This window comes from Hippopotamus amphibius, chromosome 2 (assembly GCF_030028045.1).
Source record: "Hippopotamus amphibius kiboko isolate mHipAmp2 chromosome 2, mHipAmp2.hap2, whole genome shotgun sequence".
In the NCBI taxonomy this organism is placed as follows: domain Eukaryota; kingdom Metazoa; phylum Chordata; class Mammalia; order Artiodactyla; family Hippopotamidae; genus Hippopotamus; species Hippopotamus amphibius.
Window position 1 is genome coordinate 10,333,231 of NC_080187.1, and position 119,283 is coordinate 10,452,513.

Here is a 119,283-nt window from a genome sequence, read left to right on the forward strand (position 1 = left end):
TGCGGGCAGGAGGAGGCAGCCAGCAGCTAGAGAGAGGGAGAGGGAGAGAAGGGGTGAGGAGGGAGAAACGCGCAGGAGACCCCATGGATGCGACCAACATAGTCACTGGCGGGCTTGGTGACCAAAGCTGGCAGGGCCTCTGGATGTCTGAGGCTCGGGGCCCTCCTTCAGCTGCCACAGCGTCTCCCCTCGCCTGGGTCCAGCCCAGCAGCTGTTCTGCCTCCTCCCTCTCTCCTGCTGGATGCTCCCTGTGTCCCCAGGGAAACTGCTGCCCCCCACCCTTGATCTGGAAAAGGGAGGAATGGGGAATCCTGGCCTCCAGCCCTGCCCTCCCTCACTCCTGCAGCCCCTCACTTGCGGCCATGCTGAGCCAGGCCCCAGCCCCCCACCCCTTCCGAATCACGCTCACCTGCCTCTCACTTGATGCTCCTGGGACAGCCATTCCTGCCCCTCCAGCCAGGCTGCTCTTACCATGACTCAGTCCTTGCAGCTGTTTGGGGAGAGGAACTTTGTGTCCCTTTCTACACACAGGAAACCAAGGCTCAGAGAGGGGCAGTGACACATCCAGAGTCACTCAGGGAGAAGCTGCAGAGGTGGGGCTCCTGAGGTATGACTCCCGACCTTGGCTCTTGCAGCTGCCCGACAGGGTTTGCGCCAGGAATGGCATCATTGAACCAACCTGCCCACAAAGAAGCACCATTTGTACGTCTGCTCAGGATCTTCCCAACTGCAGAACAGCAAAAATGCAAACTATCCAAAGTCAGTAAAGGGTTTATGGCTCAAAAGCCAAGGAAAGAATAGATAATGACAGTTCCTACAGCCCATCCAGCAGGAAAGCCTCTGGCCAGGAGGGGGTCACGTGCCCATCACTAAACCAGTCACAGCACCAGGATGGGGAACTCTGGTTGGCTAGGCCTGGATAGCGCCTTCTTCCCTGTACCCGGTAGTGGGTGCTGGGTTTGCTACCACAGGGGAAGGGGGAAATACTGTGGGACTTCAAAATCAAGTTACCACAAAGCCTGTTTTACAAATAGCTCAGAGAGGTTAAGCAAGCCTCCAGATCACACAGCAATCCCCTTCCCTTGCTCCCTTGCTCTGAACCTGTGGGGGGGGAGGGCAGGGGGGGGCAGGTATTGGGGTAGGGGTACGGCTCATTGGGGGGGGGTGAGATTCTCCTGGCCTCTGTCCAAATTTCCTTCTTTTCTGGCATTGAGATCCTCCAAGCCCTGGCTCCTGAAAAGCCATCACACTTCCCACTTCCTCCGCTGACCACATCCCGCCTACATGTGCAGCCACCAACCATATGATGTGTCCTAACTGCTCTGCTGGACTGGACTCCCCTGAGCTGGGTGGGGCCTAAGTCCTCTCAAAACCCCCTCTCCTAGGGCAGAGCCTGGTTCAGGGCAACTGCTTCTGAAAGGGTTCTGTGTGGATTCTGGAATGAACTGGAAAGGACTTATAAGTCCTGGGGCTCAAAAACCTGCAGACACAGTTTACTGTATGTTAACTGTATCTCAGTAAAAGTTCTTAAAACAAAGCAAAACCCTGCAGACACAGACAGCTCACCACCTCCAAGGCGTCTCTTCTGTTGTTGGGTCAAATCAATCCCACTCCCAACCCTCAAGTCCGCCCCAGGGCATCCCTGTGGTGCGGCTTCTCCCTGGAGGCCTGGAGTCAGGGAAGCCCCAGAGATCAAAAGGTTTCTTCGCCCAAGATTCAAGAGTCAAGAGCACACTCCCACAAAGACACACACACACACAAACACACACACCCACACCCACACACACACCCACACACACACCCACACACCCTCCATGTCTTTCCAGTAAGGATCCTGACCAGCTCCCATGCAGGTCTTCCCTTTGGGGAACGCGGCCAGGGAACCCGGAGGTGGGAAGTTGAGCGGGAGGAAGAGAACCCCCTCTTCCGCCGCCCGCCCTGCAGCTCCTGGCCTGGGACCCCCCCTGCCCGCCCCGCTCCCCCGCAGGGGGCCTGCGGGGAGGAAGGGCGGGAACAAAGGCAGCGTCCCCAGCGCAGCAGGACCCCGCGCCCTTGCACCCGGCCCGCCACACGCAGGCCTCCCCGCGGACGCACAGGCCGGACACGTCCCAGTTCCCGCCCGCGGCCGCCGCCCCACGCGGTGGATCCGCACGGGCTGGCACACAGCGCCGGGCCCCGCGCACCGCTGCTGCCACGCGGAGCCCGACCCTCGCGGCGGGAAGGCCCTGCGGGGGCGCCGGGGGCGGCCGCTCGAGGATGCCCGCGCGTCCGTGTGGGCCTTGGCCTCGTTCGGCCGGGGTGCGACCCCAGCGCCCCAAACACCCACGGGGGTCCCGACCGCCCACCGGCGGCGAGGCCGGACCCGCGGGCCCGAGAGCGGCCGAGACGCGCGAGCGCCCCGCGCCGCGCCGCCCCTCGGCCGGGCAGCGGGAGCCGCCAGGGAGCCCCAACCGCGGCCTCGTGGCGCCACCTGCGGTCCGCACTGCGCGGGCTCCGGCCCGGGCGCCCAGGGGCGCCGAGGAGGGTGTCTCCTCCCCTCCCGGGGCCCGTGGAAGGGGCGGGAGCTGCCGCCGCGCTGGGTCCCGGCGGCCCGGCCAGAGCCCCACGGCTGCTGCCCCCCAGGCCCGCCCTGCTCACGCCCCAACCCGGCCACGCGCAGGGCCGGCTTCCTCGTGTGACAGAGGGGGAGACGGAGGCTCGGCTCACAGCCCGGAAGTGGGGAAGCCTGGACGGGACCTTGACTTTGGGGCATGTGAATAGGGGCCCCCGAACCCGGCCGGCCACCTCCTGGCCCGCTGCTCATCCCGGTCTCCTCCAGGTACCGCCTGCCTCATCCAGGAAGCTCTGCCCGCCGCAGCCCTCCTCTGACCGCACCCCGCACCCCAAAAACACACATCCTGCCCATCTGTCCTCAAGAACTGCCCCCACCCGTTTAACACTGTCCTGGATTTAAAAAAATCACACAGGAAAAAAAAAAATTCTTGGAGCCCCAGCCTCACTGCCCATCTTGGAGTGGGGAAACCATGACCCATGAGGTCCCCTTGGCTCTAGTCTGGTGTCTGTGAGTCAGTCTGATTGCCTGTCTAGACAGATCCTTTAGGCACTCCCTGCCACCCCCTACTGTGCCAGCAGGGATGTGACACCCAAAGTGTTCTGCACCCATGACAATAGTGAATACCTTTGGGGCACATGCTCTGGGCCAGGCCCTGTGCACCTCTCTTGTGATCCTCATGGCAAATGCACCCATGAGTGGATTTACTAGTAGTAGTAGTAGCAGTAGCAGTAGTAGTAGTAGTATTCCATTCTACAGATAAAATGGGCTCATTGACGTCAGGAGGCTTGCCCGTAGCAGGTGAGTGGCAGAGCTGAGATTGCAGCCCTGATTTGGGACTTACTTCAGAGCTCTACCAGCCCAGTCTATGTTCACCACGTGGAACCCAGGCTGAGCCAGGCATTGGCACTGGCCTTTTGATGTGACCCACTCTGACATGGGGAGTGGCCACCCCCTCATATACATCTTGAGAGTCACAGTCACATTGGTCACATGGTGTAAGGCTCTGGCCCAAGCCTGGCCCTCAGAGTCCCCAAGTGTCAGATGCCTGCAGGCTGACCCTCCCATTTTATAGATGGGCAAACTGAGCCCACAGGGACACAGGGTCTCGCTCAGAATCACATAGAGCAGCTGTGGTCTAGGCTGCTCAATACCCCAGGGAAGAAAAGAGTCCAGGTCCTAGGATCTGACCCATCTGTGCTTCAGGGCTGCAGTCCCCACTCTGTAGAATCAGCGGTTCAGCTGGAGCTCTCAGTCTGGGGGGAGGGATGAAGTGGAGGAGACAGACACTGACACAGACAATGACAAGCCCAGAGATCAGAGCTGAGGTGAGGGCTCGGCTGGTGGCTTGGGGAAGATTGGACATGGGAGGGATCAGTCAGGGAAGGATTCCCAAGGAAGTGACATCAAGTGGGCTTTAAAGGGTGCATAGGAGTTTGCCAGTGGAAAAATGCAAGCAGGGATATTTCAGGGGAAGACATGGGGCTTAGAGGCCTTAAAGAGTTTGGCTTGTTCTCATCTATACTTTGGTAATTAAGAGTATGGGATTGGGCACTAGATAGGCCTGGGTTGGAGTCCCAGCCCTGCTGGGTGACCTCTGGCGGGTGACTTAACCTTTCTGAGTTTCCATTTCCTAGGCTATAAAATGAGAGCAATGATGATCTCCTCAGTCATGGGGCAATTGAAGTGTTAACAAGGGGTGTGACACACAGGATGGGACCAAAAGTACCTGATAGGGTGACCGGAGACTATTGTTGGAGACAGGAGGCAAGAATGACGTGGCTGGAGAGCTCATCAGAGAGCAGACAGACTGTGAGGGACTTTGAATGTCAAGCTAAGGAACTTGGCTTCATTCTGAGGCCAGTGGGGTGACATGGAAGGGCTTTGAGTCAAGGAATATATGGGAATTCCCTGGAGGTCCAGTGGTTAGGACTTGGTGCTTTCACCGCTGGGGCCGGGTTCCATCCCTGATCGGGGAACTAAGATCCCGCAAGCTGTGCAGCACGGCCAAAAATAAATAAAAAAGGAGTTACAAATGTGATTTGTGTTTTAGAAAGTGCCCACCTGGAAGGTGCTAGGGTGTCCTTAAGGAAGGACGGGGACAAGGCTTCTGATAGCTAAGCCCAGCCGTGTCCTTGCCTCTGGGCCCCCTTAGTCCCGATGCCTTCTCCCTGCCAGCAGCTCTGTGAGACTGAGAAGCTGCCCTGCCCTGATTCCAAGGCTGGGCCAGGGCTGAGGAGGGGGCAGGCCTGCAGCCCCTACTCTCGCTGCCCCGTGGCCCCAGACACCCCCGCCCAAGCATCACACCCCCTGTGACCAGGCTTCTGCTTTCCTTGGAGCTGCCATCCCTCCGACTTCCCCTCCACACACAGACACACTCCACAGTCCCCATTACAAGGAAAGGACGGGCAGCACCGCCATAATTTCTATTTCCTTCTAAATAGATGCTCCCAGACCTGCTCCCACAAAACCAATTAAAGCACCTGCCGGGGACGGGGCTTTGTCAGCAAATTATTTCCAGGCTCTGAGACCTGGGAATAAATCTCAGAAGGATGAAGTGAATGGAATGAGTAGGGGAGCTAGAGATGGGGGGGGGGGGAGGTTTCTGAGCAGGCAGGGGAGGAGGGGCACTTTGAGTCCGGGGAGCTGCAGGTGGGGTCTTCACTTCTGCCCAAGACCCCTACCCCAGATCCCAGCACTGGCTCCCTTTGCAGTTCCACCAGTGAATCTGTCTCCAAGGAGTCCGACATCCTGGCTTCATGTGGGGTATTCCCCCAGGAAACAACTTCCAGGACCATGGGTGGGGGCAGGGGGAGATATCTTCATGTCCTTGTCCCCATCTGCAGCCTGTCCCATGTCCCTTGACTGCCTCCCCACCAGAAGTGGTGCCACAGCCTCCATGGAAAGGCAGGAGGTCTGGGCTCCTAACTCACTGTGGGACCTCCGGCAAGTCCTTTCCTGCTCTGGGCCTCGGTGTTTCTATCTGTGAAATGGGGGTGGGTGGAAGTGCAGCCAGCCCTCCAGCTCCAGTTTTTTAGGTGCCCATGAAACTGCATAGGGCCTCCTGGTTGAGGCCCAGGCTGGCCTTCTGGGATTCCTGTGGACTCTCTCCTTGGGCAGGCAAAGGCCAGGGGCAGGTGCAGTCCCATCCAACTCAGCCATCACTGCACCCAGCAGCTCTAAGCCTGGCAGAGGGGATGGAGGGGCTGAGGCAGGCCCAGGTGGGGAACTGAGCAGTGACTCCTACACAGAGGGCAGACGCTTCCTGGGCTGGGATCACTGGAGCTGGTCTTTAAAGGATGAATGGGAGTTCACTGGGTTGAGGTGTCATTCTCCCAAAGTAGAAATGATTCTGGTTCGTGCGGCATCTCTGTGAGAATTAGGAAAGGCACCTTTACTTCCACTTTATTCCCATCTTTCAGAAAAGTTGTCCTAACTTTAGGAAATCTGCCATGTCTATGATACATGCCCCTGGGTACCTCTAGGGTCATTCTGTGTACAACCCTCATAATTGCACTGCAGCTCAGGGAGAATCGAGCCAAAGGGGCAAGGAGCTGCCCATCCCACCAGCCTTGAGAAGGGCTGAGGCAGGACAAGGGGGCCTCCTGCCAGCAGAGGGGTGCAAGGGGACTGCCCCAGGGGTGACATCAGCTGTGCCCCATCCCTAAACGTTGTAGATTCAGAACTTTCAAAGGTACCGAAGGCTTCTTCATTTCCACCACAACCCTCAAGGAGTGACTCACACCACCATGAAACTTCACCAACCCTACCACAGGGTCCAGTGGAAGAAACTGAGGCAGCAGGAGACCATGTCACAGAGGACTCCGTGCCCACATTTGGAGTCATCCCAGCCTGGGTTCAAATCACTGCTTGTCCACTCACAGCATGTGAGCTTTCACAAGGAGCAGTCCACCCTCCCCACAGGTGCCTGGTGACAGTGGGACAGTCACCCAACATCCAGCACTTAGCAGCACACCTTGCCCATGGTGAGGGCTCAATAAATGTGGCCATTCTTACTGTTTCTAAAGCAACACTCCCCTCTCTAGACTGCCAGGTCCCTCTGCTCCCAGCTGCATCCCCATCACTTCAGCAGCATCCACCTTGGCCCAGCCAGTAGTAAGGACTTGTTACATGGCTGAGCCCATAAGGTGGGTATCATCATCACTGCCATCTTACACCTGAGGAGTCAGAGAGGTTAAGCAATGTGCTCAGAGTCACACAGCTTGCACAGCAGGACAGGATTTGCACGCAGTTCCCTCTGATGCCAAAATGGAGGTTCACTAATTTCCCAGGTGCCCAAAGAGGGAATCTGCGTTGGATGCACAAAAGGGATCAGGCCTGAGAGGAGGAGCTGCCAGGCGCCAGAGCTACAAGATCACCAGGGGATCAGCCATCCTGGACTGGATTCTACTCATAAGGGCTGCAAATTAATTAATTATTTTTAAAAAAAGAATTCCCTGGCAGTCCACTGGTTAGGACTCCTGCTGGGGGGGCTCGGGTTCCATCCCTGGTCGGGGAACAATAAAATAAGGACTGCAGACTCCCCGTGTCAGCACCCAGCAGCACTCCCGTCCCCAGTGCCCACCCCTCACCCCAGCACCCAGCCTGGGGCATCTGGGACGCCCTGGACTGTGCTGCTATACTTCCCTAGGCCACAGGGGACCCACTCAGTCCACAGATTGCTGGCAGTAATAACAAAACAGTAACAAAATAATAACCGTAGGTGGTGCCCATCCTCCTGGCTGAAATAGCTGAAGGATCCCTGGCAATACCCCTGAGGTAGGGACCAAGATCATCCCATTTTATAGGTAAGAAAACTGAGGCCAGAGAGGAGAAGTCACTTGTCTGGGGTCATTCCGCTAACAGAGGGGGCATAGTTTGCCCAGCTCCTACTGTCAATGCCTGGGTGGGAGGGGCTGTTTCCCATGGTCTCCCGGGAGTATTTTGCCTTCAGTGATTACACATTTCATTTCGTATGTGTCAGGAAAAAAGAGCACCAGCCCTTCAAGCCCAAACAGTTCATGGATATTAAAAATGAACATGTTTTTTGAAGCAAGAAAAATCCGAAGTCAGTGAGAACAAGTGGAGATTTTGGTCCTGGGCCCAGAGGGCTGGTGGTGGGTCAGTGCTGAGATGCAGCATCCACGTCCCTCGTCTGCGTCCACACAGCTGGCTGAGGCCCCTAACGAGGGGACGCAGGCACAAGACCCGAACAGGCTTATCGGGGGTGACTCTGTGCGGGGCTGTGGCACTTTGACCTCCATGCTGTCAAGCAGCCATTGTTGCCTGAGGTGTGTTCATGCCGGCTCTGCAGGGAACTGACCTTTAAACATTTTTTTTAATATGGAATTTTTTTTAACTTATTTATTTATTGCTGTGTTGGGTCTTTGCTGCGGTGCTTGGGCTTCTCATTACAGTGGCTTCTCTCGTTGCAGAGCACGGGTTCTAGGCTCATGGGTTTCAGTTGCTGCAGCATGTGGGCTTAGTAGTTGTGGCTCATGGGCTCATGGCGCCCAGGCTTAGTTGCTCCACGGCATGTGGGCTCTTCCCAGACCAGGGCTTGAACCCGTGTCCCCTGCATTGGCAGGCAGATTCTTAACCACTGCGCCACCAGAGAAGTCTGGAAACGGACCTTTAGACTTGACTTCTCTCGCGCGATGGAAGGGAGAACTGGACTTAGAGAGGCTCATGCCCAGGGGCCCTGGCTACTAAGTTGAGGCCTGGGGTTCCAGGACCCGCCCCTGTGCTATTCAGGGGCTGGGAGAGGCTGGACTTACCTGAGGGAGTTTCCCTGGCCTGCAGGGCCACTCCAGACCCTCTGTATCAGTCCTGCACTTGCCCAGGATTTGTTTCTTGTTGTTTGCCTTTCATAATTTTTCTAACTATAGAGGTCACTATACAAAACACTCCAGTATAATATAGTAATAAGAGCTCAAAGAACTTCTGAGCGTTGTGACAGGCTGTGTGACTTTGGGGCACATTATTCAGCTTCTCTGAGCTTCAGCTTCCTCATTTGCAAAGTGGGGACCCCAATACCTCCCTCAGAGGGGCATTTCAAGAGTAAAATGAGATAATGTATGTGTGTCAGTCGGTATTCAACCAGGAAAACAGTATTTCAACAGGGGGAATTAGATCCAGGGAATTAACTACACAGGTGACAGAAGAGTTGAGAAGCCAATTGGGATGAGACCCAGAGATTATCGAAGCAGGCAGCCACTCCCCGCCTGTGTGGGGAGTGCAAAAGAAGGAGCGGGGGTTCACAGGGGCCACCTGGTGGAAGCTGGAACCAAGGAGGGCCCATGCAGGTGGACGTGGGATGGGCAGAGCTGCAGAGGACGCACAGCGACAGGGGAAGAGATACCCTGGCTTCTCCCTTCTCCTACCCTCCTTTCTCCCCTAGTGCCTCCCATTGGCCATTTGAGAGGCCTGGAAAGCTCAGCTGCAGGGCAGGGTCCTGCAACACAGGGCAGAGCAAGAATAACCAGGCATGGATCTGAGGGCGTTTGCACAGGTCTGGGTACAGTGCAGCAGGAGGCGTCCCAGCCCAGTCAGTAAATGTCTGTGATTTCTATTCGTTTCCTTCATATTGTTACCATAGTACATGCTTACTATGTTAGGACGATTTTGGTTGTAACAGAAACTCATTCAAGCCAGATTCAACACGACAAAAGAAGGAATTTAACAGAACACTACCGTGGAGTCTCCTTAAATCCGACAGGCAGGACCACCATAAGGCCTGGATATGTTGCCGGGTCTCCCCCAGGTTCTCCCACTGTCTCCTGCTTCTCTCTGTGAGGGCTGCACCACACTCTTCGTGGCACAAAAGCTCCTCAGCCCACCTGACAGAAGATGCCACCTAACAGCTCACACATTCAGGCTGAACCCAGATTCCTTCGTCCCTTTTCCAAATTCCTGGGGAAGGCATTCTCATTGGCCCAGCTTGAGTACCAGTGCCTGTCCTGATCCAATCAGCTATGGCCAAAGGGGTGGAGTCACACGGCTGCCAGGCGCTGCACCCCACTTGGGTGGGGCACACAGACCGTCCCCCAAACCTGTGTAGAAATTACAGAAAGTCTTAACATGCTCTTCATTGTTTTCTCTTCAGATCTTCTATTTCGGCTGTCCCCACTGTTATGTTTAATATAAATAATGCTTCAGCCCTACCCCGATATTTCCCGCGGATGAATTCCTAGGGGCGGCTCAGCTAATACTGAGAGAGCCTTTTACTGCCCCCCTTGCATAAATGCTCAGTAGCTGGTGGGATGTTCTTAAATGGTTGTTGTGTATGAGGGAAGACTGAACTGAGGGTTTCAGAAGCGAAGGACACCTGGGTCCCGCTGCCGGCCGTCCCCTCTGTAGTTTTATTTTGCTTTTTTTGTATATTTGTTTTAATTAATTATTATTAGATTACCTGATTAATTATTATTCCAGACTCCAGTAGTCCATAATGCAAAATCATATGGACAAATGCTGGGCCTAATTAAATGGACTTTTGCCTCAACTGGGAGAAAAAGAGTTTATTTAACAAGAAAAGAAGGTAAAGCAGTTCGAGGCAGCCAGTAGGGCCATTGTCTTTCCTTCCCAATTTTTATTATGAGTTTTCTAAACAGGAAGGTTGAGAGAATAGCACACTAAACACCTGTATACGCTCCATCTAGATTCAACAGTGATTCATCCTTTTCCCATTTATCTCTTTGTCTCTCTTTCTGGGTCTCTATCTGTCTCTCTCTATATATATACACACATATATAAAATATATATACATATATTATATATAATACATATTAACATGTTAAAATACATAACATGTATATATAAATATATATACATGTATAATATTTTTTCCTGGGCCATTTGGAAGTGAGTGGCAGGTATCATGACCCTTGACCCACAAGCTTCTTTTCATCTCCTAAGAATAAGGACATTCTTCTACACAACTACAATGCCATTATTATCCTAAGAAAATTAACAATGATTCCATAGTTCCGTTAAACATTTCAGAGGAACAAGCTCAAATTTCAGGGCGACTAATTGCCGTTGATAAGCAATTTCAGGGAATAAATAATATCTGTAAAAGTACCCAGCATAGTGCCTGGCACCCAGTAGGAACTTAGTAAAAGTCAGTGTCCCCCTGACACACCTGTTTCCATCACCACCGCTTTTAAAACCACTAAGTAACTGCAACCGGCATGGCTCTATGTGATGCCACATCAGAGCTGCCTGGTCAGACCACCCGTACCCACGACAGGGCTCTCTCAACTCTTCCCCGCAGCCACAAGAGCACACGCTGAAGGCAAGAGGAAAATTGCTGGAAACAAAAGACAGAGTCACAGGGCGCTGAACTTGGCCTCACCAGCCTATGAGTAATGGCACCAGGGAGGGGATTGGTGCCAGCCAGTGCTGCTCAGCCACCACGTGGCAGACAGAGCTGGGCTCCTGGCCGGGGTCCCTCCACTTACCAGGGCAAGAGCAGGTTTTTTTTTTTTAAATTGTTTTCAAAACAGATTTCATGTGGTCCCAAAATGAGCCCATGATTGTAAATTAAAGTGTAATTAGCCTTTACGCTTTTATATTCATTAACTCTTCTCTGTTAATGATGCTAGGCTGGAGCAGAAACCCTGCATTATGAAACCACATCCAGGAAATAAAATAGTGATTTAGATAATGGCCACAATGTATTGCTACTTACACATAATTAAACAAATGCTCCATTTAAACTTGGAAACATGACTGAATGTTGATTAACCCTCGCCCAGCAATTCTGCTCGGAACTGGGGAAGGGGAGGCACCGTGAGCTCGTCCGTAACAAAGTGGCTGGACCAGTCCTGTCTGCCCGCCACAGCGCCAGCCATGCCCACCAGCCATACCTGTGTGGGTTGGGTACAGGTCTCGTGCCAGGGAGTGTGGCCACGGATGGCGATGACCAGGAAAGTTATCCTGGGACCACTTAAGAAACCACCACACTAAGTAAAGTAAGCCAGACACAAAAAGATAAATATCGTATGATTCCACTTATATGAGGTACCTAGAGGAGTCAAATTCACAGAAACAGAAAGGAGAAGGGTGTCCACCGGGGACCAGGAGCTAGTGCTTAATGGGTACAGTGTTTCAGCTTGGGCTGATGAAAGCGTTCTGGAGATGGGTGGTTGTGATGGTTGCACAACAATGTGCATATGCTTAATGCCACTTAACTGTAGTCTTTAAAATGGTTAAATAGTAAATTTCATGTATATTTCACTACAATTTTTAAAGTTTATTTAAAGCATAAAAAAAGGAAAAAGTCAGGAATTCCCTGGTGGTCCAGTGGTTGGGACTTGGTACTTTCACTGCCATAGTCCGGGTTCAGTCCCTGGTTAGGGAACTAAGATCCCACAAGCCATACATGGCCAAAAAAAAAAAAAAAAAAGGGAAAAAGGAAAAAGTCACCACACCCCAGCTCCACTGCCAGTGAGGACAAAACGTCTGGTTTGCCTTCTTGGAGATCAACTCACTCGGTCTAGCAATGGATCTGATGAGATCTGACTCAAGGTTTTATGGAAATTTTTTATATTTTTAAAATTATAATGAAGAATTGCTTAACATGTAAATAATCACACATGTATTGCATAAAAAGTAAAGTTTCTGGTTCTCAAATTCATTCCCAAAGAAGCATCCAATAATTTTCAGTTTCTCATTTTTCTCCATGTGTCTTTTCCAAATAATGTGTTGCCTTGCTGAGTCTCCCAGAAACAGACCCTGAGACAAGAATGCGAGTGCAGGTGGCTGATGTAGGAGGTGATCCCAGGAGAAACAAGAAGGGGGGTGGGAAATAAGGCAAGGAAAGGGAAGACTAAAAAGTGCGTGACCGTATCCGTTATTTATTGCTGAGTAACAAGCTACTCCAAAATCCAGTCTCTTCACACAACAATCTTTATTTGATTATTGATTCCTGTGGGTCAGGAATGCAGACAGCAGGGATGAATGGCCTCTGCTCCACAGTGTCTGGGGCCTCGGCTGGAAAACTCAGAGGCTGGGGCTGCAGTCGCCTGAAAGTTGCCTGCTCGCACATCTGACAGCTGATGCTGGCTGCCTTCAGGGGCCTAGCTGGGGTTGTCAACTGAAATCCCCACGTGTAGTCTCTCCAGGTGGCCTGGGTTCTTGAAACATGGTGGCTAGGTTCCAAGAGCAACCATCGCACACATGAGAGAGAGAGAGAGAAAGAGAGAGAGAAAGCCAGGCAGAATCTATGTTGCCTGTTGGGGCCAGCTTCAGGAGTCACCTCCACCCCCTGTTATGAAGGTCTGCCCAGGTTCAAGGATGGGGGAATGTCAATGACCCATTGTAACTGAGGATGTGGGGGGACTTCCCTGGTGGTGCAGTGGTTAAGAATCTGCCTGCCAATGCAGGGGACACGGGTTCGATCCCTGGTCCAGGAAGATCATCCCACATGCCTCAGAGCAACTAAGCCCATGCACAGCAGCTATTGAGCCCACATGCCACAATTCCTGAAGCCTGCATGCTCTAGGGCCCACGTGCCACAACTACTGAGCCCACGTGCTGCAACTACTGAAGCCCGAGTGCCTAGAGCCCGTGCTCCGCAACAAGAGAAACCACTGCACTGAGAAGCGTGCACACCACCATGGAGAGTGGCCCCCGCTCACCACAGCAAGAGAAAACTAGTTCTCTGCTGGGAGGTAGCCTGTCACCCTGATATTTATCAAGCACTCACTGTGGGTCAGGGGCTGTGCTGAATGCACACATATTATGCCATGTCCTGTGCAGTAGCTACTATTATTGCCCCCATAATAAAGATAAGGAAACTGAGGCTTAGAGAGTACAGGGGCAGAGACAGCCCATCCACCCACCAAACCCCTTCTTTCCTGCTTCCCATACACACAGCTAGAGCACATCTCCCAGCCTCCTTTTGTTTAGGTTGTGGCCATATGACTAAGTTCTCTGCAATGGAATGTGAGCCAAAGTAGGGGTACCCCATCCAGGCTGGGGCTGTGGAACCTCCCTCATTCTCCTGTGTTCCTTCTCCCTCCTGGCCAGAGTCAACACACAGCCTTGGAAAACCACCTGCTGAAAACATCAGGCTCTTCCTCAGCCTGGGTCCCTGAATCACCTCATGGAAGAGACCCCTCCCTCCTATCATGTATCTCATCTCCCCAACCTGGGACTCTTACCTTAGCAACAAACTTCCGTCGCGTTTATCCATTACACATTTGGGTCTGTTTGTCACCACAGCTCAATCTACTCTGATACAAGTGCATAGTATTAGATTGACTCCTCTGAAATTGCCATCACTGCTTTGTAAATCAGTAACGACCAAATGTTAGCAATTTCAGACGATTCAACCTCATACACACAACTCACTCTTTTCACCCCTGCATCATGTTCCACTTGTGGATGTCCGGAACTTATTGAACCACTCCCCTTTTGATGAACATCTGTGTTGTTTCCAATGTTTTGTCCTTACAAATAATGCTGCAAGAAACATTCTCAAGTATTTATCGTTATGAATTTTATGAAGGTGTCCATCAGAGAGATTCCATAAAGCGGGATTGCTGAGGGGGTGCTGCATGTTTAAAAATTTGGTGTGTGCGTGTGCACTTTGACAGCACATATACTAAAACTGGAACAATACAGAGAAGATTAGCACAGCTCCTGCACAAGGATGACACGCACATTAGAGAAGCATTCCATATTTTTATGGATAAGGAATAAACCATGATGGAAAAGAATATGAAAAAGAATACATAGAAGTATGTATATATATAATGTGTACATATGTGCATATACATATTACATGTATACATATATATAAAACTGAGTCACTTTGCTGGACACCAGAAACTAACACAACATTGTAAATCTATACGTCAATAAAAAAATAAATCTTAAAAAAAATTTGCTATGTACTACTCAGATTACTCTCACGCATTTTCTAACGACTGTATATATGGGGGGTGGATGACAAACACTAGTATAGGACTTACTCTGTGCCAGGCCCTATTCTATGTTCTTCACAAATATCAATTTATTTAATCCTCACCACAACCCTGTGAGGTAGGGACTATTATCACCCCCCATTTTACAGATGGGGAAACTGAGGCCAAGAGCGCTAATTGCGCAAGGTCATGCCACTGCTACATGGTGAAGCTGGGGTTTGAGCCCAGGCACCTGGCTCCAGAGTCCCCTCTTCAGAAGCACCAGGTCCTGCAGCATGAGAGAGTGAGGCCTGCCCCGGAGAGGCCCCTCAGATGAAAATGTGGCGACCTGGCCAGCTGGGGAGGCCTGCTCTCTTTCCTCTCAGGAAAAGTGAACAAATGGCAGTCTGGTTACTGCCACGGTGAACACTTAGCTTGCCCTGGGTAAGAGCTGCACGTGCTTATTAGAAGAATGAACTAAGGTATCTACCATGATTATTTTTGTAATCTGGTCAGTTAGTAAACAGTGACTGCTTTCAAATTGAAAAAAAAAGAAAAGACAATGAGGGACTTCCCTTGGTGGTCCAGTGGGTAAGACTCCACGCTCCCAATGCAGGGGGCCCAGGTTCGATCCCCAGTCCGGGAACTAGATCTCACATACATGCCGCAACTAAAGATCCCACATGCCACAACAAAGACCCGGTGCAGGTAAAATAAATAAATACATAAATTTTTTTAAAAAGACTATTAAGCACGAGTAACTCGCAGGAATCTTCTCCCTGATTTCCTTTATTCTTACGCAGACTTCTGGCTCTATTTGTTTATTGGTCCCTGGAGTCAGACCAAGCTGAGCATAGCCAGTAGCCATGTGCCCTTCTCTGAGCCTTTGTTCTTTTGTCTAAAAAGCGGGGATCATAACAGAACTTACCTCAAAGTTTGCAAGAATGACATGAGAGCAAAGTAAGTGAAAGCACCACAATTTCAGCCATTTACTCAAGAATTTCTAGAGCCCCTCCTGTGAGCCCTAGGGCAGCTGTGGGTGCCCCTCCCCCACAGTGAAAACCCCTCTGCCCCACCCCACGTCCAGCCAGGTTACAGGGTGGCCCCGGGAGGCCAGCTCAGGCTGCCGAGCAGGGTTCCACAGTGAACACTGATGACCGTGGTGACCAGGGAGACCTCTAACCCAACAACCTGATGAGTGGTAACTGGGGATTTTAAGGGGACCCCTGGCCCAGGCGGGGACAGGAGCCGCTGCTTTGAGGAGGCAGTACTTAAGGGGTGAGGTATGTTCTGGGCAGAGGTGGCAGCCCGTGGAAAGGCCCAGAGATGAGAGAGGAGGACCTTGGAGTCATCTTAAGGAGGATGGAGCATATCCCAATGGCAACGGGGTTTAGAGGTATCCCTCTGGCCACCTTGTAGAGAATGGACCAGAGAGGCTGAGCCTGGAGACAAGCATGAACTCAGGAACTAGGTTTCTGTTTGTGCCTTCTGTTCACACTACGAGTACTAACATGAATACCAATTTTAAAGTGAACAAGACCATCCTTCTTTTTTTTTTTTTTTTGGCCATGCTGTGTGGCATGTGGGATCTCAGTTCCTGACCATGGATTGAACCTGCATCCCCTGCATGGGAAGCTTGGAGTCTTAACCATTGGAAGTCCACGGAAGTCCCAAGACCATCCTCCTTAATAGTAGGAGTTACCCTTTAGAAATCAAAACCTAAAAATCAGCCTGAAGTGCAGGCAAAATAAAAACCTCCCTCTTTCAGGTGTGTGTCCTGGGCTCACATCTGCACAAGCCTTTTCATTCGTCTGGAGGGCATCCCACCTAACTCCACCTGTTTCAGTCCTCCCCCCATGACACCCCCTGCAGGAAGTCCTCCATGATTCACTGGCTGGCAGTGGCCTCACTTTCTCTGAGCTGCCAGCCAAGTCTCTTACTGGGTTCATCCAAGGCTGGACACATTCACCCACGTGTGTTGTAGTCACTCGTGGGTCAGCTCATCTCCACCTCCCTCCTCCACCCTCAGCCTCCCCCCAGGGCCCTGCAGAGAATCAGTGCTCCGTACTGGTGGCAGCATCTAGCCTCTTCTCTGTCTTACTTTTCTCCCTGTGTTCCTGGCACCCCGTGGCCTTCATTCATTTGTTCATTCATTCACTCATCCATTTGCCAAGCATGTATTGAGCGCTGCTCTGCTCCAAGCCTGTGCCAGGTGCTGGTTACACCGTGATGAGTCAGGAGACTCAGCCCAGCGTCTCAGAGCTCACAGTCTGCTGGGGGAGGTGGAGCAGCCATCAGGCAGGCGTGGGGAGGCGCTGGGCAGGGAGAAGCCCAGTCGGGGAGGAGGAAGGGAGGGGAGATTCAGGAAGGGAGATGTTTCCCAAAATGCCTTCCTGTATGGTTCCTGTATGTGAGGTTGGAAAGCGAGGGTGAAGCAGTGACCTTTACTCTCTGAAGGTCATAGCAGTCAGACCCAGAGTGCCCGGGGGGTCCAGCTTGTCCTCACTCTCCTCGTCTCTGCGCCCAGCACCACGTCCTGCCTGCTGGCCCCGCCGATCAACGGCAGCCCCCGGCCCACCTCCAGAGGCTCAGCTGAGAACCCCCAGAGGCCGTAATTCCCAAAGGCCCTGGACAGGCCTGGCTTCACAGATTGCCTGATGGAGGCTATTCCTCTGACCTTCCAATGCTCCTTGGGGACTTTCACCTCCCCAGCTCCTCCCACTATCATGGCAGACCTCATTCCCGTGATAAATCCATATCCCATAACACCCACAGGGCTCTGCCTCCTGGACCAGCGCTGCCTGATACAGTCATTGGCAGTGGCGATGCTTCCAGGGGCATCTGGCGTCACTGCTCCAATCTAAGTAGATTTAGAGGCATTTTAATGACCATGCTAGTCCACGGCATGCAATTGTGAAGCAGTCACTTAAATGATCGCCTTTCCGGAATTCGCTGGTGGCGCAGTGGTTAAGAATCCGCCTGCCAATGCAGGGGACACAGGTTCGATCCCTGCTCCAGGAAGATCCCACATGCCACAGAGCAGCTGAGTCGGTGCGCCACATCTACTGAGCCTGTGCTCTAGAGCCTGTGAGCCCCAACTACTGAAGCCCGTGCTCCGAAGCCACTGCAATGAGAAGTACCACAACAAAGAGTAGCCCCTGTGCGCCACAACTAGAGAAAGCCCACGAGCAGCAAAGACCTAATGCAGCCAATAAATAAATAAAGTTATTTTTAAAAAAATGATCACTTTTCAACCCCTGGAGTCAAGGTCTATAGAAGGCTCTGGGTGACCAAGCAGCTGCTGGCATAGAACGAGACTGGAAATAAAGAGCATCAGGACCGTGGGGCTGCTCGGTTGCTTCTAAGTGCGCCGGCAAACTTAGAAAAAAAGATGAGCTCAGGGTCTTGAATTCCCAGTCGAGGTCGGAGTGATGAACAGAGGTTATCCCGGTGCTTGGAGAAGCTCTAGTGGCTGAGGAATAATGATCTTCCTCAAGACCATCTCCCGCCTCTCGCTGCTTCTTGATCTATAACCAGACTCGAGACTCAGCAAGTTTCAAAATATCAGGTACAAGGTGTGACCCATGAGGAGGCATCACACACACCAAAGAGCTGCAAATTGCTGTCAACTTATACGAGCAGGGACACGTGTATGGGAATTGACACTAAGCGTGATGCATGATAATGGAGGAAGTATAACGTGTTGAAGGGGGTGGATGCACGAAGCAGAGATCCTGGACCCCTCGTGTTAGCTCAAGCTAATGGGAACGGCTCTAAAGGGCTGCTCAGTTGGTTCATTGAAAGCTGGTCCCAAGGTAGCCTACACTGACTGAAGCTGAGATGCCAGGATTCCTTTAGCAGAACGTAGACAAAAGAAAGTATCCAAAAGACTCAAGAGAGTGTTCAAATGCTGAGTGAACTTTTTTTTTTCCCCCCTTCGGCTGCACCATGCAGCTTGTGGGATCTTAGTTTCCCCACCAGGGATCAAACTCAGACGCTCAGCAGTGAGAACATGGACTCCTAACCACTGGACTGCCAGGGAATTCCCTGAGTGGACTTATTATTTATTTATTTTATTTATTTATTTTTGGCTGCGTTGGGTCTTCATTGCTGCACGTGGGCTTTCCCTAGTTGTGGTGAGTGGGGACTACTCTTCGCGGTGTGTGGGCTTCTCATTTTGGTGGCTTCTCTTGTTGTGGAGCACGGGCTCTAGGCAAGCAGGCTTCAGTAGTTGCAGCACGCAGGCTCAGTAGTTGTGGCTCACAGGCTCTATAGCACAGGCTCAGTAGTTGTGGTACACCGGCTTAGTTGCTCCACGGCATGTGGGATCTTTCTGGACCAGGGATCGAACCCATGTCTCCTGCACTGGCAGGCGGATTGGTAACCACTGCAGCACCAGGGAAGTCCTGGACTTATTATTTAACACCTGATCACCTACCCCCTCACTATGTCCTCTGGTTGGGGGGAGGGGTGCAGGGGGATGGAATTATTAGATTGACCAATCAATCATTCCTGGTGCCCCTGAGACCAAAGTCGGTGGGCAGTCTAATAAAATCTTTTTCCTAAAATCAGGAAAGCTCTAGGTCTGGTAAACAGAAGTCTGAACTAAAGCAACATAATAGAGAATGTGGGCCAATGCCCACCAATGCCTGAACCGGGCATTTCATATATGCAGCGCCCCTTGAATGAAAGAGGAGGCTGGATCCACTTGAGGAAGGACCCACTACACAGTCAAGACTGTATACAATGCATTTCCCTCCTGGTTTTCCCCCAAAGGGACCTGAGGCCTTAGTGACTGACTGTGTGTTGGAGAAGGGGAAGTGCCAGGGATTACTAGATCCTGGCTCTGAGCTGACACTAGTTCCAGGAGACCCAAAATGCCACTGTGGTCCACCCAGAGTAAGGACTTCCAGAGGCATTCTGGGCATCTTTGCTGTGTAACAAACCACAGCCACTTTCTAATGTCTCCTTATCTTATGGGTGAGGAGTTCAGGCAGGGCTCAGTGGGACACTGTCCTTTTCCTTTTGGTGTCGGCTGAGGTCACTCAATGGCACTCAGTTGGCGATGAGCTGCTCTGGAGGGTCCAAGACAGCTTCTCTCACGTACCTGGTGCCTTGGCCGCTATGGCTGGTGGGCAGGGCTCAGCTGGGACTGTTGACCTGAGTGCCTGGCATGGTGATCTCAGAGTAGTCATGCTTCTTACTCAGTGACTCGGGGTTCCGTGAGCAACTGTACCAGCAAACAAAGTGAGAAGTCTATCACCTTGGGAGGCCTGGCCTCAGAGGTCACATGGCATCGCTTCCTTTATATTCTATTGGTCAAAGGAGTCACAAGCCCATCCAGATTCAAGAGAAAGGGACCAAATCTTTGCCTCTTTTTTTTAATTAATTAATTTATTTATTTCATTGGTTATGTTAGGTCTTCGTTGCTGCACACAGACTTTCTCTAGATGCAGTGAGCAGGGGCTACTCTTCATTGTGGTGCACGGGCTTCTCATTGTGGTGGCCTCTCATTGCAGAGCATGGGCTCTAGGCACGTGGGCTTCAGTAGTTGCGGCACATGGGCTCAGTAGTTGTGGCTCACGGGCTCTAGAGTGCAGGCTCAATAGTTGTGGTGCACAGGCTTAGTTGCTCCACGGCATGTGGTGTCTTCCTGGGGCAGGGATCGAACCCGTGTCCCCTGCATTGGCAGGCAGATTCTTACCCACTGCACCACCTAGGAAGTCCAATCTTTGCCTCTTAATGGGAGAAATGTCAAGAATGTATGGTCATATTTCTGCTTTTGATAAAGTTATTGCTTGTTTATTTTCTTGATAATTTTTATTGGAGTATAGTTGATTTACAATGTTGAGTTAGTTTCAGGTGTACAGCAAAGTGAATCAGTTATACATATATCTCAACACTTTTCTAGATTCTTTCCCCATATAGGTCATTACAGAGTACTGAAGGGCTTCCCAGGTGGCGCAGTGGTTAAGAATCCACCTGCCAATGCAGAGGACACGGGTTCAATCCCTGCTCCAGGAAGATCCCACATGCCCGTGCGCCAAAAGAAAAAACAAAAACAAAACAGAGTACTGAGAAGAGTTCCCTGTGCTATACAGTAGGTCCTTATTAGTTATCTTTTTTTTTTCCCCTGGCCATACCACACAGCTTTCGGGATCTTAGTTCCCTAATCAGGGATTGAACCTGGGCCTCCTGCAGTGGAAACACAGAGTCCTAACCACTGGACCACCTGGGAATTCCCAGTTATCTATTTCACATACAGTAGTGTGTATATCTCAATCCCAATCTCCCAATTCCCCCCACTCCCATTCCCCTGTGGTAACCATAAGTTTATTTTCTCCATCTGTGACTTTATTTCTGTTCTGTAAATAAATTCACTTGTACCATTTTTTTTTTTTAAGATTCCACATATAAGTGATATGATATGATATTTGTCTTTGTCTGTGTATGGTCATGTTTTTAAAAAACTGTTGGGAATCAAATCAGGTAACTAGGAGAGTTTTGCTCATGTCCAACTCACTTGGACCCAGTGAGTCCCTGAACACAGCTCAGGGTTACTTTCCCAGTTTCAAATGCACAGTTGGAAGTGACATACTCAGCAGCTGGCAGTTCCCTGACCAGTTACGGGAGGAGAGGCCAGATGGAAGCCCCCTACCAAACTGGTAAGCCAGAAGCAGACCACATCCCTGAGGGCTGCAGAGATTGGTGCCTCCATCGAGGACTTGGAGGATGCAGAGGTGGCGATTCCTACCACGTCCCCCTTCAATTCACCTACTGCGTCTGTACAAAAGACAGGGCCAATGGATCTTGGAGAATGGCAGGGGATTATTGTAAACTTCATCAGGTGGTGATTCCAATTGCAGCTATTGTTCTGATGTCGTTTCTTGGCTGGAGCTCATCAGTACATCTGGTACCTCTTCTCTTAGCAGCAGCAGTTTACGTCCAGTGGGTGGGGTCCGTAATATACTTTCCCCAGCCAACTTCAGGGTTACGTCAGCCCTCCAGCCCTCTTCCATAGTCTAGACCACAGGAACCTGGACTGCCTTTCTCTTCCACAGGCCATCACACTAGTCCCCTGAGCCCACTATATGGCCCTCACTCCCCAGGGAGACCAGGGCATCCCTGGCAGCAGACGGATGACAGAGCACACTTCCATCATAGAAGGAGAAGCACTTTGCACTCCTTGGCATAGACACTTCTTCTGAGTATGGATTTGTTTTCCTGTTCCAAAATGCTCTGCCAAAACCACCATCCCTGGACTTACAGAATGCCTTATCCACCAACATGGTATTCCATACAGCACTGCTTCAACTAGGCACACATTTTGCAGCAAATTAAGTCTGGCAATTGGCCTGTGGAATTCCATATTACCCTAAAGCAGCTGGCTTTATAGAAGGATGGGATGGCCTTTTGGAGACCCCATGATGCCACCAGCGAGGGGTAACACCTCACAGGGCTGGGGCAGCATCCTCCAGGGTGCAGACTGTGATCTGAATCAGCACGTGGAGCTGTTTCTCCCACAGCCAGGACTCATGAGTCCAGGAGTCGAAGCTGGGTAGAAATGGGAGTAGCTCTTCTCACTGTTATCCCTAGTGGCCCTCTAGCAACATGCTTGTTTCCCGTCCCTGTGATTTTGAATTCCCAAGGGAGAAACGTTCCCACTAGGGGACACAACAATATTTCCACTAAATCAATGGTTCCTCTGGCCACAATGGGTTTTTTTAATGCTGCTAAATCAACAGCCAGAAGGGGGTGATTGGCCCTGACTATCTGGGAAATTAGGGTTGCTAAATATACAATGGGGGGCTTCCCTGGTGGTCCAGTGGTTAAGACTCAGCACTTCCACTGCCAGGGGCGTGGAGCATCACCCCCATCTCTGTCTCCATCGTCACATGCCATTCTCCTTGTACGCTCTGTGTGTCCAAATTTCTCCTTTTTATCGGATACCAGTCAGACTGGGTTAGGGCCCACCCTAATGACCTTTTCATTTGAAGACGAGCTCTTTACAGCAGGAATCAGGTTTTTATAAATTTATTTTATGTATTTATCTTATTTTTGGCTGCGTTGAGTCTTCGTTGCTGCGCATGGGCTTTCTCTAGTTGCGGCGAGTGGGGGCTACTCTTCGTTGAAGTGCACAGGCTTCTCGTTGCGGTGGCTTTTCTTGTTGTGGAGCACGGGCTCTAGGCACTCGGGCTTCAGTAGTTGTGGCATGTGGGCTCAGTAGTTGTGGCTCACAGGCTTAGTTGCTCCTCAGCATGTGGGATCTTCCTGGACCAGGGCTCGAACCCATGTCCCCTGCATTAGTAGGCGCATTCTCAACTACTGTGCCACGGGGGATGTTCCAGGAATCAGGATTTTAGACTTTACAGAGGCAATCAAGTATTTTAACTTGGGGTGAGGTGCCATCACACTGTGACTCTGGGTGGAGGTGCCCATTAGGGTTGGGGTTTGTGTGATGGGTGGTGTGAGCCAGACTCCTGATCAATGAGTCAGGGATGAAGGGTCTCTGGCGCCGGGGCACCCAGGTGTTTCTCATCTCCGGACTCCCCTGCTCTGGCCCCTTAGATCATCCAAGATCCCACAAGACCAGGCTCCCTTGAGGAAGACTGAGCACAGCTGCAGAGCCTCAGGCCTGATTCCACCCTCTCTGAGCGACCCCAGGTGCTCAACCTGTCCCAGCCCAGCCTCTCCCCACCCTTCCACTGGGACCCGCACTTAGTTCTCTCTCCCACACACAAAAAGTAAGTGTTTTAACTTGATTAGCACTGTAAAGACCTTGTCTCCAAATAAGGTCACATTTTGAGGTCCTGGGAGTTAGGACTTCAATATTTGAATTTGGTAGGGGAAAAAATTCAACTTATAACAGTGACTGAGAGCTTGATTTGCTAAGCCAGCCCTGCTCTGCTCCAAATCCTCCCTGGATGGTCTCTTGTTAAATTCACAGCAGGCTGGTCTCAGTTCATTCAGGAGGCAGAGGACCAGGCTGCCCTGCCTGGATGGAGTATGGTGGGCCGCCGTGGGCACCCCCAGTGGGAACTGACAGTCCAGCATGGCAATTTCTGGGCAAGGTGGACCCCTCTCCACCCAGTTCTGCCCTTACCAGGGGCTTGGCCCTGTAGACACCTCACATATCCCTTCATTTGACCCTCACAACCACCTGCAAGGTAAGGATAAACTATTCCCATTTTACAGGTGAGAAAACTGAGACTCAGAAGAGGGAATTCACCTGATCACCGTGTCCCAGCTGATAAGTGTCAGGGCCAGGATTCAAAGCTTGGCAACCTGGCTCCTGAGCCCGAACTCTCAACTCCCACACTCAGCCGTACAAATGGACTGCGGGACCATGTCTACCTCCTGAGGGGCTGAGGGCATGGAGCGGTGGGCAAGGCGGAGGGAAGAGGGGGCCCAGCTACTGCAGCCCCAGACACCAGCCCCACGCAGGGCTCAGCTGCCAGCCACACCTGGCAAGGAGTTGGGCCAGGGCCGGAACTGCCTCCCTAGCTCTGATGGGCCAGTTTTCCCCTTCAAGCCTCAGGTTTGCTACGGTACAGTAGAGACAGCAATTCCCAGTGGCTCAGGCTGCTGGGAGCCTCTAGTGAGATCCACCAGGACAGCCTTGTGTCCCATGAAGGCACCTGCTCTGTGTTGTCCCCTTCTGGGTCCAGGGGAGCCTGGCACACTGAAGGCACTGAAAAAAGCACAATACAAGACTTGTGGTTTCCATAAAGGTGAATAATTAGCAAAAATCACAGCCTCCAAGGAGAGATGGTGTCCCATGGCACAGACACCGTACAAGTTGATAGGAAGAATTTAGCTAAAAATTTGGACAACTTGCTAAAGGCGAAGTGGGAGCTAGTGTGAAGTATAGAATCCCCAGGAGCTGCAGACACAGGTGAATTTCCACCCACTCGCAGGCTCTTCCCTAAGGATCTCACCCAGTGCTAAGAAAGACTGGGGGCAGGGCCAGAGGCCCTAGAAGGTCCTAGAAGACAGGTCACTGTAAGAAAGGCATGAAGCCCCACCCACTTTCTCCTTTTCCACTCTCTCCCACAGAGAACAGAGCCTTAAGCATCTGAGAGCAGGGCAGGAAAAGCCCTCAGTGTACGGGTGAAGACCCATTGCAGCTGGGGAAATCAAACAAAACCCCTTAAACTCTGGGCAAGGGGTAGAAATACATCCTGGACTGACACCCTTAGGTCTCACCTGCCACTGGGGGAGGGGCAGGATCACTGAGACCCAGTTCCTTCCTAGCACTGAGGCGGAACCAAGCAACGGAGAATGTCCCTCCCCCAGCCAGCCTAATAAACCGTAGCTGGGGGAGGGGGAAGACCACGGAGACTGCCGAGCCAAGTGCAGAGGGAAGATTGAAAATTGAAGGTGAAATAGACACTGAGAAAAATCCTCTGGCAAATCAAGCCCAACCCTAAAAACATGGAAATATTGGAGGAATGTAAAGCAACCCAATTGAAAAATGAGCAAAAGAGAGACTTCCCTGATGGCACAGCGGTTAAGACTCTGTGTTCCCAATGCAGGGAGCCGGGGTTGAATCCCTGGTCAGGGAACTAGGTCCTACATGCATGCCACAACTAAGAGTTTGCCTGCCACAACTAAGAGTTTGCCTGCCACAACTGAGCCTTCCAGCTTCAACTAAGACCCGGTGCAACTAAATAAATAAAATGTTTTTTTAATAGGCAAAAGTTTGAATAGACATGAGGCAGGAGACAAATGGGCCCCCCAGGGCAAACAGTCTGAGTTCATTCCCTGTGAACTGATACTCTGAGACAGGAATAACAGGACAATTGAGAGAGGATGCTGGGCCTTGCCCAGATAAAAGATGAGACCACATATTTCTCACTCTCAAAGTCAGCAGACCTCCCCCAACCACACATGCGCAGAAAGGCTTCTTGGAGGTTAAAAAGGGAGTGAGGCCAAGTGGCCAAACCTACCCATAGGCCTCTTCAGTGGAATCCATCTTGGCTAAGAGATGTGCACGCACATGTGGGAAAATTCTGAGATACACCAAATATGGACTTTGAACCAGGCAAATCAAAATGATTGGTCAAAGGAAACATGGAAGAAATGCCCCACATAAGTGATTTAAACTGCCACAAGGGCGGGACTCCCTCTGAGCCCACCCATGTGTCTATCTACACGTATTCTGCTCCTTTTTTTCCCTAATACTTTACTTGTTTCACTACTTTCCATCTTTGTGGGAATTCTTTTCTGCAAAGCCATGGGGCCAGGGCCTTGTCACTGACCACTGGTCTAGTGGCTAGTGCTCTCACCACCGCTACCCAACCTCAATCACTGACTGGGAGCTGAAACTCCGCTTCAAGCCACTGCAGGCCGAGGCCACCGGAGATCAGACACTTCATCAAAGAAGATATGAGCATGACAAATAAGCACATGAAATAGGCTCAGCACTGTTAGTGGAGTCAGGTAATGCTAGAGGAACGTGAGGGTAACCATAACAACACGACCCAAAGTCAGTTCAACTCCCGGCTAGACTGACTCCACCCCCAGAGGAAAGGCCTGAGAGAAGTGTATCCATTTCCAAGTTTAAATACCATTTGCCAGACAACAGCAATAGTGGAAAGTAGGAGACAATGGAATAAACCTCAAAATTATCTGGAGATATGACTTCCCACCTAGAATATCATACCCAGCCAAACTATCAATCACACATGTGCATGGAATAAAGCCATTTTCACACTTGCAAGGTCTCTATTAGACCACATGGAAAACAGACTTCAGAGGAGTTGGAGAGTTGGTGAAGAATTAACAGTTGGGACATAAAAAATTAATGAAATGAAAACATGAGGATACAAAAAGCTATCCAAGAAAGGAAATGTGATCAAAATTCCCTACATGGTTCAGATGTGAATAACACTTACATAGATACTGAATACTGATTTAACAAATACTGTTATATACCTATATTGTGAGCATGGAAACAAGAGAGTTGAGGGCAGGCTAGTAAGAGAACTAAATTTTCATGTTGCGTTACAGGAAGTGAGTAGATAATGTCTAAAGCTGATGAGTCGAGAAATAGTGGTATAAACATATTATTGACAAATATGAATCACATGCCTGTAAATTATTTAAAGTAATCACCTTTGGGGAAAGGGACTCAGGAAGGAGGTAGGAATGGGTCAAGGGACAGCTGGCTTTCGTTAGGAGCTGTTAGTACTATTTGACTTTTTTAAACTATGTACTTATATAATTGAGGGGGTGAAATAATTAAAATACAATGAAGAAGATCATGAGGCTGAACTGGTTGGTCTCAGGAAGCCCTTCCAGTTCCACCAATCTGTGGTTCTACAACTGTCATGGAAAATGGGACTATGAGGGCCATCAGATCTGGGCCAGCCCTCAACCTCAACATCTGAGAACCCATTCACAGATTCTGCCGATTGTACCCTTGTACTTGCCTAATATTATTGTTAATATTTTAACTGCGTGGATATATTTCAGAAGGTCTTATGGGGTGAATTGTGTCCCCTAAAAAGATACATTGAAGTCCTAATCCTCAGTACCTGCGAATGTGACCTTATTTGGAAACAGAGTCTTTGCAGATCTAACCAAGGTAAGATGAGGTCATTAGTGTAGAACCTAATCCAACATGACTTGCGTCATTATAAGAAAAGAGGAGAGACACACGGAGAGAGGATGGCCACGTGACAACAGAGGCAGAGACGGGACTGACGCAGCTACAAGCCAAGGATTGCTGGCCACCACCAGAAGCTTAGAGGCCAAAGGGAGCATGGCCCTGCGGATCCCTTGATTTCAGACTCGCATCCTCCAGAACTGTGAGAGAATAAATTTCTGTTGTTTTAATCCACCCGGTTTGTGGTACTTAGTTATGGCAGCCCTAGGAAACTAATGCAGAAGGAAACCAGAATACGAGCACACGTTTGTCAGATCACTGTAGAAAGACTGCATTTTTATCACGATGTTTATCACGTCTGACACCACGAAGCTCGTCCCTGTCCAGCAGTCACACCGCTGCTCCCCTCTGTGGAAGTGGCTCAGCTTCCTGCCTTCCAGGCCGGGCCTGGCCTCAGGACACCTGAGGAACTGGGCTCCTGAGCACGCTGTTTCTCCAGCCACAGACACTGTGCCACTGACAGCCACCATCCTTCCGGAGAGGTTTGGATGTGTTTTTTCTGCCTCAAGGTAGAGCTCCTGCAGGGCTGAGAGCCTACTCTCCGAGCAGAAGGGCAGGATGAAGGCCAAGAGGGAGGCTCTTCTGTGGCCCAAGCACCCCCACATGGGGGTCCTAGGCAGGCTCCCCCCCTTTTTTTACATTAATTAATTAATTTAAAAAATTCTAGTCTTACACAAACTCTTCCAGAGATAAGAGAAAGACAGTACATCTTTTCCAAAAATCCATCTTACAGATTTTCCTGGAGGAGCCGCCATAGCACAGGAATAGAAACCAGTCTTGGAGAGTTACAATCAGTTAAGGAAAGAGTGGCAGATGTAGCGAGCTCTGGTTTCTCTTCAGATCACTTGTCTGTTACCTTCTGTGGAAAGGAATGTGTGGGAGGTTGCCTTATTTCTCATCTAAAAGGGAACGTTTCCAATGTTTATCTATTAGGTATAACCTCTGCTATACAGTTTTTTGTAGATAGCTCTTATCAAGATTGTCAATTTTTTCAAACTTTTTTTTTTTTTCTATTAAGATGATATATGGCCGCCATCTGGAGCCCCCGGGACCCTCCACCTCTCCGCCCCTGCCCAGCCTGCCGCGCCATGCCGTCGGAGAAGACCTTCAAACAGCACCGAACCTTCGAACAGAGAGTAGATGATGTCCGACTTATCCGAGAGCAGTATCCTACCAAAATCCCGGTAATAATAGAACGATACAAAGGTGAGAAGAAGCTTCCAGTCCTGGATAAAACAAAGTTCCTGGTGCCTGATCATGTCAACATGAGTGAGCTCATCAAGATAATCAGAAGGCGCTTACAGCTCAACGCTAATCAAGCCTTCTTCCTGTTAGTGAATGGACATAGCATGGTGAGTGTGTCCACACCGATTTGTGAAGTGTATGAAAGTGAGAAGGATGAAGATGGATTCCTGTATATGGTATACGCCTCTCAGGAGACTTTTGGAATGAAATTGTCTGTGTAAGGGTTAAAAAAAAAAAAAAAAAGCATCTGTTCTAGAATTTTTTAAACCCTTATTTACCAAGGAATAAAAAAGGGATATTACCAACTGATTGATCAGTTCATCTAATCACAGATCATCCAAACAGTAGTGTTCCTGCCTAGGAGTTTTAGGAAGTTGTTTTTTTGGGACTTCAAGCAGAAAAACTGAGCTCCAAATGAGCACATTCAGCTTTGGGAAACTTTATTATTATTTAACCTAGGCTGTCTTGTTTTCAAATTTAGAAGTTTAAAAATAAAATACTTTGCATTCTAAGTTGCCAATAAAATAGACCTTCAAGTTATTTTAATGTTTTTTTATTCCCCCAAAAGGAACTTGCAATTTGAGCATTCAGAGAGACATTTACTCTTCTCTTTAGGTTCACAGAATCTGCCAACTTTTTATAAAAGGGTTTCTACTCACCTAGAGAAATGTCCTTTAGGAGGATCTTTAAGCGTAAGCTGTCAGGCATAGCCACCCCTCCCCCACCACCCCCAATACATTTACCATAATAGTTGGCAAAAAGCGGGGTGGATGTGGGTGTATAGGAAATAAGAGAACAGACCTGTTGTCCAGGGTTCCTGATTGCTAATAAGTGTATTTCAAGACAGTGCTCTTATTATGAAGTTTTCATTTGGTTTGTTCTCTAGACAGCTGTAACAGAAAAACAGCACTGCTCAACAGGAACCTTGAATAATTTATATAGTTTTGGCCAAGTTTCTCAAAAGGCCTAGAGAAAGAATGACATGTTTTTGTTTTGAATATTCTCTTAAGAGCTCAAAATAGTGCCTGCTTTGGCAAATAATCTGTTACATGGGTTTCATTCTTTGGGACAAAGGTAGAACGCTACAGGATACTGAAACTAAAAGCATTAAATTTCAGATACACTTCCTCTACCTTTTGGCTTAAAGCTGTAGATGATCCATGTTTTATGTTAAGTATGTGACTGAAATATGTTATTAAAAAGCATTTTTAAGAGTATTTCAGTTCACTCTTAGGTCAAACAGTCATCAGAATTCCCCCACTCCCGTGCGCATGTCAGTTTTGAAAATAGCAAAAGGAAACACAGATTAATGTCAAACTAAACATTTTCAGAGTCCAACTAGGATAAGTAACCAGTGCTTCCGACTACCTGTATGGGGTTTACTATGTACTATTTTTGTGAGAGCTGTCGCAGAAGGATCACAGACCCATCACAGACCCACTTGAGACTGTATGTGTAGCAGGTCACCATTTACCCTTGTGTATTTAGATGTGTGTGGAAAACTTGTATCTGTTAGTGGCAGTTATTTACTGTAATTGAGGAAGAAAAAGCAATATTACTGCATATGGGCCCTCAAGCCCTATCAACTACTCTTCCTGATGCATGCATCTGTCCACATGGCTAACTTTTAATATGCATATTTTTACATTATGTAAATTCTTAATTAGCCTGTCTTGTTTAGATTGTATACATCATTATATCTGACATTCTTGTAACTACTGTGTGATCAATAAGATTCCTATAAGAAACTCTGCTTTCTAAAGACAAAAATACCATGCTGAGAGGGGTGACTTACTTATAATCCCACATTAGTGCGTGGTTATTCTATTTATAGGATCTTTAAAACAAGCCCATTTTTAATGAACTAAGGTGAATAAAGGCACAACTAAAAACTGTAAAAAAAAAAAAGATGATATATGTGCATTCCTAGATGGCACGTTATTCCTTTTACATACTGCTAGATTCAAGTCGCTAATATTTTGTGCAGATTTTTTGCACCTATGTTCATTAGTAAGATCGCCGTATAACTTCCTCTAGACCTTCACTTACAGCTGGAGGCAGGGAATCAGAGAATCCAGTTCCCAACCTACAGTTTAAACTTGGAACTGCTTTCTAAAACAAGTTGGCTATATCCTTTATTTCTTAAGTAGGAACCTCCTCCTTGCTAACTGAATCTTTCCCTCCTTTTGCTTCCACCACTTCCTAGCTGTGGCACTTTAGGCAAGTGCTTTACCTCTCTGTGCCTCATTCCCGCAAAGGTAAAAGAGGGATAAGTCATCGTGCTATCGCAAAATGAACCTCGTTGGTGACAGCGAGTGTCACTGGATGCTGAACCCGGAGTCCTTAGCACAGAGCCTAGGCAAACGACGCCTCAATAAGGGTGCGTCCGAAAGGAAAGTTTCTCCCAACTGCTGTCTAGCTTGCCTCCTTCTCATTTTCTGCTACACATCCCCACCCACTTGCTCTGTCTTTCTCTTACCCCTTGTCTTTCCCCATCCCGTCTCCCTTTGAAGACCCTGTGGCCCTTCCCTCCTCCATGAAACCTTCTAGGTTCCTCAAAGCCCTAAGGGAGCCCTACCTCTGTGGGGCCTCCAGCTCTTTTCAGCCTCTAAGCCTCCAAACCTTCTTCCTCCAGCTCTGGCTGGTTCTGTGAGTCCTGGGGGTTTGGGGGGGGGGGTGCTCGGGCCCCCTCCTCCTCTCCTCTTCAACCACGAGCTCCAGCCCAGCTCCCCCCACACCTGGCACAGTGCTGGCCAGGAAGAGATGCGAAGAAAGGTCGACAAAGAATCGGGGGGAGGGGGTGTTGCTTCCTTGAGGGGGTGGGGAGTGGAGTGGCGGGACTCCCCAGCGCCTCTGCCTTCCGCAGCCATCGAGCTGATCAAGGACCTGGGCAGTGAGGACGTGCGCGGCGCTGCTGATACCGTCCCTCGAGGAGACCAGCAGACTGCAGTCCCAGATCGTCAGCGGTGGGGATCCGCTCGGATGGAGGGGTGGGCCCCAGTGGGGGGTGGGGGTGTCCTCCAGCCTCTCGGCCACTCCCTCGTCCAGACTCGTCGGTTCTGCCGCTCACGGGCCACCTGCTTCTTGCAGCAGGCTGCGGCCGCCAAGGCCATCGGGTAAGCAGGCAGCAGGCAGTGGGCGGATGCGGCTGGCCAGGCTCGGCGCCGCCCGCGGGCCCCAGGGGCGCTCCGGCCGCCGGAGGGTCTCACGGGACGGCCGCAGCCAGAATGGCACCCCCACCCTCCCCGAGCCCAGGATCCTGGCTCGCGACAACACGAGCCTGGCCGAGGAGATGCTGCACCTGCGCGTGGTGCACAGCCTGATGGCCGCCGTGGGCAACACGGAGCCCAGCGACAGCCAGCGGCAGGCCAGCCTCACTCTAGAGGTGTGTGCGGGGCGGCGCGGCTGGCACCGAGCATGGGCACGACAGTCACCCAGCCCCCCGCCCACGCAGTACTTCCTACAGTTATTCCGGGTAGTGGAGGAACACCTGTGCAGGTCCATGGGCCACCCTCCCCCCGCCTTTTTTTTAAGGATTATTTATTTTTTTGGCCACAGCATGCGGGATCTTAGTTCCCCCACCAGGGATCAAACCCATGCCCCCCGAAGAGAAGCATGGAGCCTTCCTGGACCACCAGGGAAGTCCCATAGGTCGGCTTTCCCTTGAAGAGGCCTCTTCTCCCCCTGTCTCTGTCCCTCCCTCCCTCCCCCACAGTGTCTTCTGGCCCTCATGCCTCTGACTCTAATGAGCTCATCAGTCCGGAAGGCAGGTTCATGGAAAGCTCCAGAGCAAGGGATGGTCTGGAAGAGGGTCCAGGCCAGTAGGAAAATGGAGCATTCGGTCAAGAGACTGGGCTCTCTTGAACTTGGAGTACAGGCCTTGGGGGGTGTGTGTGTGTGTGTGTGTGTGTGTGTGTCCTACGTGCACACGTGTGAGTGCTTATGTGTGTGTGAGTGCATGCACGCGTGTCTAAGCACATCTGTGTGTGCATGTGTGTGTGTGTATATCGGTCTGGAGAGCTCTGTAAATCCAACTAGGCCCACCCCAGATGGCTTTCCGCCGCCAACTTTTGGCCCAGGAAATTCATTTAAACACTATTCTACCTCCTTTCTTTCCCTCCATCACTATTGATCACGAAGATCCCAGCCTCCGGTCCTCCGTTTGGAAAGTCTTTTTCTGCTTGGTGCTCACCAGCTCGTGACCAACTTCCAGGTAGAGTAAAGGATTAAATGGAAGGCACAATAAGAAGTGAAACAATTAGAATTTCTGCCTCATTATCATGGTAATCTTATCAGTCGGATAATGAGGTATTAATGGAGATTTAATGTGCATCTCATAACAGAATCCCTTGGAGAAAACACACAGGGAAATTGCTGTAAATCCACTTAATGATGGAGAAGTCCCAAAACACCATATTCCAAAGGATGAAAAATGCAGGATGCAAATGAGAAAGAATCAAGGTCAATAACACCGCGGGGACAGGCCTAATGGCAGATTTGGAGATATATGTAATAAAAATTGCATGTTGCTTTTAAACCTCACCCTCTGTTGTTTTCAAATGTGCATTCCTCGTAATGAAACACAGAAGTGCAGCCAGAATGATTTGTATGTTTTAGAAACCATAGGGGGGATGGAAACATGTCTTACAACCCATCAGTCCCCCCGTGGGGAGCCATGGGGAAACGGGGTGCTTTACTGAGAGGCCGTGAGAGAAGGAGGGCAGAGGAAGAGCCCCTTGCTTGGAGGAGGCGGAAGCAGCCTATCTGAGTTCAAGGTCATTTGGGAAACACCAGCGGAGGTAGCCGCATTTATTTCCACTCCTTCATTCGATCAACATTTGTCGGGCGCCTGCTGCGTGGGTGACCACAGGCAACTCAGAAAGATGAAGGACACAACGGATACAGGCTGAAAATAAAAGCTCTAGTTCAGAGAGCACCTACTCTGTGCCAGGCATTACTGAAATGCCATACATGGGTGATCTCGTATACCTCCAACAGCAACAGTGGGATGTAGGCACTCACCAAGAGCCCCATTTTTCAGATGAGAAACTTAAGCTCATAGAAATTAAGTTGTCTCAACTTGCATCATGACCTGAACTTCACCACTACTCTCAGGTTGAACCATATGAAAATGCTGATATTTGACTGTTTGGGCTCCACTAAAAGGCTACTTTCATGTGATTCAGGCTAATATTTTACTTCCTGGCTAGGGACCCTTTCTAGATGTGGACGCCTCTAACAGAGGCGAGAGAGAGGGACAGAAATGTGACGTAAGCTGAGGGTCACAGAATCTAAGGAGCTGCTGGCTCCGCAGCCTCACAGGGGACCAGTGTGCTTCTGCCTCAGCCCCTGAGGTCCTATCTGCCCACATCAGCCCTGGGGGCTCAGTCCATGGACACTGAGTAAATAGAAAGGAAGCCATGAAACACTCATCCTGTAAATTAAGAGCAGTTTGTGGATTGGAAAACGCTAAGCAAATGTTGGCTGTTTGGTTCTTATTATTTATTGATAATAACTCTTGGGCCTCCCAGACATTTGCAAGCATCAAAGGTAAAGTTAGTTCAATTTTTTTGTTTGTTTTAGGGAACTTGGAAAGGGAGAGTTTCATGGGGCTCTGAGAACAGAGTGACTGTCACTGTTTTAGTTCTAAAACCCCTACATCCAGGGAAACCCCATAGGCTTGGCAAACTGAGACAGTGGGTCACATTATGCTAGAGGGACACGGGGACACCCAGGGTCATAGACAGGAGACATCAGGCCAGTTCCGTCCAGCACTGGGCAAGCAGTCCCTGGGGGCCAGGCTCTGTGCTGGGTCCTCGGGGTAGCAACAGGCACAGATTTTCCTTGTCAAGGGCTGTCTGGGGGACCCTGGGGCCTCTGTCTTAATGACAGCCCAGGAGTGTAGTGGGCAGAGGAGGAGGGCAGGGAAGGAAACTTCACCATCCAGCTACTGGCTAGGGTCTGGAACAGCCACTGAATACTCATCCCGACAGCCAGAGAATCATGAACCCACTTTACAGATGAGAAAACTGAGTTGTTGCCTAATGCTGGGACTTTTAATTCACAAGTAGCCGGTGAGCATCTGAAGAGCTAAAGGTTGATGACAAGACCCCACTTGAGAGTGGAAATGGCCCCCAGAGAAGAGGTCCATCTGAACCAGGAAAAAGGCAGATATTAGGCAACATTTCTGGAGTCTTGCAGCTGTGTTCCGTTTAATCACAGACTGCAAATTGAATGAAGTGAAGACAGTGTTGCCTCTTTGAATTTCCCCCAGGTCCTGTTTAATGAATAAATAGGCATGATTTGTAATTAGCTGATCCATTGTGCGAACGCTTCTAGAGCACCTGAAGTGAGTTAAACATGCCCCCTGCAATCTGGTCGACAATATTAATACACCCAGCAAACCTTTCTTCCTGGTCCACGGTGCATGCGACCGAAGGATCACACATGGCTCTGCAGTGGACAAATTGAGAAAAATTGGGATTTTTCGGCGTGGAAAGATGAAGACACAGTGTCCTCATCAGCCCTGCCTCCCAGTGTGGAATTTGGAAGCTACAAGTTCGGTTTGTTTTCATCAGCAAATGCTAGACAACCCACAAAATCATCTCCCCGCTGCACCCTCAACCAGCCTTTAAAAACCCCAAAGCTGCTCTCAGGAAAGTCTTCTGGTCGTGACGACCACATAGTGGAGGGGTCCGTGGCTGGCACCGGCGTCCTCACCCACACAGGCTGCCTTTCTTTGTGCAAGCTGTCGTCTGTTTGCAGGGGCTGCCTGCCACCCGCCCGCAGCCGCTGTTTGAGTCCACAAATTCCTGCCAAGCTAACGGGCATCCTGTATCATTTATCCTGTAATTGGGGCTGCTTATCACGAGTTTTGCCTGCGTTCTGTGCTAACCATGTGGCGGGTGCTAAAATTCCAGATCCTAACACTTCCCTGCGTGGAGCTGGTGGGAGGGCCCCTCGGCACAGGTAGCTGTCTCGATTGCCTCCACATTTTCCAGCAAAGGGGTTTCCATTCATCTTCATCATGGGCTCAATCTGTGCGCAGAGAGGAGGCGGCTGCCCCGGTGGGTCCTCTCCACCCAGTCACCTGGAGGCTCTCTCTCATCTGTTCCTCTGCGTTCACAGGCGCATTTATATTCCGCCTGCCCTGCTGCTTTCTCCGGGGCCTGCAAGAGATCTCCAGCAACGAAGCCCTCTCCCTCTGGGCCCTGCATGGGAGTCCAGGTGCCAGCCTATTACAACAGAGAGGAAATGAAGGTCACCCCTTCCTCTGAATGAAGTGAATCAGGAGGTAGAGACTGGCTATCCTTGCCTTGGCCTTGAACACTAGGAAATGAACGTGGGCCACGTAGGGATGGGTGGGGAAGTAGGTCTTCCCTGCCCCCCGAGATTCAAATTCTGTCCGATCTGCTGGTGCCCACTGGCTCCGTGCTGGGCACCGGGGATGCCACAGGTGTCCAGCTCTGCCCTCAAGGGGCTCACACGCAAAAGGGGAAGTGCACGTGAGGATCAGGATAATAATGCACCATCGGGGCACCGTCCTCTACCGTTTGCAAAGCTCCATCCACTCCCAATTTATATGATGCCCCTATAATCCTCTGGGGCTGATATCTTGCAGAGAAGCAGATGGGATCCCATAGTAGCTAAAAATAAGGACTCAGGAATCCTCTAGACCTGGCTCTGCCATTTCATTTCTTTTTTAAACAAATTTATTTATTTATTTATTTATTTATTTATTTGGCTGTGTTGGGTCTTTGTTGCCGCCCGTGGGCTTTCTCTAGTTGAGGTGAGCAGGCATTCCTGTGACCAATAATACTCTTCCACTCCGCAGCACCCCCCTGGAGAGTGGGGTGCAATTCTCAGCCCTGGTCTAGCGAGGTGCTGGGGACTGAGAGAGCTGGGCTCAAGTTCTGCCTTGGTTACTCATTGGCTACGTGACTCGGGGCTGTTGCCTCATCGCTCCTCATCTGTAAAATGGGAATAATAACCTTGTCATTAGGTTGCTATAATAATGGTTATTATTTGCACCAAGAAGGGTGGGCCAAGACAAACCTGGTTTATTTGTGTGTCTAGTGTGGGGGACATGGGTGAGTCTTGGGGTCCACTGAGAGCTGTCCTAGTAAAGAGTTCAGTGAAAGGCCCGATTAAGAGGGGCTGGTTGGGGCTTCTGGGTCCAGGAGCCTGACGCCTCCTCCAGCGAGGCCTTGAGAGGGGCCTTGACGCTGCAATCTTTGCAGCCAATGGTTTGTACCTGTCCTTGGCCACAAGATGTCACCCAAGCAACAGCAAAGCAGGGGCCTGGAACCCCGCCAGTCCAGACATCAACTCAGGGGAGAGCAAGGCCCAGCCACAGCCCTCTCCCACCACGGCACATCTCTGGGATGCCTGGGGGAAGAGCCCACGCCGCCCTGGGTTCAAATCCCAGGATTTCCTTCCAAACCTGATACTGTTGCCCCCAGAGGACACCGGTTTGTAGACCCCACCTAAAGTAATAAATAAATAGGGATAATAATTAATCCTACTCCTTCACAGAGTGGGATTGACCTCGAGCCTGCGGAACAAGGAGGGTGGGGAGGCGATGCAAACAGACGACCACACGTGGCGAGATTCAGGGCTGCAGCCGCCGCACCCCGCAGGACACCTGAGGTCCTCCATCCCTGCCGTGTGCCTCATAAGGGGTGGAGCAGACACCGAACAGGCGACAATGTGGCACATTCTAGGCCCCCGGGGCGGCCCCGGATGACCCAGCAGAGCCCACACCTACCCTGCGTGGCGGCCGCCTGGCGCAGGGATCTGGACCACTCCGACAGGAAGGGCGTGACCCTGGGCCCGGCTCCCCCCGGGCAGCCTGCGGCCCTGAGCCCTGCACCTGGGGCAGGAGGAGCCGTCGAGGCCTGGCCAAGAGTCCTGCATTCCCCACGCCTGAGGGCCGGCTGGAGCCGGACAACCCGGGCGTCCTGGGCGGCCAGCCTGACCCTCCCAAGCTCCCCGCCACCCGGGACTTGGCGCCGCTATGCCAGCACTTCGCTGGGTGCAGGGCTCCTTATCCATCCCTCCACCAGCTGGGATCCGGGGAGGGGCCGCCTCGGTGACCGGCCTCTCCCGCTGGGGATGCGCGGTCCCAGCCAGACCCGGGAGCACACGCGAGCGGCGGGGCGGGGCTGCCGGAAGCCTGCACCCACCTCCGTCTCCCCGGTGGAGATCGAGGGCTTGGGGCGCAGTGTTTCCCCAGAGGAACTGAAGAGCTCCCGGCCCCGGACCCCATGAAGGTAGCGGAAGGAGAGCCCCTGTCCCGGCAAGGGCCGAATTTGGGAGAAAAAGAGTGGAATCCCCGCATCCAGGGGCTACTGTCTGGCCTCTCACCCACCCCCGTCTGCAGACATTTGGAGACACCTGCCATTTGGGATCAGAGGGTCCCCAAGGAGAGCACAGGCTACAGAGAGATCACTACGTTGTAGAGAAGTGTAGAGGGGATAAGCCTTCTTGGAGAGGGAGGAAAGGATGGGGGCATCTGAGGAGTCTTCCTCTGGGAAGAGCCATTGGCGGCTGGAGGAGAGAGTGGTTAGAGACAGCACTGAAACCAGAGGTGCCAGCAAAGGCAGAGGCTTAGAGCCAGGGGTCTACTGGGGGAGAAAAAAAGCACAATGCAAGAATTGTGAGTTGTTTTACTTGGCGCAAAATGAGGACTATAGCCTGGGAGACGGCACCTCAGATAGCTCTGAGAAACTGCTCCAAAGATAATGGGGGGGGGGGGGGAGGGCGGGGCGGGGTGGAGGTCAGTCTATACCGTGATTTTGGTGAAGGGGAAGTACATGCACTCAAGCACATATGTTTTACAGAAAGTTTCTGCTAGTCTCATGAAGCTTACTGCTAGTCACGAGGAGCAGACATCACCATGAAGGATTTTAGTGCTTTTCTAGATACAAGGAGATACAAGAATTGGGCTCATGAAATCATCTCCTGAAAATATCTAACTATCTGAAGACCTGTTCTGCCAGTTTTTCCCAGAGCAGAGAGGCCCTCGTTCCTGATCTCCACCCTGAACGCCTTTCAGGGGGTGTTGAAGGTCATCAGCTGCAGCAGCTCATAACTTGATCCTTGTAGAGGTAGATGGCACGTGCCAATTTAAATAGGTGGCACAGACAAAGCATGATTTACTTTGGGGTAAAAGTGAGAGGGTTGAGGGGCAAGAGAGGAGCTGGAGGGGAAGAAGGGACGGAGGCACAAGAATGAAAATCCAGGTTGGAATCAAAATAGAAAAGGGAAGCTTTGAGGTCAGACTTGATTAACACTAGGAGAAAGGGGGGAAGGGAGAATGGAAACCAGTCAGGGGGGTCATTGTGATAATGGACGTGAGAAAAAGCTGTGTGATAAGACAGTAGAGATGTTTCCTCAGGAGACTCTTCAGGGGGTGTGAGGGACCCGGGGATTGGGAGCAGTGAGGAATAGGAGAGGCGGGACAGGGTAGGGCCCTTCGGGGTTGAAATATCCAAACCCAGGAGGGTACTGACAGCTAAAAAGTCACGCTCCGTCTGGTTCCACAAGGATCAGGTCACTAGCCACAGCAGCTGCTGACCTTCAACACAACCCTGAAAGGCGTTCCGGGTGGAGATCAGAGCACTCTGTGCTCTGGGAAAACTGGCAGAATAGCCTTCAGATAGATATTTTCAGGAGAGCAGTTTATGAACCCAATTTCTTGCATCTTCTCATACCTAGAAAAGCACTAAAATCATTAATGGAGACATTTGCTCATGACTAGCAGCAGCCTTCTACCGAGATGTGTGCTTGATGGCACGAAACCCCTTCACTAAAATCATAGGTATACTGACCTCGCCCTTACTCTTCTGAGAAGTTCCTCAGAGCTGTTTGAGAGCTGTCTCCTTAAGTCCCCCAATAAAACTGGACTCACAGCTCTCACGCTGTGTTGTCGTTTGTTTCCAGTCGACAGTATAAAGGGAAGTTTCAGAAATTGTGTCACTGTCACTATTATTCATGACCCCAGCAGCAAGCGCACAAGGGGGTGCGCTTTTAACCTTTTAGTTAAAAACAGGTGGAGTGGTTTCTGTGCTCACAGGTGGTTCGTGTGTTCCTGGGATGTCTTGAGGCAGAGCAGGTGCTGCCCCTCTGCTCTGTTGGCTGATGTTGGAGAGGCGTGCCTCTCCAGGATCATCCGGCCTGTGTCTTGTCACCCATAATACATCAGTCCTGGTTCAAGTTCATTAAACCAGATTTGAAAGAGTCTTGGTGCCTATATTTGTGTTCACTGTGTTCTCAAGTCCCTCCTTGAGTCAGCTCCGTGGGCAGCCTCTTCCACCAGGGCTCACAAACACCCGTGGTCCTTCTGGCAACCTCTGCAGTGTCACTGCACTTTACTACATCCCTCAGTTAAATGCTGGCATGGGAGAAATGTTTCAAGACTACATAGATATACACACACATATACATATGTGCATATATATACATATTCATATATCCATACATGTACACATATACATGCATATTCACCAAGACTGGATGTCCAGGACCACTGAGGTAACAAAGCCCATCTCAGAAAAAGCCCTTCAAAGAGGTTTTCATTTGCCTTAGATCTGGTTAGTGGCAGATCTAAGATTAGAACCGTCTTCAGGCTCCCAGACGGTTACAACCACACACAGCTTGAGACCTGTGGCTTTCCAGTAAGTGGCAAGAGTGATTCAGGAAGGGAAAATGCTCCTTTAGGCTCATCCGTGTGGCCCAGCTTTGCTGTGGAGGAGGTGCTTCTGGGCATCGCTGTGACAGTGTGCTAGTAGGATGACCTTAGCACCTCCCCTTCCTATCACCTGTTATTCTTTCGCACGCACCTCCACCTCGTCCCGTCTTCCTCCCCACCAAGCTGGCTCACTCCCAGCTGCAGCGGACACAGCCTCACCTGTCACCATCACAGCCACAAGAGAAGGAAAACAGGGTTGTCACCGATCAGAAAGTGCATAGGAGAGAGGAAGGAGTTGGAACCCACATACAGACTGAGGGGACCAGAAACAGGAGGGGAAACACGCTGCTTGCAGGTTCTCTCACTTTCAGCAGGGGGCAGGCCAGGCTGCCCTTTGGGGGCAAAAGTCCAGTTGGAGGCCAGGGGCTGCTGGAACCAATGCTGTCACTTTACATGGGACATGACACCACTTATGAATGGAACCCAAACACAACAGAAATGAAATAGCCATTTTAAAAGCTAAAACAATGAGGAAGATTAGACAAATATGTTTTCATACAGAAATTTGAACACCATGATTATCAGATGTTCAGCAATTTGAGGTTTGGGAAAGAAACAGTTTTACCATAACCAGACAGATCATCAGTACAGAAAATATTTGGATTTAAACAAATTAAAAAAAACAAACACAAAACTATCATTAAACTGGACTGGCTGCCAGGTCCTTTATTCTTTAAAAGGGACTTCCTCCCTCAAACCCCTTGGGGAGGTAGAGCCAAGCCTTTAGGAACTGAACACCCTTCACAGATCACAAATTTTAGTTGAGTATCAGAGTCAGAAGGGGAGATTGCTAGGCACGCAGAGTTTTTCCCAGACTCTTCCCCCAACATTGATTCATCCCCAGGTGGACGGTGCAGGTGGTCCACTGGCTCAGCCTTTGTGAAATGCTGACTCCTGGCGCTCCTCACATCTCCGTGAGAGCAAGTCACCTGGAGAACTTTCTGTCCCATCCCCTAAGGATTCTGACTTACCAACAAGAGTACCAGGTGATTCTCAACAGTGGAGTCTGGAAAATGATGGTTTATAGAACTCCCTAGGGCACCTAAAAATGGATCTGTTTTGGGTGCCACCCCCCAAAGAATGTAACTCATTTGGTCACAGTGAGTCAGATCAGATAGATCCCTTGACGGAATTCCCCGGCCTTACTGATATGAAACATCAGCAGTTATGTATATTAACCAACAGCCTTGGTAACCAAAGTTTTGTCAAAACTACAAACTAAAAAAAAAAACTAAAAACAAAAAACAAAAAACTTACAAACTAGGGGGGCTGAGGAGAGCTGAAGTGAAATGTTCTATTTTTAAAAATCACACTGGATAGGCTTCCTAGGTGGCGCAGTGGTTAAGAATCTGCCTGCCAATGCAGAGGTCACGGGTTCGATCCCAGCTCCAGGAAGATCCCACATGCCGTGGAGCAACTAAGCCTGTGTGCCAAAAAAAAAAAAAAAAAAAAAAATCACGCTGGAAACTCTTTTTTTCACAGGAGCATAAAATTTAATGTTTTTGGCCAGCAATGTGCTGAATTCCTAGTTAACAGAGATAAGATTACCATGGTTTTCATGTTCACTGTCAACAACAGATTCAATGACTGGGAACTGAGAGCTTTTTCCATTTTAGCACAAAATGTGGAAGATGTTTTCTGGATCCCCACAACCAGAGATTTTCCAGCCTCTTCAATCAATTTTTTTAAAAAAGTCTATGTCCTGCATTTTGGTACCAAGAAGATGGAATAAGATTCTTCTGGAATGAAATGACTGAAGCGAAAGCTCTTCAACGAACACTTAAGTCTCCAGGTAGAGGACACATGTAGAGCCAAGAGGAGCTTCTGACCTGATTTCACTTTCCAGGGTCGTGACACGTCTCACAGGCAGCACTGCAGGGAGGCCTAGCCAAACGCCGTCACTACCTCTGGGAAAAGCTGCAGAGCCACTTACTTAGAGAGAGGGCTGAGTGGGCACAAATACAAGAGTCCAGGTGACACAGGTAATTCCAAGTTGGCAAGAAAAGTTGAATTCTATTTTCAGTTCTAGGCAAGCCATAGCATTAATTTTAATACTGAACAGACTGATGAAAACTGAGCCCTAATCCAATTTTTAAATGTTTCCTTCCAAATGAAGTGTAATCAATATGGAGAAAGCGCTTTTCCACCAGTGAGTGGAGTGAGCTTGCCCCTGCAACAAGTGCTCCTTGGCTCATAGAAACTCCCCTCAGCTGAGATTAATAAAGGCTTCAGTGAATACCATGATTAGGACTTCTGCGCTCAGAACTAAGGCTGATGAATAGCTACCAAATACAGAGGTCAGGCAGGAGCCGTCTTAAAAGAGTAAATGTTCGCCACCTCGTTAGTAACTGCTGGATGATTCTAATTCCTTCCTGTGCTGCACTTAACAAATACCCTTAGATGTTCAGATGAAAAAGACAAGTGTGAATTCATGGAGAACATTAGTAATATCTCAGAAGTCAAAGAAGGACTTCCTAGGTGGCGCAGTGGTAAAGAATCTGCCTGCCAATGCAGGGGACACGGGTTCGAGCCCTGCCCTGGGAAGATTCCATATGCCATGGAGCAACTAAGCCTGTGCGCCTAAAAAAAAAAAAAAAAAAGAAGTCAAAGAAATCTTCCGAAATGCTTCTGAATACAAAGCAGATGATGGAAACATAAAACCCAATGAATTCAACTGCTCTCCCTTTTTAATCAGTTTTACACAATGGTATCATACATGAGTAATCACATTAGGAGACAGGATGGGTTTCCTGTACATATACAAGATGGTGCAAGCTCATTAACTGAGGCTTATATAAGGTTTTATCAGTTTCAAGAGGAGAGGCAGTACAAAGCTTTTTCATACAGGTGAAGCACAAGAATACAGTAGACAAGACAGTACCAACTCAGCAGAGGTGAATTCTTAAGGCGTGTGGCCCCTGCCCACACTGTCTGCCACTAACCAAGTGTAGAGGACTTCCTCTCCCGTGAAGTTAACCTTCACTGAGCACAGGCCTGTGGGACACGCAGCTCCGTGGTGACTCCACAGCTCAACCACACCAACCTTGACACTGAAGCAAACTGTATCTTCCTTTCTCCAAGTATCCTCCAGAGTAATAAGGCTATCCCTGGTCACCCTACTCCGCGGGTAACCCACATTCTAAAATATATTGAATGGTTATTAATCTGGCAATGCTCTCAAGCATTTTGGCATTCAAAGTATCTCAAATATCTCACCACTGTTCATCTACTCACTAAAAATTCTTTGAGCTTCAAGAAGATTGCTTCTGATTTTTCCCCCCAAAGTGTGGCAATGACATGTAGAATAAACTTACTAGAGTTAAAAGAACTAAAAAGAGGGCAGACTTTTCCTTAGGAAATAAAGCAGGATGAAGAGGGAAAAGAACGTCTAGGACACACACAAACGGAGAAAGCTGACTGCACTGGTGGTTTCTATCACTTCTACGCAGTGCACTAACAATTTTGAGCAAGTGTGTTCCTACTGTCCTTTTTCACACCCAATCACATAAGAGAAAGGAACTGTTAAAACTTCACAATGTTGACCTTCACCTGGCCCATGGAATTCCCATGGCAGGCAATGGGGAAACGGTGCCAACCGGCGCACACAGTTAGCTACAGCTTCTCATGGCCAGAATGCGGCCTCGTCACCGTCTGGCACAGGTTTTTGTTCTCTCGCTCACGCACCTCAGGAACATGTATGTTGAAAGTCTACATTAAACGAAGGCTTCCGGGACACAACAGGGAAAGAAAAACCATGCATCACATCCACATCTATTTTCGATCCTTCACAAAGCCTAATCCTCTTATAGCGATTTAGTATCTGTATAAAAAAGGCTTTCATAAGCAGGCCTTTAAAAAGAAAAAGCAGGAGAAATCAGTAACTGTGGCTGAGAGTTGACCTAAAGTAGAGAAAGAAAACAAAATGTTTACTAGATTTAAAAAATGATAATTTTACAAAGAAAGACAATCTTCAATCTGAATTTCTATTATTTGACTGTCTCCAGAAGCAGAGTAGTAATACAAAATATAAACTGATTTTTCTTTAGACAATTCCACAAGATTTCAGTGAACATTTAACATTCATCTTTGTAAATTCCATGTAATAATTGGTGACTACTGAATGTTTCCTATGTGTAATTTTATACTTTTGCACAATCCTTCATATAAACTATGTACTGGGAGGAAGTGTGATAAGAAACATCTAAAGAACAACTATTCCTCTTTCCTGAAAGAACAAAATCAAATTACTCCCTATCTCACACTCCACCACTGCCATGCAGAGAGTTACCAATTCCTAAATTCAGAAATCGACACTATGATAAAACACTGTCATAAAATTAAACAAGTGACGGTTAATACTGAAGTAGTCCTTACTCCTGACAGGTTCCAGAGGAAAACAGCTTAACCTTAAACAGCTGGGCTGTGCTTCTCTGCCAGCACCTGAGTCAAGACCCAAGTACCTACCTCTGACTCAGATGTAACGCTGATGCCAAATCTCTTGGGGTCCTGCTCTCACCACTGTCTCAAGCACTGCAGAGCCCTATCTCCTGCCTCCAGATACAAACTCACCAGCCCAAACTCACCACCTTCTCCACAGAAAAGAGCCCTGTGCAATGTCCACATCTTCGTATTTATTTCCATAGTGACAACATGGAATAGATTTAGTAACCATCATGGGGGAAAGAAATCTCTCATTGATTTATGAGTTAAATCCCAAAACAATGAATTTCAAGTATTCCAAGTCTTCTATTGACTTAACATTTATTGAATCAAATGCTGAACTCCCCCTAGGCCTTAGAAATCGTGATAGAGTTTGTCTTGTAAAGTATTTATGATGAAATTTAACTTCTAAGACCTAGACAAGCTTGACAGTTACAGCCCACGAAGCACATGATTCTGTACACAGATTTCTTGATCTAACATTCAAAAGGACATTTTTTAGTACTACTTTAATTTTGATCTCCCCCTAAAAGGCAGAAACCACATTGTACACTTTCTATGTAACTCATTATCTTGGTATTTTAGAATAGAGGAACGAGAAGAGGTCAAGGCATAAAGAAAATCCAGCTTCCTTAGGAACAACGGAGCACAGGGGTCCTGGAAAGAGAGGGAGGAGACAGCCTTTTGTATTCATCTGCTCAAGGCTGTTGGTCACAGTTCCCTTACAAATGCCTGGAAATGCTGCCAGCAACAAGAGACTCAAAGTAGGGGACCAAGTTTTATAAAAGAAGCTAAACATATTTAGGAAACATACAAAGTGAAACCAGTCAGTGATGACCTATGTATAAGACTTGTGCTTGAAGCTTCAGTGGGCTTCCTTGGCCAGTTTCTCAGACACCAAAACCCGTTCCTGATTAACTATCAATACATAATCAAACCAAAATACAGAAACACATACTTTTGTTCAGAAGAGGGAAACAAAGGCACAGAAACCTGCCAAAATAGATTTTTTTCCCCATAAGAATAGTATGGTTGATTAAAATAGTTTATCACTAGTAAAACTTGTATCACTAGAGCGGACAATACAAATTAGTTTTTAAAAAAATGACATTCACTGAATTCCTGGTTTGTGCATTCAATGTGAATCATCATCAAAAATATATTACGGTTAAAGGTTTGTAAGGAGTTCTGTTTGGGGTTTCTACACTATATTTAGCATTTCGGATGAGAAGTACCACAAGAATGTATTAGATATCTACTGTTCCTTTGTATGTAACGTATGGCGATTAAAGAGTCTGTCTTCTACTGCGGGCTCAAAGACGTCCATGGTGAGAAATGTCTAAGTGATGTACATAGACATTGTACATTGATTTCTATACCCCTCATCAAAGGCAGCCCTGTGCATCAAATTCCACACCTAGAAAGTTCAATAAACTGTATTACACTTTAATAAATACTTCTGTGTATTTGTTCGCCTTTTGCTTTTAAGCTCAGCTTAAACTTTGTCAAGGAAACCCTTTCACAAGAGGGTACATGACAACCTACTATCAGCAATATTCCTTGTTTATTAAATCTGAAGATGTCCATATTACATCAAATATAAATATATATTATATTTACATTTCCTTCTTAGCCTTTCAATTTAGGTGAGTATATTTATAGATAATGCCACTAATGTCACCACTATTATAATCCTCAGTGCAACTGGTATTTTCCTTCTGTTAGATGCATATAAGATTAAACAGCATCTTAAAAAGAGGTGTACTATTCTCTCTCTCTTTTTTTTTTAAATGAAAAGAAAGAAAGGGTATTCATAAATGGAGATCTAGGAATTTTCTAGGAGATTTTGTTTTGTTTTTTAGTATTTCAAAATACCTGAAAAATGTGGTCCCTTTTTGCAGTACTAGTCTCTACTTGGGGACAAGAAATTAACGAAATATGCAACTCAGAAAGGAAAAGAGCCCAAAGAAAAGAGAACCTGCTTGTTAGCTCATTAATCTGTTTAGTAAAGATCTGTTTTAAAAGGTCTCAACGCTGTACAATATTATACAAAAACAATCTTCAGCCTTCAAAGCAGCTGGTACATTTTCTAAGAGATCTGTCTGTCCCCCTAACAGTCTGCTGCCTTGGTGAGCCTTGGTCCTGGTCACTTTCGGTCATCAATAGTCTTAATGAATTCCACTGCTGCTGTGAACTGCATCCACCAATAAGACTCCTCTCCAGAGAGACAGCTGGCATAAAAGCTGCTGATGTACTGAACAGTGGACAGCAAACAGGGTGGATTTGCCTAGAGAAGTGAAAAATAAAAGAGTCAATTACTCAGCTGTATAAGCTTTGCAAAAATCATTTATGGTAACACCTTCAAATATTTTTCTGTGGAGAGAGATACCAGTCTTTTTTTCCACACTTCCAATGCAGGGCGCGCAGGTTGGATCTCTGATCAGGGAACTAAGATCCCACATCCCACATGCTGCAGCCAAAAAAAAGAGAGAGATACCAGTCTTTTAAAAATAACCCCCCAAATCCATTCTGAAACTAATTTGTAAACCCTAGCTACTATGAGTAGCAGCAATGTATTGGAAAGGCTACTTGGGTTCTAATCCTAGCTGAACTATCTAGAGCTTTCTATCCTAAGAAAACACTTGACCTCACCGGTCTTTAAAGAGGCTGAACTAATTCCAGTGGATTTACTCAGCATCCCAGGATTTCAGAATGCTAGATAAGGAAAGAAATGCAGTAGGAAAACTGAGTGATATCTGGTAAGTCCAGGTAGAATCAGATGGGAAAGAAAAAACTAAAAAAAAAGAGAGTATGTCCTCTGCTGCAAGAGGTAACACAGAACATCTCCTGATTTTTCACCTGCATGTGGAGAGAAAGGACACAGGCGTGTTAAGTGAGAAGGACAAGCTAAGGCCTGTTCCTTAAAAGGAGCTTAAATTGGCTCTGGGTAGAGACTAAACACATCACCTGTGGAAGGGAGAGGACCAATGGGCAACAGGAGAAGTTATGAAGGCTGATCACACACTGATCCTACGGTTCTGACTCTAAGAGTTCAGGTTGCAGAAACATTGCAAATATTAAGAATTAGTAAGCTATATGGCAAACATACTTTAGATATCAACAGACGGCTGAGCTGACTGGAACACATGAGGGATACAGTTATTTGGTGGTTGTTTGCACCCAAACTGCGAGGTCCCCCCCGAGCAAAATATTCAAAATAAACCCTTTAAATGATCAAACTTTAAAGTCAAAAAGGGAAAAGAAATGTCAGTACTTTTAAAAATAATATGGTACAATTATGAAATATGAAGCTAAAAGAGGAGAAAGATGATTGGTAAATGTATTAGTTTATGTGATAAGTACTATGAAGAATTCAATGTGAAAGAAGATGGTAAAAATATGCTAAATAGAGCCTGCCCTCATTCATTCATTCATTCATTCATTCATTCAGTAATTATCTACTGAGCTCTCACCAAGACTTTCAGGCACTGCTTTAAAAGCTGAAAATGTTCATCTAGGAATCTAGTCCTCCCCTCCTTTCTTTTGAAAACCCTAACTTCTGGACAGAACAAAACTTGACATTAGATACTTCCTTTCTGGGTAACACAGAGCGTGAAACTTGTAAAAGAGCCAAAGTCTCTAATATCTGGTGACACTCTGCACCACCTGACTCAGGATGCCAGATAAACTCTTCTCACTAATGGTAGTGAGGGACCCACCTTTATCAACACAAAAACCAAAACAGGGACAAAGTCATCTGCTCCTGGGACAGAGTCCTCGTTGGCCAGGCTCAGAAGGTTCATGATCGTGGAGCACATTCTCAGGATGCACTGCACTTTGTCCCGGGGTGTCTTGTAAGCACTTATTGTCCTTATTTCCGACTGTGCAGATGGCCACGGTGCCTCCCGAAGATAAACCTAAGTGAGACCACACACAGACAGTCAGACAGAGGATCTAATGGCAACTGGGGGCAGCGACCAGAGCAGCCTCCACGTCAGGAGGCAGAGGGTAAGGCTGTTGCCTTTCCCTTTTTTTCAGTAAAATCAAATTGCAATTCCTCCCTGTGCTCCACTTAGGATTGAAGCTTAACTTTTAAACTTTTAAATTATTTGCTTTGCATTTTAAAATAAAACCACCCAGGGGAATTCCACTAGTTAGGACTCCGTGCTCTCACTGCCAGGCTCCTGGGTTTGCTTCCTGGTTGGGGAACTAAGATCACACAAGCTGCATGCACAGCACCCCCTCCCTCAAAAGTACAACCCAGATATATATTAATAGAGGCATACAATAACACAGAACCTAGAATTCATAAAGTTTCAAACAATTATCTTTTTTAAGAGCTAGAATGGAACTTATCGATTTGTTGTAGCTCATTCCAAAAGCACAAGCAAGCTACTTTAAAAATACTTTAAAAATTAATATATACCTTGGTTGCAGTAGTTCTACAAATCAAAGACAATTAAAAATTTTATCCCAATTAATGTTTAGATTTTATTTTATTATTATTTTTTTGGCTGCACCGTGAGGCATGCAGGATCTTAGTAACCTGACCAGGGATGAATCCATGCCCCCTGCATTGGGAACTTGGAGTCTTAACCACTGGACTGCCAGGGAAGTCCCCTCAATGTTTGGATTTTAATAAAACAAGAAAACTCATATACCTAAAACGTTCCTACTTTCTAATTTTGTAAGAGTTGTATGACAGATAAACATGCTAATATCAATAACTAAAAGGTATTTTTGAGGTCACATTCAGATTCAATTCCCTCTCCTGGACAGTAGTTTTCATACTCTTTGATGTACCACGAGATCCCTTCTACATATGGGACTTCCCTGCAGCAATGTGACTATAAAAGCATCTGCCCCAGGAGGCACAGAGCTATGGACAGGAAGCACCCCCTGCAGGGACTGGTGTCAGGGCAGGGGCTCCTCCATGCTGGCCCTCCCTCCTCTCCACTACTAAGGTCCCTTCTCACACCAGGGAATTTTAATCCGTGGAAGGAGCTTTGAGAACTTTACAGTTAGACTGAATTGCATCTAGGGCAAGTGGTATTTTATAACTTACTATATTCTGCTTCCTAGAAAAACGGGTAACATGCACATAGGATACCAAGCAATTTTTAGTGAACTAATACCACCCATGCTATATAAACCTGTATTACCTCTGGTATCTGAAGAGCTCTGTGATTTGCAGTCACTACTTTAGACAATCTCTGAATATGTTCATGAAGAACCCTGAAAACCCCCCAAAACACACATGTAAATATATATTTCAGAAAATAAGGTACACAGATAGTCATAATTGATTTTTTTAAAACACATTTAAAACGTTTTAGGCTTACTTCCAGATACAGATTACAAATACAGTTGAGACTCTTAGCTATAAGTCCTGTGTCTTGTCAAAAAAAAATCTCATGTTTAGGATCTGCTTAGAAATGCTGAGTGAGCCAAGGGGCTCCAGGGAGAAGAGCAGAGAAGCCCTCCCTTCCTGGACTAGGACAGCACTGCAAGGGAAAAAGCAGAGGAGCCCTGAGCCTAGAAGCTACTTGGACAAATTCACTAGTAAACAGGTCAAGAGGAAGTAAAGGGATCAAAGGCCAGACACCAAAGATTACAGATGCTTAGACTGAGAAGGGACTCTGGGGACGCTCAACCTCTCACTTCAGAGAGGACAATAACTAGGCTTAAGATGGCGAAGGATTTGCCTAAGGCCACACAGTGGTGAGCAGCAGAGGCTAAGCCCAGCTTTTGACTGCAAGCGTTCTTTCTACAACACAAGGTTAACTCTCCACGCTACAAACCCACAGAAACACCGCAGAGGAGAGGGTGCTCCAAAGGTGCTCTTTGCAGGAAGCACCGTGTCCATGTTTCCACTCCTCATCTCACTCTGGAAGCCAAAAATCAGTGCTCTGGAGAGAAAACAGGGCCCATCTGGCAACTTCCGCACAGAAACTTGGGAAGGGGTAAAAAGCCTGTGAAACTATGAACAAGTGAGAGAGGCAGGCTGGAACAACTCTAACCCTCTCACAGGAAAGTGAACTTTCTCAAATGTACACCAAACATCTTAAAATTTCCATGAATAAAAAATCTTACAGAAACCACCAATGCCCCACCCTGAGGTCCTATTACATGTGCACTTGAGAGTCGCTGGCACAGTGAGTCGCTGTCACTGCTGGGGGGGCACGGTGGCCACCGCAACACACTTGGGGGTAGAAACAGGGTCGTAAAGCAGTGGTCAAGAAAATGCAGAAGAGGAAAAATAAAAATGCTAAGTTATCCGCAGTCTCACTACCCCAAAATAACCACTGTTACCATTCCAAAATTTTTTTTCAAGATTAATTTTTGTAGGCTTACTTTTAAAAACAGGCTTTATTGAGATTCATATACCATGCAATTCATATACCATACGATTCCAGATGTTTTGATTTTCAAATATGTAACTTTTCACTCCCAATAAACAATGAGCATGCCTTAGAAGTCACGCAGTGTGCCCGACGCCCTGACGGACTGGTGAGTAAAGCATTACGTTCCTGCTCTCATGGTGGGGAGCAACCCAGCGGGGGACAGAGGCATTCGTCACATGATCACACGAATCAGCGATCAGAAACAGAGGCAATTCTGCCCCCAGGGGACATTTGGCGATGTCTGGAGACATTTTTGGTTCTCACACCTGGTAGGGTACTCCAGTGTGTAGAGGCCAGGGATGCTGCTCAATGTCCTACCGTGCACAGGACAGCCTCCCAATTTAAAGAATTATCTGGCCCAAAATGTCAGTAGTGCCAGCTTGAGAAACCACGACTCCAACAAATGTAAAACTGCAACTGTGGCAAGTGCTAAAGAAAGGTTCCCGGGCCTGAGGGAGCACTGACAAGGCATTTACGCTCGTCAGAAAGGCCAAGAAAGGTTTTCCCGAGAAAGTGATGTCTGAGGCAAGATCTGAAGAATAAAAGTAGGTAGAAGTAAGAAGGGAAGAACAGGTGATAGAGAATAGACAGCAGTGCCTTCCACAAAGGCCACAGCAATTTATATACCCTCCAGCCTGATTCCCCACATCTCAGAAACCAGAGCATTTTCATTCTTTCTGATCTTGTAACTCTGACAGGTGAAAAAAGGTAACATGTACTTTTTCCTTTCCTACTCAGATACTAAGTCTCACACATAGCTTGTCTAGAATAATACGGGGCTGGCTAGCATATCCCTACGTAGTCCCCCACAGGCATGTTACCCTCAGATGCACTCACTGGTCACGGAGTATGTCCCCGTCCTGATTAGGGTAAAAGGCGAGTTTGAAGATGCGATTCATCACGCTTCGCTCAATGGCCAGCTGAGCATCCTGGAGCTGCTCCTCGCTCGCGTTCTGCCAGATGACGTCCTGGGCCATGGCGCCATAGAGGAACTGCAGGAAATCTTCCACCTGAGCAGTTTTATCATCAGCTGCTGTGAGTTTCTGAAAGTCTCCAATGCAAAATAATAATTTTTAAAATACAGTATTTGAATAAATTTAAATAGGAAATTATTGGAATTCATTTTAATCCACTAGCTATGCAGATACCATGCTCTTAAAGCCAAAAATATCTGGGCATGGTTTATTTTGGGAGAAAATGCAGCCACATCATTAAACACAGGAGAAATGTAAGAAATACGTAGACGTTTAGGAACAAGAGGTTTATTACAAAAAGATACGCTTTGTTTAAAAAAAAAGTGAGAAAAATAGTATGGATCCAAAACGTTGTCATTTTCCCAACTTTTTAATAAACTATAGATATTCAATCCAGGACAAAAATGAAATTTATCAGTTTGACATCAAGGTTTAATTATTAAGAAATAACTGGGAATTTAAGGAATTGCTCTCAGACAGGTAGGTACTCAAAAAAGTAGCAAAAGACCCAAATCTTCCCAATAACATACGGCTTAACCAAAAGTCTCTAGTTACCTTGAATGAATTCCCTGATCTTCTTCTCTTTGCTCTCAAGCAGCAACCTCACACAGACAGTGGTGAAGTATCGATTGGCCACCTCTTTGTCCCGCAAAACCCTCTGCAGCAGCCTTTCCAGGTGAGCCTGCGTGGTCTGCAGTCCTTGTCGACAGCGAGTGAGGTAAGCAATATAGGGGGCCCTTTTCCTAAAAGGAAATATGCTCTGCAGGACATCAGACATACACGGTGCACTCTCTTCGGAGACTAAGAGTCCTGATCTTTCTTTAAACCAAAAAACTACTTCAAAGACTTTGGTTTCACAAATTAGCATGTCAGGCTGCAGACAACCATCCTGAGGACTAACTATGCTGCCAGATCAAGAAACAGAACCAGATGCAAGGATGTACTGTGCAGCACAGGGACTAGAACCAATGATTTATAACAACTGTAAACGGAGTGTAAGCTATAAAAAAAAGTGAATCACTATGTTATATACCTGAAACTAATATAACACTGTAAATCAACTATACTTCAATTAAAAAAAAAAAGAAAGAAAGGAACAGAACCATACTGCACGTGTGTGAAGAACATCACCCACTGGGCTGAACACTCAGCTCCCTAACTCCCTAAACATGACTAAGTCCCTCTGCATTGCTGGTCTGCTGTTTTGGAGCAGTCTCCATGCTAGTAGAACCTCATTCTTAACAGGAAGTTGACTGCTACAAAAGACTAAAATAATAACAAAATACAGGTTAATGTACTGCTGGATCATTAAACATACCACCAATTATTTGCTTATAGTCTAAATGTAAGAATCACTGGAGCACCCATTCCCTAAGCCTCTTTACTTCCTAAGATTCTCAATAACATTTTAATGTCAGCAAGGGACTGGCAACAGACAAAGGGTAGTGATTCTGAGGCCTACTTCTGCTTCCCTTGTCCAAGGAAGCAGTCTTTTCTATCAACCCTGAAAGAGGGAAATGAGGGACTTCCCTGGTGGCGCAGCGGTTAAGAATCCACCTGCCAATGCAAGGGACACGGGTTCGATCCCTGGTCTGGGAAGATCCCACATGCTGTAGAGCGACTAAGCCCGCGAGCCACTACTGAAGCCCGTGCACCCTAGAGCCCGTGCTCTGCAACAAGAGAAGCCACCACAATGAGAAGCCCGAGCGCCACAACAAACAGTAGCCCCCGCTCGCTGCAACCAGAGAAAGCCAGAACGTAGCGATGAAGACCCAATGCAGCCAAAAATAAATAATTTAATTAAATTTAATTTAAAAAGGGAAGTGATATTCTAGTCATCCTGACCCCACCTTCGCTGAAGGTGCTTTTGGGCAAAGCTGAAGTAAACTGTACTCTGTGTTAGTAAGAGCTGCTCATTTATAGCTACATTTCCAGATTAAATATCCAAATGTGTTCTTTGGAAATCTACATCCGTATGAATATAGCCAAGCACTTTGTAGTGAGCCTAGATTTATTTCTGAAATAAGGACGAAGAAGAAAATACTTGCAGCTGAAAACAGGTGGGGTATAATTACCTGTAGTCCTCAGCGATAGAAGCCAGCAGTTTCCTACAAGTTCTGTTATCAAAGCGGCACACACAACGCATTGTTTCTTGAAGTTGAGCCATTAAGTTCTTATCTTGTAAATTAATTGCTTCAGCTATTTGAACTTTTAAGAAGCAGACAATTTCATTGTCTAAATAAAAAAATAAAAATATTCTGTTACTGTTGAAAATTTCCATGGGCCTTACATAAGCTGAAGGTCATCCCTCAGCCTTTGGGATGTCAATTATGTTTGTATCAGTAGAACTAGACAGTACTACTCAGAGAACATTTTCATGAACCATCAGTAATCAAAGTGCCCTTAACTGATGCCAATATAAATGTATTAAGTGGAACCATAGGGAACTGCTGTATAGTTTAAATACAGTTGAATACTGGCAATTTCATATGGTTCAACCTATAAACACAGGAGAAAAATAAACTATCACGCAGTGTCTTACCTTCTGGGTCTGTATGGTCTGGTAAACCATTCCTTGTTGAATGGGTGAGCATGGGGAAAGCAACAGAATCCGCAGAGCAAAGAGCAAGCCTCAGTTTCTTTTTTGCATCTCTGAAGAATGAGTTGAAGATACATTAAATTCCTTGTCTACATATGGTCACACTTTATGAACTATTATCATCTTTACTATACAAACTAATAGGCTACGTCAAGACTCAAATGTCTCAAGTAGTCATAAATAAAAGATAATTTTTAACTTACAGACACCTCACTTAAGCAGTGGGCTTTCTAGTTACCTGAGGAGCAAGGCTGCAAAAGTGCTCTGGGCAAGGACCACGCAGTAAAGTCACCAGCATCAAACAAATCCTTCTTGCCCTTCTAATATACACTGAGCTCTACGCTAAGCACGCCGAGGAGGCAAAGCCAGATTTCGCCCGAGTTACGAGGGAATCAACAGAAGTCAGAACCACCTCACCACCCAAACTAAGGAAGCCTTCCACCACATCTCTAGAGAAATGTCGATCCTGCCACAAGACAAGCTCACCCCTGACAAGAAGCCCTTTCTGTTGCCCTGTTGCTTGAAACTCTGTGTTGAGCCAAAAGCTGCTTCCTTTCAACTTCCGACTACTGAACCACCTGCTACCACCAGGCAAAGCGCCCTTCAGTAAGGCGTCAGCCTTGACGACAAGGCAGCCCTTCATCCTGGGAGGGGCCTGTAGGGCATGGACCAGAGCTCCTTCAGAACGTCCGAGGCTGCCATCCAAAAAAAGGAGTAGAAACACCTCAGAGAACAAGCCAGAGTTTGCTCCTCCTGAAGGATCATCACTTGTCCACCTCATCTGACTAGTTCTGAGTCCTTCCTTATTGGTTTGTTCCCTCTAAAACGAGTAACTTACAAATCAACCCAATCAAATGTAGTATTTGCCTATTTTGCCAAGACTCCAAATCTATATAACAGTAAAGTCATGGCTGGAAAATAAAAATACTGTCTTCCACACCCCTCAGTTTTACTGTAGGAAAGAAATCATAAAGCTTCACAATATTTAAAGATAAAATGATAAACTCAAAATGGATTAAAGACCTAAATGTAAGGCCAGACACTATAAAACTAGAGGAAAACATAGGAAGAACACTCTTCTATGTAAATAACAGCAAGATCTTTTTTGATCCACCCCCTAGAATAATGGAAATAAAAACAAAAATAAATAAGTGGGACCTAATGAAACTTCAAAGCTTCTGCACAGCAAAGGAAACTATAAGCAAGACGAAAAGACAACCCTCAGAATGGGAAAAAATATTTGCAAACGAATCAACAGACAAAGCATTAATCTCTAAAATATATAAACAGTTTATCCAGCTCAGTATCAAAAAAACAAACAACCCAATCAAAAAATGGGCAGAAGACCTAAATAGACATTTCTCCAAAGAAGACATACGGATGGCCAACAGGCACATGAAAGGCTGCTCAACATCACTAATTATTAGAGAAATGCAAATCAAAACGACAATGAGGTATCACCTCACACCAGTTAGAATGGGCATCATCAGAAAATCTACAAACAGTAAATGCTGGAGAGGGTGTGGAGAAAAAGGAACACTCTCGCATTGCTGGTGGGAATGTAAATTGATACAGCCACTACAGAGAACAGTATGGAGGTTCCTTGCAAAGCTAAAAATAGAACTACCATATGACCCAGCAATCCCACTACTGGGCATATACCCAGAGAACACCATCATTCAAAAAGACACATGCACTCCAATGTTCATTGCAGCACTATTTACAATAGCCAGGACATGGAAGCAACCGAAATGTCCATCAACAGATGAATGGATAAAGAAGATGTGGTACATACAAACAATGGAATATTACTCAGCTGTAAAAAGCAATGAAACTGGGACATTTGCAGAGACATGGATGGACCTCGAGACTGTCATACAGAGTGAAGTGAGTCAGAAAGAGAAAAACAAGTATTGTATATTAACACATATGTGGACTATAGAAAAATGGTACAAATCAACTGGTTTGCAAGGCAGAAATAGAGACACAGATGTGGAGAACAAACATATGGACACCAGGCGGGGAAAGCGGGGAGGGTTGGGGGGAATGAATTGGGAGATTGGGATACCAATTTGTACACTCTAAATATATGCAGTTTATTGTAAAAAAAAAAATAAAAAGTTAAAAAAAAATAAAACAATATGTACAACATAGGGAATACAGCCATTATTTTGTAACAACTATAAATGGAGTATAATCTTTAAAAATTGTGACTCACTATGTTGTACCTCTGAAACTTATAACAATATTGGGGCTTCCTACGTGGCGCAGTGGTTAAGAATCCACCTGCCAATGCAGGGGACACGGGTTTGATCCCTGCTCCAGGAAGATCCCACATGCCACAGAGCAACTAAGCCCGTGAGCCACAACTATAGAGCCCATGTGCTGCAACTACTGAAGCCCACTCGCCTAGAGCCTGTGCTCTGCAACAAGAGAAGCAACGGCAACGAGGAGCCCACGCACCACAACGAAGAGTAGCCCCCACTTGCCGCAACTAAAGAAAGCCCGCGCACACCAAAAGGAGACCCAACACAGCCAATTTAATTAATTAATTAATTAATTAATTAAAAAAAAACCAATACTGGCCATGTATTAGGTAATGGGCACATCACCGTACTCTCCCATTTTTGTACATGCTTGAAAATTTCTAAAATAAAAAGTTTAAAAAGAGAGAGGATGACAGAGACAGAGTCAAAGATAAAAATAGAGAGACAGATGGATGATGCGTGCTTTAAAACTGATAATCTGTGTCTGGAAACACACAGCTTCCCTATGAAACAAAAGCAGATTTTTCAGGCTCTTAAAATCATTTTCTTTCTCAAGCCCCATTAAAAATGGAGACCAGGGACTTCCCTAGTGGCACAGTGGTTAAGAATCCACCTGCCAATGCAGGGGACACGGGTTCAATCCCTGGGCCGGGAAGATCCCACGTGCTGTAAAGCAACTAAGCTCACGCACCACAACTACTGAGCCTGTGGCTCTAGAGCCCGTGAGCCACAACTATTGAGTCTGTGTGCCGCAACTACTGAAACCTGCGCACCGAGAGCCCATGCTCTGCAACAAGAGAAGCCACCACAATGAGGAGACCTTGCACCACAATGAAGAGCAGCCCCCGCTCGCCTCGTGGTAGCAGGTGGTTCACTAGTCGGAAGTTGAACAGAAGCAGGTTTTAGCTCAACACAAAGTTTCAAGAGAAAGCCCATGTGCAGCAACGAAGACCCAACACAGCAAATAAATAAATAAATTTATTAAAAAAAAAAGAAAGAAAAAAGAAACGGAGAGACCTGCCCGGAGAACGACGAGGATGACAAACTGGGAGGGCTCCAGTAGGCTTACTGGGGACAGTGGGCTATTCAACAACTCTGCACTGGCTGCTCCTCCCACCTCAGTCGTGCCCCAACACCTCTCACACACAGAGCTGGGAGTTCTGCACAGGCACAGGCACTGCCAGTCTCATTCAAATTACTTATGTGGCCCTGGTGAGCACGGGGTTTTTTGTTTTTGTTTTCAATCCCTGAATTAAAGCCTCTGACGCATGACATCCACAAGGGAAGCAAAGTCCTCACAGTGAACATTTCATTCTTACCTCTCTGCTTTACACATTTATTAAGTGACTCAATGAACACCTGCCTTGAAGTGACTGCAATGGTGATGAAAAGTTCAAACCCAAAGGTTCTAAATCCTACAGAAGAAATACCTGTAAGAGAAAGCCGAATCCTGAGGGTGGGCCGCTTGGCTCGCGGAGTCTGGAAGATCATCAGCCGAGATGTTCTGCAGGGTTTCATCACGAGGCGAATCGTGTGCACTTTCACCATCACCCATAACTTCTAAATAAGACCCAGTCCCCCAAAAGGATAAGCACGTTAATCTGGAATATTCTGGCACTGGTAGGTATTCAGAGTAACTCAACAATAAATTAACTTGTGTCTTCCAATAAGAGTTCTTTTAAAGAGAAAGAAAAAAAGAAACTTCAAACACAAATTATTGATAGCAATGATAATATACCAACAGAGCAGTTGTTGAGAATAGTCTTACTTCTTATCCCAATCCTAGTCCAAAACAATGAAAGTCTTTATTAACTTAATAAAGACAATACTTTGTAATCACAATCACTGAACCACAGAACTAAAAGAAACCATTTCACACAACACCCTCATTTCACAGACATGGAATCCTGCCCAGTCAGAAAAGAGCTGGTTGTGAACCCCTTGGCCAGGCTGTGCTGAAGTCTCCTGTCCTCCTTACCAGGACTGCTTCCGCTGCCTGAGAATGAGCTGGGGACAAACTCACAAATGCAGCCAGGACAAACCTGTGGTTCCCACAGCTGTTATGTTTTTAATTAATCACTTTGGTTAATACATGCATGTATAAAATCAAAAGAAATAAAAAGTTCCTTCATATAATAAAGATACCTGTGCCTATGTAGGAAAAATATGTTTATTCTTAGCAGATAGTTTCAAATGCTTCAGGAAACAAAATATAGAGAAAATGTGGCAAAATGTTAACAAGTGCTAAGTCAAGGTAGACGGAATACAGACCTTCATTATGCTATTCCTTCAACTTTGTTATTGTACAACTTTTCAAAAAAAAAAGTGTGGAATGGGACTTCGCTGGTGGTCCAGTGGATAAGACGCTGCGCTCCCAATGCAGGGGGCCCGGATTCAGTCCCTGGTTGAGGGACTAGCTCCCTCATGCATGCCGCAACTAAGAAGCCCACGTGCTACCACGAAGACTCTGCGGGCCACAACGAAGACCCGGCACATCCAACATAAATATAAATAAATATTATTAAAAAAAAAAAAAAAGTGTGGGCAGTTCTCCTCTCAGGCTCCCTGAGTCCCCGCTGAGTCAACTCGCCTTACCAGTTTGTCAAAGATTCTTCCAGAGACACTCTAATTTATCTTGGGGATTGTACCGCATTTTTCTGACAACTCTTCAAAAATAGCTATTACAAGGCAACCTGTAACGCAGACCGCCTTCCCCACTACGGCACCAGCTACTATTCCATCCTTCTCGTGATTATCACCTGCACTTTCGTAGTTTGCCAGCGCTCCCTCACTGGGGCTGGTACGTTTAATGGCGTTCCTGTATTTGTCCAGAATATCCTCAGCGACCTGAGCTTGTGCACTGAGCCTAGGGCTCGGGTCATCTGCAGGGGAAAGGAGAGGGAGAGAATGAGTTTCCCTTGGTCTGTACCCACTCTGATGTTAGTACGACACCAGTAGCATAATCCCAAAGGCGGATTAGGAGGTAAGACTTAAAAAGAGCACATATCTCAATGTTATAAGAGGCACCATGCAGCTGCCTACTCATCCCATTTCTACGTCTGAGAGCCTTGCCAAAGCACGAAATTGGGAGGGTCAGTTCCACTTTCTCATCATCGTCAGAATTCTGCATGACGGTGTCAAACAGTTCAGTGCAGACTGAATGGATGATGGGATTCTAAAGTGTTTACACTCAAATCACTGTTATTAGCAGTTCATGCTAACAGAACTTCCAACAATGCACTTTCATATGCAGACTTCATTTATTCAGACATCTCTATGCTGAAGGAGGAAAAAAAAAGTATTCAAACTTAAAATTAAGCCCTTTTAAATAATACTTTTAAAATGCCTTCCTCCACTCTTCCTTCATGAATTTCTCTCTCTACACCATATTTGAAAACTTCAGATGTTCACGTTCAATCTCACTAAATCTCACCAGGACAGCGCAGCTGCTGGATTAGAGCACTTTTGTGCATGCAATGGTGTCAGAGGCACTCCTAGAGAATCTAGACATTGTTGGGGAGTGCTGGAATTGTACCTGGGGTGCACAGAGAAAAAGCTTATCACAATCACAGGTGCGGCACTTGTTACTGACAGGCCCACTATCCTGTCAGCAAAATCAGCACATCATAATGTTTTCCTGGAGTCAGATGGCAGAGTCACTAATCAACAGTTAACAAAGCAAAGAAGTGCTACAGATCTATGGGACAAAATATAGTTCCATAGTGAAACACAAAGTCCTGAGATAGATCTAGGCCAAGCAGGTAATGTCCACATTCTGGTAGAATCCCACTTTCTAAAAAGTCTTAAAACACATAAAAATCACTGGAATTTATATATGTGTACATGTTAATAGCAGCTAACATTTACTGAGCACTTACCCTGTGCCAGGAACTGTGCTAAACACTTTATATGAATGATTTCAATTAATCATTGCAACCACCCTGCAGGGAGGTACTGTTACCACTCCCATTTTTAAGAAGAGGAAGTCAAGGCAGAAAGAGGTTAAGTAATATGCTCATAGGCTCTTCTTCTTCCACGAAAAAAATATTTAGTGTTTGTGTCTCCATAAAATTGTGGTAAACTGTAGGAAGAAATGATTTCCAAAATAACTTAATATTTCTCCTATAATAATATCTGAATGCATGATAAGACAGTCCTAATAAAATCTGATCTTCTTCAAAATGTAAACTGATAAAACCTTTATCAGTTTTTTTTGCTACTGGTTTTCAGTGCTGTTGAGGGAGGGCTCCAAAAAAGGGCTAAATGTAGTGAAAGCAGTAATGTTGCTTATAAACTTTATTTCTATAACACCATTTCTTAAAAATTTTACCTGAGGACAATAAATAAAACATACAAAAAGTGCTCTTATATACAAAGCTGTGAGCAATATTTTCATAGTAAAAAAAAAAAGGATACAATTTAAATATTCAAAAGCAAGAGAATGTTCACACCACAGTAAAATGATGATAGATGATCTTAGCGCCAATAAAAATTATTAAAAAAACAACTGTCTAGTAGAAACTGGAAGAGCGTTTGTGAAATAACATGTCGTGAAAGACTACAAAGTTACATACACACTCTGATTTAACCATGCGAAGCCATGTATAGATATGGAAAGACTGGGAGAAAACACGAAAAAAAGAACAGTTAGAGTAGCACAATTATGGACAGATTGTTAAGAAATTCCCTCTCACGACATTTAAAAAATTGACTTAATGATACTTTTCAATGGGTCATTAATTACAAGTGGGTAGAAATTTCTGCCCCAGTAGGGAAGCTAAACTGCTTGAATCAAACACATGCAAAATGATATATTTTATGGAAAAAATTTTCTCTACTTAGGTTGTAGTTTAGGCACCAAGAACTAAGAAAAAAGTATTGCCTAAAGACCCAAGTAAAAAAAAACCTATAACTTCTCCAAAGTTATTAATTCAACATTTTGAAAATCTGAGATTTCGTTAAGAGTATTCCACTGTAAGTTCCTAAAGAACAAGAGTCATGTGTGATTTGACTTAACACCTACAACACTTAGCACAGTGCCTGGCATGAGTTAGATGTTCAACAAATATTTGCTGATTAAATGAGATAGGCTTGACCACTCTCAGCAGGAAACCTGGCCTGAAAGCACAGCTCCTGCTGTTTAAAACCTTTATTCCAGGAAAGTCACCTCGACAAATTAACAGGGATGTACCCTAGGACATGGACATGTCTACATGTATTTTAGAACTAGGCACGACAATACTATGCACTGAAATGGGATTCTACCTGTGCTACGCTGAACTCTTTGAGAAGGATGTTCTTTTGAAACCTATCCCATTTTTAAATAAAAATCTTCATTTTTACCTTATTAGGATAATTTAAAATCAAGATAAGAAAAAGAGAGGTGAGAAATTAATTTCCCTCTAGATGCTCTTCAGTTACTGGCGATAGTATACAGCTATCAAACTCAAGGTTGGGTCATCAACACTACCTCTCATACTGTTTCCTTTTAGGGCGTTCATTCATAATATGCCAAAAAGAAGCTGCAAAAATACAAATGCTGAATGAGGTAAGAACCCAACCCCTAGTTGTATTTTCCTTGGGTCAGATAACAATGTTAAAATGATTCAAGCTGTAAAAAACTGGTCAAGTTTATAAATTTATGATATTGTTTGAACACATCACAAAAAAAGGAAATGATTAGGTAAAACAGAATTTCACAATGATCCTGAAAAATCAAGAACTACAGATGGAAATAAATTTAGAATTCTATAGTCAACACTAAAGAAAACGACTCAATCAATGATCCAAAGATATGGCATGCATTGCACTAAAACCATCACCACACTTTCCTAAAAGGCACTGTGTGTCATCATCCCACTAAGATGTCGGGTTCTAGGGCAGGCCCAGAGGCCCAGGATCGGAGGCCTCACCATAAAGGGAAGTTATGACAATGAGGATGATGATGGTGGTGGCGGGCTGCAGGAAGAGCACACTGAGACTCACTGTGGCCGCCGACTGGAAACCACAGAGCCATGAAGAACATACTCCCCACTGTACACACACAGACACACTCTTCTAAGAAGGCAACGCTTATGGCACCCAAGAAAAAGTGTTATGAAATATGTGCTCTGGGAATGAAGGAGCCAGGAAGTCCATGGGTCTACAAACCTGTGAGTGTTGAGAATCTGTCAGGCCCCAGATCATCTCTGTCTTTTTCTTGTTTCTCTTTCTTTCTAAAGGGTATAGGAGCTGGAAATTAAATAAAGTCAGTAGTGTGACATATAACATACTGCACTACTTGGAAGACAGCAGTCATTCTGGAGTTAACTGGTGTGCCAACATTTCTAAGTGGAAGGAAGGTGAAAAGTTTACAAGCTAAGAAATCCCGAGTGTCAACTGATAATCATTCTTAAAATAGCATTGAAGGTTCCCAAAGAAGCTTTCAGAATCTGCTTTGGGGTCATCTGCCACAGGAAGAATGATTTAATAGGAATCTATTGGGACTGAATCAAAACCACTGCCTCTTAACAAAACACAACACATTCAAAGCTCTGAGCCTCACTCTCTCCTCCTCAAGTGGGCTTGAGCCTGGCGTGAAAGCAGTGCTCCTCAGCCCCTGAGCACCACAGTGCCGAGGAGAGGCCTTCAGAAGAAGCCCCTTGCTTTAAGCCTGGATAATCTCTCCTTCCTGGAAGAGATACTTCTGCCAACTCAAATTTCAGTACCTACTGGTATGATGTCAGGCTATTCACAAAAAAAGCAAACAATTCTACACAACTGCCTTCCCGAATAAACACTAATATTCAGGGTATTATCATTCTCAATGAACATAAACATACGAAGCTTAAGGTTATTCCAGGAATGTAAAGGATGAATTTTCAACGTTTGTTTACTAACAGCATCCCTTTTTCCTGCAATAATTATTAGCAATACATATGTCAAAAGTCCTGTATGTTTAACTTCAATGGTATATGATATTTAAACAACCGTGACCTGCCTGACTTTCATTTATGAAACCACTGCCACTTCCTGCAAAGAACAAGAACTGTCACTTCTAAAGCTGTACCTTAGCATTCACCTGCGTGAAATCATTTTCCATACCCTCAAAACAGCGAGAAAATTAGGCCCCACAAGTCTCATGGAGGAGTTGAGATTTTTGGCTCTCTGAAAGAGATTTCGGGGCTTTGCTTCTTGCTGCTAATACTGTGTTCTGATATTTTATAAAATTACCTTTGGGCATGGCAGAAACAAAGCGTTTTCTCCACCAAGGTCTGTTCCTGTCTGACTTCTCATCATCGCTATCTTTGCGTTCTTCAGTCTGTAGGAAAAAGTTGATGCTTTATTTGGAGTTGGACAGCAGGATAAATTACTATGAAAAAGATTTTAGTCTGTCTGTGAAATACAAAAACCACGCGTTTATCTTCAAAGCAAAACTGTTATTGTTGTACAGGCAACTTCTGGAACATGGACATGTATCTTTCAAGCACCAGACTATGACGGATCACTTGAAAGTAGGCACTATCTTATTACTGTTCGTGAATCAAAAGCTAAATAGAGTCTAGCCTAGAACAGGCACTCAATAAACACTCATACTGGATGAGTAAATGCAATGCAAATAAAATCTAGAGGGACAGTAGAGATGGTAGCAGTAGTATTAATAACAAAACTAAGTATGTACTGTGTGCCAAACGCTGAACGTAAGGACATATTATCTCATTTAAACTTCACAGAAGCCTTAGGAGATAAATACTCTTATTAAGCCCTTTTTATAGATGAGAAATAAGAGGCTAAAAAATGTACAGACTGTATGTGGCACAGCTGGGACTCGAACCTAGATCTGACCAATTTCAAAGTTTATGTTTTGATCACCAATTATAAGACCACATGTTCAAAGGCAGGGACTGTAATTCCTTTACTATCCTATCATGAGACTTTAGACAAATCATTTTATGTCTGTTTTTTCATCTACAAAACTGAAACTAAAAACTAAGGGCATCCATGTGAATGGAATATCAGAACTTAAGCAGAGGAACGGCACCTGGGGAAGGCTTAGTGGTGGGGATGGGATATTGATTACATACAGGGAACTGATCAAATAAGTACATACATGAAGAATAATGAAAGCAGGTTTCTCACTGCTGGAGACGGGAATTGCAAACATGGAATGGGAGAAAGATGAATTGTTGTTTTTAGATTGGAAATGGTTCTCTATATACAAAGAGAAAGATACAGAAATAAACACACATGTAAATGGCTGTGTACACACACACATACTCCCTAGCTCTATCTACTGAAAGATCCTGGAAGCAGAAACACCCCTACAGCAAAGAGCACATCTAATAGCCAGATCTTGATTTCTAAAAACCAATTTCTACTAAAAAAAACAAGGGCTCCTTGGAGAAATGGCTGGTTCCAGGACTAAGGCAGACCCAGTACAATACAAGCAAAGAGAGACTAAAAGAATGATAGCAAAATGTCAAAACAACACAGGAGCCAGCTTGAAGGGGTGACCACTGGTCAAATCAGGGACAAATGGGCTTCAACATAAATGGCCGTAACAAACTCACTGACTGAAAACAGAAAACCATGAGACCACAGATATAATTAATAAGTGGATACATTTAAAATTTGATAAAGAACAGGATATTTACATATTTTCAAAGCCCTCTCTCCCCCCAAAAATACTTATTAAGTACAAAGGGGAAAAGAGTAACTAACAGTAGTGAAGACAACACCTTCAGCAAACAATCCAAGTGAACACCAGAGTAGTGGGACAAATTTAAACTGTGTGCTACCTTACAGCATGCAATGAAATGAACACAGAGTCACTTTAGTGATATTCCTGCCAAAGAATACCCGAATCTAATCATGAGAAAATATCAAGCAGACCCAAATTGAGGCACGTTCTAGGAAACAACTGGCCTGTAACTTTCAAGAGTATAAAGGTCATGAAAGTCAAGGAGAAACTGAGGAAATGTCCTAGATTGAAAGAGACTAAAAAGACATGACAACTAAATACAAGATGTGATTTTGAATGGGATCCTTTTACTATAAAGAATGTTACTGGGACAACTGGGGACACATGAATGGGGTATGAAAATTATCATTAATGTATCAATACATTATTATTAACGTATGGATTTTAATTTCCTGATGCGGATGGCTGTACTATGACATGTAGGAGAAGGTGCTTGTTTGTAGGAAACTTTCACTGACGTACTCATAGGCAATGGAGCACTGGAGCATCAGGCTGGCAACTTACTCCCACGTGGTTGAGGGGGAGGTTCCTTGTATCTACTTCCAACTTTTTAGTAATTCTGTGATTGTTTCAAAATTAAAAATAATAATTCATTGGGAAAAAAAGAAAAAAAGTAGTTCCTCTAACCATCTCTGAAGGAAACTGTGAGGTTTAAATGAGACACGAAATTGTTTGGAGAAAAGTTAAAAGTGTCATAAAAATGCAAAATACATTAGTACAAAACCAAAGTAGAGGTTTTTTTATGGGTTATGGTCATGGACATACCAGACTGACAAATCACCTTTAATCATGACTACTGTCCATCCTTCATCCTAGATTATACATTCCGAGTTAATTTCAGGTATTAAGAGAACTGGGCAAAAGGAACACTACAGCTGACCTTAATTAGCAAGTTCTTCTCCATGGCCTGCATCCCATACCTCTCCTCTCGAGGAGTCTTTACTCGGGGATGAAGATGATGAATGAGGTGCAGCCACCAAAGAAGTAGCACCAATGGCTGCGGCTGGAGGGAGTTCTCGCTCTTCATTCCCTGGACGTCGGTTCCAGCTGGGGTCACTCATAGGTCGCCGGACAGAAGATACTATATCAGAGCTCCTGCTGCGAACTAATCTCTCCGGGTAAGAATGCCTCTGCTTAAATGCCTCCATCTCAGCTGGAGTTAAGACATGGGACCCGAAGCTTGGCAACCTGGCCTCATTTCCTCCCACAGCTCCTTCCAGGATTGGGGGATCTGGTGGTGGATGCGATGGTCTGGCATAGTGAACTTTCGGCCTTACCACAGCAGAAGCCCCTGGAACACAGAAAAAAGTCTGCAGCTGAGACACAACAAAATTTAACAAAGGCATGAACAAAGGGTTTTGGTTTTGTTCTTCTGTCCATTGATAAAACAAGAGTCAACAAAGTTCATCTGACTACTTTACCTTCATGTGAAGACAGTGGATCAAACATGGCAAGCAGAGACTCTGACTGAGAAGGAGGAGAGGTCAGCTGGTGGGCACCTGTAAGGGATGGGCAAACTGTGTGACCAAATTAGAACTCATGACTCAGTGGGAGTTTCAACACAGTGAAAAAAGGTTTTCTCTTCCACAGTCTTCCTTTTTGACCAGTTAGAACATGAGGGGCATATGAGAAAAAATAGGATCTAATAAATAAACAGCATATTCTGATTACTTCAAATTCATTTTACGTTTTAATCTACATACATGGGATTTTCATTACATTTAAGTGGTCTAGCATTCATTGTCTATTACTTCTAATGGCTAAACTGTATTATGCTTAATGCAAAGAGCGGAGCCAAAGATGTAAATCATCAAAATTTTCAGAATGTCACAAGTTCCCTGAGTCTCACCTTCCCTCCACCTATAATAACAGGGGAAATACTACCTACAGAAGGAGTATAAATAAAAAGTTGGGGACTTTCCTGGTGGCCCAGTGGTTGGGAATCCACCTGGCCAATTCAGGGGACATGGGTTTGACCCCTGGTCCGGGAAGATCCCACATGCCACAGAGCAACTAAGCCCATGCACCACAACTACTGAGCCTGTGCTCTAGAGCCCATGAGCCATAACTACTGAGCCTGCGTGGCGCAACTACTAAAGCCTGCACACCTAGAGCCTGTGCTCCGCAACAAGAGAAGCCACCGCACTGAAAAGCCCACACACGGCAATGAAGAGTAGCCCCCGGATCACAGCAACTAGAGAAAGCCCGCGTGCAGCAACGAGGACCCAATGCAGCCAATAATAATAATAATAATAAATTTATTAATTAAAAAAATAAATAAAAAGTTGTAAAATTTGAAATTGTAATATTACTCTCAGTAAAAGACAATTCATAACAGAACACATAACAAAAATGAGTAATACTACATTATACCACAAAACAAACAAACTTCTAAAGTACAATATTTTAAAGTTACAGAGTAAAAGAGGACTCCTCTAGGCCTATGTGAGAGGATATTAACAACCAAAATGAGAAATATTAAAATAGATAATATACAGAGATTAAATTTTACAAATATATAAAAGAAACTGTTGCTCTCAACTTTTTGAGTCTGAGTTCTTTTTTGATAATGAATGATATCAATAGTACTATTTTGCCATTTGATTTTCCTTTTGTTCTATGTCTTACAACAACCTTCCTTTTTAAAAATTACGGAAATAGTATTATGAAAGATAGCTTAGAATATCAGTTCTCAAAATTTTGGTCTTAGGACACTTTTACATTCTTAAAACTTTTTGACCCTAAAAGCTTATTTATGTTGGTTATATCTAATGATATTTACCATATCAGAAATTAAAACTGAAAAGAGTATTTAATTTTTAAATTTTAATAAATTTTACATTAAAATTTTATATTTGACTACATCAAACTACAAGGCTTCTGCACAGTGAAAGAAACAACCAACAAAATGGGAAGGTAACCTATAGAATGGGAAATTTGCAAATCATGTATCTAATAAGAGGTTAATAGCCAAAGTATATAAGGAACTCATATAACTCAATAGCAAAAACAAACAAAAAAAAACCCAATTAAAAAATGGGCAAAGGAACTGAGTAGAAATCAAAAGTTTTGCAGACAAGCAACAGCTAAGAGAATTCAGCACCACCAAACCAGCCCTACAACAAATGCTAAAGGAAATTCTCTAAGCGGGAAACATAAGAGAAGAAAAGGACCTACAAAAACAAAAACAAAACAATTAAGAAAATGGTAATAGGAACATACATATGGATAATGACCTTGAATGTAAATGGACTAAATGCACCAATCAAAAGACACAGACTGGCTGAATGGATACGAATACAAGACCTATATATATGCTGTCTACAAGAGACCCACTTCAGACCTAGGGACACATACAGACTGAAAGTGAGGGGATGGAAAAAGATATTCCATGCAAATGGAAATCAAAAGAAAGCTGGAGTGGCAATACTCATATCAGATAAAATAGACTTTAAAATGAAAAAAATTACAAGAGACAAGAAAGGACATTACATAAAGATCAAGGGATCCATCCAAGAAGAGGAGATAACAATTATAAATATATATGCACCCAATATAGGAGCACCTCAATACATAAGGCAAATGCTAACAACTATGAAAGAGGAAATGAAAGGCAGAAATAGAGACACAGGTGTAGAGAACAAACACATGGACACCAAGTGGGGAAAGCTGGGAGGGTTGGGGGGAATGAATTGGGAAATTGGGATACCAAATTGTACACTCTAAATATATGCTGTTTATTGTCTGTTAACTGTATCTCAATAAAAGTTCTTAAAGAAAAAATAAATAAATTTTACATTAAAATTTTATATATTAATTCATTTAAACCTACCCATTAAATGGTAACGCAACCCCCCCCCCCCCAGCTTTATTTTAATCTTTTGGCCACACCGTGTGGTATGTGGGATCTTCGTTTCCTGACTATAGATCGAACCTGAGGCCCCTGCAATGGAAGCGCACAGTCTTAACCACTAGACTGCCAGGGAAGTCCCCACAAATAACCTTTTTAAATGAAAAATAACTATATTTTCCAAAATACAAAACCAGAAGAGGGACACTTTTACATTTTTGCAAATTCCTTCAATGTATGACTTAATGGAACAGAGCTAGATTCTCATACATGCTTCTGCTTTCAATCTGTGGCACTATGTTGCTTTGGTTGAAGTATATAAAGAAAAGTTGATCTCACAAAGATACACAGGTGGGAAAAGGACAATATTTTAACAGCAATATTTTCAGAAAACTGCAGATATTATTTTTTGATAGTATACCAAATCTTGACGAGTAGTAGTTTTTTAAAGGTTGGCTACAATTTGGAATCTGAAACCAATTCGATGAACTTTTTGTACTCCGTTACATTAAAATTTAATGGTCTGTCTTGCACTTTGAATGGATCTTTTACCCAAGCATGATTTTATAACATCACACACTGATCATATGGAAAATATTGGTTCAATTAGATATGCAGATCTTCCAAATGTTGACATATTTTATCACATAATATCAAAAAAAAATGACATTCTTAAATCACCATCAATCTCACCAGAAAAGTTTTTAAATAGCAGGAAGCTGTCAAGCTCGTGGAGGTAGACACAAGTTTTCCAAAATTCTAATTTTTATCTGAAAGCTTGAATTTTATCATTGGCAACAAACTACCCTGTCAGTTGTTTTCCTTGAAATGACAGGCTCATTTTGTTAATTTTCAAGAAATGTCTGCCAGGACTTCCCAGGTGGCACAGTGGTTAAGAATCCACCTGCCAATGCAGGGGACATGGGTTCAATCCCTGGTCTGGGAAGATTCCACATGGCATGGAGCAACCAAGCCCCTGTGCCACAACTACTGAGCCTGCACTCTAGAGCCCGGCAAGCCACAACTACTGAGCCTGTGTGCCACAACTACTGAAACCCACGCCCTAGACCCTGTGCTCCACAAGAAGAGAAGCCACCGCACTAAGAAGCTCATGCAATGCAATGAAGAGTAACCCCCACTCTCTGCAATCAGAGAAAGTCCATGTGCAGCAATGAAGACCCAACGCAGCCAAAAATAAAAATAAATAATTAAAAAAAAAGTCTGCCAAATACCCAAGAATGAGTAACTACAATTTGTCATTCTTTGAAACAAAAATGGTGTTTCATGAAAAATGAACAAGAAAAAAAACACAGCTACTTAAGTTCACAACACAATCTTAAAAGTACTTTTCCTTGAGATACTTCGTCATATTTCAGAATGCAGCAGAAATGTGTTAGGAGTACTTCCTGTTTCCTCAGAATATTAGATAGATGTGCACTCAAGGGCTGAGATATAGCATTAAATAATTTTTACTGCTTCATAAAAGACATTCATAACTAAAACTTTTTCTTTTGAAACTGTGAGAGAAGAATACCGTAGCTGCTAGCCTGCTCTGGTGCCGCTGCCTTGCTCCGTGCTAACGCCTCAGCAAAGTTACCCACCTTCGCTTGTGCACCATCAGTGCAACATCAGTACGGCAAAAAGGACAATAACCTTTTATTACTATGAAAACAGTTTTGACCTCATACCTCCCCAGCCTCCTAAAACGTCTAAAGGGCCCTCAGTGATCCATGGACACTACACTTTGAAAACTGCTGATTTAGAACAGTGGTTCTCAGCTGGGGCTATTTTGCCCCTTAAGGGATCATCTGGCAACGTCTGGAGACATTTTTGGTTTTCACCACCGCACAAGACGGAGGCAGATGGTATGCTTCTGACAGAGGCCAGAGATGCCGCTAAACATCCTGCAAAGCACAGGACAGGCCCCCGCAGCAAAGAATTACCTGATCCCAAAATGTCCATAGTCTTGAGGATAAGAAACCTTGGTTTAGAATAAAGAAAAAGGTAAAAAATGAAAAAAGTACTTCAAACCCAGTATGCAATATATAAAACCACTACTGAGTAGCACTCAAGTACTTCTTCCCAGTGCTTTCTTTTTTTTTCTTTTTTTCTTCTTAAAATTTTTATTTATCTATTTATTGGCTATGCTGGGTCTTTATTGCTGAGTGCGGGCTTTCTCTAGTTGTGGAGAGTAGGGGCTACTCTTTGCTGTGGTGCTTGGACTTCTCTTGTTGCGGAGCACAGGCTCTAGGCGTGAGGGCTTCAGTAGTTGTGGCACACAGGCTCAGTAGTTGTGGTGCACAGGTTTAGCTGCTCCACGGCATGTGGGACTGGGGATCGAACCCGTGTCCCCTGCATTGGCAGGTGGATTTTTTTTGCTTCTTTTTTTGGCTGGTGGATTCTTAACCAGTGAATCATCAGGAAAGTCCCCCAGTGCTTTCTTTAGGATAGGTTTTTTAACATTTTATTATCTTACATATAAAATTCTTTAAAATAAAATTCCCAAGTAATATTATATTCTAGGTATTTCTCCAAATTATTTTATATTCTTTAAAGCGTTTAAAAAATAGATATATATGTTCTAATAAGTGGTTATATCAAAATTCACTTAGCCATTCTATTTTTCAGATCTTAGGTTGTTTTTAATTTTCTGCCAATATAAATATTATGCAGAACATTTTTGTGCATAAGACTTTCTTCATACATTAATTGTTTCCTTATGACTGATTCCTAAAGTGGACTACCCGAATCAAATTTAGTATGTGAAACTTATTTTAAGGCCTTATACATATATTGCTGAATTATGCCCCAAAGTGCTATAACAAATATCATCACCAGCAATGTGTTAAGGTTGCCAGTTTCAGCCACGGATGTGGTCATTTCTAAAAGTCATTCTCACTTCCCCTTCTTACCATGAGTTACTTCATCCATGTCTGGACTAGTGACAGAATCTTTACCCCCAAAATCAGAGCTGCACTCAGATCTCAGGTCTTCAATCTTATTGGGAATATCCTCAGAGGTTGCACTTATGCCTTTAAAAAAAAAAAAGATAAAACATAAGCAAGAAGAACAAAATAACCATACAAAAAGTATATGAAGTTTGGAGAAATATATATATATATATGTATTCTTTGTGTCCCAGTTCTTTACATGTGCGTTGTTTGGCACTATATCCTTTATTTTTCTAACGCTTAAATACATTTACCTTGACTTGTACAACATAATCAGAATTATCACATGATATCTAAATACAGTAGCAGAGGCTACCAAGAACAGATAGAGTTATAGAGGTAACACAAACACACCTACTTTAACAGGCTCTATAAAGGCACACATTAACTTCTCACAGATGTCAGGTCCCACAGAAAAAACTGTTTCCTGGAAATTACTCAGATCTTAAATAAAATATTTCTCTTTGCTATCAACTTTATAAATGGGGAAGTGGGAACACACCTTCAAATCCTTATTCCTTAAAACAAGACAGACATACCCGACACAACACTGAGGCCTGGAGTGCTGGGGCGGGAACTGACCTCCCTGACATCCGTATCATCAGATGTGCTACCCAGTCCAGAACAGCTCTCCAGTTCTTGTAGTCGTTCCTCCTGCTTTAGATCTGGGGCCTCTAAACAGAAGAAGTGAGGTATCACATTAGTGATTATACTAGTACACTGCAGTTTCAGTTTTTGCAACCCAGATGAAGAAAGCTACCAGGGCATGAATGAAATCAGTGAAACAGACTCCTAAGTCTGGGCCAGTCAGCAAAGTTAGTTAGATCTAGTGTTAAAGAGGTCAAGGTTGTGACTTTCATCCCAATACAGGCCAGTTCACTGTGCACAGATGAAAATTCTGCTCCTAGATCACTAACCTCATAGAATATTCTATTGGTTAACAAGTAAACTAAGCAAGAGAACACAGAATAGCTTAGCATTAAATCAATCACGTTCTAAAAAATAACTGCTATGGATGCTCAATAGTGAGCTAACCCTACTGTCTCCTTATGCAAAGGTTAGCATGTCTGAATGTGGTAACATTAAAAAGCATATATCTGGGGATATGTGTATAAAAACAGTTGATTGAACCTGGTGTACCCCCAAAAAAATAAAATAATTAAAAAAAAAAAAAAGCATATATCAAGATCACTTCATTATTCTTGAGCCAAGCAGATTAAAGAAATGTAATTCAGATATAGTTACTTGTATTTGCATTCTGGTGGTTGACATTTAGTTGACGATAAGGATTTATATTCATAATCAGAAAAAAAGCAGAAATGCAACACATAAGAGGAAGTATAAAATACTTTATATACATTTATAATAATCCTGCACAAAATCATTCTCAGGATTCCAGAGTTTCAATGTCAATGCATTTCAAAAGTACATTATGTATCTTTGGCTCAAGTTTTCCAAATCTAAACATGCTTACCAGGCACCCAACCACTCAGGGTGGTTGTGATAAGTTAGTGGGAGATACTGAACTCAATGTCCCACATAGAATCCTGATGAGTTATTAACAATTGCTTCCAAGATAACTGAGTAGATTCAGAAAGCACCTGCCATCTGAGCCTATGCCATCCAACACTGCATTTTTTCTTGATGGACAGAAAATACCCTAAACTAATTTTCCATTTGAAATTCTTAGCAATGTGATTGCCTCATACTTGTCAAATGTATATCAGACAAAATGTACACAATATAGAAATTAGAATACCTTACATTTAAAACTTCTGTGCATATAAAAAGGCAAACAATGACAGCATACTAACCTGAGTCACTTGGCAATACCTCTACACTCCAAGCTTCGCTTGTTGTCTCTGATATGGTAGAACCAGTGCAGGGGTCAAGAAGCACTGACCCTGAACCTGGCAGGCACAGTAAACTGCCTAACATGTTTTCTGCTGCTGCACCTGTATAACCAGTGGGGAGCAAAGGGTTAACAAAGGTCCTCAGGGAAAGAGCAGCGATAATGGAAAAAAGCCAAACACTAAGCTAACAAAAACTCTCTACTCTACTCACAAGAAAGAAGCCGAGGAAAGAGTAATTTCAATCAGTAACACCGCTAAAAACACAAATTTCCCACTCTGGTCACAATAACACAAGCTCCTTTTCATCAATTTCCTACTGTTCACCTTGGTCTCCATCGAGAAAACAGATCATTAGGACAAGTCATTTCAACTAGCTTTCATCTTGATTTTTCAGCAAATTTTACGTGTCCCTAACATCTCTCTAATACTTATAGGCCTTCAGGGATTAAAAACACTCAAACAGAGACATTTAACCACAGAAAGTTGTTCTAGCCAAATATGTTTTCTTCTGGCACATTAGCCACATATTCAGAGCAATAAAATATATTTGCAGGAAAATACACATCTCCTCGGTAGCACTCATTCAACTGCAAATACAGCTTATTGCCCAAATACAGCCCACTGCCAAGAAAAATACTATTGTACTTGGACTTCTGGAACAAAATAATGTAAAACCAATTGAGAAATCTATTTACACTACTTAAAAATACAAATAGAAAGATGAAACATTATTGTACACCTGTGTTAAAAATACTCAAGTTCAGAATGTTCCACTACTTCTGATTAAACCTAAAAAAAGAACAATTTTATTTCGGTAGATGAAGAACTTTTAGAAGAACTGGTAAAGGTTACCTTTTAAAGATACGTCATGGTTACCAAGGGGGAAAGACGGGGAAGGGAGGGATAAATTAGGAGTCTGGGACTGGCATATGCACACTACTATATATGAAATAGATGGTCAACAGGGACCTACTGCACAGCACAGGGAACTCTGCTCAATGCTCTGTAATAACCTATGTGGGAAAAGAATCTGAAAAGGAATGCATATATGTATACGTATAACTGAATCACTGTGCTATACACCTGAAACTAACACAACATTGTAAATCTACTATACTCCAATATAAAATAAAAATTCAATTTAAAAATTTAGAAAATAAAGATACACCATGAAATAATTACAATAATAATTAAAACAATGTCTGGAACCTGCCTAAACATAATTACATAATTGGGGGAGAGGATAAAAAGGTGGGAGAAGAGAGGAAACAAAACTGGTCGTGTATGTATGTGTAATTGTTGAAGCTGAGTGATGGGTACATGGTGTTCATTATACTGTTCTCTCTTGTACTTGTTTGAAATGTTCCATGATTTAAAAAGAAAATAAAGATGGTGATTACAAGACCATATGAATCTTTCAGAACAGAGAACAATATCCTAAAAAGGGTAACTTTAAACATATGTAAATTGTATCTCTACAAACTTGATATAAAAAAACAACCCTGATCATTCTTTGGAACTGAATTAAACCTTCCAGAAGTAAATTTGGTTTTTAGAGAAGCTCAGTATCATATTATTCTGAAAGATTTTATGGCTATAACCTGTAAGAATTTTCATCTTAAGGCAAGCTGTTTAGTCTCAAAAGAAGAATATGCTAATCGTAGACTAAGAACATATACTACACCCTGCAAATGAGAATTGACAAGAAGTTAATTCAAAAGATTGTTTTTTCTTTTTTGCAGGGCAAGGGGCACTTAAATGTAGATAGGGAAAATACTACCTATATTTAAGTAAAGAAAAAAATATACAAATGTCTTGTCACATACAATTACCTCTGTTTCCCAGTTACTGCTAACACACATGCCATGTTTGTCAGAGCACTGCAGTTCCCTCCAGTGAAGGGTGGGTGAACGTGAATAATTAAACAGCAATCTTCCAGAGACATTAAACAGCAGTTACCTGCAATTTCTTGCAAGCGATCTTCATCAATGTTAGGGTCAAAATCACTTCCCAAGACATCTGTACTCCAGGTCTCACTCACTGTTTCTGATATATCTCTATCGTCTGTCAGTCCCATCATGTCACGAATTTCAAACTTCCTCAGCTTATCATCGAGATTATCCTGGGTTGTAGCTATCAAAAACAAAATTAAGCACTTAAAAAATGGTAGCACAGCTATCATTTTTTATATCAACTTTAAAGACCTTTTGTCTTTGAATTTTAAGTTACATACTTTTTTAACATCAACACTCAGCACATAGTACAAAAAAAACACTGAATTACCCCCTCACGGATGTACTCTTTCCCTCTCTGAACTGAGCTCTGCATATGTCCTCCCCCTTACGGTAACTGTCTCCCTGTCCTCTAGAGTGTGACTCTGGTCAAGAATTGGGATATATTCCTCTCTCTCTAAATCTGCACAGGCCTGATTGCCTGCTTTGTCCAAAAGAGTAAGGAGGAAGTGTGACAGTTGCAAGGTTAGGCCTCAAGTGAACTTATAAACATCTCTTCTCTCTCATCCTTGCTTCTCCCATGAGGACAAGCTGAAACCAGCCTGTTGGAGGATGAGGAAACACATGGGACAAAGCAAAGGTCATCCTAGACCAGCCAGCTCCCCAGTGACCAATGGACCCCCAGCTAAGATTAATAGAGCTCCTACTCGACCACTGGTGACCAGAGATGCATGAGTGAACCTGGTCCAAATCAGAACCACCACCTGGCTGACCCAGAGACTTGAGAACAAAAATAAACGTTTATTGTTTTAAGGCACCAAGTTTTGGGGTGGTTTGCTATGTATCATTATTGTGGCAATAATGAACAGATAAACCCATACCAAAAAAATTTTTTCCCACTTGACTTGGATACATTCCCCCAATCCTAGAGTTTTCTCTCTTCCCTTGACCAATGAGAATCAGTCTGTAACTTGCCCCAAGTCACTCTTTTTCTTTCTTTTTCTTTTTTCTTTTTTTAAATCTTTTGGCCACGCTGCACGGCATGTGGGATCTTAGTTCCCCGACTGCGGCCCTGCATTGGAAGCTTGGAGTCTTAACCACTGGACCGCCAGGGAAGTCCCACTCACTTCTCAACCTAGTATCTCACAAAGTGTAGACTGCCAACCACACATATCAGAATCACCTAGAGGGCTTTTTAAAGAGGTGATATTCTTTCAACTTCTGTCTTAAGATAATATTATTTTAGTTTTCTGTTATTTGCAGAAATTTTAATCCTGAATAATACAGTGACAATCTGATCCAGTAAAAACACAGCCTTACTTTTATTCAACCCACACATAATGCAAATGGCAACACTCTTTTCCTCTCTAAAAACAGACTGAACCAGGATTTCTAGAAATGAGACACAGGAAATTCCTTTTCTCCTCCCTAACTCCCCAGGTGATTTTTACACACACTAAAGTCACTGCCTCAAATCCAGTGGAGGGCATCTGCCCTCAACACTCCTGTGAAAGCCACCATTGATCTTTAAAGGAAAACATTCCAGAGAGCTTTTTCATATTAACCTCCCTAAAGCACAGCAGGGATCCATGTACTTTTCATCCTTACCTCATATTATTAGCCTACCTGGCAGTTCCTGAGTAAGTACTATGGTTTCCCACCTCCCCTGACTTGCTTATACTATTCCCTCACAGAGAATATCTCTACTTTCAGCCAGTGCAATACCAGCCAGGCTTTGAGGTTATTTTTCTCTCCCAATAAGCTTTTCCCTACACTTTCAACGACATGTATTTCTCACTCAGAACTGCCAAAGCACTTTTATGATAATTTTAATCACTTGTGTACCATTCTCATCCTATTCTAAGTTCCTTGAGCCCTGAGTATCTACCTTAGTAGCCCTTAAAATTTTAATATTATGGAATTCAAGCAATTCATTTTAATTATTCTATGTAATTTAAGCCTAAATAGTCCACTTGGCAACTAAACACACATTTTTTTTTTTTTTTTGGCCACACAGTGCATCTTGTGGGATCTTAGTTCCCTGACCAGGGATTGAACCCAGGCCACCACAGTTAAACTGCCGAGTCCTAACCACTGGACCGCCAGGGAATTCCCAGCTAAACACATTTTTAAGAACTGAAGGAACTGTGAATAAATGCAAGTATAACAGTCATTATATAATCAACTGAACACAGCATCTTACATGGAAACAGACTGCTTATTCTGCAACCAGGTAAGTGCTTGACTTCTTGAGCAACTGAATTCAACATCACTTTACCTTGCTCATGTTCTAATAGCTGTAGAGCTTCAACTCCATTACTCCCAGAAGGTCCTGCTCCAAGTTCTGACACAGATTCCCCTTCCAGGTCTAGTGAGGATACTGAATTAGAACGATTTGAAGGACCTAGAGAAATGTTTATACTGTGAGTGAGCTTTTTAAGACAATCTTAAGCCACCATGTAATTTTTCGTGCCTTGATAAGAGACTAAAAAGACGGACTAAAGTGTTATTAATGTTGTTATAACCCTAAAAATAAATACACCCTTTAAGCCAGAAATTCTGCTTTTAGAAACTTATCCTAAGGAACTAATCAAAAAATCATCTAAGGTTTGCTTGCTGCAGGGTTTCTTATAATGTCTGAAAATTGGAAGCAACCTACATGCGTAATCATAGAAAAATGTTTAAATAAATTATGATAAATGCTCATTTGAAGTTGAAGAAAACAGCCATTAAAAACCATGTTATTTAAGAATGCTAAATTACAAAGGGAAATGTTACTGTTATATAGTTAAACAAAAAAGGTTACAAAATAGCATAAGCCTAATTTTGCTATAAATAAACAAAAATGTTAACTGTTATTAATAGAATGGTAAGGTTACAGATGGTTCAATTTTTTCCTTCATTCTCTAGAATGAATGTACACTACTTATGTTTTCGAAAGTGAGAAAAAAAGGAAAAGTTATTACCGTTTATGTTCATTTTAAAATGTTAATCAACTTGAAACTTTTTCATTAAAAAACCTTCTCCTAACACATGGAGTGACATTCTCTCACTTTACACTCCTGCCTTTAAGTTTCTTTTTTTATTCCTACTCTACTTCCATTGTATCTTTCTGCTTCACCAAAACATTAAAAGTATACACAACATCCTGGGCAAGGATATACAATGGAGAAAAGGCAGCCTCTTCAATAAGTAGTGCTGGGAAAACTGGTCAGCTACGTGTAAAAGAATGAAACTAGAACACTTCCTAACACCATACACAAAAAAACTCCAAATGGATTAAAGACCTACATGTAAGGCCAGACACTATAAAACTCCTAGAGGAAAACATAGGCAGAACACTCTATGACATACATCAAAGCAAGATCCTTTTTGACCCGCCTCCTAGAATCATGGAAATCAAATCAAGAATAAACAAATGGGACCTCATGAAACTTAAAAGCTTTTGCACACCGAAAGAAACAATAAACAAGACTAAAAGGCAACCCTCAGAATGGGAAAAAATAATTGCCTATGAAACAACAGACAAAGGATTAACCTCCAAAATATACAAGCAGCTCATGAAGCTTAATACCAAAAAAGCAAATAACCCAATCCACAAATGGGCGGAAGACCTAAATAGACATTTCTCCAAAGAAGACATACAGATGGCCCACAAACACATGAAAAGATGCTCAACATCACTAATCATCAGAGAAATGCAAGTCAAAGCCACAATGAGGTATCACCTCACACCAATCAGAATGGCCATCATCACAAAGTCTGGAAACAACAAATGTTGGAGAGGGTGTGGAGAAAAGGGAAGTCTCCTGCACTGTTGGTGGCAATGTAAGTTGGTACAGCCACTATGGAAAACAGTTTGGAGGTTCCTTAAAAAACTACAAATAGAACGACCATATGATCCAGTCATCCCACTACTGGGCATATACCCAAAGAAAACCATAATCCCAAAAGAAACTTGTACCATAATGTTTATTGCAGCACTATTTACAATAGCCAGGACATGGAAGCAACCTAAATGCCCATCAACAAATGAATGGATACAGAAGATGTGGCATATATATACAATGGAATATTACTCAGCTATAAAAAGGGATGAGATGGAGCTATATGTAATGAGGTGGATAGGCCTAGAGTCTGTCATACAGAGTGAAGTAAGTCAGAAAGAGAAAGACAAATATTGTATGCTAACTCACATATATGGAATCTAAAAATGGTACTGATGAACTCAGTGACAAGAACAAGGACACAGATACAGAGAATGGACTGGAGAACTCGAGGTCTGGGAGGGGGCGGGGGAGTGAAGGGGAAGCTGAGACAAAGCGAGAGGGTAGCACAGACATATATATACTACCAACTGTAAAATAGATAGTCAGTGGGAAGTTGCTGTATAACAAAGGGAGTCCAACTCGAGGATGGAAGATGCCTTAGAGGACTGGGGTGGGGAGGGTGGGGGGGACTCGAGGCGGGGGGGGGGGGAGTCAAGGAAGGGAGGGAATACGGGGATATGTATATAAAAACAGATGATTGAACTTGGTGTACCCCCAAAAAAATAATAAATAAATAAATAAAATTTAAAAAAAAATGGATTGAAGACCTAAATGTAAGGCCAGACACTATAAAACTCCTAGAGGAAAACATAGGAAGAACACTCTTAACCCTAACCCTAACCCAAACCCAAACAACCCAATCAAAAAATGGGCAGAAGACCTAAATAGGCATTTCTCCAAAGAAGACATACGGATGGCCAACAGGCACATGAAAAGCTGCTCAACATCACTAATTATTAGAGAAATGCAAATCAAAACGACAATGAGGTATCACCTCACACCAGTCAGAATGGGCATCATCAGAAAATCTACAAACAGTAAATGCTGGAGAGGGTGTGGAGAACAGGGAATGCTCTTGCACTGTTGATGGGAATGAAAATTGATACAGCCACTACAGAGAACAGTATGGAGGTTCCTTGCAAAACTAAAAATAGAACTACCATATGACCCAGCAATCCCACTGCTGGGCATATACCCAGAGAACACCATCATTCAAAAAGACACATGCACTCCAATGTTCACTGCAGCACTATATACAATAGCCAGGACATGGAAGCAACTTGATTGTCCATTAACAGATGAATGGATAAAAAAGATGTGGTACATACAAACAATGGAATATTACTCAGCTGTAAAAAGCAATGAAACTGGGACATTTGTAGAGACATGGATAGACCCAGAGACTGTCATACAGAGTGAAGTGAGTCAGAAAGAGAAAAACAAATATCATATATTAACACATATATGCGGGCTATACAAAAATGGTACATATCAACCGGTTTGCAAGACAGAAATAGAGACACAGATGTAGAGAACAAACATATGGACACCAAGTGGGGAAAGCGGGGAGGGTTGGGGGGGGGGATGAAATGGGAGATTGGGATACCAAATAGTACACTCTAAATATATGCAGTTTATTGTATGTTAACTGTATCTCAATAAAAGTTCTTAAAAAAAAGTATACACAACATCCTGAAACACTAGTGAGTCCATTTTTTTCCATTTAGACATGCATTATATCCCTCTAAAGGAGCTCTATAAGCTTTGGTATATATTAGTATGAGTGAAATAAAACTTGGTATTATTCAAGTCTCAATGAAGACTTAGATTGTTTCTATTTTATATGACCAAAGGTCTCTTGCAATCTTAATTTTATTCAAAAAAACAATCTTCATAGCCAACTGTTCAGGATCATTAGAGGAAAACTTCATTTCTCTCCTCAGTCAGAGGCACAGATGGCATAATTATAATTTATAAGGCTCCTTTAAAGAACACAAAACAAAATATTACTTGAATCACACAACTCCTTGAATGAAGTAACCCTTCACCTTCAGATATTCCTTCCAGATTATCACTGCAGAGGGAAAAGCGCAAGGTTTTATCAGGTTTACCGTGGAGTTTGTTTTCATCGACAGGGACATCTCCTTGTCCTCCATCCGAAAGCTGCATGTTTAGGACCTGAAAAAATAAAATGCCATTAGTTTATCACAACTGAAAGATTACTGATAAGAAAACAAACCATGGCAAATAAATGCATATTTAAGTTTGTCTTAATATGAAATTATCATTTTAAACTAAAATGCCCCATTTATAGGGCTCCAATCAAGTTTTTAAGTACCCCAGGATAAAAGTGTATCAGTTAGAAGAACTGAACCTATGCCTTTCCATCACCCTACCAGTATCAGCAATTGCACAGGCAATCGGACATCAATGAGCAATGATTAGGACTGCAGGAATCAGAGGCTTCAGACTCAGCAGTCCGGTACTCCTAGTTCTGCCATGGGCCAACTATGTAAATCTGGATACGTTTTTTAAGCTCCCTGAGCTTCACCTTCTTCATCTATACCATGGTGATAGTAGCAGTATATATGCCACAGAGTTGCTGAGGATTAAATAAAAAGATGCATATAAAGCATCTGGCACAGTAAAATGACATATTAATTTTGTGTGCATTTTTCCCAAAGTTAATAAACTAATTAATAGGAAGAAAACATATGAATAAATTATTTTGTAGGCACCTGAATTAATCAGCCTAGTTTGAACCTTCATTCAGTCACCATACACACGGCCATAAAGTCCATATCAGAAGCCGAAGTATGACTTCTAAGCCACATCTAGCTTAGAGTTGATTGCCTTTTTACAGTGCTTTCTATCTGTTAGATGATTTCCAAATAACATAATTACTTCTCACTCCCCACAAGCCTCACAACAGCTTTGTATGTGTACCTCCAACTTAACGAAGAAATGAGTGCTTTGCTGGAAGTCACAGCGTGTGTGAAACACACCTGGAACTTAAACTCACAACCAGGGCTTCCTAGGTGGCGCAGTGGTTAAGAATCCGCCTGCTCCAGCAGTTGGATTCCTGCTCCAGGAAGATCCCACATGCCTCGGAGCAACTAATCCCGTGTGCCACAGCTATTGAGCCTGTGCTTTAGAGCCTGTGAGCCACAACTATTGAGCCCGTGTGCCGCAACTACTGAAGCCCACGTGCCTAGAGCCCGTGCTCCACAACAAAAGAAGCCACGGCACTGAGAACCCCCCGACCACAAGGAAGAGTAGACCCCACTCATGGCAACTAGAGAAAGCCCGCACACAGCAATGAAGACCCAACACAGCCAATAAATAAATAAATTAAAAAAAACCTCACAACCACTGGGCTCCTAGGCTGCTGCTGGAATATGAAGAGCAGTGTCCTCGATTAAAAAGAAAAAGCCAATACAAAGCCAAAACAAGCAAAATCCCCCCAAAAACCCCCAAAACAAAATACCCTTTAGACACTGCTTTGAACCTGCTTTTTTTTTTTTGGCACACAGGCTTAGTTGCTCTGCGGCATGTGGAATCTTCCTGGAGCAGGGATCAAACCCGTGTCCCCTGCATTGGCAGGCGGATTCTTAACCACTGCGCCACCTAGGAAGCCCCATGAACCTGCATTTTTATAAGTTTAATTAAAGGTTTTCTAATGGCTCTATGTATTTACTCATGTGATGCTTTTAAAAATTCATTTAAAAATAGGGGTTTTCCCTATTTGCTTGAAATTAAATGCAGACATAAAGATTTTACCTTTTGTATTTTTAAGATAACTTGAACCTTTACACTCATCATAGCAAGTGGTATGAATTAACATAAAACAAAAGGATCATACCACAGTCTAGATATTTCCCCGCACAGGAATGCAGGCAGCTGGGGGCTAGGGGAAGGTAACAGGGGAAGGTAAAATGCCACAAAGCTCTCTGACTGAAATGCAGCAGTTTTTTTCCTCATTAAGCATTCCCCCGGTTGTTTTAAGTTCTTTATCATATTCCAGAGTTCCTAAAAAGTTGATTCTGACAGTTTTTGCCAGCTTATTCATTTTGAATGTGTGTGTGGAAGACAAGGCTGTGGAGTTTGATGGTCCTCTTTCCTACAAGTCTTGCCACTTAATCAATCACCATCATCACTGTATCAACCACCGTAACTGGTCCCTCCTTCCCAGGCCAGGAACAGGCTTTCTTGAATATTAAGCAGGCAATGTTGAAGATAAGAAAATGCTTCTTTCTCAAGAGGTCACATTCTGTGAGAAGAGGCTCCTATCTTTAAAGTCAAAATTTCTTTCCATTTGCTTCTATCCCAAGCTCTTCTGTTTACAAATATCTCAAAACTGATTCTCACACCCCCAACCCCAATTTCTTCAAAATATTTTACTTAGTTTTCTCTTTCATTTCTTCCTAACTAGCCAAAGAACAGAAATTGTTTCTAAACAACTGTTTGGCTCTTTAAAGCAGGAATATCACTAGTATATCATTAAAAAGAAAAGAAACATAAAACATTTCCTAGAGGTCACTGGAAAAGTCTCTTCAATGTCCATACCACAATTCCCTGGCTCCCTGCCTCTTCCACTACTATTAGGAAAATTCCTTTTGGTATGGATCTGGTTACCAACTACAGTACCATAGATGTATTAACGTGAAGGGCCTCCACAGCTGTTGAGAGGGAGTTGAGCACTTGATGAGGTATCATAGTAGACCCACTGAAGATAATGAAAAATACTTATTAAATGTATACAGAAGCAAGTGACCTTTACTGAGAAGAATCTAAAGTTCTTAACATTAACAGCTACAAGTTAAGTGTAACAACACAGTCATACCTCATTTTCTGACATCATCCCTGGAGTAAGCTGGGGACCTGTTCCTAAGGAAATAACCAACACCTCCTCTGGCTGCACCTCCTGGATGGTTTCTTGAGCTGATCCTTCATGGTCCATATGTAAGTCCATTAGAACATTGGTGCGGCTTCTGCTCCGAGTTGCTAATAAAAAAATTTCAAGTAAAATAATTTACAGAGGAAAAGATAAAATGAAGAAAATGGCACATTAGTACAAAAATACATTTTCTACTAATGTAGAACATCTGCACATGCACAAAAAGAGTGGTGAGAACGTGAATTAAAAAAAATAAAAAATAACCGTATCTTCCCAACTACTCTACTAATGACTAATACAAATTCTTCAAAACTGATCAACAGAAACAACAATCCATGTTCACCTGACAGGGAGTGACACACAGTTTACACCTGGAGAACAGCAAACACATCCCAATCAATTTAAGACTTGGGGGTGACAAGAAAAGCATTACTCTACTCCTTATCTTTTCAAGATATAATACCTTCAACTATTTCTCCTACAAAATGATTTAACTGCCACAGGTCTCTCATACTAATAACTAAACTTATAAGCACTAGAAAATTTCTCGTAGAAATCTGATAGCCATATAAAGTTACACATGTTAATGAGGCAACTGTTGACAAAACCAGAATCAGTTTTTGAAAACACACTGTTTTTCCCGAAATGTATTTATCTCTCTCCAAAGATGCAAAAGAGTTCTCTATGTTTGAATACAAGTTTCCTTTCTGCTTTATGGGAACATTCTGAATTAATGAAGGATCTAATTATTTGAGGGTGTTTTCCCCCTATCTATAAGTAAACAAGCAATACCTTTTTCTAAAGTAATCCATCCTACAGATCTTACAAGAACTTTTATTTTGGGTGGGGTTTTTTTGATTGTTTTGTTTTTTGGCCACACTGAGCAGCTTGTGGGATCTCAGTTCCCCAACCAGGGATCAAACCTGGGCCCTTGGTAGTGAAAGCACAGAGTCCCAACCACTAGACTGCCAGAGAATTCCCTATGAAGAACTTTTGGAAACTAAAAGATTTAGATGGTTTGTGACAAATTCTCTATGAATTTTAGTCCTCTGTGGTAAGTTTCAGTTTTCTTTCAGAGGACAATAAAATTCAACACAACCAGAATACTAAATACTCTTTCAAGGCAAAATAATCAAAAGCACAGACATAAAGCAAAAACACTCAATAATAATCAGTCTTTCATCTTCAGTTTGAATGAAAGCTGACCTACCTGAAGACAGAAATATAAACAATCATGTTCTCTCCACAATGCTGTAGATCAGTTCATCAATCACTCTTACTTTCAAAACTCAAAGCACATAACTTTCAAAAGCCTAAAACAGGTTCACTCACACCTTTCTTTGCTGTCTTCTCTTGAACTGTAAACTTAAATTCAACTTTATGAACAACTACATGAATCTTAAGGAACAAACTTTATAATTTACAAAAATGCAAGTAATCAAATTTCATGTAGCAATTTACATAAAGCAAAAGCAACATGCACATGGAGCATAATTTCACAAACTGTTTCTTAAATAAAAGTTATATAAGAAAAGGAGGACTTCCTAGGTGGCGCAGTGGTTAAGAATCCACCTGCCATTGCAGGGGACACGGGTTCGAGCCCTGCTCTGGGAAGATTCCACATGCCACGGAGCAACTAAGCCCATGTGCCACAACTATTGAGCCTGTGCTCTAGAGCCTGTGAGCCACAACTATTGAGCCCATGTGCCACAAATATTGAAGCCCACGCGCCTAGAGCCTGTGCTCCTCAACAAGAGAAGACACTACAATGAAGAAGCCTTGCACCACAGTGAAGAGTAGCCCCCACTCGCATCAACTAGAGAAAGCCCGTGTGCAGCAACGAAGAGCCAACGCAGCCAATAAATTAAAAAAAAAAAGAAAAGAAAAGGAACAGCCTATTACCCACCAAATGGGGTTACTAGAGTAATATGAGCAGTAAGATTGGTGGCTGAGGAATCCCAGGCAGTGATGGCTGCTAACTGTTGTCCTGGGTTGTGAAAGCATTAAATAGAAAGAAAATCAACCCTCTGAATAATGGACACATCTTTTAAAATATGAAATAAATTCAATGACCAGGTCACATGACTACACAAAATAATACTGGGCAAACATTTGAAATTTACTTTCCATTATACTCTTATTTAATGACACTCTGGATGACAAGAAATGAAACGACTCATGTACACAAGTGAATCATGGAGAAAAAAAATCTCTGGTTTACTAAAAATCATTTATTTGCTCATGTTAAAAAAGTGCAAATAGCCTATAATATTAAAAATCATTGCGTGCCAAGTTTTTTTTCTGTTTTTAATTCTGAAAATTGACATTTTTGAGATGACGATAGCCAAAGACTTGAAGAATATAATGCCACATTCCTGTTGATGTTACTCCATATTATGTTAAAAGGTAGATTAATTTTAAGACACTGACAGTTCTTAACAAATCAGCTCATGGGAGTTTAAAAATGAAATCCCGTTCCTCAGAACGTACAAAATATAATAACTATTCACGCTCACTAACTGCCACTGAGCTACTCGTTACCATTAAAAAGTTGGTGCCAAAATGCTCTGCTCCCTCGGCCTAAACACTCTGTGTCTTGTTCCCTTTGTTTAAATTCCATTCACCCTCCAAAAGAAAGTGCAGCCTTCACCTGCTCCAGGATATTCTCCTGACAGAATCACCACACCACTAAGTTAGGTGTCCCCATAACCCTCTATGCTAATCCATCAGACACTCAGCACACTGAAGGGTGCTGTCTCTTCCCGTTCTAACTAGACTGTCAGCAGCTAAGCTGAGTGTGAGGGCATGACTGGTCTTTGTATCCCCAGTGTTGAACACTGCCCTGCCTGCAGGACAGTGATCAGACCTACTCTTTTTGTGTGGATTTTCTGCATGAATTAAATGTGAAAGAACATTTAGAAAGTGTGTACCCTGTGTCTGGTACATAGTATATGCTCAATTTGTGGGTTTATATAGATATTATTACAGATTATACAGATTTATTATAGACAATAAATGTTTACTAAGGAAATAAGGCTTAATTAAACCTAATTCTTAATAAACAACAAAATAAAATGAAATTTTTGCCTTATTTTATAAAATAACAAAGATCTTAACTCAGTCAATAAGACTATTAATAATAATGAAAAAATAATAACTATATATTTTCAACTTTACTGACAAACTTCTAAAATAATATTTTATTATATTATTTAGAACTTTGTAGAAAGGACAGGGCTACATAATTCAAATCATGACTACTTACAACAAATCACATTTTCAAAATTTTCTAGGACACTAAAATATAAACAAAGCATACTGTAAGTGGCATGATTCTAATTTATTATGAAAAGTGTGTCTAGATAAAGCTAAAGCCTACTGATGAACCTTAACTAATCTGGTGCAATTTTTTTTTTTAATTTTAAAAACTGACTTACTATCAGTAAAAATGAAGAGAAGAACTTCTCCAAATTATTTAAAACTATACTCCCAAATGCTACGCAATAATGAGGGCTAATAAAGAAATATTAAATTTAAAAGAAAGCCTCAACATGAGAAATTCTCTTTACCTATAGGCAATCGATTCTTTTTATTTGCTGGAGTGGTTGCTGGAGACAGCTGAGGAGTACTGTAGGGAGTCATTTCCAAACTGCTGCTTTTTCCTGGCCTTGCCTGGGGTAGGTTTGCTAATAAATTGTCAAGAGCCATTCTGTCTTCTCTCAGTTGATCTCCAGACATCACACTCTTCATAAAATTCACCTGGCAAAAGTAAAAGGACATTAGCTTCTGAAATCAATTTTTCAAACACAATATTTCTCACACAATGTACTCATCTATGACTCTGCCCATGTTTAGATAAATGACTTCTGAGAAAATCCTATTAAAGAATAAAGCCATTACCAGAGTAATAAGCTGACTGTAGGTTATATAAACCACAGTTCTGCTTAACCCTTCTAGAAGATTAACAGAGGACATTGGCGGGGTCTCCACTGCACGGCCTCCAATCACCACATCAAGGAAAGCAGCAACACAGCTCTGTTCAAATAGGAGAAAAAAATCACAGTGAAATACTTCCCCTTTAAATTAAGGGAACAAAATGTCTGATTACAGTGGACAAGCATGTAGAAAGTTTTTCTTCTTGAAATTTATATTAAACCCAACATTTAAAAAAATTAAACTCTTCATGAATGGATATAAAATAATCTCCAACATATTCTGATACGTGAAACAAACGAGGCAGAACAGTGCACACCAGGGGCGGGGGGGAGGGGGGGGAGGTTAAATGAATTGGGAGATTGGGATTGCCATATATATGTTACTAACAAGAAAATAAATATCAAATTGTACACTTTAAGAAAAAAAGAACAGCACACAATCCTACCATCTGTAATTAGGAAAATATATTAGGAATTTGCTTGTATACATATAGACTTCTTAAAGGACACAAAAGATTGATAACATCAAGAACCTTTGGGGGATTAAATGAAGGTTAGAGATCAGAGGTGGAAGGGAAACTTCACTATATAACCTTTGAATTTTAACCTAGGTTGAATGTACAGCCTACTCAAAATATGATAAATTTTTATTTAGTTAAAGCAACTGAACAATGCCATGTTAACTTATGAAATACACTTAAAATTATATAATTATTGCTGATTCATATATTCAGACGATTTAGTGATAATTTTTTTAAATCAGATTTTTAAAAATAATCTTAATAGCTCTTTGGCTCTCATTACAATGGCATCTCAACATTTCTATAAGTGAGAATTAGCAATCTTTTTTTTTTAATGAAGTATAGTTGGTGTTTATATATTTTTTTCTTTTTGAGAATTAATCATCTTTGATGACATCATCCTTTAAATGCTGCTGATGCGACACTGTATCCTCTACAGCCGAACCAAGGGTAACTGAAAAGAATATTTAATTTACACATCACCTAGGGACAAGATTATTTAATAAAGAGAATAGTTGGGTTCACTAATACTTCAGCAGAACTTTCTATAAACAGTACGTCACATGACACAGTATTCACTCTTACTTTGTCAAATTTTCCAAGGCTGCTCTTTGTCCGGGGATCTCCCTCTTCAGAGCCAGTCATTGCTAATTGCTGCAAAAGGCGGCCAACCTGCAACCCAGAGCAGAGGTGGGAAGACACAGGCTGTAGACACTTACAGAGTCCTCACTGTGAAAGCACTTCTGTTCCATGCTAAAAATCTGTTTCATAAGAATATTCACACCACCTGACCAGGCATACAAAACAGGATCCCAAATAAAATGAGCATCTTGTCTATGTCAGCTTTTACTATATTTTATTACATTCAGACTGAGTTATAAGGAATAAGTAGAAAATTTTGCTTTGTTTTTAACACATTATTACAACATCAGGAAATGAAGGTGCACACCTTTGTTTCTGCAATTGTACTTTTCATGGTCAGAAATTTAATTAATTTGTAAAAGCTAACTCAAAACTATCTCAAGTTATTAAGTCCTCTTCCCTATAGTTCATAAAGTACTCAAGGTAAAGATTTTTTTTCTAGACTTCTAAGCAAACAATTCCTACAGAACATAAGCTGTTTCAAAAATAAACATTAATTCACAGAGCCAGTTCCTTACTGCCAAAGTGAACTGTTAATCCACTCTCTTTAAAGGCACTTTGCTGAAAGTTATTATCCTACAGCATCATCTTCTTCATATTTGGGACAATCCCCCCTTTTACTCATCTTAAAAACATGTGATTCAATCTCTGTTGGACTGACAAAAATAAAACCACAATAACAGTATCATAAGAATAAATTTAGTGTTTCAGAGATGATTAAAAAAATTTTAATTTTATTTCAGGGACGTCTATATAGTTAATTTCCAAACACCCCAATATGACAGAACTGATCATGAAAAAAAGCTCATCAATTAAAAAAAAAAAGATCACCCAAAGATATATTCTATTCCAAATAAACTCTGTCTCTTCTTCAAGTACTTCTTGAAGATACCTGAAGATAAGATATAACTAAAAATCCCTTAAAAAATAATAACATGATTTCAGTAGTTCAGATGATTAGGGAAATAAGTGCTAATATAGACCCAAAAACCCTCTTTCCAAAACTTTTACGTACAAAAGTTTCAGATTTCAAAACTTGGAGATTTTTAGAAAGGTTGGTTACTGCAAACATGTAACATGTCCAGTATTTAGGCTGGCATCCTAAAATCAGACATATTAACATTCCTGCAGCACAACATGAATATCCATTAACATGAAATGGAATAACTAATAATTTTAGTCTGTTAGTTCAGGTTAGGTTTTGCTACCAAATGAAGTATAAAAGACAGTCAGTTTTCAATCATTCTGGATTTTAAAATCATGGGAAATCAACTATACATTCAAGTGTGTGAGGACTCCATCTAAAAACTAACACAAGGGACTTCCCTGGTGGTCCAGCGGTTAAGAATCCGAGCTTCCAAGGGGATATATGTATACATATGGCTGATTCACTCTGCTGTACAGCAGAAACTGGCACAGCAGTGTAAAACAACTATACTCCAATAAAAATAAATAGATAAAAAAAAGAATCCGCGCTTCCACTGCAGGGGACATGGGTTCGATCCCTGATTGGGGAACAAGGATCCACACGCCATGCAGTGTGGCCGAAAAAAAAAAAAAAACTAACACAAAATATAAGAAGCAAATATTTAGGACAGTTTGGGGAAAAGGAATGGCAAGAATATATGAATAACATCATCATACTTTCTGTCGCCAACCCCACTGCTCAACAACTGATTTTAAACTGAATGCCTAGCAAAAGCATACCTGCATCAGATTAAATCTCGCCACCTCATTAATAGGAGCATCAGAAATTATTCCATACTGTTCTGGATTGACAACCGCTGGACAGATGAAGCAGGCCAACAAGAGATCAGTACACATTGCCCTGACCTCCCCAATTTCCAGTCTATCTACACAGGAGAGAGTTTTGTACATCTGTGACACGATCCATCGCAAACTATGTGGAAAGCAGTATGTGTTCTGTTTGAGATAACCAATAAATTTGTTCACCAAAGCCACTAGTTTGGCCTCATTGGAATCCACCATCTCTTGAACCTTTTGCCTGAATCTATCTGAGCCTTTCTCTCCAAACAGTTTTTCCTGCTGAGATGGGGAGAACCTCTCGATGAGCTTGTTAGGGTCTGTTTCCAGGTGATCCTCGTCTTCAACAAGCAGCTGCATGATTGGCTCATGTAAAGTAGCTGTGAGGAAAAGTTTGGCAGAAAACAGTCCTTCAGAAAAGAGTTTAAATAAGATGCTGAAGGCACAAGTTCCTCTCCTCAAAAGTCGCCGGGGGTTGTCACTTTCTTTAAGTTCAAATTCAATCAAGTATCTCAACACCTGAAGGAGGTAGCTTTCATCTTCTTGCATGATGCAGTTGCCATAGAGAGAGGTAAAAACTGTGTAAATAACACCTTGTGTGTTCTCCTGATTAAGTTTCTCTCCAGCAACCAAAGAGGAGGCAATAAGACGAGGATTCTCCCTTACTCGACTTAGGAATTCTCCATAAGCAGTCTCCTGGAATCCCAACTGCTTATACCCGTCGACAAACTGTGTATCTTCCAAAACCTTGGCATGCTGGCAACATTCAGCAGGGGACGCTTCAGCACTAAAAAATGAGCAAACAAGCAAAATAATAAAATTAACAACAATAATAACATACTATACTGAATTATGGAAATGTGAGTTGATGATAGTCATGGCAATGAGATCACTCAGAACTGCTAAAATCTTTTAGACCACCAGCACCTAAATGTGTAAAGAAAGTCAAAATCAAAAAGTAGGATAAAGTCTTCATATTAAATCAGTTCAATGAAAAGTACCGAGAAGAACATGGAATCATACAGTATGTACTCTTCTATGCCTGGCTCCGTTTCTCAACAGTATACCACAGCACCACTATTTCTAGATTTAAAGACTGCTTCTTGGAACAACAGAACAATGAAGCATTAACACAATGAAAAATGAAGTCTCTAAAACTGAAAAGTAGATACACAATAGCAAAACATGAAAATGTATATATTAAATAATATTAGGAGAAAAGCAGAACACAAGATAATTTACTCTCTACAATAATAAAATGTTACATAATGCCAAGATACAAAATTAATTGGTGTGGTACAAAATATTAATGTTCAAGTTATAATTCTCTACAACGGTGCTTAGGTTAATAGGTTACTTAAACAAAATAAGCAAAGACTCACCACTGAGATGCTGATTTAAACTATCTTAAACCATGCATTTTGTTGGAAATAGATTTGTTTATTTGCAGTTAGCAGTTATATAACTGCTATAAGCAGAATTATAGTGGTTCACAAAATTTAAGACCTCAAAACCCTTTCCTTACCTGGTTATGATAAGCCGATCCAAATTAATTCTCTGTTGCTTAGCGATCCATGCTGTACGATACAACTTTTCGGCCGTCTTAAGTACATCTGCATTGAGCCTCTGAATGAGCTGTTTCTCAGAGTTTACATATAAGCGTTCCTGCTTGAGGTGATGGGCCAGAGTATGAATATCTAGCTTCACCATCTTCAAATGTGGACAAGGTACAAAGGCTGATCACTGAGAACAAAAAGAAAATTTTTTATGTCACTTAAATTGTTTTCCAAAAATCAAAGGGGGTAGGAGAACACATGAAAAATTAGGCCACCTTTAGTATCATGGTTAGCTCTAATTTTAAAATTATATATATGTTTTGTTTTGTTTTTTTACAGTAGAAGCATTACAGGTCCAATAAAGAAAAACTGGTAAACACAGATAAGCAACAAAAAAAAAAAAAAAAAAAAAGAAAAGCTCTTAATAAGGCCAGTGCTCAGAGGCAGCCACTGTAAATATCTTGCATATATCCTTCAAGTCCAGTGTCTATTTATTAACACTGGACTTCCCTTGCCTGTTCTCTTTAACGCTGTAATCAATCAACATAGCCTGTTGACTCTTTCTTTAAAGCACATCTCAAATGGGACTGCTTCTCACCACCTCCATCACCATCTCTCACCCAAAGGTCTCTAACCACCACTTCCTAACTGACCTCCCTGCTTCATTTCTTGTACTACTGGAGTCTGTTCTCTACGTAGCATAGAGCAGCCTTTAAATTTAAGTCTGGTCACTTTATTCCCCCTCTAGAAACTGTCCAAAGGCTTATTTTACACTTAGAATGAAATCTGAAGGTGCTACATGATCTATTCCTCCAACCTCATCTCCTGCCATTATAACCCCTGCTCACACAGCTCCAGACACGCTGGCCTCCTTGCTTGAACAGATCAAGCATGTCCCATCCCCAAAGCCTCTACATTTGCTGATCCCTCTCTCTGGAAGGCGATTCCTCCAGATGCCTTTGCAAGGCTGGTGCCTTTACTTCATTCAAGTCTCTCTGCTTAAGTGTCTATTTAGAAAGGCCTTCTGAGACAACTCATTCTAAAACAGAAAATATCACTTCCTATTCCCTCTTCCGGCTTTTTTTTTAAGCACTTGCCCCTACCCAGCATTATGCTACATGCATGTTCATCATGCTTAGAGTATGGCTCCCCCATTGAAAGGCAAGGGCCGCCAAGGCCAAGGTTTGTCTGCTCTGTCGACTTGTTTTGTCGACTTGCAGCTGTAATTTCAGGGCTGAGGAGAGGGCCTGGTTCACAGCAGGAGTTGAATAAGTATTTGCCAAAGGAATGAATGAAATCACACAATTCTTGTTTGTCTAGTAGCTAAACAAACTGATAAAAATAGCACACATATTTTAAAGCATTATTATTTAAGCTATACTCTTGAAGCTGGAATGCCTGCCATACCACAAACGTTTTATCTGAGCAATAGAAGAGCTTGTGGCCCAGAGAGCAGAATACAACATTGTGTCCAGACAGCAGTCATTAAGTTAGAAAAATGTTTCTCATTAAGAATTAAACGTTAGGGGTGGGCAAGGAAAGGACTGGGAGTTTGGGATTAGCAGATGCAAACTATTACATACAGGATGGATAAACAAGGTCCTACTGTATAGCACAGGGAACTGTATTCAATATCCTGTGATAAACCATAATGGAAAAGAAAATGAAAAAGAATGTATATGTATAACTGAGTCACTCTGCTGTACAGCAGAAATTAAGCACAACATTGTAAAACAGCTATACTTCAATAAAAAATTTTTAAAAAGAATTAAACATTACGATTGTACACTTAAAAGTTGCTCACATGAAAAGCTGCTCAACATCACTAATCATTAGAGAAATGCAAATCAAAACGACAATGAGGTATCACCTCACACCAGTTAGAATGGGCATCATCAGAAAATCTACAAACAGTAAATGCTGGAGAGGGTGTGGAGAACAGGGAACGCTCTTGCACCGTTGATGGGAATGAAAATTGATACAGCCACTATGGAAAACAGTATGGAGGTTCCTTGCAAAACTAAAAATAGAACTACCATATGACCCAGTGATCCCACTGCTGGGCATATACCCAGAGAACACCATAATTCCGAAAGACACATGCACTCCAATGTTCATTGCAGCACTATTTACAATAGCCAGGACATGGAAGCAACCTGAATGTCCATCAACAGATGAATGGATAAAAAAGATATGGTACATATATACCATGGAATATTACTCAGCTGTAAAAAGCAATGAAACTGGGACACTTGTAGAGACAGGGATGGACCTAGAGACTGTCATACAGAGTGAAGTGAGTCAGAAAGAGAAAAACAAATATTGTATATTAACACATATATGCAGAATATAGAAAAATGGTACAAACCAACTGGTTTGCAAGACAGAAATAGAGACCCAGATATAGAGAACAAACATACGGACACCAAGTGGGGAAAGTGGGGAGGATGGGGGCGGGGGGGTGAATTGGGAGATTGGGATTGCCACATATACATTACTAATAAGAAAAAAAGGGGCTTCCTAGGTGGCGCAGTGGTTAAGAATCCGCCTGCCAATGCAGGGGACACGGGTTTGATCCCTGCTCCAGGAAGATCCCACTTAAAAAGAAAAAAAAATACCAAATTGTACACTTCAAAAACAAAATAAAATAAAATAAAAAGAACTGCCTAACAAAGAGGAAAGTGCAGCAAATAAATAAAGACACTAGATGTGGTCAGGAGACAGCTAAGCATTCACATAACAACACTGCCATCATGCAGGAGACTACAGATGTGCCACCAGAGGAACTGAGTGCAAGAACACGAAGGCCAGGCTGAAGACATCTCAGGGAGGTGACAGTGGTAAAAACTTTTCCATTCAAGGAATGCTGAGAGATTTTTCAGGACGTGGAAAGCACAAAGGGTAAAATGTTGATCTCAACTTAGAAAGGAATGTGAATTCACCAAGACAGAAAAAGATACCAGGCAAATAAGTCAAGCTCTGTTCAAACTACTGTTAATATAATTTTTAGAAATTAATAAGATGATTTCATTGCACTGTGTTCAATTATACTATAATAAATAAATAAATAAATAAATAAATAATACTTTTGGTTAAAAAAAAATTTGCTATGAGAGTAAAGCTTTAAATGCTCTCACCATAATAACAAGAAAATGGTAATTACATGAGGTGAAGCATGTGCTAACTAACCTTACGTTGGTTAACATTTTGCAATATATATGCACCAAATCATCATTACACGACAAACTTCCACAATGTTATATGTCAATTAAACTTCAGGGACTTCCCTGGTGGTGCAATGGTTAAGAATCCTCCTGCCAATGCAGGAGACATGGGTTCGACCCCCGGTCCGGGAAGATCCCGCATGCCGAGGAGCAACTAAGCCCGTGCGCCACAACTACTGAGCCCACGTGCCTAGAGCCCATGCTCCACAACAAGAAGCCACCATAATGAGAAGCCCACGTACGACAACAGAAGAGTAGGCCCCACTCGCCACAACTAGAGAAAGCCTGTGCACAGCAACAAAGACCCAATGCAGCCACAATAAATGAATAAAAAAAAATTTTTTTAATTATACTTCAATAAACCTGGAAAAAAAAAGTTGTCCCAGCCAATCAGATTCATAATGGATTTATTTGGAATTGATAAAATACAATTTGTAGTGAATTCAGATTCTGAAAGAAGTGATAACCTACCCCACAGAACTCTCAATATGTTTACAGACCCAATGAAAATATGCTCATATATATGAAATAAATATTTTTGGTACTAAGACTAAAAAAAAAAAGAATTAAACATTAAGGTAGCAGATGGAAATATATTTTAAACCACCTTATTTAAAGCAATAGATTCAACAATTTTTAATTAAGTTTGATTTCAGAAATTTAAAATTTTTTTTACTTTAATGAACTATGGATGACTAGGAAAGTTTCAGATATTATCATCTAACCTGAATTTAACTGCTTTAAAAACACTTTCCTGTACCTTATCAATTCCCTAGCAAACTATGAAAGCTATTACTCCAAGTCTCTTGTATTAAGACCCTCATATTGCTTTCCTCTCAAAAGGTTTAAGTATATCTACTTCACCAAAATGATTTGCTATTAAGACACAAAAGCATCTGTGTACATTCAAAAAAAAAATTGGTGTCATACATACATATACAATCTTATTAAGTCAGCCTAAAGAAAACACATACCAACTTTGTAGACTTCCATGAGGGAATTCCAACATCCTCTAGGGGGCTCTAAATCCACAGACTAAGAACAGAATCACTGAACAAATGGTTGTAATTATGAGAAGTATTATAGTTATGAAATGGGCTCTTAAAGATCTGTATGCTTCATTAATTAATTCTGTTACCTTGGGTACATAATGCATATTCTCTGATCCTCAGGGTTTTTTTCATCCATAAAATGTGGACACAATATCTACATTTATTTTGTGCCTGGTAGGAGCAACACACTAGGGATACAAAAAAAGGATAAAACCTAATATGTGCCCTCGAGGACTTTCTAATCTAATAGAACAAGGCAGACACGCAAGCAATTGGCTGCCCCAAAATGTTACAGGTATTATGCTGAAGGCTATACAACATAGAGAAGGTACAAAAGAGAAGGAATGATTGAGAAGTTAGGTACCTGAGCCTAGTCTTAAAAGACAAGTATTTGGGACTACCCTGGTGGTGCAGTGGTTAAGAATCCGCCTGCCAATGCAGGCGACACGGGTTTGATCCCTGGTCCGGGAAGATTCTACATACTGAGGAGCACCTAAGCCCGTGCGCCACAACAACTGAGCTCACATGCTGCAACTACTGAAGCCTGTGCACCTAGTAAAGCCCATGCTCCGCAACAAGAGAAGCCATTGTACTAAGTCTGCACACCACAACTAAGAGTAGCCCCCACTCGCCACAACTAGAGAAAGCCCGCACACAGCAATGAAGACCCAAAACAGCCAAAAATAAAGAAATAAAATAATAATTAAAAAAAAAAAAGACAAGTATTTGGAGGGGAAAAAAAGATAAGTATTTGCCAGACATAAAGAGGATAATGGGTAGGGGTAGACTTCCAGGGAGCCAATCCAGCAAAGGCACAGAGGTATGTGACACAGTATATGCACACAACTCCACATGGCTTGCTACAGTTTGGGGGCATGTGTGTTTGTGTGTGTTAAGAGTGAGGCTGGGGGTAGGGGAGGAAATGTATAATGAGATAAGGCTACAGAGACAGAAGGTACACAGAAGCCAGTGTTAAGAAACTGAGACTTTGCACTGTAGGAGATGGGAAAGCGGTTTAAACGGATTAACATGATTAAATTTATATTTGAGAACATAAACTCTGGCAGTTAGGGAAAAGATGAACAGGTGGGGCTGGAACTAGATGAAGAAAGACTAAGAAATTGTTGATGGCAAGAAATGTTGCAGTAGCAATGGAAAGCACAGGACAAATTTGAGAGACACTGGAGGTAGAAAATACAAGATTTGCTGACACCTATACCTGGGGAAGGCGAGGTAGAAGTGTCCAACTCTGGTGACAAGGGTTGGTGGTGGTGTTATCCACAGTTGAGTATCATATGAGAAAACACTTTATCAACTGAAAATTGTGCCTGGTATGGTTCTAAGAACTTTACACACTTGATGTTCATAATATCCCTCTGAGATAGGTACTCTGCAGCAAAGGAAACTGAGGCTCAGGGAAATTAAGTAACTTGCATAGGCCACGGGGGTGAGAGGTGACAGAGCCGGTACACTATTATTATTGCCCAGATCTCTACAAGAATGACTCAGCAATCTTGTGGCTACACAGGTGAATTATTTTTAAGAGATGCACACTCAAGTACGTAGAAGTACTGTTAGGATGTCTGGAACTCACTTGTACATGGTTCAAAAAAACTAAAAGATTTTTTAAAGGCAGCAGAACATAAACCACTATTGAATCTGAATGGTGGGTATATGGTGATCACTGTACTACCTTTCAACAGTTTCGGTATGTTAGAATTTTTTCATTATAAAATGATAGAGGAAACTCTTAGAAATTCTCAAACCATATCCTTCTTGCTGCCTTAATACAATTTTATTCAACAAATATATTATTGGCTTTTGTTGGAACCTAGCCACGTCCCCTAATCTCAAGGAGATCACAGTCTAATTACAGCCAAAATACTGTTCAAGATAGGATACATAAAATGTTTCCAATGACACAGCAAAATATGAAACAACTTATGCAATTTAGAAATTAAAACTTTCAAATATAGCTTCACTTTAAAAAATTAACACATAAAAATAATGCTCCACCTGATCTGCATAAGAACTCACCTTCTAAACCCTTCAACAGTCCCAAATGTCTTCAAAGACATTTTTGTAAAGATATTTTAAATAAATATTTTAGGATCACTCGCCAAATGCATTTTCAATTTGCCCCTCTCACTTAACTAAACCTCAATCCCAGTTAAATCCAATGCTCTGCCCACTCCTGGTTTGTACCTATGGATGAGAAAACCAACACACACAGCCATCACTTTAAACTCATGATCACAAACCTGATATGAGCCTTACTAATGCGTGGCACACACACTATTACTCCCCCAGTCCATCCACCACTCCCCACTCTCCCAGGCAATGAATTCATACCATCTTCTCTCAACTCTCCAGCCTCTTCCCCTCTCCTTATTCTCAGCTCCTTACTTCCTACTTCACCAAGGAAACTGAAGCATCAGAAGAGATTCTCCACAGGCTCCCTGATTCAGTTTCTGCTCTCAACCTACTCTCCATATAGCAGCCAGAGTGAGTCTGTGACCCTAAGTCAAATCACATCACTCCTGTGCTCAAAATCCTTCAAAAGCTTCTTTTTGTGGCTTTCCATGGTCTGCCTCCACCCCCCTTACCTCCTTGACCTCACCTTCTATTACCAGAAGACCATGCAACTTACCATCCAAACCAAGACATCATGGGAATGAAAGCAGACACTATTAATAATTTCATCAAGACAAGACATAAACCAAGAAATACAACCACTCTCTTACCACATCCCTCATTCATTCTGCTCCAGCCATATTCTCTAGCACGCCAGGCATGCTTGCACCCTCGTACTCTTGCACTTGCTCACCACCCAGGTCTCTCACTTCCTTTAGGTCTTACCGAGAGTCATCTTTTTCAATGAGGTCTTTCTTGGCCCTCCTACATAAAATTCCAACTCCTACCTTGCCACATACACATATTAGTTTTATTTTTAGTTTTTCTTGTTAGCACTAGTCATACTATACATTTCACTTATTTATCTTATGTACTGACCATCTCCCCAAGAAAACGTAAACTCCCTAAGAGGAGGGATTTTTGCCTAATTTGTACCCTGCTCTATTCACACTGACTGGAATAGAACCCATCACAAGCATTCAGCGCATATTTTCTGAATGAATATAAGAATGAAAAAGAGGTATTTCAATAACATACTCATCTTAGAAATATCACAAGCAGAGGTAGAAATAACGTAGGAAGAACAATTAGTCTTTGATGGACAGGAAAAGAAGTAAATGCTGTGAAATTATCAACAAATGCTAGCTAAAATAAGCACACCATGGAAGTTTCATGAAAGACTTAAAGGAAAAACTAAAGTGCTGAAAGTTTACATTTATTCCTTACTTCTTAGAGGGTAATTTCCAAACTACTTAACCTAATGTTTAAGGGCCAATCTTGCCTTAACCCTCACCTCCAGTCCTATCCCACACCATTTCCGTACATAAACCCTCCTGCCCAGCAAATCTGCCTTTTCATTTTTATTTTCAATTCACCTTTATGTTTATATTTACATCATCTTATTTGCTCCTTCTAATTTCCAAGGCCTGGCTCAATAAAAACCTTCCTTCTCAACGATACAGTCTGTCCCCAGTGACAAATCCCAACTCTGAACTCTTAAAGCAGTGCTTATCCATACCATTAAATTGGAACTGTTAATTTTTACTTTCATTTTTTTTTTTTTTTTGGATGAGCCTCGAGGCTTGCGGGATCTTAGTTCCTCCACCAGGGATTGAAAGTGCCGAGTCCTAACCACGGGACCATCAGGGAATTCCCTATTTTCATCTTTAATGTCTGTATCTTGTCCTTCCAGCAAGAACAAATGGTCCCCTCAAAGGATGAGAACATCCCTTAGACCTATGTACCCTCAACCCCCAATACTATGGCCATATAAGAAGTTCTCTGCTAAATGCATTGTCGCAAGTTGCTCTGAGAAAAATAACATAAGTAAAATAAAAAATTTTTTAATTAACATTAGGGGATGGACCTAAGTCTGTCATACAGAGTGAAGTAAGCCAGAGAGAGAAAAACAAATACTGTATGCTAACTCATGTATACGGAATATAAAAAAAAAAAAAACCAAAACGGTGCTGATGAACCCAGTGACAGGGCAAGAATAAGGATGCAGATGCAGAGAATGAACATGGCAGATGCAGAGAATGACCTAAATAGGCATTTCTCCAAAGAAGACATACGGATGGCCAACAGGCACATGAAAAGCTGCTCAACATCACTAATTATTAGAGAAATGCAAATCAAAACGACAATGAGGTATCACCTCACACCGGTTAGAATGGGCATCATCAGAAAATCTACAAACAGTAAATGCTGGAGAGGGTGTGGAGAAAAAGGAACGCTCTGGCATTGCTGGTGGGAATGTAAATTGATACAGCCACTATGGAAAACAGTATGGAGGTTCCTTGCAAAACTAAAAATAGAACTACCATATGACCCAGTGATCCCACTACTGGGCATATACCCAGAGAACACCATAACTCAAAAAGACGCATGCACTCCAATGTTCATTGCAGCACTATTTACAATAGCCAGGACATGGAAGCAACCTGAATGTCCATCAACAGATGAATGCATAAAAAAGATGTGGTACATATATACAATGGAATATCATTCAGCTGTAAAAAGGAATGAAACTAGGACATTTGTAGAGACAGGGATGGACCTAGAGACTGTCATACAGAGTGAAGTTAGAAAAAGAAAAACAAATATCGTATATCAACACATATATGTGGACTACAGAAAAATGGTACAAATCAACCAGTTTGCAAGGCAGAAATAGAGACACACATGTAGAGAACAAACATACAGACACCAAGTGGGGAAAGCAGGGAGGGCTGGGAGGAGATGAATTGGGAGGTTGGGATACCAAACTGTACACTCTAAATATATGCAGTTTATTGTATGTTAACTGTATCTCAATAAAAGTTCTTAAAAAAAAAAAAAGAATCTGCCTGCCAATACAGGAGACACGGGTTTCATCCCCAGTCTGGGAAGATCCCACATGCCGCGGAGCAACTAAGCCCGAGAGACACAACTACTGAGCCCGAGAGACACAACTACTGAGCCCATGTGCCACAACTACTGAAGCCTGTATGCCTAGAGCCCATGCTCCACAACAAGAGAAGCCACCGCACGGCAATGAAAAGTAGCCCCAGTTCACCGCAACTAGAGAAAGCCCGCACGCAGCAATGCAGACCCAATGCAGCCAAAAATAAATAATTTTTTTTTAAAAAGCCTTCCAAGTTAATGATATGAATCCAACAGTTCTAAACTCTTTAGTAACAGCTAGTTTATCTAATTATCTCTTTATTAATTTAAAAAATTCAAGACTAACTCTGTAAGAGTCAATAAGAAAAGACTATTATTTTCTATAGAGACAACTTCATATAACACAGCGGGAAGGATACTAAAAAAACAAGCAAAAAAAACTACAGTCAGAAGATCTGAGGCATTTAAGACTGGGCTCTGATACCTACTGGCAATGTGACTTGTGGCTAGTCATTTCACCTAGGTTTCTGTTTCCCCATCTTCAAAACTGTGATAATGTTCTTATCTACCTCACATGCTAAACTGTACGTACAGTTCATACGAGAAGACTGTAAAGTGTAAATACTCCATGATATAGGACCGCACTATTCTTGTCAATTAAGAGGTAGGGTAGGGAATTCCCTGGCGGTCCAGTGGTTAGGACTCTGCACTTTCACTGCTAAGGGCCTGGGTTCAATCCCTGGTGGGGGAACTAAGATCCCACAAGCCATGTGGCACAGCTCCTCACCCCCTCCCCCGAAAAAAGAGGTAGGGTAATTTTTATCATTTCACTAGGACACAATGAGACATACTCCATGTCCATCACATGACAGAAGTGACCAAAATGAACCTTTCCATGAAAATAAGTGGAAAATATCAGAGTCATAACTAGAGGTAAGACAGAGATGGAACCTACACTTGTAAAAGGCTTATTAAAAGTGAAATTAAAGGCCAATTATCTTCAATCAAAGAGCATTATTAGTAACATAATATGGCACACACAGGTATGGTTTTGAAATCTGAGAATAAAGCATGCTTTGCAAATAAATTAATCTGTCTAATTAAGATGATCCAATTAAAAATTACAGAGACAATGACAACTAAATGTAACGTGGTATCTTGAATGAGATCCTAGAGCAGAAAAAAGGACATCAAGTAAAAACAAAGGAAATCTGAATAAAGTATGAACTTTAGTTAATAATAATTATCAATATTGGGTCACTAATTGTAGTAAATGTGCCATATTAATATGTCAATAAAAATAGGAACTTGGGACTTCCCTGGTGGCCTCGTGGTTAAGAATCCACCTCCCAATGCAGGGGACGCGGGTTCGAGGCCTGGTCCGGGAAGATCCCAGGTGTCATGGAGCAACTAATCCCGTGCACCACAACCACTGAGCCTGTGCTCTAGAGCCCATGCTCCACAACAAGAGAAGCCACCACAATGAGAAGCCCGCGCACCACAACAAAGAGCAGCCCCCACTTGCCACAACTAGAGAAAGCCAGGGTGCAGCAAAAAAGACCCAACACAGCCATAAATAAATTAATTAATTAATTAAAAAATTATTTTTAAAAAGTAAATAAGAATAGGAACTTGATGCTGGGTATATGGTAACTCCCTGTACTATCATTTCAGTTTTTCTGTAAATTAAACTGTTCTAAAAAGTAAAGTCTATTTAAATTTTTTTAACTGCATAAATAACATAATTCTAAATCCAAGCATCCAATTTAGCAACTTTTCTCAGTAAGAAAAAATATGCAAATTTGAGAAATGCATGTGAACCCTGTAATTTATCAGTCTCCAACAACTACCATCTACAGAAAGGATTAGCAGCTATCACATGATGTCCCAGAACCCATTAACATCTGGTAACGCATCGCAGTGTTTAAGCTGTCATGCTAAGAAAATGTTTTCTTTCAGTTCACTGTGACCAGAAACAAAATACGGAAACTTCCTAACACTAAATTTCCACAGCTATGTTACATTTTGCAATAAATTCTGGTCAACTGAAGCAAGGCAAATATATTTCCTAGCCAGAATTGTTTAAGAAAAGCCAGTTTTTATATTAATATCCACTTAACAGCAAACTTGAAAAAGCCATTATAAGCAGTAATGGTTGAGCTTGAAGAGGAGAGTTTTGACTGGTGGTAGTAAAGCATACAGGTGCTTAGGAAATAAAAACAATAACTACCATGCATTTCAGGCTTGTCAGGTACTGGGCACCAACCAGGTGCTGTACATGGACATTCTCATTTAACCTGTGCAACACTCCTGAAAGATAAGTATTCTTATCCACTTTTTACAGATGAGGAAACTGAGGAAATTAAATAATTTTCCCAAGATCAAATGAATAACTAGCAAAGCTGAGACTAGAATCCAGGTGAATCTGGCTCACCCAGCTTTTACCCACCATGCCAACTGCATTCCAAGAGTGAGTGCTTTAATTTACCGTCAAGGTTACTTCAGTTACTTCTTCTAATCACCCCACTCTTTCACAACTATTAATACGCCAGTTAGTAGCTGGACGACTCCTCCTTTCTTGGAAAGTTTCAAACTGTCTGACAAGTCAGGTTTAGTTGGACTTCAGGACTAAATAACCTAACTTCTACTAAATAAAGGGTATATGAAAGTTTAGAAAAAGTTACTAGGGACTCATCCAGATTATTACCCTGATCACACACACACACACACACACACACACACACACACACACACACACAGCAGGTCCTATCTAAAGTATCTATTTTTTTTTAAGAAACTCTATCTTTTTAAAATTTTTTTCTTTTAATATTTATTTATTTATTTATTTTGGCTGCTCTGGGTCTTAGTTGCGGCATGCATGCAGGATCTAGTTTCCTGACCAGGGATCAAACCCAGGCCCCCTGCGTTGGGAGTGCAGAGACTTTTTTTTTTAATGTGAGGACATCTAATTCTTTCCTTCCTTCTTCCCTCCCTTATTTATTTGTTTATTTATTTATTTATATTTTTGGCTGTGTCAAATCTTGGTTGCAGCACACAGGATCTTTCGTTGTGGTCTGTGGGCTCAGTTGCCCCACAGCATGTGGGAGCTTAGTTCCTCCACAGCATGTGGGAGCTTAATTCCCCGACCAGGGATCAAACCCATGTCCCCTGCATTGGAAGGTGGATTCTTAACTACTGGACCACCAGGGAAGTCCCTATCTAAAGTATCTTTTAAGACTTAAATGTACTAACAGAGTTCTGGGTATAGCACCCTAAAGTAAAATACAATGAGCTCACAGCTAGCTATATAATCTCTAGTGATTAATATAATCTTTCTGGAATTCAGTTTCTCAACAGAAAAACAAGGAATTATGGGTACCATTTCTTTCCCATAATTAACATGCCACCAATCTCCAAAGAGATCCAAGTTCCCTAACTGGTTCCAGAACATCTTTGTCACCTCACTCTTTCTCTATGAGCTAACTGGGATTTTCTGTGGGCAAGTGACTTCAGATAGTAATCAATATTGTTAAAGTGATCTGTACTCTTAGTGTATCATGTGCCTTCCAACATGGGGGCGCATAAGATTCAAATGGCCCTTTACTGGAAAAAGTTAGGAAAATTTAAGATTATCATCTTCCTCCCAGTCAATCCTTTACATTATTTACATTCTCATCATCTCAGTAGTCTCCTTCCTGGTCTCTCCTTCCTACTGATGCAGCAATCTTCCTAAAGCACAAATCTTGTCATGCTACTCTCCACTGCTTACAGAATAATGTCTACAACATGCTACAGAGCATCAAGCTCTCAACCATAAATCCCTCTTTTTATAACTCCTATCTCATCTCCCACCATCTCCCCACTTCCCCAAAATCAGACCCTGCCGCCATACTACATCCAAAAGTCTCCAACATTTGCAGATGTTATTATCTAGGCTTAAGAGGTCCATATCTGGGACTTCCCTGGCAGTCCAGTGGTTAAGACTCCAAGACTCCGCACTTCAAATGCAAGGGGCGAAGGTTCAATCCCTGGTCAGGGAACTAAGATCCCACACGCTGCGTGGTGCAGCCAAGGAGGGGGAAAAAAAAGAGGCTCATATCTTCCTTATTTTCAAGTGAACTCAGATACCTCCTTTAAGGCCCAGCCCCCAAATCTCTTCCTTATGTGAAGATCTGGGGGAAATGCTCCTGACAAGAAACAGGGTGCATCCTTCCTCCCTTAAGACATTTAGTGGGAAAGTTACTCCATTTTAAAGTCTCTTTCAGTTCTCCTATTTACATCACAGAGAAAATCTAAACAAGGTATCAATTTGTCTTCAACACTTCTCTAACACTTGCTAATCTTTCCTTTTAATTAAAGACAGCAGGCCTCAAACTCAGCACCTTCTGCAAACAGCAGCAAGCTAGGTTTTATAACATTGTTTTGTTTTTATTACATTCAAGTTGCTTTCTACTTAGGGCAAGAGACTGCAACCTTTCATTATGGTAATAACATACAGCTTCTTTAAAAATAGTTTTAAAGATGTCCAAAAAAAAGACATTTTAAATAAGCAACAGTATAAGTAGTATGCAGATTTGGGAAAAATTATGTTACTCAAGTATTAAGCATGGTAAACACTGTTATATAATGATGCCTACATCTTGACAGAATCGTCAGTTACTTTTTTTGTTCATTAAATAGGTATATTTCAACATAGTATTTACATACTATTTATACATAATGTGATAGGGCAAAAAACATGACATTTTTTTAATGACCCACTACAATGTTAGCTGTATTTTATCAATGAAATAATTTTAATTTGAGGATTTATTTCAATTACCCACCACTTTTCAGGGACCCAGCCAATCCATACCAGAGATGGGTATCCTTTGCAAATTTTTTTTATAAAAATAATCATGTTGAATTACAATGATTTGTCTACCTGAGTCTCCCCTTATAAGACTTACCTCCTTCAATGCAGGAATAGTTTCCTATTCATTTTATGTTTCGTTAAATTACATATTCTAAAAATCATCAGGTATTAAAAATAATGAGCTCATCTCTTTCCAAAAAATGGACAGACAAGCACAGTAAGCTTTAACCTACTTCACTCACTCATTCAACAAATGTTTCTTAAACACCTACGAAGTGCTAAGCACTGATGAACAGGACAGGTTAAGGTCTTCTTTTGAGGGACCAACATTCTCACAGGGATACATGACATCCTAATGACAATTTCAAGCGGTCTTCACAGACTGGATTTCTACATACCCTCTATTTAGAATCCTTTGCCTGCTCCTTTTAGTGGTCAGTTAAGTTCCACTCAGGCAGCAGGGCCCAGCTGAAACTGAGAAGCCTTTACCAATCTCTCCACTCAGATACTTTCTCATAGACTCTTTGCAACAAAATGTTGTTTTCTCAACATAACTCCAAGTTCCCTAAAGTAGGAGCATAGTCATCTTGGTATCCCCATTACTTGCCAGAAGAACTGGCATTTAGCAGGTGTGGAATCAATGTGTGAATTTATTAAAAAAATAAAGTGACTGAAAGATGAAGAGCAAACCCCAGTTAGGAATCAGCCAAACTGCTGCTAACTCAGTTACAAAATGAGTAAAGAACAGTAACTAAATTTAAGTTGAAAACATACACTCACTTCCCAATGAGCATGTTTAAAATAATTATTAATGTACCAAAAAAGATATTTCCTCACAATTAAGAAACTTACATCATGAAGGAGAAAAAATGGAAACAAGTGATACTTTAATATCTTTAGTTGGTATTTTTGAAACAAAAGTAAAACATTGTAGAAAACAAGAATGGCCTTAGTACCAACTATTCCTGGCACAAGTACAGGGTACTGAAAGGCACACTACTCTGAAGATGTAAGTATGTAATATAAAGCCAGACAGCATCCAAAATTCAAATTAACAGTACAAGACTTCTTGTTATGACACCCAAACTCTAGACCCTACCAAAAGTGGATAAATAAAATACAGATGTCAACTTTACCCCAATACATTAATTTTCCAGAACTAAAAAAGACAAGCCACAAAAATAATGAAATTCATGCATAATAAACGGCTTGTGGATTAAGCTCAGATTTTATTAGACTACACAACTGACATAATATTAAAACACTTGGATAGCTAATAGGCATTACGTAGAAATACTAATGTATCCTCACTATTCCCATTCAAAAACCTTGGCTTTTTAAAATATTACTTGAAATCATTACTAACGGGACTGTTAAATAAGATTAAGTTTGAAAGACATTAAGCAAGTTATGGTACACCACTATCATGGAATACTATGTAATTATTAAGAAGGAGGTAGATGTACATGGCAGGATATCTTACCATATGCATGGTAAGATCCCAGAGGCAGTACAGGGGTTAAAACACAACCCTGGAGCAAGACTACTTGAGCTCAGATCTCCGTTTTGCTGCTCACTAGCTATGCAACCTTTGGCTAATTACTCCTCCTTGCCTCAGTTTCTTCATCTGCAAATGGATTAAAATTGAAGCTTACTTCGTAGGGTATGTTCATAAGTTTGTGAGGGTTTAATGGCTTAACATATACAAAGCACTTAGCAAGAACAAGTGTTAACTATAACTTGCAGGGGGGAATGAAAAAATCCAAATCATATCGCATGTGCATATACATGTAGGGGAAAAAAAGTTTTCATTTTTGTATTGTGTTCAGTTTTTTTTTTTTAACAAAGAACATTCATTACTTTAGTAATTTAAATTTTTTTAAAAAGGAAAACATAATAAAAATTTGGCACTAAGAGCTCCCCTGCTGAAAGATCTGCTAGTACAATTGCTTAAACACTCAGGACCAGACAAATTCTGTGAATAATAAAAAATGTGAAATTTTCAAGTCCAACAAAAAGGACGCCGTACTTAATTTCTAGGTATAGTTCAACAATAACACACTACACACCAATAAGCAGAACTGCAATGGTATTAAAATTATATCCCTTTTTTTCCCCAAAGGCAATAAATAACACAAAAACATCCACCTAATCTAGAAATGCGTATCAGGAACTTTCACAATTATATAAACCTTCATTAATTTTATTAGTCTAAAGTTATATACCACCAAATCTAATTTCCTCTTATTTGACAATCTCTAATGACAACTCACTAAGACATATACAAATCTGGAGATCAAGATAAACCAAATTTTTTTTTTTAAAAACCCTAAAACCCTCAGAACCCTCTATGAACTTTTGAGAGGACGATTTCACCACCCATATGCTTTGAGGAAGCTTTGGTCCCCAGCATAAACTTCTTCCATAAATACAGCGGGCGTACAAAACTACTAAATAGAAGAGCAGAGAGAGAACTCTGAGCTTCAGCATTTTTGCTAAGCTGTAATACTAGTTAAGCCTGTTTCAAGATCCAAGAGTACACCCTCAAATTTAAGGAAAGCATGTAAACAGCAGACTGACATGTCTATGTCATCACATTCACCAGAATGGTACTTCATCAAATTACAAATATTTATTATCAAACTTCAAACAGCATTATTATCACTGACTGTGTTCTACCTAAAAGGAACCTTCTGGAGAAAGAAAGGAAAGAAAAGAAAGAAAGAAAGAAAGAAAGAAAGAAAGAAAGAAAGAAAGAAAGAAAGAAAGAAAGAAAGGAAGGAAGGAAGGAAGGAAGGAAGGAAGGAAGAAAGAGAGAAAGAGAAAGAAAGAAAAAAGGAAAGAAGGAAAGAGAAGAAAATCTCGTTTAATAGCTTTTCAAAAATAAACAGAAGTCAATAAATGTCAGCCGTTATTGTCCTTACTGTTATTATGATGTTTTGTAATGATGGAATAGAAATCTACTCAGAGGGAAGCTTACTTAATAAGTTACTTTCCATCAGAATCCAAGTTGGCCCACCACACCCTTGAATATTCAATATTAAAAGATACTTTGTTTTAGAGAAATCAAAGTTAGATTCCTTGGGTTCTAAAGGAGGTAAAGATGAAATAAAGTCTGCAAAAAGAATTAATCTATTCTTTCCTAAGCTTTTCTGACACAGAAATCCATATTTGTAAGCATTTTGCAATTCTGCCTTAAGTGCTATGACTTGTAGACCGAATGTATTTTTGTCAGGTAGTCAGGATTTATAAACAACGAAAGTAAAATCAAGAGATGGGTTAGAGTTCTGCATTAGAAAGTGAAAGGAGACAGTTCAGGGTGGGTTGAAAATAGATGACTTTAACCTAAGTCCTAAAAACTTTTAAAATAGATGTATTTGGATAAAATTTAGATTGCCTGGAAGATAATTTGATTCTGAGCCCGAAAAAAAGAAACAGGCTAATATCCCTTGACTAAATTTTTGTCTTTTAAGTTTTCCAATATTAATCCTTTCAAAGATGCAACAGAAAATAAATTGAAAACATAAATTAAGAAAGAAAAAAAAAAAGAACTGAACACGTCTGACGACATGCTTTCCACTAGTCTCCAGTGTGGGTGTACAGGCATCACAAGGGAGCAAGACCAAGCAAGCACCTTTTCAGACAGACATCTTAGATTAATGAGCAGACATCTTGCCCATTTTTAGTTACAGTATGCTTAAAGCCTTCTATTTTTTTTCTTCTCTTCTGACTGAAGTATATAGTTGATTTACAATATTGTGTTAGTTTCAGGTGTACAACAAAGCGATTCAGATATATATATCTTTTTTTCAGATTATTTTCCATTATAGGTTATGATAAGATATTGACTAATTCCCTGTGCTATACAGTAAATCCTTGTTGCTTATCTATTTTACGTATAGTAGTCTGTATCTGTTAATCCGTACTCCTAATTTATCCCCCACTCCTAATTTATCCCCCCGCCCTACCCGCTTTCCCCTTTGGTAACCATAGGTTTGTTTTCCATGTTTGTGAGTTTGCTTCTGCCTTGAATACAGAGTCATTTGCATTATTTTTAGATTCCACATACAAGTGATATCATATATTTGTCTTTGATGACTTACTTCACTTAGCACAATATTCTCTAGGTCCACTCGTTGCTGCAAATGGCAATATTTCATTTTTTTTAAATGTAGAGCCTTATCTTTTTAAAATGGCTTACAAAAAAGGTGAATATGAAGATAATTTTGGCTTAATACATATATAATTTAACTACAGTGTTAGTATTAAGTTATATTTTCCTTTCAGGTATAAATACTTATCAAGTATCTGGTTCACCTTCAAACTTCAAAAAAAAGAAAAAAGACATTACAGAGACTCAGGAATTCGGTAAGTACTTTTTTAAAACATCTGCTCAACCGTTCATTTATATATATATTAAATATGAGAACGTGAACTCTCAACAGATATTCACCACTTCTTTTGACCTTTGCATTGAAGAGTTCAAACTGGATTTCAGCTTAGAAACAATGAAGAACTACACTTCCAAAAATGTTTTTACAAAATCATAACAAAATGATAATACATATTGAAACACATTCCAAAAAATCAGAAAATATAGGTAAACATAAAGAGGGAAACTTTAATTATCTATAATTTTAAAAACCAAATATCAAACAATTTGGTGTCTAAAGCTTCTTCTAAAATGTATACGCAATACATAAATTATTGGTCCTAGTTCTTTTACAACTGAAAACACCTTGATTAGGATTAAAGAGTTAAAGCTGCAAATAATTCTATGCAAACATAAGTTTAGATAGTTCAAATGTAAAAAAAAAAAGAAAAAAAAACTGAAATCCTTCTTACCTAAGAAAAAATTAATTCCAGAGAAGGAAAGGTATATGGTGAAAAAAACATAAAGTTGAAGGGGAAAATTTAATTAACTGTTTAAGAAAAAAATTTTCTTCAATTCTTTTGGTCTTTCCAAAGCAAGTAAGAAGGATTCCACTTATATCAGACTTTTACCCCCACAAAATCATACTTTATCTTGGAGAGTCGTAATGTGTAACCACCTCCCCAATACACTCACGCCTAAAATAATAATAATAATAGATAAAAGTGAAACATCTTACAATTGGGAATATATCCACTTTCCCACTTCAATTTTCTGCAAATATCAGGAGTAATTTTTCCAGAAAAACTAATTTAAACTGAAGCACATCACATTTAAAGAGCAGCAAATTTTGTATTGTTAGTTGCACCAAACAAAAGTTAGTACATATTGTTGCCATTTTCAGAATGCCATTATCAGGCAGCATCACCTTGTAAGGTGCTAAGTGCCATCACTGGAAAGCTGCTCACAAACTCACACTGGAGCCGACTGGGTGAAGTGGAAAGTGACACTGTGACAGTGGCCAAGAAGGCACCAGAAGGTAGTGCTTGTTTTAAAGTCAGGGATGTGGTATGAAGGTGAAAAAGGGCAAAAGTATATTGAAAGCTGGAATGCCAAAAATAACTAGCAATTACTGAGTGTTTAAAGCCATGTTCCTCAAGTTTTACGTATATTATTATTTTTGGAGTTAATCCTATGTGATAGCTATTTATCATCTCCACTTCACAGCTGAGGAAACAGGTTTAGAAAAGTCAAATAACTTACTGCCTGATCACTCAGCTATCACTCAGCAGACAAGGAACTCAAAACCAGATTTACTTGACTCCACAGCCCACACTCTTTTCATTTCCCCAGCTTGCCTCTCTGGTCCTTCAGTACACAGACTTCAGGTTCCCTGTGAGCAATTTCACTGTGATGGACTCTCGGAGGGAGAGATCCACCTGGAAGCAAAGGGTCACATACGGTCACCTGGAGCCTAGAGTTTTCAGCCTTTATTCATCCCAAACTACCCTTATACATAGTCTTTTCTCTCATTTTCCCTTTTACAGACCTAAAACACTGGATGGATGGATGGATGGATGGATGGATGGATGGATGGATGGATGGATGAGGGGAGAGGGAGGGAGGCAAGCTCACTGACTTAGATGTTTATTTGATTTACAAACTCCTCTGTTCTTGTCTTTGTTCAAGCTGTTCCCTGCACCTGGAGCCCTTCTCCAGTATCCCTATAGCTAATTACATCTATGACTGAAGGTCCAGTTCAAATGCCATCTCCACACAGCTCTACCCAATCTCCCACTCTCATTCAGTGGTAGTATCTCCAATCTAAATTTTCCTGACCCTTTATGTGTGTGTGTGTGTATATATATATATATATGTATATATATATGTATATATATATGTATATATATATGTATATATATATGTATATATATATGTATATATATATGTATATATATATGTATATATATATGTATATATATATACACACACACACACAAATAATGATGCCAGATAGATATATGCTATAAATAAAATAAAGGGGCAGGGGAGAAAGAATGACCAAGGGGCCAGTGTAAGGATACAGAAAGTATCAGGCAAGACCTCTCCAAGGTAGTGATATGTAATAGGGTGTGGTTAATTCAACACAAACTATTTCAGCACCAACACCTATTTCACAAAATACTCTTCTTCAGTTCTTCATACCTTCCCCTAATCTGCTCCAGAAAAAAGTCTGCTGGGGTAGTTTTTCATTACTGCTATTATTTTCTTTTATTCTTTTATTTTTAAATATTTATTTATTTATCTATTTAGGCTGCACTGAGTCTTAGTTGCAGCAGGCACGTGGGATCTAGTTCCCCTGCCAGGGATCGAACCCTGGCCCCCTGCATTGGGAGCACAGAGTCTTACTCACTGGACCACCAGAGATGTCCCCTACTGCTATTATTTTAGAGGGAAAAAAAAATTTCACTCAAGGTGCTGACAGGTGATTTACAAACAGGTGCAAATTTCAACTCACACATATTCTGAAAAAATGTTGAGTGATTTGTGAGAAGTCTGATGCCAAAATGAAGCTGAACTAGGAGAATTTAAAATGGAATTTCAAGAAAATGACTTAGCAACTCTTCAACACTATAATCTGCACGTTACTTTCTATCATATATGAAAAGAACAATGGTCATAGGAAAATACACTTGAAGAGAGATCCTGCAGTTTTCCACTTAAAGATAGAAAAATTAGATTGGGAAATTCCCTGGCGGTCCAGCACTTTCACTGCCAGGGCCCAGGTTCCATCTCTGGTCAGGGAACTAAGATCCCACAATCTGAGCACAGTGTAGCCAAAAAAAAAAAAAAAAAAAGATAGAAAAATTAGAATACCTTCTCCCCTTTAAAAGCCACACTATCTACATGACTTAAAGAAAACCAGCACACACTAAAATTCTCTTTCACAGACTTACACAAGAGCTTGGAGGGCTCAATCCCTTCAATCACTTGGAACTAGGAGATGCCATAACATAAAAATCCAAGGGCCAAAGTACTCACTTCCCTTTCTTCCTCAGATTATTCTGCCGATTCCCCAGTACCCTGAATGAAATACCTATGGTCTATTCTATCTTTCAAAACTATTACTCTGATCCCAGTCAAATCTTTTCACTTACTTCCCTGATTACAAAATTCGCTTTCATCTACACTATCGTCCTATCTACCCTGAGTTTTTTCTTATCTAATGAGACAAATATTCTTACAAGCAGACTTACAGATCCCCAAAACTTATTTCTACTTCAAGAGTTCTTAATCTTTTTGTGCCGTGGGTCTCTCTGGTAGTCTGATGAAGCCTATGGACCCCTTCTCAGACTGCTTTCAAATGCATAATTAAGTATACGTGATTACAAAAGAAACTCATTGTACTGAACTATTAGCAAAACAATGAAAAAAGCCCTGATATGGTAATATATGTGCATCTTTATTACCACATTAAATAATGAGATCTAACAGTGGATCTAATAATACCATAATTCAAAAAAGTATAAGCACAAATGATATTTTTTAAATTTTTATTGGAGTATACCATAATGATATTTTGAGATATCTGCAACAACTGTAAACATGACACAAAAATATCTGTAATTTTTATTGGTGACAAAGACACAAGCATTGCTAATTCTACTGTGGTTTGTTGCTTACACTCATAATTGAAGGAAATGATAACACAGTTATCAGATAAAAATAAAGACGTGATTTTATCCCCATTCTAGTTCAAGGAGCTCCTGACTTCTATTCACCAACTGATGGATCCCAGGTTAAAAATCTTTTCTAGTTCAAAGCCTTGCTCAAACTGATTGTCACAAATTTTAAAATAGAAACACTGATTTCTCCTCTGACCCAGCTCTCATCTGAACATACCACCATGCCTCCCTGTTTTTACGCAGATTTACAGACAGAACTCTGTTTATTTCCATGATTTGCTTATCCAGCACCCGTTTAAATTTTGCCAGTCAATAAAAGGCAAAGTTGAAGGTAAGGAGATGGAAGCAACCAACAGCTCCTCACTTACAGACCTCCAACAGGAAATGGAAAGATGCCAAGTATGGTGTGTACGTTTACGGTAGGTGGGCTGCCCCCCAGACCCGTGAGGCCAGCTTGTCAAGAGTCTCCGAAGCAAGACATCTTCACCAGCGGCCCTCAGAAGACATTCCACCTTCTCCTCGCCTCCCACACTCAGCTCCCTAACTTGCCAGGTCGCTCGCCTCTGGCCCTCTCCCGAAGCCGCCCCGCGGTCCTCCTGTCTCTTCCGATCCCATCCCCCACGCGTCCCTCCCTCTTGCCCGCCCCAGGCTTCCCTGGCCCCTGCGCGCCGCCACATCTCCCCCCTGGATCTAACCGTGTGCTCCCACCCCCATTTCTCCCCTCCCTGGAGGGAAGGGCCCAGGGGTCAGGTGGACCCGGCGGCCCGCCGTCAGGCGCAGGCTGCGGCCCTAGGCCAGAGCAGCACGGCCGCCAGGCAAAGGGCCCCGCACTCCGCGCGGGTTGATCAGGGACGTGCACTCACCAAGAAGATCAGGCGGAATAGGGAACCGAGGTCTGCGCCGGACCGCCACTCGCCCTCGGAGCCGTCGCCCTCGCCGCGAACTGCCACCGCCGCTGCCGCCGCCGCCACTCGCTAGTTGGCTTCCCTGCGTCTTGCGGCGGCGCTGCCGCCACGCCATCGCGCGTGCGCGGCGCCGCGGGGGCCCCTGGGACTGGTAGTTCGGGCCTGGCGGCCGCGGCGCCTCTTCCGCTTTTTTTTTTTCCTTCCGCTTTTAACACCCAAGTCCGCTGCGGGCTGCAGCTGTCTTGGGCTACTGAGGTACCGCGAAACTGCTTCCGGAAAATTGTTGACCAGACGTTGCCCTTGCTCCCGCGTTGGGCACTGCTGGATGTCAAAAACCGTCTGAGCAAGTATGTGTAGAGTAAAACAATTTAGAGCATTTATGTTTTAGATAAGTGTCACTTGGCCAGAACACATCATTCGAAACACACACACACACACACACACACACACACACACACACACAAACACACACTCTTCTTACTTTGTTGTGTCATTAATTGCCTTTGTGATATCTGGATTTTCAGTCTTAAACCTGATTTCCCACTCCTTTTATCAAATTTTACTTATTGTAAACTTGACCATACAGTTTTTAGGTCGACTGAATTTATCTAATACAAAATTTTTTGTAAAAACAATTCAGATATATTCAAATATGAAGTTAACTGAGCTGAACAGTCCTAGAAACCTTAGAATTGGAAGACACCTTAAAGGTCTTTAGTCCAACTCTGGCCTGGGTAGGAATTCCCTCTTGTACACTCCAGCCAGATAGTCATCCAACTTCTATTTCAACAGTTCAAATTTCAGGGCGCTTACTTCCTTAAGTAAGGAGGCCTCCTCAACTGTTGGGCAGCATTAAATGTTAGAAAGTTCTTCTGCTGAACCAAAATCTACTTCCCTTTTACTTCTTTCCACTGCTAGTAGTTATGCTGCCTGGAGCAATATAGAAGGTTTTCCACTTGATGGTCTTTCAAAAAATTGAACACAATGTTATATCCTCCAACACTAGGAGTCTCCAGACCAAGAAAACCCCAAAAAGAATAATTGTCAGTTTTGCAACAATTTCAAATGTGATTCAGCTCCCAGATTGCTTTCATTTAGTCATCCTCCTTGATGTATTATCTTTAAAAATTGTCAAAATGCCTCAGATTTATTGCGTCATTTTATTGCCCCAAGAGCATTCTATGGTAAGCTGGTCAGGTATTATTGCTATCATATTGCCATTCAACTGATTCAGTTAGATCAGTTAGATTCAATTACATCAAAGATTATTCCTCAGCTCTGTTATAAAACATTGTCCAAAGCAACAAGGGAATGAAAAAACCAACAGGATATGGTTTACAATTTAAGATAAAAGGATAATTCATGCAGATTAAGGATCATAATAATAAACTAAGGTACAAAGTGCCTCCAGACTCCTGGCGAAAGGCTTCATCAAATTGAGGGACCATGACTTTAAGAAGGAAGTAACACTTGGGGGTTACTGAATGATTGGATTTCAACAAAGAAATGGCATGTGAGGATTGCTAAGAACCCAGCCTGAGCAAAATGAATGCATTCACAGTTTGCTCTCACTTAACAGAGTACAGTCTATAAATGGGCTGGAGCATACAGGCCAGGTTAAAGGGGAAGGAAAGGGCCCCCAAAGTTGCAAAAAGTTCTTGAGGGTTGTGAAGAAACTGCAGTGTGTGTAGTAAGTAAAAAGGCACTGGGATGGGCAGTTAGTCATTCTGAGCCCTTCTCTGTCAACCTGCAAATGAAGAGCTTGAACTAGATAAGTAGTTCTCAATCTTTCTTTCCAGCCAGCACATCCAAGGAACACAACCGACACATTAGAGCAATGGATCATTACAACAGTAATTTTTGCAGAGTATGAAGTAGTATCCTCAACACCTTTCACACACGGAAAAGTGAACTCAAGAGGTGAAAAGACACTCAAAATCAATAAATGGTACTCCTTGAGGACAGAGAACCCTGTCTTATTCACCACTGTCTTTCTGGAACCTGCCATACCACCTAGGATGTAATACATATCTTCTTCTTTAAAAAAAAAGGGATGAGTAAACAATAAACTGTGGCCAAAGTGTTTTTCTTTCCGCTACATCACTCAGCCTTCCTTGACACACAGGGATATGAAATTACTTGCCCATAGTAACAGAATTCACACCGGATCTTGATTGGAGCCAAGTTCTTCAGACTCTCAACCTCATACTCTCCAGACTACTCTGCCACAGAGCAGAGAGCAGTGAAAAACTCAGAATTTTTTTTAATGTTCTCTTTCCTTCCATTTGTGCACAGCCAGTCTTGAAGGTAAGACAAGAAAGCAGGTGCTATGTCATGTGATTTGAAGGGTCTTTGGCAAGTATTTCTGGACAAAAATATTTTATCTTCACGTCCATGAAAGCACCCTGAAGTGTCATCATTAGCATTGGAAATGTTGAATCCTGGATGTTAGAGCTGAGTTTCAGAGATCCTCCAGTCCAGTACCTGCATTCATTTGAATTTGGAGGCTGTTCCTCCAGAGATCCTAATTAAAAAGTACATGCCCCTGGGAATAATAATATTGAAGTTATTATGCCTCTATACTTGGCAAAGAAATATGACAGTTAATTGAGAGCAAACCATACCAGAAAGAAAAACAGGGCCATATCCAGAAATAAAGATTAGGAAGAGGGAGAGCAAGTTGAAAGGGAAAAATACAAGGACCTCATCTATGTGCAATTTTATCTATTTGGCACACAATTTGGGAAATGAATTAGTTTGAAGCAGTAGTACATACTTGGCTGAAGAAAGCTACAGCTTGTGCAAAGATTAATCTTAGTGTCTCATCTGAAAGAGTCAAATTATAAACCAGGTAATAAGTAAAAACAG

General features: G+C 42.8%; 2 protein-coding genes and 1 non-coding gene across 10 annotated transcripts; 2 read left to right on the plus strand and 1 right to left on the minus strand.

Annotated features, from left to right (window-relative positions):
- Window positions 1-14,137: 14,137 nt before the first annotated feature.
- On the plus strand, window positions 14,138-14,242 carry LOC130847055 (U6 spliceosomal RNA). Its single transcript, XR_009051850.1, has one exon. It is a non-coding gene; the product is annotated as a U6 spliceosomal RNA (small nuclear RNA).
- A 13,976-nt stretch (window positions 14,243-28,218) lies between these two features.
- LOC130846006 (microtubule-associated proteins 1A/1B light chain 3B-like) lies at window positions 28,219-28,895 on the plus strand. The gene has a single exon (XM_057723947.1). The coding sequence runs from the start codon at window positions 28,219-28,221 to the stop codon at window positions 28,594-28,596; it is 378 nt and encodes a 125-aa protein (XP_057579930.1). The 3' UTR covers window positions 28,597-28,895.
- A 13,901-nt stretch (window positions 28,896-42,796) lies between these two features.
- Window positions 42,797-116,509, minus strand: GAPVD1 (GTPase activating protein and VPS9 domains 1). Of its 8 annotated transcripts, none has more exons than XM_057720230.1 (26): window positions 116,374-116,509; window positions 93,272-93,489; window positions 92,413-92,533; window positions 89,926-90,012; window positions 88,785-88,919; window positions 88,454-88,643; window positions 84,831-84,991; window positions 82,036-82,165; window positions 78,436-78,561; window positions 76,165-76,338; window positions 74,167-74,307; window positions 72,892-73,026; window positions 72,314-72,433; window positions 66,973-67,050; window positions 66,472-66,842; window positions 64,024-64,111; window positions 62,962-63,042; window positions 59,571-59,693; window positions 58,242-58,371; window positions 54,488-54,597; window positions 54,021-54,180; window positions 52,501-52,688; window positions 51,809-52,022; window positions 49,730-49,802; window positions 48,287-48,484; window positions 42,797-46,854 (listed from the first exon to the last, which is right to left on the minus strand). In XM_057720230.1, exons 2-26 carry the CDS (start codon window positions 93,454-93,456, stop codon window positions 46,714-46,716), a joined length of 3,660 nt encoding a protein of 1,219 aa, XP_057576213.1. In that variant the 5' UTR covers window positions 93,457-93,489; window positions 116,374-116,509; the 3' UTR covers window positions 42,797-46,713. The 8 variants fall into 8 exon arrangements, with proteins under 8 accessions (XP_057576213.1, XP_057576209.1, XP_057576208.1 ...); XM_057720226.1 differs by having other exon boundaries at window positions 82,099-82,165; window positions 91,690-92,533; XM_057720225.1 differs by having other exon boundaries at window positions 58,242-58,368; window positions 91,690-92,533.
- Window positions 116,510-119,283: the final 2,774 nt, after the last annotated feature.

What these genes read in the sequence shown, in the direction of transcription:
- LOC130846006 (XM_057723947.1), top strand. Translation starts at nt 28,219, where the DNA reads ATGCCGTCGGAGAAGACCTTCAAACAGCACCGAACCTTCGAACAGAGA.
- GAPVD1 (XM_057720224.1), bottom strand. Translation starts at nt 93,456, where the DNA reads ATGGTGAAGCTAGATATTCATACTCTGGCCCATCACCTCAAGCAGGAA. An exon ending in CATGGATGAAGTAACTCATG is followed by an intron (nt 67,051 to 72,313) that starts GTAAGAAGGGGA and finishes CATCCCTTACAG; the next exon opens with GTGCCCACCAGCTGACCTCT. An exon ending in TCCACTGTCTTCACATGAAG is followed by an intron (nt 66,843 to 66,972) that starts GTAAAGTAGTCA and finishes TCTGTGTTCCAG; the next exon opens with GGGCTTCTGCTGTGGTAAGG.